Here is a 111,307-nt window from a genome sequence, read left to right on the forward strand (position 1 = left end):
TGTTTAAGTGTAAAGAGATGTCCTAAAGTCCAGGAAGCACTGAAGATGAAATTTGGTACACTCAATGTCTAACTGTTCTTAAATAGCTTTATTGACGTGTCTTTTATTTACTATAAACTAACTGAATTATAGAGCTGTGCAAGCGTCACCACAAGACACTTACATTTTCCTCATCACATAAAGTTTCCTAGTGCCCATTAAATACAACTCCTTACAGATCTGGTCTTGAAATCCTCACCCCCCACCCAGCCCCAGGAAGTACTGATCTGCTTTCTGTCTCTGTAAATTTGTCTTTTTTAGGCTCTACATTAAACGGTATCATAAAATATGTAGTCTTCTGTGTCTCACTTTTTTCACTTAGTATAATGTTTCTGAGGTTCTTCTATTTTGTACCGTGTACCAGTAGTTTGTTTCTTTCAGTTGCGGGTTTTCCATTGTATAGATATATCACATTTTGTTCATCCATTCATCAGGTGATTGTAATTTTGGAGCATTTCCAGTTTATTTTTTTTGCTATTATGAATAATGCTCCAATCGACATCCACATGTGTCTACGTGGACATATGTTAGCATTTTCCTGAATAGATAGGGGTGGAGTGTCGAGTCCTGTGGCAGAGGTTTAACATTTGGATCAACTGCCAAACTCTTTTCCGAAGTGGCTGCACCTTTTTACATCCCCACCAGCAATGAATGAAGGTTCCAGATTCTCTACATCCTTGCCAAGGCTTGTTATTGTACATAATTTTTTCCGTCCTGGAGGATATGCAATGGTATCTCATTGTTGCTTTAATTTGCATTTCCCTAAAGATTAATGATGCTGAGCATTTTTTCATGTGCTTTTTGGCCACCTGTGTATGTTGTTTGATGAAATATCTATTCAAATCTTTTGCCCATATTTAATTGTTTTTGTCATTATTATTGAGTTGTATTTTTTAATATTTCACATATTAGTCCTTTACCAGATATATAATTTGCAAATATTTTCTCCTAGTCTGAGACTTACCTTTCTTGATAGTGTCTTTTGACACTATTTTAAGCGTCTTTTAAAATCGTTGATGAATTCCAATTTGTCAAGGTTTTAAAAAAATGGATTGTGCTTTCGGCATGATGTCTAAGAATTCTTTGCTCAACCAAAGGACATGGAGATTGTCTCCTACATTTTATTTTAGAAATTTTATAGTTTTTCTCTTCCAGTTGTATTGAGGTATGCCTGACATACAGCACTATATAAGCTTCAGGTGTCTGACATAAGGATTTGACTTGCATACATCCTGAAACGATTATCACAATAAGGTTAGTGATTATCCATCAGCTCATATATTAATTAAAGAAGTAGAGAAGTTTCTTTGTGATGAGAACTCTTAGGATTTCCTCTCTTAACAACTTTCAGGCATAACAGACAGCCATGTTAATTACACTGATCATGCGCACGTTACTCCCTAGCATTTGTTTATCTTATAACAACTTTCGTAGATAACAGACAGCGTGTTAATTACACTGATCATGCTGCACGTTACTCCCTAGTATTTATCTATCTTATAACTTGGAGTTTGCAGTGCCTTTTGATGGCCGTCGACCAGTTCCCCTCCCTCCACCCTCCATCTCTGGTAACCACAAATCCGATCGCTTTCTCTCTCTCTCTCTCTCTCTTTTTTTTTTTTTTAGGGTCTGTTCAAATCTTTTTCTCATTTTTAATTTGTTTTCTTATTATTGAACTTTTAGGGCTCTTTATATATTCTGATATGTCCTTTATCAAATATGTATTTTCAAATATTTTTCCCAGTATGTGTTTTTTTGCCCTTTTCTTCTTTTTCTTTTTTATTTGTTGTAACTCTTACATTTAGGTCTGTGGTTCATCTTAGAGGTAATTTTTGTATGATGGAAGGCCCTTAAGTTCTGTCTGTTGTTGCTGTGGTGGTGGCTGATGATGCCACAGAGTTCTATGGTTTTTATCTGAAGTTCAGGAGTTTGGCAAAGCAAAAATGCTGTATGTCAATTATATCTCAATAAAACTGGGCGGGGGGGACCCTGCCAGCTGAGCCAGGCCAAATTACTGACCCACATAATTCTAAGCAAAGAAAACAACTGCTGCTTTAAGCCACTTAATCTGTGGTGGTTTGTTACGTAGTGATTGATAGCTGAAACAATATATCATATTCACTTCATATTTTCTCTGTAAATAGTTATGCCTGAACAGGACATCTTTTTTTTTTTTTTTAATTAATTAATTAATTTATTTTTTTTGGCTGTGTTGGGTCTTTGTTTCTGTGTGAGGGCTTTCTCTAGTTGCGGCAAGCGGGGGCCACTCTTCATCGCGGTGCGCGGGCCTCTCACTATCGCGGCCTCTCTTGTTGCGGAGCACAGGCTCCAGACGCGCAGGCTCAGTAGTTGTGGCTCACGGGCCTAGTTGCTCTGCGGCATGTGGGATCTTCCCAGACCAGGGCTTGAACCCGTGTCCCCTGCATTGGCAGGCAGACTCTCAACCACTGCGCCACCAGGGAAGCCCCTGAACAGGACATCTTGTAACAGACGTTACAGGAATTTTTACTCTACTTCAAAATTGTTAAGCATATCTCATATCAGAAAGTATAGGCTTTCTGATCTTTTGTACAGATATATGTCTTTTGTATACTTTTTTGGTACAGTAGTCCCTCCTTATCCTCAGGGGATACATTCCAAGATCCCCAGTGACGCCTGAAATAGCAGCACCAAGCCCTGTATATACTATGTGTTTTTCTATACACACGCACCTACAGTAAAGTTTAATTTATAAATTAGGCACAGTGAAAGACTAACAATAACTAATAGTAAATTATGACAATTATGACTGTGAGTATTGCCTCTCTCTCTCACGAAATATCTTATTGCTCTGTACTCACCCCTCTTCTTGCGATGACGGGAGAGGAAGTGAGGTGAATGACACAGGCATTGTGATGTGGCGTTAGGCTGGTACTGACCTTCGATGACACGTCAGGGCAATTGGCTGCTTCCAGTGATGCTGGATCATCAGCTGTGACCAAGTGGATGGCTGGATTGACGATGTCGATGGCTGGGGCATCCCAGGCAGGTCAGAGCTGGATGGAGAGAGATTTCATCACGTGACTCAGAACAGACACGCAATTTAAAACCTATGCATTGTTTACTTCCGGAATTTTCCATTTAATATTTTTGGACCACAGTTGACTGTGGGTAGCTGAAACCTTGGAAGTCAAAATTGCAGATAAGTGGGGAGGACTACTGTATAGATATATATCTTTTGTATACGTCTGTATAGATCTTTTGAACTTGTGCTTATCAAGTTTGACATCTATGTCAAAGTTAGTGAAATCAGTATTGCTTTTGTGGGATTGCATATGACTTTTAAAGCTGTTGGCTGTAAATATATTAGATCCGTGTCTCAAGTTAACGTCTACCGAAGTGGCATTTTTTGCTTCTGTTGCCTCCAGTACCTCTTTGAAAAAAATGCAACTCTTTGGAAGAAGGGAAAAACTACTTTTCATTACAGATTCTTTAATCAACAGCAATCAACTCTGCCTTTTATAACCACTTGCAAAGAAAAAGATTCTTAATTTCCCATTTCCAAAATGCCCTAATGTAATAGATTTCTAATTACGTAACTGAAAAAGTAAACACCGTCTAATGGTTGCTCAGACATTAGGGTATATAGGTGTGATTACCAAATGTGTCTGTTTTCCTAGACACCAAATGCTAAGTCTATTAGGATTTCCTGCTATTCTTCTGAATGTTGAAGACTGTTTATGTAAATTGAAAAGGTCAATGTATAGACACATTTCTGTGACTTTCTCCCTCTTAAAAGTATAGACTTGATAAAAAAAAATGGAGCAAAAATGAAATTTTTAAATAAAACTCATGCACAGTTCAAATCTGTAATTTCTTCTTACACTGAATACAAGTTATTTTTGCTATAGTTACCTAAATAAAAATATGTCCATATAACTGTTAACAGAACATCATATTTTTAAGTTGTTTGAGGAACTATATGCATTTCATTAGTCCAAAGTTAAATTATCTACCATAGTGCTTTACTATATAGCCACTTAGATTCTAGGAGCCCAACACCTATATACAAGCTTGAAGAAGATTTGACAATTGATTATAAGAACACATTTTAAAAATAGTGTAGCCCAATGAATATTACTTTTGTATTTAAAGTAGCAAGAATCTGAAAAGGCCATCCAATGGAAAATATGTGAAGTAAATATTTCTGATATTCATTCCTACTTGGAAACAGCTTTGGAGTAGGATTTGTTCAGTTATAATTTTGTTTCATCTTAGCATGTCTCTGGCCTGAGAAAATTTTTAATCTTGACAGATCATAGAGTAGAAAGATTCCTTTTGTATATAATGCAAATATTAGACACTTAGGGAAGGCGGTGGAGGAGGAGGGTTCAGCCTCCAAGTTTCTTCATAATATTTCTCCCAAACGGACTCTGTAGAAACTTAAGAAGATTGAGTCTAAACCTGAGGTGCTGTCTTATTTGTCCTCAAAGATGTGATGGCTATATTTCTAGGCAGGCAATTTCACTGAAAAGGTTGGCTATCCTTTTATTTTAATCTGAATGAGTATGCTTTGTTTTTTTAAAAATAAATATTCATTCTCCTTTTAGCGATCCCTCTGAAGTCAATCTAATTCTTCCTTTCAAAGGTTTTTCTGTGTTTGGGCTATTGTGAAGTTGTGACTTTACTGACCTGCTGCTCTGCGGTAAGCGAGCTGGGAAATTGAAGGAAACTTGTAAAAAAGAAAGAGAATTTCCTCTTCCTTTCACCGGGAAGATGGCCGTTAAAGTGTGTTCCACAGACCAAGGGCATCTGCATCATTTGGAAGATTTCTCAAAATGCAGAATCTAGGGCCTCACCTAAGACCCACTGAATTTGAATCTGTACAATGACAAGATCCCCCATGTGACCCTAAAATTGACATGCACTACCCTAGCAGAAAGCACTAGATAAAGCCCACCAGCCTTCCCCTCCCCAGTGGCCCTCAGAAGGACCTCCCTCTTCTCTGGGGTACCACTAAGAAAAAAATACAGAGGCAAGCAGCTCTGGCAGTTCGCTTCCGCTAGGTCTGGCTTTGGGGAAATAGTTTAATTTCCAGGCTTCTGTTTGCTCTTTGTCAAATGATCTAGTATTTTGTGACATACCTCTTGCGGGTTAGCATGTTATGACTTACTCTTATTTGTTAACACTGAGCCCAAATCATTATTTAGGAAGAAAAAGTCTCCTCCTTTACCCAGGGGACAAACATTCACTTCACCAGCACATACTTATCCTAGTTTAACCCATGCCAATTAAATTAATTTAATTTGTTTCAATTTAAGCTACCATACACTAGATTGATACAAATACAGTTGCCACTGAAACATAGTCTTAGGTAAAAATAACCAATCATTAATATATTAGTTGATTTACATATCATATTTTTCCAAAGGAAAAACTGTAATGAACTGCTATTCATTATAGTTAGAATACATCATGTCTTTAGTTAGTTAGCTTCTAGGAAACTACTTGAGATTATAGTATACTATAAACTTTCTGCTGCAGATATATAAAGATGTACATACTTAAATTTATCTTTAAAACTCAAAGGAGAATACTAAAAACAAATATAAAATATATTTTGATTTACAAATTTACAAAGCTCTTCACCCACATAAGTTCATTAAAATTTGAAATCTACGCAACTTTCCATTTTATCCTTCTATCCTTATCCTTTTATCCTTATCTTCCTTTCCATGCTATCCTTCGTAAACTGGCTCTTATTGTAGATTTTGTAAATTTCTTTGAGATCTTTCATTTAAAGCATCATAAAAGTGGGTTTATTGTCATTTATTATGCCATAGATATATCTAGGATAATTGTTTCATAATTGTTCCTGTATGTTGGTGTTCTAAGGGTTCAGGTTAAGGAAATCGCTGTGTTTCTCCAGAATTCCTTCTCACTACATATGTTAAGTCCAGTATGTTCAGCCTGAGTTGACATAAGGTGCAGACACTGAGGCACCAGTTTACCAGGGCTGATAATACTTAAGACTGATACTCTTACCTGATATCTCACTTTCAAGATATATGAGGCATTGTAGCCTTTGGCATAAGAGCTCCAGATTCCACCCCAGTATTTCCATCGTCCCCTCTCCTCCTGCCTACCCTCCACCTCCCAACATGCGCACCGCACACAGCACACTACTCTCTAGCGTCTGTCAGACCACTTTCCGTTCTATGCTCTCTCTTAACCTAGACCTTCTCTTATCCTGTTACTTTTCCATGGAATGCTCCATTCACTGCTCCCATTTACCCCTCCCTGTCCTTAGAACCAGAACTGGAGAACTTGTTTCTTTTATTGGAATTACCCAGTTACTCTTAAATTTACGTCTTCTCCCCTGAGGCTCACTTTATCCCTGCATGGTAAGGCTGCCTGAGGGTTGAACACTGCCTAGGTCACTGTTACAACCTGTAAAACGAGGATGTTTGATGATTACTAAGTTAATCAATATTAGAAACTTCTCACTGCAGATGGATTTAGTATTCCTTCCACACATATAACTCTGTGAAAACCAAGCAGAGTGCGTGTGATTGGGGGCGGACTTGGAGAGGTAAAGCATGTTAATTTCCAGTGAGATGGGTATCCTGATTTCCATGCAGTCTGCTCTGCATCAGGATGACTTGAAGACCTAGTATAGAAACCAAGGTCTGGCTCCTGGGTTGTTGTTATTCTAGCTAACGGCAGTGATCATACTGTTGCACTTTTGTGGCTATTTAATAAAAACTCAGAGAACAGCTTGTAAAAGGCAGTACTCATTCCTGCTGAGAGAAAAAGGGAAACAAGTGAATCATCTACTAAGCAATTTCAAATGTTTCTGCTGTAACCTTAAGAGCATAATTTTAACTTTTTGGCACTGGGTGAGGTCGGCCTTAGTGTACTTTGAACTACGCATTATAACTGGAAAATTGGATGCAGAGGTAAAGGGGAGTTTCCTTTTCTCAAAAGTTGTTTAGCCAAGATACACAATCCGTGAACAAGAGTAATTTGGTGAGAACACTAGTGAGGTGTATACCTGGATAAATACTTGTTTTCCCATGTTCTAAAATACCAAAAGCTTACTTCCTTTAGGTTCCCATTTATATTTATTATTAATTTCATGTCATATTATTTTCATGTATTTTAAACTGCAGACTGGGTAATTTATTTTATTCAGGATATTTAGAAATTTAGGGGGCACCATTTAAAATGAGTATTTCTTGCCATGAATAGAATTTTAAAAATTACATTTGATTGTGAGGAAATAAGGGTGTACGCAAAGCTTCTAGCGTCTAAAAAACATGCTTAATTTCTAGTTTTAAGAAAGCGATGACAACTTTTCCTTTTTCATACTTCCAGATTCTTCAAGGGCCATTCAAGTCAATCGTTTGCTAATATTGCATTGGCATTGTGCTGGCTTGAAGTGTGACCAAAGAGAAGCATGTTTCAGTATAGATTACCAATCACACTATTAGCAATTTAGGCAAGTTAATGACAAATATTGCGTTGGTATAATGGTAATCACTTTCAGGTCATTCAATAAGAACTAATTCCTAACCAAGACAAGAGTCTAGTTAAAGAAAGATTATACGAAAGGATGATAGATACAGATTTACAGTAAATCGTTTTTAACTGAAATCCAACTATTAGTAAGAGATTATCGGGAAGGGATTTACTTGGGTAACCCCCCATAATTTAGTGCTATTTTTCTTCTGAAGACTACCTAACACATTTCAACTTCTGGAGTAGGTAACCTGGGCTAGAAATCTCTCGGGAACCAGCTCCCTCACGATCTTTGTGGTATTTCCTGTCTGAGTCAGACTGGAAATATCCCTAACAGGCTCCGCTTTAGGGATTTAGCCCTTCGCTTCCACAAGTAAGAGAACCAAGAGACAAAAGAAGCTGAAACAAGAGAAAGGCAGCCAAACCATGGTTTTGATTTTTCAGAATCTCCTGCTTCGTTTAAGGAGAAAGGTTTTTGGATTGTGGTCCTCAACCAGCCATTACATATAAAACAGTATTTAGATCCTTTCTTTGCCTACTAACTTAATGCATCACTGACTGTAGTTCCATTACAAAGTGCTTGAGTCAAGGTTTGGAAGATTTAGACAGAGACAAGTCTGGAGCTTCGTAAGCAGAACAAGGGTGACATAGCATCATAGTTACATGAGCTATACATCTGTGAAGAGAAGATGTTGATTGTCACAGGTTCATTTTTATCTTGCTGCAGAGCATTGATGGTCAGTGATCTACTTTATTTTGCAGGGCTATTAAAGGAATTCTTAACCATGTGTTGCAATTTTATTTAACAAGTAATGGTGCCCCTTTGAAGAGGACTTGTACATCCTGTTTGATACCTTAACAAGTTAAGCCAGAACTGAGATATATTCTAATTTCTCACCTGGGCATAAAAATAAATAAATAAATAAAAATAAATAGAAGGCCAGAAAAGGAAGGGGAGAAAAAAGCAGTTGCCATTCAGGATTTATAAAGAATAGTTACATTTGACAGCTAAGATATATAACCACTTATCTTCGCTGCTGGTCAAAGATTATTTCCTCTGGTTCTTTCTATTTGAATCCACCCAATAATGTATAAGGTGTTTTTCTCTTAAGAAAAAAAGGTATTCTCTGAAATTATATGAAATTTAAATGATTTAAGTCCTAGTTAGAAAATTTAGCTTGAAATGTAATGCTGATCGTCACCTTATATTTCAGTAATATTTCATTTCCCACACCTGCCTTCAAGGGCTGTTTCAATCATGAATAACAGTTGGGGAGAAAAACGATAAACATTATGTGTGCAGCAGAGGTCTTAGTAGTTATGAGCCAAGCTGGAAAGAGGAACAACTGTCACTGCAGGGCTGGACCCGGTGGGGAGCCTGGAGTTCTGCCCTAACACTCCCGGACTCTGCAACTTTATATGCTCTCCGTGGTTTTAAAAAGACTTGATCTTTCTAATATTACATTCTGAAAGCCAACTTAATAGATACTCTATTTCTGGAGAGCTTTGTAGCCAGAATGATGGAAAATTCTTGTGGTTGTTGCCGTGTTTCTCGGTGAAAGAGCAAAGCACAGCCTAAGTGTGGCTGATCTGCGTGAAGTTTGCATATCCACTGACAGTGGTGCCGGGGTGGAGCCTTCTTTATGCTGTAGGAGAGGAGAAGCATTCTTTCCAGCAGCTGGAAGGTGGCTTCGGGCTTTGCCAATGTGCTTGGTGTGAACCTGGGAAAGTCAGTGCAGAGTTTGGTGAAGGAAGGAGAGAGAGCTGGCACTTTCCAGTTGAAGCAGGTGTGGCCCCGTGTGATGTGATGCGATGTGAGAAGAGTGAGGAGGCTTCATGGTCAAATCCATCACCTTATCGTATAGAGTTAAGCACATCCTGTTTTCCTTCATTCTCTTTCCATGTATCACTGATCATCTGATGTTTAGCACAAAGAGTTGGGGGTGCTTGGTCTCCTTGCTCTATATCCCCAGCATTCCTTCACCCCCAACTTAATTCTCCTCACTTATTTTCCAAAAAATAAATCACTTTCTATCCCCTCCTCGGTTCTACTGCTACCTGAGCATCTCTGAAGGCTCATGATCGATCTCTGCTGCACAAAGGGCTATAGGTCCCCTCCTTTAAAGGTATAGGAAGTGGAGGATTTTAAAGTCAATTCTTTTTATTTTCCTTTCCCACACATTTCAGATAGTAACTGAGAGGGGTGTAGACACTTAAACTGCTAGAGCAATTTCCCTTCCTTAAGAGCCCCACCCAATGCAGGCAGCAGCTACAATGAGCTCGGCTCTAATCATCCCCCCTTGTCTTTGTTTCAGAAGTGTGTTCTTTCACATGATTCAGTTCAGCAAAAGTAAACCATCACGTGTTTTTGAGAGGCTATGATAAGGATCTCTGCAAGATAATGCTCTCTCAGGTCAAGTCCCTGACGATCATGAGTTTACAGTCTACCCAGAAAGGTTAGAGACCTATCAGAAGCAGGGGAATTCATTACACACAGAAAGCAAGTAAGTGTTGAATGCTAAGTGATGAATCGGTGGTACAGAATATACGAGCTATGATTTCTCAGTGCCCTGCACTTCTTCATAGCCTTTATCGCAATTGTCATGAAAGGAGTTATCTGGATATCGTTTGTTTAACATCTTGTCTTCACCCTGCACCAACCCCTTGGTTCAGGGTCCTTGCTGGATTTTTGGTTGCCAGCCTATCCCAAGCGGAGAACCGTGAATCCAGAAATTCAGAGAAAGAAGCACCCCTGTCATCTGGGCCAGTTCCCAGCCGTGGCCATCAGGGAAGGCTTCTCAGAGGTGCTTCAGATCCAGCGGAGGGAAAGTCCAAAAATTGCCGTGGATTAGTCATGTCGGCCTAAACCTCTGTCTACGCCACAAGCCTGTAATGACACACTTCTTTACCTGGGAGTCCCCAACCTGTTGCTAGAATCAGGAAATGGTGGGTGCCCGCCATGCCGGTGTGGCTTGGACAGCCTGCCAGTGTCATCTGGCTTGCTCCCATGTGTGGCCCGGATTCAACTCACCCCAGAGACGTGTCAAGTGCCCACGGGCTTGGCATGGGTGACGGCAGCCTGGGCTCCCAAGGCAGCCCCCAAACCCGGGCGGTTAGGACTGTTTACATTTTGAGAGGAGCCCCGGGCAGCACCATCCCACTGAAAGTCCTTACTGTCTTCAGTGTAAGAGTTCTCTGTCTTCCATTCTTGTTTCCAACTTTCCTAGGATTCAGGAGAACATGAAAAAGAAAACTACAGCCAGCCTTTCTGTGGGATTCATAACTCTGTGTACAGCGTAGGCTGAATAGGAAGAAATCGTTGAACCGTAAACAGGCTTTTTAACCTTCTCTGCTGCTCCCGGAGAAGAGAAGCGGGCAGCTGGTAGAACATCTCGGCGCTGCTCCCTATGACCTCCCCTCGCTCGCTCTGCAGGAAGAGAATGAGTCATCTCCACCCAGCGGTGCTGTGGCCACCATGCATTACGATGCACAAATAGCAGTCTAGCCTTTGAGTCTTTCTTTTCCTATTTCTCCAGACAGCTTCAGTCCAAATAAGGATCTTACCCCTCCTGAGATAATTCCTAACGTTTCTAAATAGGTTTCCAATTTCCCACTAATTCCACTATCAGTAATGAGCACCACTTTTCACAAATGGGCCAGTGGGTTGTACAGATGCCCATTTTGTAACTGTATTTTATTTTGCTTGAAATACTTTTAGGAACTATGGAAAAGGAGTGGTTGATTTAGAAATCAGGGGTAAACACAACCTTACAATTATCACGTGAATATGGGGCATTAGGAAAGATTAGAAACACCACCACTAGGAGCATTCAAGTTATTCCACCCTTCCTTCATGCCTTGAAATACTATGCCTTGCGTTCCACTCATGTGATTTTGGTCTCCATTTAAAAAGTCACTTTAAGAGTCTTTTGAATATTTTCTGTGGTGATAGAAATTTGTTCTTTGAGGATTGACTTGAATTTAGGGAACCAAAAGATAGAACTAGCCCAGTGAATAAGGTGGATGATCATGGCAGGTGATACCAATTTAGTTTTACAAATAAAGGGAAATGGAAAAGATTTTCTCCACAAGGTGTTTTACACTATAGCATCTGCAGGCTAATACTGTAACCTTACCAAATGCCTCTTGTAAGAGGCTGACCCTAGATTGGTAGGTTTTTTCCTCTTTTCATACAAGTTCTGTGTATTGTGGTTTTATTTATGCTCCAGTTTGTATGGAATTATGTCCCTAAATAATGCTGCTGGAGCTCGGTCTTACAAGATTCCTGGAATTCTAGCCCACTTCAAACAAGTACTTAATAGACCAAATTAAGATAATTACATTGTGCTTTTGCTTTGCAGAACACTGAAAGCAAAATCGCTCCTAGATTGCTAAAACCATTTAAAATGCTTTTGGAAATGTTAAATTATCTGTAGGTGTGCACACTAGATTCTTCGTTCAAGTCCAGTTGGTACCTTACATTGTTTTGGTCACTCTTAGAACATGGGTTCAATTGAAGTTGTCTGAGAGGGGAAAATCAACATTCTCCAAATACGCAGGCAAAGCTTTTGTCCACAGGGCAGAAGAATCAATTGTTCTCCTTCTTGGCTTCAGCCGTTCCTTTGTTTTCACTTTTCTTCCCCCCAAGTTCACACTTAAGGCCCCTTTTAATGCTGTGTGTCCACCACCTTTTTCCTGTTATTGTGTTTCTTATTATAGGCTGCCCTCCTTAGAACTCTTATCTTTTCATCACCTCCTCATCCTTTTCATTGAGATGAACTTACCAGAGGCGGAGAAGGACTCAATGGACTCTTCCTACCTGAAGGGGGACCACACCATAATCTGATAAAATAAAGGATGACTGTCCAGTGCATTTACCCTTGGGTTGTGGCTTTATATTGTTGTTCGAACTGCAACCCAGAATGGAACTTCTTTTAAATTTCAAAGACTTTTTTTTTTTTTTAACCTCCAAGCCTTTTTTAAAAAAAAATCTAAGTTTGGACCTTAATGTGTCGACAGGTCTCTTTTACATTATTTTTGGCTAAAGCCAGAAACAAATTGTGTTGAAAATTATTATGAGAACACCTCTCCTTCTAAGATTTCTAGCTCAGTAGAGTAGACTCCAGAGGTTTGGATTAATCAGGTAAGCCTTAGAAAAACATCCGCTGTTTCAGACGATCTGCTTAACCAAATCCCAATGCTGAACTGCTAAAGGTTTTCTTATCTAGAATAACTGTGTGTTAGGGGAGTGACCTGATGAACTACTACTTATATATGAAGGGAATCTGAAACCTCACAGTTATACTTTTAATAATGTGGCCAAAAAGTCACGTTCATATATGTTTCTAAGACCAATATATATTTTGCAAGATGCCCGTCTCTGACATGATTAAAATATGAACTGTGTGACTGAATTAACCTAATTATGCCATAATAAAAAAAATACTATTTTTTATCAAACTTAAATTACTTATAAATACATTTTACGAGAGAGGACCTTCAGGATGGCGGAAGAGTAAGACGCGGGGATCACCTTCCTCCCCACAGATACATCAGAAATACATCTACACGTGGAACTGCTCCTATAGAACACCCACTGAACGCTGGCAGAAGACCTCAGACCTCCCAAAAGGCAAGAAACTCCCCACGTACCTGGGGAGGGCACAAGAAAAAAGGAAAAACAGAGACAAAAGAATAGGGACGGGACCTGCGCCAGTGGGAGGGAGCCGTGAAGGAGGAAAGGTTACCACACACTAGGAAGCCCCTTCACGGGCAGAGACTGCAGGTGGCGGAGGGGGGAGCTTCGGGGCCACGGAGGAGAGCGCAGCCACAGGGGTGCGGAGGGCAAAGTGGAGAGATTCCCGCACGGAGGATCGGCGCCTAGCAGCACTCACCAGCCCGAGAGGCTTGTCTGCTCACCCGCCGGGGCGGGCGGGGCTGGGAGCTGAGGCTCGGGCTTCGGTCGGATCGCAGGGAGAGGACTGGGGTTGGCGGCATGAACACAGCCTGAAGGGGCTAGTGTGCCACAGCTGGCTGGAGGGAGTCCGGGAAAAGGTCTGCAGCTGCCGAACAGGCAAGAGACCTTTTTCTTACCTCTTTGTTTCGCGGTGCGCGAGGAGAGGGGATTCAGAGCGCCGCCTAAACGAACTCCAGAGACGGGCACGAGCCGCGGCCATCAGCGTGGGCCCCAGAGACGGGCAGGAGACGCTAAGGCTGCTGCTGCCGCCACCAAGAAGCCTGTGTGCGAGCACAGGTCACTCTCCACACTGCCCCTCCTGGGAGCCTGTGCAGCCCGCCACGGCCAGGGTCCCGTGATCCGGGGACAACTTCCCCGGGAGAACGCACGGCGCGCCTCGGGCTGGTGCAACGTCACGACGCCTCTGCCGCCGCAGGCTCGCCCCGCCTCCTCCGTACCGCTCCCTCCCCCCGCCTGAGTGAGCCAGAGCCCCCGAAGCAGCTGCTCCTTTAACCCCGTCCTGTCTGAGAGAACAACAGACGCCCTCAGGCGACCTACACACAGAGGCGGGTCCAAATCCAAAGCTGAACCCCGGGAGCTGTGCGAACAAAGAAGAGAAAGGGAAATCTCTCCCAGCAGCCTCAGGAGCAGCGGATTAAAGCTCCACAGTCAACTTGATGTGCCTGCATCTGTGGAATACCTGAATAGACAACGAGTCATCCCAAAACTGAGGAGGTGGACTTTGGGAGCAATGAGATATATTTTTCCCTTTTTCTCTTTTTGTGAGTGTGTATGTGTATGCTTCTGTGTGTGATTTTGTCTGTATAGCTTTGCTTTTACCATTTGTCCTAGGGTTCTGTCTATCTGCTTTCTTTTTTTTTTTAACTTAAAAAATTATTTTTTCTTAATAATTATTTTTTATTTTAATAACTTTATTTTATTTTATTTTATCTTCTTCTTTCTCTCTTTTTTTTCTCCCTTTTATTCTGAGCCATGTGGAGGACAGGCTGTTGGTGCTCCAGCCAGACATCAGGGCTGTGCCTCTGAGGTGGGAGAGCCAAGTTCAGGACACTGATCCACAAGAGACCTCCCAGCTCCACGTAATATCAAATGGCGAAAATCTCCCAGAGATCTCCATCTTAACGCCAAGACCCAGCTTCACTCAACGACCAGCAAGCTACAGTGCAGGACACCCTATGCCAAACAACTAGCAAGACAGGAACACAACCCCACCCATTAGCAGAGAGGCTGCCTAAAATCATAGTAAGGCCACAGACATCACAAAACACACCACCAGACGTGGACCTGCCCATCAGAAAAACAAGATCCAACCTTATCCACCAGAACACAGGCACTAGTCCCCTCCACCAGGAAGCCTACACAACCCACTGAACCAACCTTACCCACTGGGGACAGACACCAAAAACAACGAGAACTACGAACCTGCAGCCTGCAAAAAGGAGACCCCAAACACAGTAAGATATGCAAAATGATAAGACAGAAAAACACACAGCAGACGAAGAAGCAAGGTAAAAACCCACCAGACCTAACAAATGAAGAGGAAATAGGCAGTCTACCTGAAAAAGAATTCAGAATAATGATAGTAAAGATGATCCAAAATCTTGGAAATAGAGTAGAGAAAATACAAGAAACGTTTAACAAGGACCTAGAAGAACTAAAGAGCAAACAAACAGTGATGAACAGCACAATAAATGAAATTAAAAATTCTCTAGAAGGGATCAATAGCAGAATAACTGAGGCAGGAGAATGGATAAGTGACCTGGAAGATAAAATAGTGGAAATAACTACCATAGAACAGAATAAAGAAAAAAGAATGACAAGGATTGAGGACAGTCTCAGAGACCTCTGGGACAACATTAAATGCACCAACATTCGAATTATAGGAGTCCCAGAAGAAGAAGAGAAAAAGAAAGGGACTGAGAAAATATTTGAAGATATTATAGTTGAAAACTTCCCTAATATGGGTAAGGAAATAGTCAATCAAATCCATGAAGCGCAGAGAGTCCATACAGGATAAATCCAAGGAGAAACACACCGAAACACATATTAATCAAATTATCAAAAATTAAATACAAAGAACAAATATTAAAAGCAGCAAGGGAAAAACAACAAATACCACATAAGGGAACCCCCATAAGGTTAACAACTGATCTTTCAGCAGAAACTCTGCAAGCCAGAAGGGAGTGGCAGGACATATTTAAAGCAATGAAGGAGAAAAACCTACAACCAAGATTACTCTACCCAGCAAGGATCTCGTTCAGATTTGATGGAGAAATTAAAAGCTTTACAGACAAGCAAAAGCTAAGAGAATTCAGCACCATCAAACCAGCTTTACAACAAATGCTAGAGGAACTTCTCTAGGCAGGAAACACAAGAGACGGAAAAGACCTACAATAATAAACCCAAAACAATTATGAAAATGGTAATAGGAACATACATATCAATAATTACCTTAAATGTAAATGGATTAAATGCGCCAACCAAAAGACATAGACTGGCTGAATGGCTACAAAAACAAGACCTGTATATATGCTGTCGACAAGAAACCCACTTCAGACCTAGGGACAGAAACAGACCGAAAGTGAGGGGATGGAAAAAGATATTCCATGCAAATGGAAATCAAAAGAAAGCTGGAGTAGCAATTCTCATATCAGACAAAATAGACTTTAAAACAAAGACTATTACAAGAGACAAAGAAGGACACTACATAATGATCAAGGGATCAATCCAAGAAGAAGATATAACAATTATAAATATTTATTCACCCAACATAGGAGCACCTCAACACATAAGGAAAATACTAACAGCCAAAAAAGGGGAAATTGCCAGTAACACAATCATAGTAGGGGACTTGAACACCCCACTTTCACCAATGGATAGATCATCCAAAATGAAAATAAGTAAGGAAACACAGCTTTAAATGATACATTAAACAAGATGGACTTAATTGATATTTATAGGACATTCCATCCAAAGACAACAGAATACACATTCTTCTCAAGTGCTCATGGAACATTCTCCAGGATAGATCATATCTTGGGTCACAAATCAAGCCTTGGTGAATTTAAGAAAATTGAAATCATATCAAGTATCTTTTCCGACCACAACGCTATGAGACTAGATATCATTACAGGAAAAACCTGTAAGAAATACAAACACATGGAGGTTAAACAACACACTACTTAATAACCAAGAGATCACTAAAGAAATCAAAGAGGAAATCAAAAAATACCTAGAAACAAATGACAATGAAAACACAACGACCCAAAACCTATGGGATGCAGCAAAAGCAGTTCTAAGAGGGAAGTTTATAGCAATACAATCCTACCTTAAGAAAGAAGAAACATCTCAAATAAACAACCTAACCTTACACCTAAAGCAAATAGAGAAGGAAGAACAAAAAAAACCCCAAAGTTAGCAGAAGGAAAGAAATCATAAAGATCAGATCAGAAATAAATGAAAAAGAAATGAAGGAAACGATAGCAAAGATCAATAAAACCAAAAGCTTGTTCTTTGAGAAGATAAACAAAATTGATAAACCATTAGCCAGACTTATCAAGAAAAAAAGGGAGAAGACTCAAATCAATAGAATTAGAAATGAAAAAGGAGAAGTAACAACTGATACTGCAGAAATACAAAGGATCATGAGAGATTACTACAAGCAACTATACGCCAATAAAATGGACAACCTGGAAGAAATGGACAAATTTTTAGAAATGCACAACCTTCCGAGACTGAACCAGGAAGAAATAGAAAATATGAACAGACCAATCACAAGCACTGAAATTGAAACTGTGATTAGAAATCTTCCAACAAAGAAAAGTCCAGGACCAGATGGCTTCACAGGCAAATTCTATCAAACATTTAGAGAAGAGCTAACACCTATCCTTCTCAAACTCTTCCAAAATACAGCAGGGGAGGAACACTCCCAAACTCATTCTACAAGGCCACCATCACTCTGATACCAAAACCAGACAAAGATGTCACAAAGAAAGAAAACTACAGGCCAATATCACTGATGAACATAGATGCAAAAATCCTCAACAAAATACTAGCAAACAGAATCCAACAGCACATTAAAAGGGTCATACACTATGATCAAGTGGGGTTTGTCCCAGGAATGCCAGGATTCTTCAATATACGCAAATCAATCAACGTGATACACCATATTAACAAACTGAAGGAGAAAAACCATACGATCACCTCAAAAGATGCAGAGAAAGCTTTCGACAAAATTCAACACCCATTTATGATAAAATCCCTCCAGAAAGTAGGCATAGAGGAAACTTTCCTCAACATAATAAAGGCCATATATGACAAACCCACAGCCAACATCGTCCTCAATGGTGAAAAACTGAAACCATTTCCACTAAGATTAGGAACAAGACAAGGTTGCCCACTCTCACCACTATTATTCAACATAGTTTTGGAAGTGTTAGCTACAGCAATCAGAGAAGAAAAAGAAATAAAAGGAATCCAAATCGGAAAAGAAGAAGTAAAGCTGTCACTGTTTGCAGATGACATGATACTATACATAGAAAATCCTAAAGATGCTACCAGAAAACTACTAGAGCTAATCAATGAATTTGGTAAAGTAGCAGGATACCAAATTAATGCACAGAAATCTCTTGCATTCCTATACACTAATGATGAAAAATCTGAAAGTTAAATTAAGAAAACACTCCCATTTACCATTGCAACAAAAAGAATAAAATATCTAGCACTAAACCTACCTAAGGAGATAAAAGCCCTGTATGCAGAAAATTATAAGACATTGATGAAAGAAATTAAAGATGATACAAATAGATGGAGAGATATACCATGTTCTTGGATTGGAAGAATCAACATGGTGAAAATGACTCTACTACCCAAAGCAATCTACAGATTCAATGCAATCCTTATCAAACTACCACTGGCGTTTTTTACAGAGCTAGAACAAAAAAATTTCACAATTTGTGTGTAAACACAAAAGACCCCGAATAGCCAAAGCAATCTTGAGAAAGAAAAACGGAGCTGGAGGAATCAGGCTCCCTAACTTCAGACTATACTACAAAGCTACAGTAATCAAGACAGTATGGTTCTGGCACAAAAACAGAAATATAAATCAATGGAACGGGATAGACAGCCCAGAGATAAACCCACGCACATATGGTCACCTTAGCTTTGATAAAGGAGGCAAGAATATACAGTGGAGAAAAGACAGCCTCTTCAATAAGTGGTGCTGGGAAAACTGGACAGCTACATGTCAAAGAATGAAATTAGAACACTCCCTAACACCATACACAAAAATAAACTCAAAATGGATTAAAGACCTAAATGTAAGGCCAGACACCATCAAACTCTTAGAGGAAAACATAGGCAGAACACTCTATGACGTAAATCACAGCAAGATCCTTTTTGACCCACCTCCTAGAGAAATGGAAATAAAAACAAAAATAAACAAATGGAACCTAATGAAACTTAAAAGCTTTTGCACAGCAACGGAAACCATAAACAAGATGAAAAGACAATCCTCAGAATGGGAGAAAATATTTGCAAATGGAGCAATGACAAAGGATTGATCTCCAAAACATACAAGCAACTCATGCAGCTGAATATCAAAAAAACAAACAACCCAATCCAAAAATTGGCATAAGACTTAAACAGACATTTCTCCAAAGAAGATATACAGATTGCCAACAAACACATGAAAGAATGCTCAACATCATTAATCATTAGAGAAATGCAAATCAAAACTACAATGAGATATCATCTCACACCGGTTAGAATGGCCATCATCAAAAAATCTACAAACAATAAATGCTAGAGAGGGTGTGGAGAAAAGGGAACCCTCTTCCACTGTTGGTGGGAATGTAAATTGGTACAGCCACTACAGAGAACAGTATGGAGGTTCCTTAAAAAACTACAAATAGAACTACCATACGACCCAGCAATCCCACTACTGGGCATATACCCTGAGAAAACCATAATTCACAAAGAGTCATGTACCACAAAGTTCATTGCAGCTCTATTTACAATAGCCAGGACATGGAAGCAACGGAAGTGTCCATCAACAGATGAATGGATAAAGAAAATGTGGCACATATATACAGTGGAATATTACTCAGCCATAAAAAGGAAGGAAACTGAGTTATTTGTAGTGAGGTGGATGGACCTAGAGACTGTCATACAGAGTGAAGTAAGTCAGAAAGAGAAAAACAAATACCGTATGCTAAGACATATATTTGGAATCTAAAAAAAAAAAAGAAAGAAAAAAAAGAAAAAAAATGGTCAGAGAAACCTAGGGGCAAGACGGGAATAAAGATGCAGATCTAGTAGAGAATGGACTTGAGGACACGAGGAGGGTGAAGGGTAAGCTGGGACGAAGTGAGAGAGTGGCATGGACATATATACACTACCAAATGTAAAATAGCTAGCTAGTGGGAAGCAGCTGCATAGCACAGGGAGATCAGCTCGGTGCTTTGTGACCACCTTGAGGGGTGAGATGGGGGGGTGGGAGGGAGGGAGATGCAAGAGGGTAGAGATATGGGGACACATGTATATGTATAACTGATTCACTTTGTTATAAAGCAGAAACTAACACACCATTGTAAAGTAATTATACTCTAATAAATATGTTAAAAAATACATTTTACTAGTGAAAATTTGTATTCTTATGTTTGTAAGAACAAGTAATTAAAATTTTTTTTCAGTTTATGAACAATGGTATTCAGTAAACGCTTTCTGAGAATCTATTCGGTGCTATGACAGGCACGGATGATAGCGGGGTAAGAAGACAGTATCCCTAACCTCGAAGAATTCTATCTCATCAGAAAGACAGGCAAGTTAACACACATGTGCAATGTAAATGTGCTATGAGCTTTAACACAATTAGGTAGAGGGCTCTGTGGGAACAAAGGGATTGGCACATCTACTGCTGCAGGTGACACCTTAGATAACCTACACAGTGGTTGGAAAATCCTGAAGGTAAAGTATAAATTTTCCCCATGGTGCGAGGGTCAAAGACGTGTAGGCCATGAATTTTGGGAACAATTTCATATGCCAGATGATAAGTTAGAAAACCAGATGCTGTCATTTCGTGTAACTTAACATTCTCCTGTACCTACGTTGTGCTATGCTCTATACTAAACATTATAAACTCTCAGGGCCTTAGTTTTTCATGTGCAAAATTGGGATCATGTTAGGTTTCTCTGAAGATTAAATATTTTAATCCACATAAAGCACTTAGTGCCCAGAATATAGTAATAATAAGTTAACTATTATTAACTATTATTTTCATGTCTATCCATTCTCACTGATAATGCTACCCAGCAAGGCGGCAGGGTGGGTGATCAATTCATTCACTTATTTACAAACATTTATTAAGCACTTATAGGCACCAGGCATCGGGGATTCAAAAGTGAAACAACCAAGTACCTGCTTTCATGTAGCTCAAAATTCCAGAGCTGAGATGAAAGAAAAGCAAGTAAATCATCAAACAAATAAATAATATAAATTCAGAGATCAATAAGCATTGAAAGAGCATGACAATTCTTGGGGGTGGAGGAAGGCATTTCATATACTGTTATTATTGAAACCCTCCTGGAAGAAGTGGTAACTTGAATGTTAAGATGGAACCAGCCCTGTAAAGACCCCAGGTAGGAATACACTTGGCATGTTCCAGAAATAGACAGAAGACCTGGATTTGGAATAAAGGTAATGAGAGGAATAGAAATAGGGGATGAGGCTGGAGAAAGAGACACGCACAAGGTCATGCAGGGCCAGGTAGGGAAGGTAAGAAGCTTGAATCATTTCAAGTGTAATGGAAACGCTCTTCACTATAAGGCACAATCAGTCAGTCTTTCAAAGAGCTTCCTTTACCTCATTCTGCCACCAACCACTCTGCTAAGCATGGCTCTCCTGAACTGTTGATGGGTCCTTCAGGCCCTCCCAGCCCCCTTCAAAGGGTACAGCCATCCTGTTACCTAGAAAGCATGCAGGGATATATCCTTACTCTTCTTCTAAACCGGGTCTGCCTTTATACCTTGGTAATACCATTTGAGTATGTTTCTTTCCTTTTATCTTTATTACCACATCCTTCTCAACCATAATATGTGCAACACTTGTCCTGTGTCCCAGGCACTGAATGAGCCTCCATGGTTAACTCTGTGAAAAAGACACAGTTCTTGCTCTTAAGAAGTTCATTGCCAAGAGGGCTCAACGGACATATTAAGAGACATCAAGACATGGACTACATGAGTGTAGTGATTGGGATGAGCTCAGGGAGAGTGTGGGAGAGCTCATGGAAGAACCCCTTCCCCAGGGACACCGGTGCCGAACACCATATGTTCTAGAGAAAGAAAGCAGTACAGTGTGATTTGAGATGAAAACAACTCCTAAATTTCATTCAAATTCTGTTGCTTCTACTTCTCTTGAGCCATGCTTCCATAACTGGCCACTACTGCCTTTTTTGTCAACCTGGTTTTAAAAACAGTATGGGTTTTGGCAAGATATTGACTCTGAATATCAGTCATTTAAAATGCAAATTCATATGTCATGGTGAGTTTGAGAGAATTAAGTCCACACCTTCCAGGGTGGATTTATAATTAATCCATACCTCATGGGGATGGATGTGGCTAGCAGAACTGGTACAGAGAAAGTGATCAATAAACATGGGCCTAGTTCCTTGCCTCAGGTGTTTTTAAGAGAATATATTGATTGTTCAAATTCCTCAACACACTACTATTGCTTCCATTACTTACTGAGGAGCCTCTCATTCTTTCTACGTTTTCCTTAAACTCTCTGTACTGTATTACCACTCCTGTCCTCATCTTGTCTATCCCACACCTCAACTAAAATGTGTGCATTGACTCCCTTTTGAAAGCACCTACTTTCTGTATGTAAACCTTCTCTCAGGTTTACAATATTGTAAAATCTTTTTCTTCCTTCAGTATCTTTTACAGGCAGTTTTCTATGATATACTATGGGAAGAGAAATTGTGAATTCTCCCAGAATGTAACTTCTTTAAATCTGACAATCCATAAATCAACTCTGATAAGCCTTTCCTTTCCAGAAAAAAATGAGATTGAGATATATTTATGATTTTTCCTTTTTTCTCCATTATCTAACTCTTTTGATGATTAAAATGAATAAAACCTCTAGAGATATTTTTCATATTTCCATTCTTTTTTTCCATCAAATCTTTGAGGAAATAAAAAATAGAATGAGGTCATCTTGGGCGCAGATTTACTGATCAAATACCTATGCTATGATTGTCATGCACACACCTTATATGAAGCTTTGCGGTTGAAGAGGGCTCTGTGTTGAATTTCCTGGTTTCCTGGGACGCTTGAAGCAGATGAGGTACAAGCCATAAGTCAGGGCCATTCAAGGATCTATTGACTTGGAAACCAGCTAAGACAAGCTAGCTGGATTCTACATCATAGAGTCACACTAAGGCCTTCAAAAGTTTAATAAAATTACAAGCAAGTTCTTCTGTTCTCATGACCTCATTTCACCAGCTCTTTCCTTTGTCCTATTTGGCACAAGGATTGCTAGACACATGTTGTTCCAGACCTTAAAGGAAAACTGCTGGCAGTCTCTCATTATAGAGCTCTCTTGTCTCTTGAAATAGATGATCCTTGTTCAGCAAATGTGAATTCAACCTGTTTGAATTTGGATATAAGTGTAACATAGTTTTTTCCTCTATTTGACTCTCAGAAGGTGAGCCCATTTTATACAAGAGGAGAAAATGAAAATTCTACCAAAAGTACTAGTGAGCTTCATTTAGCAGTAGCACTCATCATATCTTACCCCTTCTTTGGGTCCAAAGGATTGAAAATTTCATTTTCACCTCATTTTAGGGAGCTGGTTTGGATTGAAGTCACGTACAAAATGAACTTTCTCCAACATCTACATCAGGAAGTAACTCAAGCTCAAGATAAATGTCACTGGTGGGGCAACAGGCTTGCGTTGCTTATTCTGGCTTCTCTTTCCTGTCCTGGAGATTAGTTGGAAGAGCTACCATGACTTGTTCTTTATAAGGTTTAAATGTTGAAATAAAAGCTCTTGTATGTTGATTAGCACTTCCCTTGATGAAGAATACAAGTGTCATGTAAAACAAAGTGGACTCTGCTCGTGATGGATTTGAATGGACATTCCACCAGGGTATCCTTGAGCCAAGACCACAATATTTTGGCTCCTACTTACTCATGGAAACTTCTGATTGATTGCTTCAAACCACTTGCCAATTATTGCTCTAAAGAACAATCCCTTGAAGTAGAACTTACATGGGTCCATGTGTCTCTAATGCTGAAATTTATTTGAACTCTATTGTGTCTAGGATTTTACCCATTGAATTTATTTGGAAGCTTCATGGGCTATTTAACAGGAGATTATATTTGAAGAGATATTAGTGTAACATGTGAAATTCTAAATAATTCACCATCTTTTAAAATGATCATTTAACTACACCATTTGAAAGGCATTAAAAGACAATATTTATAAGAGGTATATTTTTCAGATGTAGAATGTTTAATTATCTTAAGTGAATTATAAAAAATATCTGTTGATAGTTAAACTGATTTTAAGGTTACTCAGTGAAAAGCCTTAAAATAGAGCAGTTTATGTAGGTATAAAACACTTATTAAAAATTATCTTTTTACTTACATGGTAATATGTTTGACTCTCCATATTTTGAAGGAAAAAAATACATAAATGGACTTACATTGGTCAAAGATATTAGAAATAAATAATCTATTCTAATTTGTGAAAGGTTTGTTCCAATGTCCATATCTTCCTGAAATTTCAAAGAAATGAATTCAAAACATTTGTAAAAAATTAAAAATATCAGTAAAAATAAAGTGAAGTAATAAGTTAAAAGAGACCAATCTAATTTCTTCTAGTGCCTAGTTAAACCAAGGATTTTTTTTAATAATTATGAAATTCTATGTAATACTTTTAAAAAAATCAGATAAGTAGTAATATTCTGTATTTTTCATCAAATTTATATATAAATACAATATTACATAAATTGAATAAAGTTTTTAGATATTTCAGTACTCAGAGTACTCTGAGTATGTTTTGTGAACATGGGCTATGGGAAAGTGTGTTTCATCTGTATCTATATTCATTCACTTATTAATTTTTTATATGAAAGGCACTGAGGAATACATTGATGTTTAAGCCAATGGGTTGTACAAAGAAGGGCCCTCCAGAAAAAGTCACAACTATTTAATTTATGGTTCTTGATTTCAAGTTACTTTAAAAACTGCCTTTTTTCTTAGACATTTTAATGTTTATCATAGAAATTTTTAACAATACATGTGAGGAAGAAAACATTACTAACATTTTTCACCACTCTCAACATTCTGGTATATAGATTTTCAGTCTTCTTAGATGTGTACATCTGTCTTTAGATGTTCTATGTAATAGCTTAAAGGCTACTTCTGAGAGAGCTCTTTATTGTGTAATTAGGTCTGTCTGACCTGTTATCATAGTAACCGGATTATGCATCACATTCTATAATTTTATTTATTTGTGTATTCTGCTAAACCTCTCTGATCCTCTCAAATACTCAGCTGAATTCTATCACACACAGTGGGCTTCGATACTGATTGCTTGGGGAAGTAGAGAGAAAAAATCGTGTTCTTTCTTTGGGTCAATGCAGTGGAAAAGATAGCATAGAAGGCATGATGTGAGCAGGACCCAGATTTCACCAGGACGAGAAATCAGGACAAGAGGTGACTATAGGACCATGAAATCATTCCACACTCCACGCCCCCCTTATGTGAAGGACAAGGGCTAAAGCACTGTGAGCTCTTAAAATGTTGTTTCTTTTGCTGACATTTAATTCACTCTCAGCCCAAGTGTTGTGTACTTACATTTCTTTAAATGTCAGCTCCCAGATACTTGACAGACTCTCTAAAAAATTTTCCCTTGCTGCCTTTTAGTCTTAATTGATTAAAACACAACCTTCATATTTAGTTTATCCTAAATTAATCACGTTTAGTTTAGCTTAAATCAAACTTATGGAAACTTCCTTATCAATAAAGTGATTGGTATGTTAATAAAATAAAGTGTACAACACGGACTCAAGAACTTTGAAGAATTTTATCTGCAAGTGCTAAGTATCATTAAAATTAGATTCACGTCTTTGTTCTGCCATTTATTAGCTTTGAGACTTTGGGCAAATTGCTTAACCTCTTTGCGCCTGAAGTTGCTTATTTGTAAAATGACACTAACTGTGCCTGGTATAGATATGCTATGAGGTTTAAAGGAGATAAAGAACATAAAGCATGTAGCAGAGTGTTTGGCACTGGTATCTACTCAAGAAAATTTAGTTCATGTTACTCTATCTGGACTAAATATAGTTGCTGGGGTTTCTTTGTTTTTTTTAAAAATATATCAGTAGGAAGTAAAATGGAATTGGCAGAGAAAAAAAAATAAACCACGAAATTCAAAGTTATCAGGCCAAGTATCTAATTAAGAGTAAACCATGGGCAGGGAATAAAATTATACATAGGACATAAATTCTAATTATATGGATTCAAATTATTCATAGATAATTATGTTTAAAAATCAATGTCAAATTTTCCTCTCAAATGTACGATGTGTGTATTATTGTATTCTGAAATATAAATATGGCATTTCTGAGAAATTTTGTTGCTTTCAATTTTTTAAAGTGAAAGGCAGGGAGGCCCACTAAGGACACAGTTACTGCTGACAATTCAAATAGTCACTGCCCATGCTTGCCCTCAGCTGTGGCAGTAATGACAGAAACATGCGTTTGAAATTACTATTCTTCACCATTGCTATTTCTGGGCTTGTAAACAGGCTTCTTTCCCCATAAGGCTTCAATATCTGCAAAGCACTTTTAAATCTCTATTTTAAATTTTAACTTAAAAGATTTTTATAAATATAGGTCACAATCAAGTTGTACAATTTGATTTATATTTTATTGTCTTATTGACACAAATATTTAGGCTTTACTATTAACTGCTGAATGTGTTGCCATCACCAGTGCTAAGATTTTCCTTATAATCATCTTTAAACTTATAATTTCAGCCAATAATATGGTTATATTCATTCTTAGTGAATTAATGACATTGGGGAGTCAATACTGATATCACAGCCAGATACCAATATGTATTATTTTGATAAATCATATTCAAGATCTTAGAAAACAAAAATGTCATGACTTTCATCATCCAGATGAAATAGATATAAATTTTTAAAATGACTAAAATGCTCCTTTACTAAAGGCGAAAACACTCAGAAATTTCCAGAAGCAAAATTAATAGCTATTTACCCACATGCTTATAATAATCCAGATCAATGTATCTCTATATTTGATTTGTAACTTTCTCTTCAGAGCTTTTTGTTTTTCAATTTTTATTTTGCTTGAAATCCTTTTGACACCCAAGAGGTTTCATATATAAAAAATGAACTAAGACTTTTTAAAAGATACACACTGAGATTTCCAACTGGATTTTCTAAGATGAAAGACTCTGCTTAATTCTCTTTTAAGAGCAATTTCCCCATTCCTTCCTGTTCTCCAATTGCATATATTTGAAAAATCAGTCCCCCAAAACACCCTGTGTCAGCTACCTCTCCATCTATAACAATAATTGTTATAAGTGAAATAACTTTTTCCATATGGGTGGTTGTTCATTCTTTCCTTTAGTTAGTGTTATTTAATATTTTTAAAGACCGGAACTTTTGACCTTTTTCTGGCCACATTTCATTTTCAAAGATTTGGGATTGAGGCTTCACAGAAAACTGAATAAAGAGACTCTTCTATTATTTCCTGATCAAAGTATCATCTCAAAGTTTACCACTGGATTTCAAACACAAGTGTAAGAAAAACAGATAGATCTGATACTATCATTATTATCTAAGAGGAAGTAGAAAACAGCCTTTACAACAGATACAAACCAGACAATTGAAAATTAAGTACTATATTTTCTCTATACTGCCTACTACTTGCTCTCTTATACTTTTTATCTTGCCGTATGAGTTTTTCTCTCCCTAGTTCTTTTCTCCTCATTAATTGCCTTTCCTTTTCATCACATGGATTAGATCTCCCAGCTGCTTCCCCCTTCCTCCCTGGTGTATTTCTGAACCACGAAGTTCTGTAATGAACTTGGATAATTTATAAACAACGACAGTAAAAAAGACATACTATGTAAATCTTGTATATCCCATCTAGCTCCACATTTTACCTACATGATTTATTCCCATATAGGACGCACATTATTTTTACCCGATTCCACTGCTTTAGGATAGAGTCATCAGACTGTTTTAACAAAGAGCATTTCAATTTAAGATGCACCTGCACGATGTGTGCAAATATTCCCACGTTCCACAGTCGATCAGTGTTCTGATTCATTTCGGTGCTAAAATTTTAATTCACGTGAAATATTTCTAAGTAAGCAGTGCCAAAACGTTCATTCTGATCTGGTGTTTCTGCCCAATTTAACAGAAAAAGAGAGGACGTGGAATAGTAAATCTTACTGAAACCAACAGTGATGGAGAGGACAGTAGGATCTCAGGTTCACTTATGCAGTCATGTTGATGGATTAGCTTATATTATACATGGGTTATGTGCCAAATGATGCCTTTTGATTCTGATTCCAAGGAAAACAGCAGGGATCTTGAGCACTGAAAGTCCTGAAGGAGTTGTTATTTCTGGCCCTTTGGTAGAAATAAAGGGAGACTCATGGCTAAAGAACATCAAAGTGTCAAAATCAGCTTCACATGTAGTTCCCTTCTCTGATGAGACATAATATGAAGAGTTAGAGCGGGTCATGATTCAACAGAGTTTGACAAAGTTTCTCTGTGTCCCGTTAGCTGAAAGGCTTCCTTTTCTGTGTCTCAGGTACTGGGACGTGTGTGCAGTGAGGTCTGAGGTCAGCCTCATCTTCTCAGGCACCTCCCTGTAGCATGCGAAAAGCAGGTAAGCATTCCCGAACACCCCAGGAAGTACACAGAAGGGGCTGAGCAGACAGACAGAGGGCCTGGCGTCGAGGCTGAGGAGCACATTGGAACAGGGACCCGACGGCTGAAGGCCATGGATGGATGTCAACACCAGCAGAAGAGGCAGCAGGACGGGGGTCAGTGCTCAAGGCCAGAGGGACAGGTCTTGCAGGGGCCAGCGAGGGCATGGTGGGACAGGACAGTCTCCCCTCCTTGGTAACAGGGCAATGGAAAAGCCAACTCAGCAACCCAGATCTCAACCGGAAGAGGAGAATTAGAGATGTGAGGAGGGCACTTCCTGAACTGACAGGTAGATATCCCGGACTATATGAGGTATACCTTGAGTGCACGAGGAAGGTATGTCACTACCAAGCAGCCCTGGAGTCTCATGAGCTAAGTTTAATTACAGAGAAATAAAGCTACATTTTTGCACATCTGGGTGTGTGACAATGTAAAATGTCAATATTCTACTTCACAATGGGCTACACGTACAGAAGGCAGATTTCCCATTTCATAGTAAGTGACAGAAAGTACTCCCTTTTATTAATCTAATACCAGTCTGTAAGTTTATAACAAGAAATGGCTTTTTGTCCTTTGATTTTTTTTTTTTTTAGAAAATATAGGATTTACAGCACAAACACTCGTTTGTGTTTCCATTCCACTGTCATTTAGCTAGATTTAAATGAAGAGAAAAGAAAGCGAGGTATCAAATATATATATATATACATATTTAGTATTATATAGATATATATTTAGTATACATATACATATACTAAGTCTGCATTTTCTCATACACTCTTTCACGGTGATATCGATATGAATGGCAGATTTGCTGAGAGGTAACATTTAGTCACCCACATGTATAAGTAGGGTCTTTGTCCACTAATGAGCGTTCTTTCTTGTTACTGGTTTTGTAAAGCCTTGAACTGTGAATGGACCGTCAATCAGCTCACAGCTGCACTGAGGCCGTCAGATGGCCGTATCCATGGTGACACGCCAAAAATGGCGACACAAATTAATCCACTTGTGTGAAATTCTCAGTGAGAGTCCACTTTCATCTTTCAAAGACTACTGTTAGGAAGTGGAGTGGTCATGTGAAATACGGAACAAAAGCAAAATAGTGACGGACTAGCCACAGGGTCTTCTCCCCGCAAACGGTGGGGCTTCTTTTCCTTTTTATCTGCCAGAGATGACAGAGAACAGTTGGGGATTTGATATTGCCACCATAATGTTCTTTTAATAAAAGTTATATTAATTTACTGCTCACATGTAAGCTCTTTTTTTACCTTCTCTCAGCAATGCCATCTAATCAGACCTGAGAATAAGTACAATGATTTACACAGTGGTACAAAATTAAAAAGTAACCTTTTATCTCGCTGTTTTATTGCTAATAGTACTCGTGTAACATACAGCACGAGAGATGTCTCCAACATCAGATTTGTAATTGTTAGCCTGCTCTCTTCTATGAATAGATGAGGCTAAGTCTTTGTTTTCTAGAAAAGTAAAAAAACAAACAAAAAACCCCCAAAAAACCACTGAGCGTCTTCTTTGCCTTGTTAGAACCTTATATTAGTCCTGCATCTCGGTAAGTCTGCTCTTCAATAACGTCTTAGAAAACCGTATTATTTTGCCTGGCTTTAGAATGAATTTATGTAAAGTGAAATTACAAATCTTTTGTCAAAATTATTTGGTGGACTGTTGAAGCAGGGTAACTTTTCACAAACTGAATGTATATGGCAGATACTGCCTTTTAATTTGGAATTTAAGTTCATTGTTAAAAGATATTAAAATGAAAGCAAAAAAGTAATGTATTTTATCTTTTCTTGTTACTCCTTAGCTTGGGGACCTGAGTTGCATTTTTACATACCGAAATGAAAGGAATTATTCTCTATTGTGTTGTTCTTAGTTTTTCAAATCATTCAACTCTTTAAGAATTTAATAAAAGCTTTAGACCACTTGAAAAGTACACAGTATGTATGCTATATAAATTTGCCTGCATTTTTAGGTGATTTATAGAGCACAGATTAAGCAGATGTTGGTCAAATTAGTATTTAAAATTTCCTCTTGAACATTCAGTTCAGACCTCCAGTTTCAGTCGCAACATTAGGAGAGCTTGGAAGTTGTAGCTTCCACACTTACAACAAGAAAGCATGGAACAAACTGAAAATCAATGACCTTTCTTGGACCTATTAGAGAACTGAGGCTGTGGCACTGATTACCACGCTGAAAACCAGAAAGATAAGTGAATCTAGAGTCAAGCTGACATCTACTTTCCTGGAGCAGAAACAGCTACAGCCACAAAAATGAAAGAACACGGAAGTGGTGTTTCTGATGAATGGCTGGAGGCTAAGAGTACACTAGCTTGAGTCTGACAAACTCCAGTCTTACGGGGTCCCCAAACTTTCCTAGGTGTATTTCAGAAATTTCATCTGGTTCTCATGGTGAAGAACCCAAAACATTCCCTTCCTGGTTTTGGCAGGGGGAGGGGTAAAGTAACCTATGTTAAATACCCCCAGAATGTTCTCCATAACAACTGTCTGCTCTACAGGGAAAAGACTTTACCTGAACCATGTCACAGCCAGAAAGGACATTCCTCCTACTCTGTTCCCAAGTTGCCTTGTCTTATGCAAGGTGGGAAAAACATCTGCCAAGGTCACAGTGCAGAGATACGGGCAGACTAAAAGACTGAGATATTTTCATAAGATTATAGAATGCTCCTCCCAGACAAGTGACATGCTAATTGGGGTCCAGTATAATAAATAACAGTGAATTACAGCTGAAAGAGTTGGAAGACACAGACTTTCTCCAAGGAGGATGACTTAGGGGAGCTCAAAGGTAAGAGAGGAAACAAAACAAGGACAATAGCTGTAGACTTGGGTACCTACAAGCACAGTGGTCATCAGTTAAAGCCCAGTCCTAGCCAGGTTAATGCAAATCCTCACACTAAAGGCCTATTTACCTCAGTCACTATTATCCAATATACAATGTCTGGTTTTCAACAAAAATTTATAAGACAGAATAAAAGGCAATAAAAAAAAAACATAGACTGAAGCAAAACAATAAATCATTGGATCCAGATGCAGATAGAACACTGGTATTCCAATTACCAGGCAAGAAATTTTATATAACTACAGTTCATAAGTTAGCGGCTGTAATGGAAAAGGCATGCAATATGCAAAAACAGCTTGGTAATGTAAGAAGATTAGAAACTAAGAAAGAATCAAAAGGAAATGTTAGAAATAAAAACACTGTAAGAGAATTGAAGAATATCTTTGATAGGCTCATCAGTAGACTGGACACAACCTGATAGAATAGAAAGAAGAATGAGTAAATTCACTACTATAGCTTGAGCCGTCAATAACCCTCTTTCCGTAATTGATAGATCAAGCAGGCGAAATCATCAGTAAGAATAGAATTGTCCTAAACAGCTGTGAGGCTAGCATTTCCCAAATATCAAAATAAGATAAAGACATTATAAGAAAGGAAAACTAAAGACAAATATCTCTTATGCCCAAGAATGTAAACAAGATATTAGCAAATCAATCAACAATGCATAAAAATAATTATACACCACAAAGAAGTGAGATTTATTCCAGGTATGCAAGGCTGGCTCAACATTCAACACCAATCATGTGATCTACCACATCAACAGGCTAAAGAAGAAAATGCATATGATCATATTTGAAGCAGAAAAAGCATTTGAAAATAATCCAACACCCATTCATTATAAATTTTTTCAGCAAACGAAGAAAATAGGGGAACTTGAGCAACTTGATAAAGAACATCAACAAAAAAATCTACAGCTACTTAATGGTGAAAAACTGGATTCTTTCCCCTAATACTAGGAATAAGGCAACTATGTCCTTTCTCACTACTTCTATTCAACATCATATTGAAAATCCTGGCTACTGCAATAATACAAGTAAGGGAAATAAAATATATACAGTTTGGAAAAGATGGAATAAATTGTTTTTGTTTGCAGATGGCATTATTGTCTACATAGAAAATCCCAAAGAATTGACAAATAAAAAATCTCCTCAAACCAATAAATAAGTACAGTAAAGCCACAAGATGTAAGGTTGATATAGAGAAGTCAGTTGCTTTCCTATATACCAGCAGTGAACAACTGGAACTTGAAATGAAAAATAATACACTTTACAATAGCACCCCCCAAAATGAAATACTTATATATAAATCTAGCAAAAATATGATAAGGGGAAAACTGCAAAATAATACACTTTACAATAGCACCCCCCAAAATGAAATACTTATATATAAATCTAGCAAAATATGATAAGGGGAAAACTGCAAAACTCTGATGAAAGAAATCAAAGAACATCTAAACAAATAGAAAGGTATCCTAAGTTTATGGACTGGGAAAATCAAATTGTTAAGATGTTAATGCTTCTGAAATTGATGAAGCAATTCAATGCTTCCATCACAACCTCAGCAATCACAACCTCAGCAAGCTATTTTGCAAGTGTTATCAAACTTATTCTAATGTTTATACAGAAAGTGAGAAGATCTACACTGGCCAACACAATACTAAAGAAAACAGAACAAAGTTGGAGGACTCACATTACCCAATTTTAAGACTTACTGTAAAATAGGTAACTAATAAGAACCTACAGTATAGCACAGGGAGCTCTACTCAATACTCTGTAATGACCTATATGGGAATAGAATCGTAAAAAGAGTGGATATATGTATATGTATAACTGATTCACTTTGCCGTACAGCAGAAACTAACACAACGTTGTAAATCAACTATACGCCAATAAAAATTAATTTAAAAAAAGGCAGTGTAAAAGCAACAGCAATCAAGACAGTGTAATATTGGTAAAATACACAACTGATCAATGAAATACAGTCAACTGATCTTTGACAAAGTAGAAAAGGCAATTCAACGAAGGACAGAACTTATAACAAAAAGAGTGTTTGTTCAAAAAGAAAATGAACCTAGATAGAGATCACACATGTTTCACAAAAGTTAACTGAAAGTATGTCATAGACCTAAATAAAAAATACAAGACAGGGCTTCCCTGGTGGTGCAGTGGTTGAGAATCTGCCTGCTAATGCAGGGGACACGGGTTCGAGCCCTGGTCTGGGAAGATCCCACATGCCGCGGAGCAACTAGGCCCGTGAGCCACAACTACTGAGCCTGCGCATCTGAAGCCTGTGCTCCGCAACAAGAGAGGCCACGATAGTGAGAGGCCCGTGCACCGCGATGAAGAGTGGACCCCGCTTGCCGCAACTAGAGAAAGCCCTCGCACAGAAACGAAGACCCAACACAGCCAAAAAAAAAAAAAAAATACAAGACAATAAAACTTATGCAAGAAGAAAGAGGAGAAATTCTACATGACCTAGCATCTGGTGATGGTTTCTAGATACAACACCCAAAGCATGATCCTTGAAAGAAAAAATAAATATATTGGACTTCCCTAAAATAGAAAAACATTTTTCTCTGTGAAAGAAGCCATTAAGAGAATGAGAAGACAAGCCAGAGACTGGGGGAAAATATTTGCAAAACATATATCTGATAACTTGTATCCAAAATATACAAAGAACTCTTCAAACTGAACAATAGAAAAACAAAAAACCCAATCAAAAAATGGGCAAATGATCTGAAAAGACATCTTACCAAAGAAAATAGATGAAAGAAAATTAAGCACATGAAGAGATGCTAAAAATCATTTCGCATTAGAGAATTGCAAATTAAAATAACGAGATGCTACTACATATCTACTTAGTATGGCTAAAATCCAAAAAGACTGGCAATACCAATTGCCAATGAGATTGCGGAGCAGCAGCAACAGTTACTCATTGCTGGTAGGAAGGCAAAGGGGTACACAGTCTGGAAGACAGTTTGGTAGCTTCATACAAAGGTAAACATAGTCTTACAAGGTCCAACAATCATGCTCCTGGTATTAGTCCAACTGATTTGAAAACTTACATCCTCACAGAAATCTGCATGCAAATGCTTATAGCAGCTTAATTCATAATTGGCAAAATCTGGAAGCTGAGATATTTCTTAAAAGGAGAAAGGATAAACAAATTGTGGCACACCCATACAATGGAATATTATTCAGCAATAAAAATAAATGAGCTATTAAGTTGTGAAAAAATGTGAATAACTTAAATGCATATTACTATCTGAAAGAAGCCAGTCTACCTACTGTATTATTCTAATTACATGACATTCTGTAAAAAGAAAAACTTTTTTATTATGGAGAAAATAAAAAGATCAGTGGTTGCCAGAGGTTCACGGAGAAGTGAGTGAGCTTGAATAGGTGAAGCACAGGGTTTTGTTTTTAGGATGGTAACAGTTCTGTGTAATACTTTATTTTTTTGAATTTTTCAATTTTATTTTATTTTTTTATACAGCAGGTTCTTATTAGTTATCCATTTTATACATATTAGTGTATATATGTCAATATATACTGTGTAATACTTTAATTGTGAGTACATGACACTACACATTTGGCAAAATTTATAGAACTTTACCACAGAGAATGAAACTTGATATATGCAAATTTTACATAATCATTTTGGAAGCTGGGAAATCTCAGGATGAAATGCAGAATGTGACAAAATAATCTATACTTTATGTGAATATAAGCACGAAACAGCCTTACTGAAGGGGTGGGGAAAAGGTGCTGACCTAAGTTACTTTGGAAATGAATAGAGTCTGTAAGACTACAGGCAGAAAAGCAACTGCACACAAGCACTTTAGCTGGTAAAGTTGGTTCCCTTGGCGGGTGGGCTTAACAATTCAGACACTGCTATGCATGTATGCTGGAAATGAACAGTTAAGTGAATGGATGGAGAAATATGTATGCTATCTTAACCTTCAGCCAAAAGATCGTCATTCTCACCTAGATTCCCCTATTGTTTTCTAACAAATCAATTCCTGAGCCGTTTAAGATATTTATAAACTCTAGGCATGCTTAATTTTAGAATCTATAATCCTCATCGTATCAGCTATGTTAAAATACTCCCACATCTCACATTAAAAATGATATTTTGCTTTGGGAATAGTTTTTAAATTTGTTTATGAAATTATTTGGTGGTAAGATTTTATTTAATGTATAACCAGTTAATATTTTTGAGAAAATTTATGGTTGCTTAATAGAAATTATCATATACTTAGGACTTATAAATGGGAAGAATCCAAGTCTCAAATTGTTTCTTTTCCAAATTTTTTTAATCTAATAACATTTAGATTTTAAAATAATTTTAGTATATTATTTTTATAGACATTCAATTAAACATTTGTTAATTTTGTTGTTGTAGCATTCTTTCTCAATAGCCTTATGAGATTAGTACTATTTTTCAAATGAGAAAACCAAAACACACAACTCTCTTAAGACAGCACAGCTAAGAAGTAGCAGAGCCAGAACGTGAAACCAGGGAACCTGGTCCCAGATCTTTACTGTAAGTCATTACCCTCTTCTGAATACTCTAGGAACATTATTCTCTTGGCTTTTAGATAATTTTTGTGCTTCAGGTCCCTTGTGAACATGTTTGTTAACTAGGTGATTCTGCCCAAGTATATTAAACTAGAGACCAGAGAACTCTGCCAATATACAGAGCATACCAGCTAGGTATTTCATATATGTAACTTTTAGATAGATGAGATAGAAAGAAGTGTTACTTAATGACACCATTTTTAAGAATTTTAAGAATTACTATGCTTTTAATGTATAGTTTTTAAATTCTTAATCAGCATAATCTGTGTACCAGACATTTCCTTTCAAAGTCAATACCTTGCAAGTATGACCTCCTGATTACTGCTTTTTTCCCCTCACTGTCAAGGGTACAAAGCATAGTATTTCAGACAATATGATGCTTGAGTGTAAATCATTCATCTGTGCTGTTGCCACATTTGGTGAAATGTGTGTTTTTCTTTATTAACAAATGCTTCAGGTTTTGAGTTACTTTATGCTGTGACTCTGATCACGGCAGAGAAATTCACCCTGAGATGATTGCCACCAACCATACCCTGGTTCATGCAACATACAGGCTATTTTTACTACTTCTGGCTCACACATCAGTAATCTCTGACTTTTGAGGTTACATATGGCATTCTTCTTGCCTGTTATATTTATAACTTTTGGAATCCACTTTCAGGAAAGAATGTTCGTTAACAAGGTAGCTGTCATGTTCTACTAAGGCTAACTTACAATGAATTCCCAAGAGCTGCAAAATGTGACTACAGTGTCTTCATGCAGGTAGGCAATCGGTGGGAATTAAATGCAGCTGTTATCTATTTACTTTTCCTTATTTTTATATTATTGTCAAATTTAAAGTAGCAGTTGTGAAGGTTTACTAAATGTACTAAGTTCTAAATGTTTTAAACAATTTAAGTGTAAAGGTAGATTATATGCCTGTGACATGGCCAGGAAGGAAAAATATGATTATTCCTGTGAGACCAGATGTAAAATTGTAGCTCCTACTAGCTTTTTTCCATTCTTCTCTCCCTTATTTTTCTGTCTGCTAAACAGATAAATTTTCTGTAAAACGTGTCTTGAGAAAATTTAAACAACTCAGCTATTAGAGAGAAGTCAGCAGAGAATCAGGCGCTGATATCGGATGGAGAGATAACTCATGAAGGGTTATTTGAGCTTAGGGAGTGACTAAAACAGCACTTTAATTTTCACGAAGGGCGGTTAGGAGAAAAGGCCTCATGGCAGGAATATGCACAGAAATCAACCTTTAGGTTGAATCCGAAAGTGATTTGGTAAAAACTATAGTTATTGGAATATGTATTGCTGTATGTTTTGCTGGGGGAATTTTCTTAAAACTCACTGAATATGGTGGGTAAGAAGTCATCTAATTCTCACTCAATAATACATCCAACTTACATTTATAAATTTATAAACTCTTAAGAATTTTGAGAAGTGAGAACAAATAATCCTTACTATATTGAAAGTGCAATATAATGAAATAGATTTCACTTATCTGGAAACCCCCCCAAATAGGAATTTTTATATGTTTGCTTCACTATGATTTTATATTTTACATTTCTTGCATTTATATGAGAAAAAAACACATGCACGTTATAGTGGAATCAAGACAGCAACTTTCATGATATATCACAGGAAGGAAAGTATAGATTAAATTTAGTGGCTTATATCTTCTAATTATAGCGTATTGTATAATGATGATTAATACACTGTTTTTTATTTGATATTTTTGAGCATCCCTATTTTCTAGACAAGCCCTTTCTACACTAGGAAGGAAGCAATAGGTAGATGGGTAAGATTTGCCCTCCCACTGTGTAGTGACAAATAGATGTATGTACCCAATGTTTTTTGCTACCAGAGATAGAATTCCTGGTCATGTGAGCAAAGGTGGGTGAAAAATTCTGTTATCAGAGGAAATCAGGAAAAGCATCACAGAGGACTTATATTTGAATTTATGAGTGAGAGCTTTGAAAGATGACATGGAAATAGAAAGGATTTTCTGTTTTTAAAGGAATGGCCTGCGGGGAAAAAATAACTCTGGATCTTAAAAGGCTCAATGTGCTTGGGAACTATGCTAGGAGCTTTTCTGTGACAGGAAAGTGGAGAAAATCTGGAGCAGGAAATAATCCCAGAAGGGTAGTTTTGTGTCGTGCTGGGACCTGAAGTAGGAATATGGAAGGATCTTTGGGTTTGGCTGCTTTCACAGTTTTATACAGTTCTTTTTAAGCTTTGAAAACTGGCTATCCAGTAACTCAGAGACAACAGTGAAAAATATTTGTTTTACTTCTCTCCAATCCTGTTCCATGATTTTTTTTTTTTTTTTTTAAGTAGGGGTTACAAATTTAGATGCCTATGAGAAGGAGACAGGTAATGAAAACAAACCAAGAGGGCCAGGTGAAATATTTGGCTTTTCTCCTGGAATAAGAGAACAGGGCAAGTGTGGTAGTAGGTGACCAGTGGGACTCGGATGCAGTTTTGGAGGGGGCAGTGCTGCGGGCAGTTACTACACTGCTCTGGACCAAAAGAGCCGGCAGCAACCCAGCTCCACCCATCTTGCCCCATTGCACTATGGTTCGCATTGCCTGACCTCCTAATTTTGCAAAAAAAAGGCAGAAGTCAGGATTTTTACGTGATATCTCCTAACTTTTAAATGTTGACATACCCTTCACAGTTTTTTTTAAACACTGTGTGAGTCAGTATGAAGGCACAGCCAAGCAAAACAGGGCCGAGGCCCTTGTCAGACTGAGGGCTGTCAGTTTACCATTGCTGGCTTAGGTTGTTGAGATCATGGGATACACTCAACATCCTGCTTTTTTCCATTAAGATTAAAGCACAATAGGCTTATTAGAAATTCATTGGGACTTTTTTTAGTATGAAAACATTTTAAGTACACAGAAAATTAGATTATATACTAAACATACATATATTTACTATCCATACTTAATTATTAATCTCTTATCTTGTTAGTTTTAAGCCTATCTTTTCAAAAATACTGCTTCACTGACTAGATGAAACCTCCTTTGTACCTTCTCCAATTATGTTTTCAGCTCTCCTTCACCAGAGACAACTATTCAAAAATTAATATGCTTCATATTTATATTTTAGTGGTTAATGACTTATATCCATAAACAGGAATTATTGTTTGTAGATTTAAAAAATTTAAATCAAAGGTATTACACTTTATATTTCATTCTGCATCGTTTTTTTAATCAGTACTTTATTCTAGAGAGATTTAATCATGTTGGTTTGTAAAGATCAGTTTATTAATTTTTGTAGCTATATAGAGTAGCATTATATAAATATATCTGTGTTTATCCATTCTCCCATTGATGAGCATTTTTTCCCAATTTTTCCCATGAAAATTATGCTTCACTGGGCATCTTTATACATGTTTCCTTGGGCACATATGCTAAGTTTCTTTAGAGTTTATACCAGAAGCATGATTTCTCCATTCTAGGGAGTGTGCATATTCAACTTTAATGGATGCAAATTTAAAAACTGCAATTAAGAATAACCAAATTGACCTCCCAGAATAGTTGTACCAACTCACCCTTCACCAACTGCCTGTGATTACTTTTTCCCTTTCTTTGCCGGGATTTGCTATTTTCTGCATTCAAATTTTTACCAGTTTGATGAGTGAAAAATAAGGTATTAATGGGGTCTTACTTTGAATTTCTCCAAAGACTACTGAGCTTGAGCATCTTTTTTTATGTTTATTGGCCATTTGGGTTTCCTTTTCTATGACTTCCCTGTTTATATCCTTTGGCCATTTTCTTTAATCTCCCTGGAATTTATTTTGTGTATGTTGTGATGTAGGGATTTGATTTTTTTTCTTATTAATAGTCAATTGTTTCAGCCCTCTTTCTTGCCTAATCTCATTTCCTATCCTGCCAGTTGCTCCCTTTCTAGAACGTTTATTTATCTCCTTTCAATCTATCTTCCAAGCTAAGAAGTATAAGAACTTAAAACATGTTTGTATTGTTTGATACTCAACTTAGAGGCGTCAAAGCTGTCCAGTTCAGGGCATTCGCTAGTTTTAGCTCATGTACAAGTGGTGACTAAAGTATTGCGATAAGAAATGAAAAAAAAAAAAAAAAAGGCTTTAGTGGAACAATCTCAAGACATCATAGAGGTACAGCAGTTAAGAGTTTAAGGTTTCCGTCAGTTAAACATTTTGTTCCAGCTATTTGATTTTAGGTTCTAAAATCTAAAATTAATTCTCCTTCCCACTGAAAAAGTGGAAAGGAGCCTTTATCTGTTTATTCTATGCTGAGAACTTCATAATATGTCAGCATCTGTTCTATAAAAAATGTTTAGGTAAAGTATTTTTATTGATTACAGTGACTGTATCCATTGCCTCTTCTACAAGGGCTTCATGGAAAAAAGAAAAATGTTCATGTCTATAGCTATTGCCTCAGATGATGTAAGACTGCTTATATAAAGCTACACTTAAGCCTAGAGCAGAGCCCTTTAAGAAACAAATAGCTCAAAATTAGTAAAGCAACAGAAACACTATCTTTAGAGCTCTGAACTCAGGAATTCCCTCGATTATGAAATATTACAGTGCAGTTATCTGTCTTCCCCCAAACCCTAAAGATGCCAGTATTCCTTCTTCCTTTTCAGGTATTTTTCACTCTCCGTGACTTGTGAAACTATCTGCTCTGGTTGGTAGACACCTGATAACTAGCTTGCTGTCCGTCCTCTCAGAGAAAAGATGGATTCCAGATCAGTCTTCTTCATCTGGATTATCTTCCCACTCTTTCCAGCTATTGAAGCCCATATAAAGGCAACTGAAGTCTGCTTAACTGAACTCAGATTCCCTTGTTTCAATCAACAGAAGATAGATGTGTTCATTCTTTTGTGCTTTGGATCATTTGATCCATAAAGTGAAAAGTGTTTAAATATTTTAATTAACACCTTCTCCAAGGAAGCTTAATGTAAGTCTGCATTTCTCAAGATGCACCTTAACAGCTTTACTGTTGTCTTAAAAAAATATATCATCAAAATGCAGTCTCTTCAGTGTGTGTGTATTTGTTTCTCTCCTTAAATCTCCTTCCTTCCCTCAGGCAACAGCCTGGGGTATTTTTTTATGAAATACTTTCCCACTTGAAGTCATTAAAATAACTCTGCACCTTTTCTTTCCAGGCTCTGCTCCGCTTCTCTAAGCAGTGAGGTTCACAGTGACGGACACTGGGTGAGCTCACAGGCTTTTGGCTCAATTCACGAAGCTGATGGGGTTTCCTGCATTTTGGGCAGGAAATGTTGAGACGTAGATGGGAGGAAACGGGGGAGCAAAGCAGCCAATGGCCTTGGCCGGCGCTTGTGCAAGACCCGGGTTTTTACTTTGGAACATTTTGGGCAGTGCCACTTCCATCTGCAGGCCTGGGTTGGTTCATTATCACCCCCGCCCAGGTGGATGGTTTTAAATCCTAGGCCAGGTGAGATTTTGGTCTTGGCAAGTGACTGCAACTGCACCATGTCCGGGAGGCTCTCTCGTGGTGATAAACCTGGGAAATCACAGTGTTCACTTAATTTGTTCCCAACTCCCAGGAATCACTTTTGTTTGTTGCCTGATATCAAATGTCTTGAAAACCATTATTTCAGGTACTTTGCCTTTTTTCCGTTGTGTTAGGTAGGAACTTAAATCTGGTCTCTGTTACTCCATCTTGACCGGAAGTGGAAGAACACTCCTGTGGTTTTAATGATAATGACAATGTACTCTTTCTATACAGATTGTAATTTGTATTCTTATTTTCCCACATTAAACTTAAGATCATTTAATTATATTCCTCCGCAATATCCTTCACGGGTTTCTATTTGAATTGCACTACATTTTCCGATTTAGAGAACGGACGTGTGTAGTCCCATTTATGAATACAATCAGGATGTACATATTATACAACTTCATTGTGTATCATTCAGAGAGTGTTCTGTAGGAGAGAACCCCACTGAAGTAAGGTAATAAGATGGTACCAAACACAAGTCTCCATTTTCCATGATCTTTCATATTTTTAAAAAGAATATTAATATTTTCTTCAAAAATTGTATGCATTCTTTTAAACTTAATTCATAGTTATTTTATCCATGCTTTGTTCTTGTGAATATCGTATTCTCTGTTTCATTATTTGCAGTTGCTGAGGCAAAGGAACATTTTTGGTTTTGCTTTTTAAAATTTTTTATTTTATATTAGAGTCTAGCTGATTTACAATATTGTGTTAGTTTCAGGTATACAGCAAAGTGATTTAGTTATACATGTCCAGGTATCTATTCTTTTTCAGATTCTTTTCCCATATAGGCTATTACAGAGTATTGAGTAGAATTCACTGTGCTATACAGTAGCACACTATACACACGACTATACATGAAATAGATAATCAACAAGGACCTACTGCATTTTTGATTTTAGCATAATGATCTTGAACTTGTCAACCCCATTTATTATTGTGACCACTCTGAGATGCAGAGGTACCCTCACCCAGGAAGGGAGACTGGCTTGTGCGGGTCTGTGCAGGGGCAGGGGCTTATTTGGTTTGAGTCTCCTGTCGGCACCAAAGCAGAGAGCACCAGGGCTTTCTTACCAGCGAGCCCAGATGGGGAGTGGATGGAAGAGGGAGGGGCTAGGCTTCAAAGCTGTCAGCAGTCAAACATCGAAACCATGGAGTCAGACTCTTTCTTACACTATTAAACCAAAAAGTTCATCTGTTGAGAAATTCTATGAGTTTCATAGAATTTCCCTAGTAATGACCGTGTCATCTTGAAATAAGGACAATTTGATCTCTTTCTATCTAAATCAAACCACATTTCTATCTTTTCCTGGTCCTCAAGCATTTTTTAAGATATCCAGCAGTCTTCAGCAACAGCAGTGAGAAATGGTATTTCTGACTTATCTTGACTTTAAGGAAAAATAATTTAAATGTTTCCATTAAATACGGTGAGATCTTATAATTCATTTTGCAGGTAGTCTACATCAAGTAAAGAAAGTTCTCGTCTATTTCTACTTTCATAGAACTTTGTATCATAAGTGGGTGTTGAATTAAAATTCATATGCTTTTTCTTTACTTCAACTATTTAGTTGCTAACATAGTTGTTCTCACTTAGACAATGTGGTGAATCACGTTGATAAAATTTCTGCTACTAAATCATATTTGTCTTCCAGCAATAAACTTGAGATGGGTATATTTTGATGGACCTAGAGATTATCACACTAAGTGAAGTAAGCCAGACAAAGACAAATATCATATGATATCGCTTATATGTGGAATCTAAAAAAAAGATACAAATAAATTTATATCCAAAGCAGAAATAGACCCACGATATAAAAAGCAAACTTATGGTTACCAAAGGGGAAGGAGGGAGAGGGATAAATTAGGAGTTTGGGATTAACATATACACACTACTATATATAAAATATATAACCAAAGACTTACTGTTACAGCACAAGGAACTATACTTAATATTTTGTAATAACCTATAAGGGAAAAGAATCTGAAAAAAATTATATATGTATGTAAAACTCATCATAATTTTATCAATCACTCTGCTGTACACCTGAAACTAACACAACACATTGTGAATCAACTATGCTTCAGTTTTTAAAAATTAATAAATTTTTAAAAGATGGATAGATTTCACTTAGAAATATTATTTGAATTGCATAATTAAGAATTTATTTAAAGGGGCTTCCCTGGTGGCGCAGTGGTTAAGAATCTGCCTGCCAATGCAGGGGACACGGGTTCGAGCCCTGGTCTGGGAAGATCCCACATGCCACTGAGCAACTGGGCCCGTGAGCCACAACTACTGAGCCTGCGCGTCTGGAGCCTGTGCTCCGCAACAAGAGAGGCCGCGATAGTGAGAGGCCCGCGCATCGCGATGAAGAGTGGCCCCCGCTCGCCGCAACTAGAGAAAGCCCTCGCACAGAAACGAAGACCCAACACAGCCATAAAATAAACTTAAAAAAAAAAAAAAAAAAAGAATTTATTTAGGATTTTCACTTCATACCTGTAAGATAAATTACGTTATATATTTTTTGTTTGTGTGTACTGTCTGTAACACGGTTGGTTACCAAAGTTATACTAGCTTTATATATTGAGATAGGAAACTCTTTTCCTCTGCACTCTTTGTTTCTATAAATTATACATTGACTTTATTTGGATTTTAAACTTTATTATGTATAGTTACACACAATAACTCTTTATAATTAAACATTTGTTTTATATGTTATTATTTATTCCATTATAAATTAAATCTTTCCTTTTTTGTTTATCTGTCTTGCTAAAGGTTTATCTTACTGGTCTTTTTAAAGATCAAGCCTTTGTTTTGACAATATTTTGTAACTGTTTCCTATTTCATTCCTTACTGCTTTCTCTGTTCACCTCTCTTCCCCATCCCCGCCTTCCTCCTTGAACCTCAGATGGAAAAGTTAAGTTAATCATGTTTCTGGGGTCAACGTATGCATGAGCATCGCGTCATACAAGTTTCCTTTGCTTGTCTGCCCATCTGAGCCAGGCTCTCCGGAAAACAGAGCCCGAGGAAAAGGCATTTGTGCTAAGGAATTATTAAGAGATGCAATCCCCGGGGACAGAAGTGAGGCTAAAGGAGAATGAGGCAGGGAGGAGGAAGAGCAGATGGGAGGCAGCAAGGAAATCTGGTTATTTGGTTTTGCAGAACCTATCTTCCAAGAAGCTGAATAAATGACTGTTTCTCAGCACAGTCCGTGTGGGGAAGAGAGGCAAGAACGGATCCACCAGCTCGTGCTTCCTACTGGTCTAAGCAGCTGGTGAGCGGCTCTCGCTCGGTGTTGAAACATCTTGTACAGCTTTGTGTCAGAGGGGCAGCTCCTGCCGGGAGCTGATGTGTACAGCGGACGTGCCGGCAGGTGCCGGCAGGCTGTACCGGTGGGAGGCTGGCCCGTCCCACATAACCAGCCTCTGCAGCAGCAGCAGGGGCAGGGCAAAGTGGCCAAAGCCCCAGCAGGTGAGGCCGAGAGGGTCTGAAACGTCACTAGCAAAGTGACTGAAAAGCCCCTCTCTCTCCCTTCCTTTCTATATTTATGAAGTCACATTCTCCACATTTAAATTACTCTTTAAAATTTTTTACTTCTTCCATTCAGCACTACGTTTGTTTGTTTTTTTAAAAAAATTTTTATTTTATATTTGAGCATAGTTGATTAACAATGTTGTATTAGTTTCTGGTGTACAACGAAGTGATTCAGTTATATTCAGTACATATACACGTATCTATTCTTTTTCAAGTTCTTTTCCCAATTAGCTTGTTACAGAATATTGAGCAGAGTTCCCTGTGCTGTACAGTAGGTCCTCGCTGGTTATCCATTTTAAATCTAGCAGTGTGTACAGGCTATTTCTAACATCCCTCCATTACTCATGGTATCTGTTGAAGTTTTGGGTTTATGGCTGTATCATTTGTGGTTTGCTGTGCGGGACCATAGATTCTCTTCTGGCTAATTTAAGCAGAAAAGGGTTTAGTAGATAGAACATATTATCAGCAAGAAAGTCGGACACCTGAGCTTGGATCCTGTGTAACTGGGAATAGATCCGCATGAGAAATGCCCAGCCACACCGCGGCAGTGCTGTCATGCAGCAGCACATGGTGGTGGCCTGCCATTCAGCACCCAGGTCCTTTGGGACCAGATGCTCTGACACCTGCCTCAGCTTGCCCAGAAGAACCGCACCTCCACCACCGCAAGCCAGTGTCTACCATTTACCTCTAGGTCTCCTGTAACAGGTCTGTTTGGCAGAAGCCAGGTCCCACGCAGAACTCTAGCTGTAATAAAAGCACAGAAAATGTAGTTTTTAGCTGTCTGACCTTGGTAGTTCAAGAATTCTACCACACTGTACTTAAATGGGTACTGAGTCAATGTACAGTATCCACCACGAGTTCAGAGGTATCAATACAAGCAAATACTTTTCCTAATTTGTTAAAGAGCTTTTTAAAAATTACAAGTGCCCATAGAGATTTCTCAAATGTTTTTTCTGCACCACAGCCTCAAGGTTTATTGTATGACTTTGTTGTTTGCTGAGTCTTTTTGTGAGGAAGAATGAGTACGTACACAGAAGCCCTCGTGGGACCCTGACCCTACTTTATCTCCTCAATTGCCCTGCTAAGCACGGAGTTTGGGCCCCAAAGAGAGGGAAGTGATTAGACAATCCATTTTTTGAAGGTACATTAAGTCACAAGGCAAGTTTACCATAATGAATATTAAAACATTTTGAAATATTCTGTCATAGTAATGTGATTATTCTCCAATACGGTGAGTTACGTTGAGAGGATTTCCAATGTTGAAGCATTGCCACATTCCTGGGGCAAACTCTGTATAATTATTTAAATAATAGTTAATGTCTCCTGCTTTTTCCCCATGTTTCTATGAGCTCGTCATAAATATCTGTTAATAGTTACATTTTAATTATTTCTAATTTTTGCTTTTATCAATAACACTCTAATATATTTTTGAACCAAAAGTAAAATAATGGGATGCTAAATTGTGTTTTGAAAGAGTTGCACCAAACTACTCCCACCAGCAGTGAGGGAATATGACTATTTTGCTGCACCCTTAACCACACTGGGTATTTCATCAAACATGGGAATAAAAATCTTTGCTAATTTTAAAGCAAAGAATCGGTATCTAGTTGTTTGAATTTCCACTTTGATCACTAGTGAGATTAGAGATTTTCCCAAGTGTTGGAAAGCCAGTATTACTTCTTTTTTTTTTCCTCTTTTTAAGAAAAACTTTATTAAAATCTCGCATGCAGAGAAGTGCTCAGACTTAATATACATCTATATGTAGAACACTACACCCCAAAACAGCAAAATACACATTCTCCTCAAGAGCATATGAAACATTTTCCAGGATCAGTAAAACACCATAAAACAAGTCTCAAAAAATTCAAGTCTTATACTCAGGAAATTACATTTATATCATTTATTCTTTAAAACTGATATATTTCTCCATTGCCATTAGAAGGCTTATCTGTGTTATAGAAACGAGTTCCCTTCTACTGCAAAGATACCTTCAATCTTATTTCATTTTTTATGTATTTTTTTCTGTCTTATTTTAAAACCAGAATCCCAGTTTAATGGCAATGTCACCTAGCTGAGAACACTAAACTTCAGTTTGGTTCTCTGGGATTACTTTTATTAGCTGACTTTTGTTTTGATCCCAGTTTAATGGCAATGTCACCTAGCTGAGAACACTAAACTTCGGTTTGGTTCTCTGGGATTAGTTTTATTAGCTGATTTTTGTTTTGAGCCACCAGGAGCCATTTTATATGTTGTTTTCTCTTCATCATCCAACTTTTCACAAAGTTGGAGCAAATATAGATTCTGAAATCTATATTATTTTAGCACTTAGGAACTGTTTAGGGGAAGTCATTGTCACGTATCCCAAGTGTCTGAGAATGCCATCCAATTTAGAAGGCACACCTAAAACCAAGAAACAATCAAATGACGGATTTTTCCCTCCACTCACTGTGACTAAGAGGGAGTGTTTTCATCTTCACAATAAGAGGAAATCTCATTTCTTTGGAAAAAGACTTCCAGTGTTATCTCTATTCACATTGCCTAAGAAGAAATTATAATAGCAAATAATTTTGTTTCAAAACTAAGGATGATTTGAGGTTATGAAGAGTTGTCCTTTTTTTTTTTTTTTTTAAGATCTCTGAGTCAACCTTAACGGCAGATTTATTTTAAATGGCAACGTGACCAGCAAAGCTTGAAAAATTCTCAACAATGTGTCCGTGGAGTGTTTACAAAGTCCATTTCCAGTCTCATCTTCATGCCCTACTGCAGAGTTAAAATTTGTGACTAATTACTTTCACTATCTGAATTCACGAACATGGTTTTCTTTTTTGAAATTCAAAGCAGTTTTCAAGACTCAAAAGAAAAAGCATGTTCATATGCTGGATGTTTTATAGGTAGGATATTTTCTTCTCATGAACTGAATTAATAGGCTTAAGAAACTGTGATAACAGATAAGCACTTTCTCAGTTGGGCGACTTTTATGCCAAATGATAATACCTAACAGTTTCCTGTAAATCCTGTGTCTTTTTTTCCCAGGATGGATCACAGACAGACATCAATTATTGGCATATTTATACATACAGAAGTATTTTTGCCTGATTTGGCTAGAGTGAAATTTGTCAAATAGAAGAAGTTATGTTTATTGTTATAAATAGGGTTATATTTTGAGAAAGGAATGTAAAACAGGAAGAGAGAAACTGTGTAGACAAGCAAAGATAGAGCCAACCACAGAAAGAGTAATATAATGAAAAAAGTAATTCAACATTGTAAAGTAATGATAGCTTACTATGTATACTATGACCTAGAGAAAAATATATGGGATCATAAGCAAATTCACTGGTTAGTTAGATTATAAATAATAACAAGACATTTGGTTGTGTTACATGACTAACTTAAATATATATATACATATATATATATATATATATGTATATATATATTTATATACACTTATATACATTACCAAATGTAAAATAGACAGCTAGTGGGAAGCAGCCGCATAGCACAGGGAGATCAGCTCAGTGCTTTGTGACCACCTAGAGGGGTGGGATAGGGAGTGTGGGAGGGAGATGCAAGAGGGAGGAGATATGGGGATATATGTGTATGTATAGCTGATTCACTTTGTTATAAAGCAGAAACTAACGCACCATTGTAAAGCAATTATACTCCAATAAAGATGTTAAAAAAAAAAGTTCTACAGAGAACAAACTAGTGGTTACCAGTGGGGAGAGGGAAGGGGGGAGGGGCAAGACAGGGATAGAGGATTAAGAGGTACAAAATATGTACATTTTATGTATAAAATAAGTAAGATCCAAGGATATATTATACAGCATAGGGAAAATAGCCAATATTTTATAATAATTTTAAATAGCATATAATCTACAACAATATTGAATCACTATGTTGTATACCTAAAACAAATACAGTGTTGTAAATAAACTACATGTTAATTAAAAAAAAAAGTACACTATTTAAACAGCTATATTTGTACCATGATGTATTCTTACATAACATTTTAATTTTCATTATTATATATTTCGGTTCCTAAACTAAAAGAATTTTAAGCATTCGTCTTAACCTCATTACAGTGAACTCTTTGTAGTATTTTTTCTTTAAAAGTTTAAAATGTTTTTCACTGTTTGCCAAAGTAGGAAGTACAAAGTACCCTTTTAATTTTTTACTTTGTTTTCTAGCCAATATTATCTGGAAGTGCTCATAGAATATTTATCATAAATTAAGCACTTGCAATATGAATGATATGGACATCATGCACAGTTACTTCCTAGAGAAAATTTTGTTTATGGCATCAAATATAGATAAATCACACCATAGTATAGTCAGTAATCTTTATCAGTGCACTGAGGACCAGAAAATGAAACAACTCAACGCAGTTTGGGCTTCAGGATATTATTCATGTTGAAAAGCAAGGTTCTCGTATTTGGCTGGAAAGAGGTGAGACCCCAGGTAGTGCTACTTCTCATTTATTATAATAACGTTATGCAATTTCTTCATCCTACAATCCTATTAGATTGCTGGAGAGGACTCACAATTCAAGGTGCAAAGCAGGAATAAGCACTTTCATTGCCATCTGTAGATGAACGTGAGGTAGGGAGTAATCTATCGTGCATCAAATGAGAACAATCATTCTGCAGGACATCAGGCTCTAGATTCCAAGATCTGGAATGAAAGGGCTTGGCATAGCATGTGTCACCCTAAGCAGAAATGTGCCATCTTTTAAAAACCTCATTGTGTAAGATTTGCTGCTTACCTGACTGGCTGTCTATTCTGGGCTTTAGTCTATTCTGGGCTTTAGAAGTTTGATCACAGTTTCCAGTGGAGATCCAAATGTCTATCTCTAAATCTGTCAGTAGGGGCTCTTTAACTCAGCACTCTATAAGGACAGCAAGAATTAATAGGTTCATATATATACACTACCAAACGTAAAATAGATAGCTAGTGGGAAGCAGCCGCATAGCACAGGGAGATCAGCTCGGTGCTTTGTGACCACCTAGAGGGGTGGGATAGGGAGGGTGGGAGGGAGGGAGACGCAAGAGGGAAGAGATATGGGGATATATGTTTATGTATAGCGGATTCACTTTGTTATAAAGCAGAAACTAACACACCATTGTAAAGCAATTATACTCCAATAAAGATGTTAAAAACAAACAAACAAACAAAAAAGAATTAATAGGCTCAGATTTTAGCTGAAGCTCTGCTACAAATTACCTTCATACTATGCATGTGTCACTTGGCCTTTCTTTTCTCTTTCCCATTTCCTGAGACCTTTTTCTAATGGAGAGCAGTGAGGTGTTCATTACCCGCTAGGAGATTAAACCTACTGTTAGCTTCCTTCTGAGTCTATTAAAGAATGTCATAGTATAAGGCTGAGGACAGAGTATGGGGTGAGCATCTCTCCTGAGTGGACTTTGGCCCATGTTCCATAGCTAGCTGTGGAAACTTGATTTCTTAATGTGTAAATTGAAGTGATTGGATGGGCTGGTATCTCTTTCTAAAACACCAGTGCTAGTCTATATAATCCATCAATTAATTGATGCACACATAATACCCATTAGAACAATTGCAGGATCTTTAGATCTATTTTTTTTAAGATGCCAGGGAGCTGGACATTTATTTCTTTTTGGAGCAGAAGCAGGATTGGAATGTTCTATGTTTTAGCATTTGAAAGTCAAACCTCTTAGCCTTCACAGAGAGCAGGCAAAGCTGTAACAGACTTTAGTTAAGGCAGGGGCTCTTGTGGGAATTTATGGGGACTTCAGGGTGGAAGGGGAGTTACATTTGAATGGGAGGGTAGATGACATTGTTTTGAGATTAACTATCCCCTTGTCCAGCAGACTTCTGTCTGTTAGACCTTGGAATGGAGATGGAAGTAAGGGATCACAGGTCCTACTAGAAAGAACAGGATGAAATTTTCTCAGTCATAGTCCTTGAAGGGCAACCCACCATTGCCAGAAGGATCTGAAACAACTAAGGATATAGCGCAGGCTGTTGACCAACCACCCTTTTGCCCTTGGCTCCTTGGACAGCAAGCATTCAATGACCAAGTCTCTTATTTCTGACCTTCGTGAAATTAGATAGCAGTAAGATAAAAAATTTATCTTTTGAAAACACTACTTCTGACCACGTATAGTGTAGCATTTGCTATCTTAATTCCATAATTCCAAATTCTGGTTTTAAATTACAGTCTGCCAAAAATATTCCAAATTTTCAGTCCCTCTTTGGGATTTTGGTGAGCCAATTTTCTAATATGGCATTTCCTGTGGACAGATGAATGAATTCAGCATGGGTGGGTTGGCCCAGTTGGTAAGGACATGGTGCTAATGAGACGCAGTTGGTTGGCTTGGTTTCTGCCTCCATGGAGGACATTGGATGGTGATTTGTTCGTTGGCCCCAGGCTGCAGACCCAGCTTAGTAGTTATCTATCTCCCAGATGCTTTGGCCCACAAAGGAATGAGGTGAGAAAGTGTGGACTAATCGTGAAACCCCATCACCACTCCTGGGAAAGAATTCCTAGTATGGGTCAATACATGTATATGACCAAACAAAGCGTTTGAAATTCCAAACCTAGGGGTACTCTAAGTTCACTGTATTCAAAGTTGCTGATGGAGTCCAGAGTCTGCTAAAACATAAAAAGCATGTGGTTTATATTTTAAAGACAGAAGATGGTGTATTTATTTGGCATATTTGAATGTTTATTTCCTTACAGATTTTCCCTGCTAAATGGGACTTTTGCAATGGGAGAACAGCATGTGCAGGCAAGGTACATATGGAACTTCATACTTCTGAATTAACTGTAACAAAGCATACAAATTCTTTCTAGGCCTTCCAGCATGTTTCCTTCCAAATTTGGGGCCCCAAAAAGGACAAATTATGCATGAAAGCTATCATCATCTTATCTAATTCAGTTCAGTAAGAAAGCTCAGTCACTTTGCTATTCAATATACTGAGTGAACACTGCAGAAAATGGAAAGGAAAATAGGTCACCACTCATGATTTCCAGAGGTTTACATTATAGTGAGGAAGGTGGGTATGGATGAATTAAAGATATTACAAAGCAGACCTGAAAAACAACGCACATGGAGGTACAAGGGAGGTGAGCTCACTGGGGAAGAACTGACCACTTCCATCTGGGGAAGCTCTAGAGGGTTTCCTGCAGAAGTTATTCAACTTTTAAAGAATGGGTGACTCTTCCTTCCCGCCTGCCTCCCTTCCTTTCTCTATTCATTTATTCCACAAATATTTCTGAATTCCTACTATGTACCAGTTATAGTGGTAGGTGCTATACTACAGGATCATGCAGTCTTGTGGTGGAGATAGATTTTAAGCAAATTATCATATTACTTACTATGAACTTATATAAGTGTTTTGAGGAAAATAATTGGTCTGTATGAGCTCATATACAGCTATATGAGCAATAACAGGGGAAACAGATTTAGACTAGAAGTTCAGGGAATGCTTGACCTGATACCTGAGAAATGGTTAGGTATTGACTAGTGCTAAAAGGCCAGTGGGAGACACACTTTTCAGTTACAGGGACCAGCAGGAATATGGGCGAGTCCATGCTAGTGAAAATAATAATTGTTTTCAGAGACAATCTGCTATGTAGAGAGAGAGAGAATATACTTGTTAAAAGCACATACTCTAGAGCCAGACTGCCTATACAGTGGTCCTTCAGAATCTGCAGGGGTTTGATTCCAGGACTCCCCAACCCAGATACCAAAATTCGAGGATGCTCAGGTCCTTTACATAAAACGGCACGGTATTTGCATGTAACCTACACACCTCCTCTCCTGTACTTTTTATCTTCTCTAGATTACTTTAAATACCTAATGCAATTTAAATGCTATGTAAATAGTTGTTACTACTATGTAAATATTATGTAAATAGTTGCCTGCTCTTGGCAAATTCAAGTTTTGCTTTTTGGAACTTTCTGGAATATTAAAAAAAAAAAATTTTCCATCTAAGGTTGGTTGAATCCTCCGTAGATGCAGAACCCATGGATATGCAGGGTCGACTGTATTAAAATCCTGGCTCTGATACCTACCAGCTGTGTGGTCTAGGCACTTTGCTATCATTTGTAGGCCTCTTTTCTTCTCTGCAAATGGGACAATCATAGCACTGACCTCAGAGACTTGCTTTAAGGATTAAATATATATATATAAAATATTATACATACTATTATATATTATATATAGTATGAATGAATTAATCTAAACAGTATACAACATTAACATAATAATATTAAGGATTAAACATATATAAACCATTTAATCCTTAAAATTACTTCTTGAGGTAAGTCCTGTAATATATACATTATATGAATATATTAGAATATAATAGATATTATAGATATGTAGTAGAATATATATTAGAATCTAACATACACTTATGTACATGTATATATATAAGAAGAGTTTGTGGTTCATATTATTATTATTTTTATACTCTTTGAGTCCAAATTGGAAATCTGAATTATCTAATTTAATAAATTTGCATTTGGCCATATATTCCTCTCCCTTACATGACACCTTTTCAATTCTGGAAATGATTAGAATCTCTGAGCTTTCTTTTACTTTTTTTCCTGAAAGAGATCATTCATAGGACAGAATTTCATCACAACTATTTCAACTATGTTGCTGAAATAGAATATTCTTACTCAGTCAAAACAGTGTGATTCTTTTAGAGAAGCCTCATACTTTGAGTGTGTTTCATGAGAGTGGGTTACAGAATAGTTAAAATAACTCATCCCTCTAAGTTTTCTATTCTACAATAATCTTTTTTCCTCCAAATATTTAAGCTCTTATCCTTTTTTGCAGACTTGCCCATCTTAAGATCACTAACACATGATTTTGCTGTGCCCATAATTTTACTCTTACCTGTTGATATGTACGAATTTATTTTAGCAGCATGTTCTTGAATTTTTGAGCCATCATGCCATTTCCTTGACTTTCTTTGTTTTGGCTTTGATATCTAATTTCTTACGATTTTGAACAGTAGAACATCTTATTTTATGCCTTATAGTTTCAATACTCATAACTCTTCTTTTTCTATTAAGATTTCCCCCAGATTTAAATAAATTCCTGTCCATTGAACCTTTATTCAAGCACACCATTACATTAATTTACATTACAGCACCACACATGGTACTCAACACGTAAATATGTATGAAACAGAATCATGCATGTACGCTATGTCTTTCCAATTAGATTAACCTTTGAGGGTAGGAGTCTCCCCAAGTGTCCATCACTGGAATCAGGAAATCCTAGTTGAACTGAACTGAAATACTTCTGTATCAGAGCTTTGCAGGATTTATTTTGGGGCAGCTTTCTCAGCTTGTAAGTGTAAATGAGAGCTTAAGTGACTGTGAAAGAAATTATCTTAAATTAAATCAAATAAAAATGTCAATAATATTTCCGAGTTTCCAATTTTGTTCAAGAGTTTTGAAGGACAAAAATAGACTTGCCCATTCTCAACTGCTAACTCGTCATACAAAAAGATATCCGAATAAAACAATGAGATGGTGTAGTTATATACAACGTATTTCGAATGAAATTCAGTTACTTGAATTTTGAAAATGGTTTTAATGGGCTAGAAAGATATAAAATGTTGAGCTATTGTGCTTTTATAGCAACTAAGTTCAGTGTATGACTATGGTTATAAAAACATGCCATGTGAAGGTATCAATCTGCCACATCATTTTCCTGACAGAATTTGTGCATATTCTTCATTTCTAAAGCCATTATCTGAAGATAAAACTCTGAGATTGAAAACTGTCAGCTCAATCATTTAGCCTTCTAATACCCCAGTCTAACAGTTTACTGAAAATTACTATGGGGAAAACTCAATCATCTCCTTTGAGTGACATTATTTATACCTCACTTAACCAACTGATTTAGTGATATTATGGTGTGAACATTTAATGATCCACCTATATTGCCAAACTGGCAAAGAGACTAAAGTTTTATATGTGAAAAAAACCACTTGGAGTGTATAGAGCCTTAGCTTACACTATATAATTTGGTTTACATAACACTATATTTCTAGGTACCAAATGCTTCTGATTAGTTAAAACCACATGAAATAAAATGTGCTAAAATCAAATTAAATTCCTTGGAGTTTTCCTTTTTGGTTTCCAACTTAAGTGCATACTAATCCTTCCACCACATGCTTTTCTATTTCCTAATTCCTTGAACCTCCATGCTCTTTTCCTCCTTAGGAAAAACATCTTCTTAATGAAATTAACTCAGATTTTGAGTGGGAGCAATGGAGCCGGTTCCATCACGGAAGGAACATGACACGATATGGAGGGTGAAGAGTGTTTTGCATGCCATGGGGGCTGAACATATGGAGAAGTGTTCGTGAGAAGAAACTCAGGCAGACGTGCCACGGTCAGGATGCAGACTTTATCTTGTAGGCAACTGAGGAGCCAAAGAAGTAGAAGTAACTTTGCATTGACTTTAAAATCGTTCGCTAATGCGTACATTATTTAAATGTACATATTTTGGCCATATGTTTGGTCGTATAAAGCTGTGTAATATTTTAATTATTATCATCTGTATTTCTCCTTTTAAAAATCATCTTGAAAAGACAAAGAAAAGAGAGTAATTCTTTTTCTCCAGCAATTCATAGGTAAGTGTTTTCCAAAACACTATGGTTTGTTGGAGTTAAGTCATGATGTAAAAGAAACCACTTTCTGGGACTTCCCTGGTGGTCCAGTGGTAAAGAATCCATCTTCTAATGCAGGGGACGTGGGTTCAAGCCCTGGTCAGGGAACTAAGATCTCACATGCCGTGGGGCAACTAAGCCTGCGCGCCACAACTACTGAGCTTGTGTGCCTCAACTAGAGAGCCCGCATGCTGCAAACTACAGAGCCCATGTGCCCTGGAGCCTGCACGCCACAACTGGAGAAGAGAAAACCTGCACGCCGCAACTAGAGAGAAGCCCGCGCATCACAATGGAGAGCCTGAATGCTGAAATGAAAGATCCCGCATGCCTCAACTATGTCCCGATGCAGCCAAAAATTAAAAAAATAGATAATAAATAAATCTATAAAAAACCCCAAAAAACCACTTTCTGTCTACATACATAACATAATAATCCAAAACTCCAGTCTTCTTAAAACCTGGAACAGCACAGAAAATTAGCATAGAATGAAGTTTAATGAGTAAAAACTATAGTATGTTGCATCTTGCTGCAGTAATTTGTTTTGCCAGGTGCTGTGGTAGGTAAATGAACATACCTTTTCTTGATTATGTCTGCAAAACAACTGATATGACTATTGCTCACCAGATTTTATCTCAAAATGAGATAATAGATTGTTGATTCAAAGCCAGAAAGTCAGTCAGGCTAATCTCAATACCAGGCCTGAAATAATAAATCTCTCCATTGTATAGGAGCTCATATTTGGCTGATGAATTTCTTTTAATCTTTTGCATACTTTATTTGTATCATGCCCCTGATTATGGCTATCTGAGCAGTAATAAATGGCTTCATTAAACAAGTAGCTAATTAAATAACTACCTAGATACCAATAAACAGTTGAACATAGAAACCAAAGATGCTTAACAGAATTTAAATAAAGGTAGAGTTAGCGTCATTGTTTCTAGTTTCTTGCCAAAGATTAATGACTTCATTTATATAAACAGCTGAGACTGTACTATAGCCATTTTGAGACTGGGGAAAAAATTAACAGAGGTGTCGAATGGTCAATTTACAGGCCAAACTACGAGAGACAACTGGCTTTTGTACAGAATCTATCCTGATACCATTACTAGTTTCTTTTTAAACTTGAATTGTATCTCACTTTTTGGGATTAACTCATAAATGTCCAGTTGCTTCCACTGAGCTACCGGTTACTAATGTATTACTTACTATGTTCTTAAGAATTGGGATGCATTGATAAGTTAGATTCTTCCTACAACTGTTGTTTTGTTTTGTTTTCTTTTTTTTTTTTCCCCAGAGACTCCTCCTCACCAGGAAGAACTGTATCCCTATTTCTAACTGCAGTCTCAAGGCTAAATCCTTAACTTGGTCTCTGCCTCAAGTAGATGCACATTTGTTGATTCGTTTATTTACTCATTCACTTAGTAATTAAATTAATCCACAAATATATGGAAGTAGTGGTTGGAGAGGAGGATTACAGACTAAGAAGTCCATGTCCTCAAAGAGCTTCCGATTTGTGGGAAGCCATTAATTGTGAAAATGCAATGTAATGTTTAAACTCAGATCTTATGTCTAAGCTCAGTTTGATGGGGTGTGGTTGTAGGGCTTTGTCTCAAAAAGTGTAGCATCTAAGATGTTTTTTGATAGGAGTTAATAGCTTAGGAATAGTGTTGGGGGAAGGAAGTTATTGCTGCTGTTAGAGAAGTAAGGAGAAATCAGATGATGAAGGGACCCTCATGCCAAGCTCCTGAGGTTGAATTTTATCCTGAAAACTAGCTCAGAGCTTGGGCAGAGTAGTCTAAAGGACTTCCAATAACAGCATGATCAGGTTTGAAATTTAGAATGATTTGAAAACCTGTTAAATGAATATTAGTTGATTAATTATAAGATTAATTGATTGATTTGATCACATTCTGATTCCTTTGACCACACCTGAGCTCTGACTTTCTGGTTAGCTACATCCCCACTGTCATCTCATATCAAGGATCCCACTCTCCCAGCACTGCTTCATGTGTTTCCAGGTCCCTACTTCAAGGACCTGAACCCTAGTGATCCTTTAATTCCATCAGGATTGATAATCTACTGATTCTAACAGCTTTTCATCCTCCTTCACCACTCAGATCTTCTCATTTCTGTCCTTTCCCAGTTTATATTATGTGAAATAACCATCCCCTTCCCTCCCCTCCATCTGAAATAGTTACCAACCTGCTTAATTCTCCCTCTCTTTTAAACTTCCATCAAGGTTGTTGAAGAAAGACATGGAGCGTGGCTGGCTAGTCTCACTTTATATTGGTGATCTTTTAGTGCTGCCTGGCAATTCTATTTTATTCTTTCTATTTTACTGCAAAAATAAAAACAATCAGGAAGGAACCTCCATGGTCCCACCCATATCCACCAAGCTACGTGGCTCTGCAGCCGTCCGCCTTTGCTCCTGATTTGATGGATGACTTGTCTCCTCCTAAGTCAACCCCTTCCTTGTGCACTGCATTCCATCACTTTGTTCACAAAGTTACTGCTCCAGAAATTTTCTCCCACTCTCTCTACAGGATTAGGTTTTCTCTCTGCTGGATCATTTCCATCAGCTCACAAACATCCTATACTGTCCTGAAAAAATAACTCTGCATTGATCTTGTCTTCAACTCTGTCTTTTCATGTTCTCTTCCCTTTTACTGCAGAATTTTCCCCCAAAGCTGTCTGTATTTGTTGTCTCCTTTTTCCCTCCTCCCTTTCTTTCTTAAACTCATTCCAATTAAAATTTCACCCTCCTATGCCGTTAAAATAACTCTTGTCAGTGACCTCTAGATTGTTATGTCTCCTGGTCATTTCTCCATCTTTATTGACTCAAACCAGGCCCCTAACTTGGAACCGTTGATCACAACTTCTTTTTGGAAACACTTTAGTTAGTGGAGAAGTTGGGTGAAGATTGGTAGGGGGTAGAGGATTGAAGCAGTGAGGGGAATAGCTTTGTTTTTAATGTGTTTATTAGGTAAAAGCACTATGGTTATATAATATTTGCTTATTTTCTAAGGTCACCTAGAGACAACAGGATGCATTCTTGAACAATCAAAGTCAAATTTGATTTGTATTTCTATCCCTTTTGTGGACAAGGTCAGTACCTATGAGGTGTCTTTGATTTCATTTAACTCCTTCCAAATTGTACACTTTTAGTTTTTAATATAGTTTAGTGAAATACATTTAAAACCCCATGGCATATGATGATTATTGTTTCATACAATCAATATTCAGTGGGATTTACCACATAATACTCTTTTGCATTGCTCTGTATTCCTCCTTGCATTCCCTTATTTGCAACTGTGAACTTTATATTCTGATCAACTCACTTCAGTATTTTAGTGTGCTTCTGCTGGTGATAAATTCTCTGTTTTTATTTATCTGAGTGTATCTTTATTTCATCCTCTTTCTTGAAGGCTATCCCCACTGACAAAATTATGGGTTGGCATAATGGAATTTCAGCGCTACTTTTTCCTCTGGTTTCCATTGTGTCTTCTAAAAAGTCAGCAGGTGGTTCATCCCTTGCTCTTTTGAAGGTAATTTGCCATTTTTTCTCTATGTGCTTTAATATTTTATCTTTATATTTGGTTTTCAAAATTGTTAGCATGCTATTCTTTTGTGTACATGTAAAACTATTTATCCTTCATGTGTATCCTGCTTCAATTGATTTTTATGTTTCAACAGTTTTGGAAATCTTAGCCATTCTATTTTCACATTTTCTTCTGTCCCATTCTCTCTCTCTTTTCTACTGGAATTATCATACCTTTTTGTTAGACCTACTTTCTGCATTCCTTATGTCTGCCACCTTCCCTTCTATATTCCTAACCTTTTGTATCTTTTTGTATTTCTTTATGTATAGTTTATTCTTCTTCACTAATTCTACCTCTGACTAATCTGTTCTTAAACCTGCCTATTAGTTTCTTAGTTTTGCTATTATTGGCCTTTTTTTTTCAACTCTGCTTTATCTTCTTTTATATTTTACACTTATCTGTCCAGCTTCTTCACCCTGTCTTTTATTTACTGAAACACAAGGAGCTAAATAATTTTTAATTCCCCGTGGATCTGTTTCTACTGACATTTAATTCTGCTTTAAAAAAAAAGGTTTATTTTTGTGTGCCAGGGCATTTTTTACTGTGTGCCAAATATGTTTTTAAAAATTACAGCAATAAATTGAGAGTAGTCATAGAACTTGAGAAGATTCTCTGTGGGGATTCATCATAACTCTTAGAACACAGCTCACTGGTATACAAAGCTAAGCGCATAGGGTTTACCACACCCCACTCCCACTTGGAGGACCATGAACTCTAGTGTGGGTCTCATGGAAGGTCTGTGGAGCTTCTGAAAGTTCTATTCAGCTTCCTAACCTCTCAGCCACCTTCTCCAGAATCAGCAAATGCCCATGATAAAACAGGCCTCAGATCTTGGGTTCATCATTTGGAGTTGATGAAAAAAGAATCAAAAAATTCAGAATTAGAATACAATGAGACTCCAAGCGTCTGTGCAGATTAAACCATGACCACTTTCCTTTTAGCTCTCTGACACGTTTAAGAAAATAGTTTTGATCTTTTGTTTATATATTTGGTCCCACATTACTGGAACTGGAAATCCTTCCATTGCCTTGGAACACTTTCTTCTACTGGATTCCAGAGTATCCACTTGTACTTTTTAAAGCCCTTTACCCTACTCACACTATTCTTCTATAAATGACTAAGCCTCCCAAGCTCATTCTGCAGCCTCCTCCTTCTCTGTTCACACTGGCTCCTTAAAGGTATTTGCCTCCAGTCTCATGGCTTCCAAGAGCTTGTGTGGTCTGACAACTTCCAAATGTGTATGTTCAGCTAAGTTTTCCCTCCTGACCTTCAGATTTATGAACCAAATTGACTGTTCAGCATATCTGGATGCCAAATAACATTTCATACTAAATATGCTCTACAGTGTGTTTCTAACTCTCTACCCTAAACTGGTTCCTTCCTCGGTCTTTCCTATCTCAGGCAACTCCATGCTTCTAGTTGACTGAGTTGAAGAAGCTGTGCCATCCTTGATCTCTCACTTGCTCTTAAACTTTACCTCTTGAACCATCAGTAATTTTATCCAGAACAGTCAGGCCATTTCTCTACACTCCTTTGTAACACTCTGGATTATTGCAATAAATGCCTAACTATTCCTTGTTTCCACATCACACTCTCTCCCACTCCTTGATCTACTCCACACTCAGCAGCCAGAATGATCATTTTAAAAGTCACTAATGAAACTGTTAACTTTTTCCAGTACTGACAGGCACTATTCTAAGTACTCTGAATAAGCGAGCTTTTAAAAACTTTATACAGCCTTTTCAAGTAGCATCATGAAGTCTCCTCAATTACAGAGGAGGAAATTTAAGAACAGAGAAATTGAGTGACTTCCCAAGGTTATACAACTGTAAGTAGCAGAGCTGGGATCTGAACCTGACAATCTACCTTTCCATCTCAGAGTAAATCAACAGCACCATCTGTCTCTGTGGTCTATGTGATCTGCCTCTGTCCCCTCTCCAATCCCATCTCCTACCACTCCCTTCCTGGGTCACTGTGTTCCAGCCGTAATGGTCTCCAACATGCCAAGCACACTTGCATCTCAGGGCCTTTGCACTTGCTTTCCCGGTGCCTGGAATGTTCTTCTCTCAGGTATTCAGATGGATTGCAAAGAATCACAACCCTTACATGATTCTCAATCTCTATAGATTTAAATTTCTCTACAGCACTGATCACCACCTGACCTGTTTTATATGTCCTCAAGGATGGCAGAGACTTAGTCCCGTTTGCTCATTACTATATCTCCTGCGCCTACTATGGTACTTGGTACAGAGGAGCCATTCAAATATTTGTTGAATGCATGAATGAATGGATAACCAATTTACTTAGCTACTTAATGATGGTTTTGGGTGTAGCACAGAGCAGAAGATGTCACACATCTTTACTGACTACCTTCTGTGATGGAGTACACAGGAGCAGGGGCACGTGAGAAGCAGCACTGTGATGAAATGAGGTCGAGCCCTGGCTTTGTCATCAGTGAGCTATGTCATCTTGGCTAATTGAATTCATAGCCTTGGATCTCCATTCCTTATCTTTAAAATGATGTATTGAGAGAAATGCTTATTTAGGGACATGATAAATGATAAACTATGTCAGAATTTATGTGGTTATGGAAACCACTGGTAGAAAAATCAACTTAGTATACAGCAATAAGTTCTCAACCAGGGTTACTTTTGTGCCCGGCATCCTCAGGGGAACTTTGGTAATATCTGGAGACACGTTTGGTTGTCACAGCACGGGAGGGTGAGGATGAGCTATTGGCATTTAGGGGGTGGAGGCCAGGGCTGCTGCGAAACATCCTACAATGTACAGGACAACCACCACTACCCCCAGCAAAGATTATCCAGCTCAAAATGTCAAAAATGCTGTAGTTGAGACACCCCAGTATGGAGTAAATGGGGCTGCTTAGGTATTAGGATGAGGCCAAGGGAGAAGCTCAAAGAACTTGAAGACAGGGGAGGCTAATATAAAGTAGAAATACATCCTATTTACATACTGGAACAAAGATTACTATCTTCCGGAACACTGATAGCAAGAATATCAACACAGCGGTGGGTGGCATCATGCTTGAACTTGGAAGACAATGACCACAGATGGACATGAGCTTATCTGAGAGTGCCTCAAACTAGTTTCCCTAGGGCATTTTGTGATTACGCACATCCCGGCTCATTTGTTTCTAATTGCAGTAAAGACCATGCTCTGTTATATCATTAAGGTGAAGATCATCAAATTTTAGAGGAAATAATTACACAAGATGCTCCATAAAAGTAATCTCCACTTTTTGGCACCCAAGTCTATCAAGCATGGATGAGGCAAGCAGGAAACCTAATGAAAATAATACAAGGAAATCTTTTCATCAACACCCATCCCTAATGTCTCAGCTATCAGGGCATTGTTTTTGCTTCTCTAGGAGGAATCGGCATGGGCAGCCAACATAGGAAGCTCTGATTTTAAACAAGGCTAAGTAGTCATTTTTACCACATGACTGAAGCCAGTTAAGTGGTGCCAACCCTGCCTTAGTGAAGATGCAGTGGTTTTTAAATGTGTTTATATTATAGTTTCTGTCTCTCTCATGCACAAGCAAACACCCTTAGAGACACCGGAATAGGGCGTTCAGTGTTTGTAATGTAGCCATTTACTTTTTTTTTTTTCCAAAGGAACATGCACAGAAAAATTTATGAGTTTAAATATCCTTGCTTTATTGGCAAGGATAGCAATGGAATTAATTTGATGTTTTGCAATGACTCCCTCTGTCTCAATGTGAGTAAAAATGACCATTTTATAACGCTGTAATTGTCTTATTTTACCTGTAAAGAGAGTTAAAGATGAAAATGACTTTCTACTACGTTCTCTAAAATATCGTGGTGAAGAAGTTAATAGAACCCTGTGATAAAGGATGAACCTCAAGGTCAAAAATCCCATCAGGGTATATTTATTGAGGTAAGCAGAGTTGCGTGATTGGCGTGTGAAGGCAGGGATGGGGGATAGGGCAGGGACAGGATATCCTCTTCATCAGACATTATACATTGCTTTCCTCATCTTGAACGTAGTAGAGTTACACAAAGTGTCCTGGCTCAAACGCTTAGAGGATCAGAAACTGAACCCACCCTTCCATTAGGTTCAAAGTGAAATGATCATACAAGGAAACTTGTAATGTCCTGTCTAGAGAATGGGGCCAGATAATGAGGCTTTAAAACATGGCCTGGTGGCACTGGGAATAGGTTAACTACTTCTGCAAGGTGCAAAGGAAACATAAGTGATCTAAATGCTGGAAGAAAATAAAGCTTATTTGCAGGATTGTTTATATTAGAATGGGCTCAGTCCTTTCTAACTCTTCAGGTAGAACTTCCACCTTGCTTCCTTGGACAGAAAAGCTCAGAATATGAGCAGGCATTTTACTGGTGCTTTGGTGGTTGGTAGGAGTTCAATAAATAATTATATTTTAAAAATCATTGAGTAAGCACCTACTTTATGTCAGGCACTGGCTAGGAGATATAAAAATACAACAAAATAAGGACATGGTTCCTGAACTCCAGTAATTTAAAATGGAGTTACAGATGAGAGATCCACTAATTACGGTTTGCAGTGGTTGGCAAATTATGGACCATAGGCCGCATATGACCACTGCCTATTTTTGTAAATAAAGTTTTATTGGAAAACAGCCATGCCCACTCACTTATGTTTTATCTATGGCTGCTTTCACACTACAACAATAGCATTAAATAGTTGCAACAGAGACCTTATGGCTGTCAAAGTGTAAATTATTTACCCTCTGCTCCTTTATGTAAAAAGTTTGCTGAATCCTGGCCTACAATGTCACATCCATGGAAATAAACTTTATAAACATTATCACAGTTAATTCTCACCATTGTCTATTCAGATAACTACCATATTATCCCTTGTAGATAACAAGACTGTAGCTTAAAAGATTAAATATTTCAAGGTCTCCATGTTACATAAGCCATAAGTGGCTGATCTTGAATTTGAAACCAAGCAGGCTGATCTTATCGCCCATGCTCTTTACCGATGTCGGAGAAATTAATTTTCTTCGTTTTCCTATAACTGAATTAAATGTCTCACTTGTGTTTCCTTTCTCTCGCTGGCAGAATTTTATTCAGCTCCAGCCAGTTCAGAATTTGCCCTCTTCTCTCTCCAATGGTCTGAGCTCTGCTGTGGCAGACTGATAGCCATAAGGGTCCTCATTCTTCACACTCGCCGTATCCGTGCCCTTTGTCACACAGCTTCGCAGTGTATTCCCAAAAGTGCTCTGACTCTGAAGAAATGCCCTTAACCATTATGCCTCAGCTGCCAAAGAGCTGACTAAATGAAAACTCCCAACCAAACACCAGTGGAACTTTTACTTTTCATGGTTACACAGATGAAAAACAGTCATGAGAGAGCATCTTCAAATTTCAGAGTATACAGTGGTAGGTAAGCCAGAGTACCGGATTGGTTTTATTTAGCCAGACCATAACTCAATCATGTATTTAAGACTTTTTCTTCCATCATGGTGGAGTAACTGGTATAGGATTTAGGACTTGCCCTCTCACCGTAAGCTACTAGGGAAATAGAAAAAAATATAGGAAAAAAACCCCCTGTTTTTAGACACTGGGCAATGGGCAGCACAGCACTATGATCCCTGATGGAACAGGAACAAATGAGGTGAGCCCTACGATTGCTCCTTCTTTCTGCTGAAAAGCACTTACCTTCCAGGAAAACAAAACTCAACACTCTTTAAAAGAAAACAAAGCAAAAAACAAACAAACAAACAAAAATCACATTCAGAACATCAATGTCATTTCATTAACACTATCTACCACCAAATCAGAAATTTCCAAGAAGAAAAGTTTTGCAATTAAAAATGGGAAGAAGAAGAGAAATATGAATCATAACCTGGAGAAAATCAATCAATAGAAACAGGTCCAGAGATGACAGTGATAACAGAAGTAGAAGACAAGGACTTGAAAGCACTTATTACACACATGCTCAAGGATTCAGAGAACAACATGATCCAAATAATAAGAGAAGTGGAAGATATATTTTTAAAAAATAAATGGAAATTCTAGAGAAGAAAAATACAATATTTGATGGGAAATTTTAAATGGATGGGCTTAATAAAAGATTGGAGCCCCAGGGGGTGGGGGTGGGGATGGTGGTGTGATGAATTGGGCGATTGGGATTGACATATATACACTGACGTGTATAAAATTGATGACTAATAAGAACCTGCTGTATAAGAAAATAAATAAAATAAAATTCAAAAATTCAAATTAAAAAAAAAAGATTGGACATGGGGGGAGGGGAAGGACTAGTGAAACTGAAGACACGGCAAGAGAAAAAATTCCAAAATGAAGCATAGAGAGAAACAGACTGAAAAAAAGTTAACTGAGTCTCATTTACCTGCAACAAAATATAAAGTGGTACGTAACATAGAGGTCCAGAAGAAGAGGGGAAATGAAAAAAAAATTGAAGACATAATGACCAAAAGTTTACACATGCAAATATCGAAATAATCTCAAATATGATAAATAGATAAAACAACACCATAATCACAAAACTGAAAACTAGGGAGGAGAGAAAATATTAAAGAAGTCAGAAAAAAAGATAAACATGTTACCTATAGGAGAGTACAGATAAAAATGGCCACAGACTTTTAAGAGAAACAGTGGAAGCCGGGATCCAATGAAGCAATAATTCTACGTTCTGAAATGAAAAGAGCCGATCTAGAGTTCTATATCTGATAAGTGTCTTTTAGAAATTAAGGACAAATAAATAATTCTTTAAACAAAATGAAAGCTGAGAGACCACCACTAAAAGCAAATATGTGGGTAAATATGTCAATGTCTCTAAAAGATCACCGACTGCTTAATTTTTGAAAAGTATGTTGAATGTTATAACTCATAATAACAAAAGCATGACAACACTAGCACAAAGGATAGATCGTAAGGATGGGAAATCTACTGTTGCAAAGTTCCTTTCATTATACATAAAATGGTGTGATATCATTTGAATGCAGGCAGTTATAATTAAAGACGCTTTTTGCAAATTCTGGAGCAGCCACTAAAAAATCTTAGAATAGCTAGTAATTCAACAGTGGAGAAAAAGTATAATATCCAAAAATACTGAATCAAAAAAAAAATATATATATATATAATAAGGTAGGAGAAAAAAGAAACGAAAAATGTGACAAATAGAAAATAAATAGCAAGATGGTCGATTTAGGGCCAACCATATTGATAATCGATCCAATTTAAATGATCCAAACACTACAATTAAAAGCAAACATGGAGATGCCTCAGGCTGCTTCTCCCAGAGCACCCAGGAGTCATATTCACCTTTTTTTCTTCACGCTTCCCTCAGGGCACTGAGATGCTGCAGTTTAATCCCGGTTGAATGTATTTGGATGAGAGAGAGAGCAGCCGTAGGAGGGGCAGCAACAAGCCGCCTGGCCTGAGAGCTTTGCGGAAACAGGTGACAACGCTGTTCCTCTGGGAAGCCCGCAGTGAAGGGGACCTGCAGGGCCCGCCAGCTCACACCCCAGTGACGGGGGTGGGGGAAGGGGCTGGCGAGGTCAGGGAGGCAAGCAGACCTGAGGGTGCTGCACAGGTGCAGGGCACAGATGGGACGAACGGCTCGTAGAGTCTCTTTATGATGGAGAAGCAATGACGTGGACATGGAAGGCCCAAGCCAGACCAGGGCCAGGGAATAAGCCAGGGCAGGGCTTAGCAAACTAGGTTCCCTGGGCAAATGCAGCCCATAAAATCTAAAATATTTTCTCTCTGACCTTTTACCGAACATGCGGCTTTCTGGCCTAGGGAGATCAGGCAGCAGTTGCTCCGAGGCCCCTGGCCAGCTCCACACTTCCCCGCATACCCTGCGGCACTGCTGGTGGCCCCGTGTCTGAAATCACACACTGAAATCACTCCTGAGCCGTTGCAAGGTCCTGACCTCCCAGACTCCTCTCAGACCATCAGCCTGCCCTGAAATCCTTTGAGCCTGACCCACCTTCCTGGACAGTAATTTGCCCCTCGTTTGTTAGGTCTGGCCCCTCTCTACCCCTCTTTAATAAAGACATGGAAGCTGATCGAAATAAAATGCAGAAGTTGTCAGATGGGAAAAAAAATCAACTATTTTCTGTCCATAAGAAATCTACTTAAATATAAACAGATACGTTACAATAAAAACGGTCGAAAAAGATATAGTAGTCAAATACAATTCACAAAGAAGCAGGAGTGGCTATATTAGTATCAGAAAAAAAAGACTTTAGGACAAGGAATATTCCTAGACATAAAGAGTACATTTCATAATGATCGAGGGTAAAAAGTAACAATCCTAAATGGGTATGTACCTAATAACAGAGTTTCAAAATACATAAACTGAATAAAATAGAAAATTGACAATCATAACTAGAGATTTCAACAATCCTCTTTCAGTAAATGATAGAACAAGTAGACAAAAAAACAATAAGAATATAGAAGATTTAAACAGTGCTACTTAAATAGCACTGTTTAAATCTTCTACTTGATGTCATTGATATTTCTAGAAAATTCATTCAACAACAGCAGAACACACTCTTTTCAGATATGCATGGTAAATTCTTTGTAAACCAAGTCTCCATAAAGTTCAAAAGTTTAAATATTACACAGTATGTCTCTGACCATGATGAAATTAAAAGCAATAGCAGAAAGATATTAGTAAAATTCCAAAATACTTGAAAATTAAGCAACACATTTCTAAATAGCCAATGACTCAAATAAGTAATCACAAGGGAAAACAGAAACTATTTTGAAGTGAATGAAAATAAACACAGCATGATAAAATTTTGGAACTACAGTTAAAATGTGTTTAAAAGAAAATTTAGAGTTTTAATGTGTATATTTGAAAAGAAGGAAGTCCTAAAATCAATGATGAAACCTTCCACCTTAAGAAGTGAGATGAAGGAGATAAAACTGAACACAGAGGAAGTAGATGGAAGAAAATAATACAGAACAGAAATCAGTGAAATAGAACACAAATAATAGAGAAACTTAATAAAGCCAAAAAGATGGCTCTTTGAAAATATCAATAAAATTAAAAGTACCTTTAGCTAGACCACTCAAGGAAAAAATATAAGGCACAAATGACAAATATCAGGAATGATAGATCCTGTGTCAGCCAGCCTCTAAGACGGCCCCCCCCATTATTCCTACCTCCTGGTATTCATGACTTTGGGAATTTCCATTCAACCTTAATAGACATAACAAGCAGGACCAAAAGGATACTGTGAAAATGACCAAGTGTGACTCCCAAGGTTAGGCCTTGAAGACATGGTGACTTCTGCCTTTCTTGACATTAGATCATTCTGGAAGCAGCCAGCTGCCATGGGACACAAATAAGAAGCCTGGTGTTGCCACCAGGTTCACGTGACAAGGAGCTCCTGCCAACAAGCACAATCAATTTGTCAGGCTTGTGCATGAGCCACCTTGAAACTTGAAAGCAGATCTTCCATTCCCAGTCAACCCTTCAGATGACCGCGGACTTAGCTGATATCTTGACTGCAAATTCATGAAAGAGGCTGAGACAGAACCACCCAGCTAATTCCACTGGTTGGATGCCTCACCCAGAATCCAAGGACCCATGAGAGATTTTAAATGTTTGTTTTAAACTTCTAAGTTTTTGTTTACGCAGCAACAGATAACACCAATTCTACAGAAGGATACACAACTTTCTAACAACTTTATGCCTACAAATTTGACAACTTCAAAGAAATGGACAAATTCTTCAAAAAACAAAAATTACCAAAACAAAAACTACCAAAATTACCAAAAATTACCAAAACGGTGACAGGGAGAAATGGAAAATCAGAAGAGTCCTAAATCTATTAAAGAAACTGAATTCATAAATAGAAACATTTCCACAATGAAACTTTAGGCCATGATGCTTCACTGGTGAATTCTACCAAACATGGTAGGAGAGAACAATACCCATCCTACACAAGCTCTTGGAGAAAATGGAAGAAAAGAACATTTACCAATTCATTTCACAAAGCCAGAATAACTCTGATATCAATCTCTGATTAAAACATTGGCAGAAAAAGACCAATATTCTTCATAAACATATACGTAAACATCTTTAACAAAAAATAAATTGAATTCTAGTTTAATATTGATTATACAATATAGTGAGATTTAAAAGTAAATCTCATCTAGGTATTACACCATCAAAACATAAGTAAAAAAATTTTTTTTAAGTCTACACTGTGTGGAAACATGATTCCAAATTATAACGGATAGCTAACACTCAGGAACTCTATCCATAAATCATTGTGATACACACCATTTTACCAGTGGGTTAAGTTTAACCTGTGAGGTTACATCAGGACAGCAGGTAAACAGCTGACCAACTCTACAGTATTTTCCACCACACATTTGCCCAACTCTTATCTGACAATATTAAATGATACGACTTTGGAACTCTTCTCTCTCTAGTGCTTGAGCTTAAATAATGTCTCTTTATATGATGATGAACTACATCTATACAACATATTGCTATAATTTCAATCACAGTATATGAGGCTAGCAAAACAATTTCCCTAAAGAAACTTTTCAGGATAAAAGTTCAAAAGTAAACTCAGTTGACATGAAGACTAACAATAGGAAAAGTTGAATTTTAATAGTAAGAAGACCTGGCTTTCTACAGGATTAAATATATGAGAATTGACTATTAACATAATTCGAAAGGTATATTATTGAGCTAGAAGCTGGGGTTGTCTCAACCCTGTGTTCTCATCATGAGGGAAGTTAAAATATTCTTTTGTTAGCATAAGAGTGATAACAGAAGGCTGTAATCATCTAATATTCATGCCTATTACAGTTTAAAGCATAATGTCCAACAAGATTTTTTAAAAATATTTTGGGAGTTGATTTAACCTAAATTTTTTTACTTTATTTTCTCCATTTTTAAAAAGATGATATGTTAATATTCACTTTAATGGTTACTTAACTGTTGGCTTCGATTTTCAATAAAAACCTGCTGCTTTAATTGCCTGAACCCTTCACAGTCATAAGCTCTGTGGGTTGATCCCACACAGGCAAAAATGTGAAATGGGATCCATGCTGCCAGCCTGCTTCCTATCAGCCTGACCCAGGGTCTGCAGTCCATCCGTTAGATTCCACTTAAAGAACTACGGCATTGTCTTCAGGAGACCAGATAAGAGCAAATGTGGAACTTGAGAGACAGAACACATTAAGCAATAATCTTCTAAAATTCTGTGAAAACACTCATTTTCGCAGAGGAGGAAAGACGAAAATGACAGTACCTTCCTCATGACCCCTGAACAGCCAGGTTCTGTGGTGCAGCTACACATGGGTTAGGGAATGTCTGGAGGAAACAAGGAGATGAAGACAGACAGGGAAACTTGCTTCCTTCAGAGCTTTTCTGCACTCAAAAATGTCCTACCACTGTGTTGAAATTGAAATGTTTTGAAACTGTGTCAATGTATTGAAACTGTGTCCAATACATTTCTGCCTTCTCTTCTGGAGCTATGTGAAGTCTACCTTTTCCAAAAAGTTTTCCTTGGTTAAAGAGTTCTGACCCTGTTTTGTTTTCAACAGTGTTTATGTGTTCGATTCTGTGATTTGAGTTTACTTCCGGGAATTGCTTCTATCTAATACTTGCCTCAACTAGATTAGGAATTCCTGGAGTGCATGAATCAAGTTACCTTTTTAAATGAATTCCCAAATAGCATCTACCATGAATTCTACATACAAATATTAAATGCTAAATATGATAAATACCTAGATCAATCACTAGCAAATTCTTTTTTTTTGCCACTAACTCATTTTTCTCCTTCCCTCATTGAAACACCATACATTTTTCTTTATCTTCCTTCTTTATGTATATATATATTTTTTTTTTCTTTTACCTGTTTATAAACATTTATTATTTTCCATCATTTGTTTTACTTTTTTGTTTGTTTTGTTTTACTTTTGAATTTTATTTATTTAGTTTTTATACATCAGCTTCTTATTAGCTATCTATTTCTTGATGTATATTTATATTCTTTATATCTTTATTGTTCAGAAGGAAATATTTGAGGAACTCTGTCCTGTATCCTGCTTCTCCTTTTTTCCTGGTGTCTGTCCAAGTTTGAGGCCTGAGGCCACACTGACAACTTCCCAGCAGCTTTCCTGCATGCAGGACACAGGGAAAGGAGAGACAGAAAGCAGGACTGTCCTCGGCTTCGTATAGCAACAAGAATGACATTAGCTGTGAAAAGTAAAAGCTGTTCTGTCACCAAGAATAGGGGTTTCTGATGGAGAAGTCACATCACGAAGAAATAGCACTTTTTATTGAGGGCTAGTGGTGGGTCACACAGAGTCCCCCAGAGTAAGTGTGTGTGTGTGTGTGTGTTTGTGTGTACTAGTGTGTGCTATAAACTGGCCTCAGAGTTTGGCTGTAGCACACTATTAATTCCAGGGAGCTTTCTATAAATCCCAGTGATAAAAATTTTCCATCACATTCATGGAGGAATGGTTTAACATCACCAAGCTGCCTCCTTACAGGTGTAGATAAGAAGGCTGGCACCACAAAAAATATATGGACCCCACTTTTTACTTCCTTGCTGCCTTCAGAAGATCGAAAAATAAAACAGAGTAACTGCTCTCACCTGGGGATGGATTCCTCCATTTCTCTTTGGGACAAAAGAAAAGAAAAGAAAAGAAAAACCAAGATGAGGCAAAATTAGAAACATTTTGCCTAGTTTTCAGGGGTTCCCTCCCACTTTCCTCTCTTTTCTTGGTCCTTCAGGGCTCAGGGCCCTCATTCTGCCTCATGGTTGTCCTCTGAACCTCAATATTATCTTTCCTTAAAGAAAATTTCCTTCTCTCTCTCAGATGTTGAGAGACACACCTGGCATCCAAAAAACTTGACTAGGACAGTTGCTTGTTGATCCCTCAAATTGTAGAACTGAACTTTAAATTGGTTTGGGGAAAACTATTTGGTAGAGAGGGACCCTTTTACACTAACTTGAAGACAAAACCACACTCTAATTTACTATTTTTCCTTATCTCCTCTGGAACCTGAGGCACAGGGTTTCCTCGGGCTGCTCTGAATTTTCAGTGCAGGAGTTGGAAAAGTCTACAGCTGCAACCACTTAGAGAAGCTGCATCATTTCACGCATATTCAGTGCCTGCTTTGTCTTGATCCTGACAATGAATATTAAACCCTTTTGACTTCCTAGCTCTGGGCACCTCTCCACAGGAACAGCTCCATTTAGCTGTTGGGAGGCGATCATCCATGGGTCGCTTGTATTTCTGCCCATCCTGAGAGGAGAGGCACCGATGGCCTTCGTCCCAGAGCCTCTTTCCAACAATGTACACAGCCTTGGAAGGTAGAGAAGGTGCCTCCCTCGAAAGCAGAAGGTAGAGTTGTCTTCTGACAAGTTTAGTTCAGAGAATGTCTCCGCTGCAGGGCAGCCGGTAGGCGGGTGAGTTTGCAGCCCATAATGAAAGGTTGGGTTTCCTAAGCTCAGGGCTCCTTGGCCGATCATTGCCCCTGTGGGACTTGGAGGCACGGAGAACAGGTGCAAACATGCAGGTCATTCTAACTTCTCTTCCATGAGCAGTAAGGTGTTTTGTCTCTGACCCAGGAGCTTCCGGTCTTCTGCCAGATCTGTGAACTGGTGTTAGCAAAGTTGTTACCTTGCAAGTTGGATAGAATCTCGGACACTTCACAGTTTTGATACAGTTTCCTTCAGACTTTTCCAAATGACAACTGGAAAAATCTCCCTTTCCCAATTCTAAGGAATATATAGTTCAGGTTCGTTCCAGAATCATAATGTGATGGAACTAGATAGGCCACATACGAAAGAATAAATTTGGATCCTTAACTCAAACCATACACAAAATTAACTCAAAATGGATCAAAGATCTAAACGCAATGGTTAAATTCAAAAGCTCTTAGAAGAAACATAGGAGTAAATCTTTGTTACATTTGATTTGACAGTGGATTCTTGGATATGAGCCAAAAAACACAAGCAGCAAATGAAAATTAGATCAACTGGATTTCATCAATATTAAAAACATTTGTGCTTCAAAGGACACTATGAGGGAGTGAAAAGACAAGCCGCAGTTAGGAGAACATATTTGCAAGTCATATATCTGATAAAGGACTTGTATCTAGAACGTATAAAGAGCACATACAACTCAGTAAGGAAAAGACGACCCAACTAAAAATCTGAATAGAGCTTTCAAAGGAGCTGAATAGACATTTCTTCAAAGAATATATATATTCCATATATATACATGAATAATTACACAGGAAAAGATACTCAATATCATTATCTTCAGAGAAATGCAAATCAAAACCATGGATGCCACTTCACACCCACTAGGATGGCTATAATAAAAAAGTTAGATAGTTACATGTGTTGGTGAGGATGTGGAGAAATCAGTATCCTCACATGGCTGATGGGAGTGTAAAATGGTGCAGCCTCTTTGGAAAATGCTTTGGCGGTTCCTCAAAAAGTTAAACAGAGCTACCACATGACCCAGCAATTCCACTCCTAGCTATGGACTCAGAATAATTGGAGACAGGTATCAGATATTTGTACAATATATCAATGTTCATTCTAGCATTACTCACAATATCCAAAAGATGGAAACCCAAGCGCCCATCAACAGATGAGTGGATAAACAAAATGTGTTCTATCCCTACAATGGAATATTATTCAGCCATAAAAAGAAGTGAAATGCTGATACGTGCTACAACATGGATCAGCCCTGAAAATCTACGTGAAAGAAACCAGCCACATAAAAACAAATAAGATGTCATTTACATGAACGTCAAAATAGGCAAATACATAAAGACAGAAAGTAGATTAGTGGTTTCTTAGGGCTGGGGATGTGGGAGACTTGGGGATATGATAGATGAAGGGTACAAGGTTTCTTTGGAGGTGATAGAATGTTGTAAACTTGATTGTGGTGACGGTTGCACAACTCTGTAAATATACTAAAAACCATTGAATTGGACAGCTTAAACAGGTGAATTTTATGGTATGTGAATAAAACTATTAACAAACAAAGACAAATACAAAAATAACTCCAAGCACTCTTTGCTTCCGTAGAGCACAAGCCATGCTAGCTCGGTTCAGCCAGTGTCCACCCAGGGAGGTGACATGTCATTCTCCTCTGTGGTAGCAAATCCACCATGTATGAATGTTTCCACTAAAGCCCCCCTTAAATGGGGAAGGGAGGCAAACACACAGCGTTTCCACCACTTACCCAATAATTCTTTTCCTCCCTCCAGATCTGTTTCTTATATAGAAACGAGAAGGTAATGGTACCCACAGAAAGATGTAGCATAGATTATATATAATTTTTGGCTCTTTTTAAGAAAATCCTACATATATGTCTACACTTTTTGTAAGATTATGTGTGAACTTGATACATGTTTTCTTCAGCTGCATTTCTAAGATAGGAGAAGTCACATTTAATACCCAATTACATAAATTCTTTGTAGGGCTGGTTTTCTCAGCCTATTTTTCATTAAAAGCAGGCCTGGTTCAGGAATATTCACATTATTCAACACTGTTTCCAATTACAGTTTTGTGTCATAATTGGCTGATATTATAGAATTCTATGCAATTCTATTTATCTGCAGAAGAACGTTTCCAGCTTAATTTGACCTTTCTGTAATTTCCTCCTTTACTCTGAAGTCTACATAATGTATCAACCCATGAGCTCAACTTGAATTCTGTCTTTTAATATCACTACAAAAACTGTGGTTGGCAAGAGGAATTCCCTTAACGATCTGACAACATATTTGTTGTAAAAGAAAAAAAGAGAGCATTTTTTGATTCCTCCATTTTATGAAATTATGGCATTAGTAACCTTGCTTAGATTTTCTTCATGTATGTCCTTGCCACAGAGAACAGGTAATTCATAATGTTGTCTATTATTCTGATGATGTAATTGTATCATCACAAACCCAGATCGACCACAAAATAAAATTGATCCTAGAGTCTAAAAATTGGCAAAGAAAAGTGTTTGAATATTAATTATTTGATAACTCCAAAACCTTCTTTCTCAAACATTTTTCAAAATTCAACTGGTTAATATCATGTTATTTTTTTCACAAGCTGCCCTTGGTAATAGGAACGAAGAAAACAGTGGTGAACAGAATAAATATTCTTGCCCTCATGGCTCATTCAACGCAGAAAAGAAGAAGAAATAAGAATAAGAGTATCACCACCAAAGCATCAACAGCATAAACTTCATAAATGCATTGACGCTGAAATATATAATAGGAAAACTTAAATTAGGTTTATAGAAGGGAGTGTGGAGGGAGATAACAGAAAAGACATTATTAGAGGATATTTAATCTGGAAGTTTTAAAATTAATTTATTATGGCGGTTTCATTTGAATTCTCTGTCAGTCAAAACACTATTTAATAACTTTGGCCATCTTGTTTGCTGGAGAATTTAGGAGAGTCTATAGCACTTTTTTTTTTTTTTCACACATTGTTGTGTTCTGCTACTATTTCCTGGGGAAGTTTCTGGCTTTGTCTTTAGACCTCCAGGCGCCTACCTTAATATGGAAGATTGTTTCCACTCTGCCATGCTGACAGTTGGGAAGCTATAAAGAACAGTTGAGCCCACAATTTCTCTTCCTATATGGGTCTAAATGTAATAATAATTGAGACCTCAAAATAGCTAAATTGTATGGAGCACTTACTATGTTCCAAGAGCAAAGGCCTTAAATATTAGCTCAATTAATCACCAAAAGGTGCAGATGAGATAGGCACTACTGTTATTTTCATTTTACAGATGAGGAAACTGAGGTATCAAGATGTTGAGTAACTTGCTAAAGGTCACTTAAATTGCAATGGGAATCACCACCTTGTGACTTCACTCTCCTAGCTTTTCCATGGCACTAAGTCACAGAAATTACAAGGCAGTTTGGCTCACCTGTAAACTGAATTTAATTGCCTTGCCTTTTCTCATAGCTCCTCAGTTTGCCTAGCCTATGGCTATTTTAACAAGAGAATTGTCTTGAATGACAAGCATGGAACATTAAAAATCAAGGGAAGAGGGAAATGGAGTGGAAAGAACAACTTATAAGGTTTCCTACTGCTTTTAAAAGCAAGTTATTGGATGTAGTTTAACATTTTAAAATCTCAGTCCCTTTAATACATAAAAGGCCTGAAATTAAATCAGAAGTTTTATTCTTAGCACCAAACATGGAACCATCATCAGCATTTGGGTTCACATTATTTTATTTGAAATACTATTTTATGTGGTAGTGAGTAAAAATGAAATATGATGATGAAATGGATCTACTAGAAATCTGTCCTAAAAACCACCAGAACTTTCCCTAAACACATTCTCTCAGTCGAGTTTTTATTAATTCAGAGAAACCACTGTTTGACTTCCCAATTGTTGCTGGCAGGTGGATGACAAAGGATCATAATATAATACAGCTTTCTAACATGTATGTTGTTGTAATTATTATTTAATGCTTATTAGGTCACCAGATGGTTCAGCCTGCTAGGGATGACACGTCTTTCATAGGTTTTATTTCCTCATAAGGAAAATCATGCAGAATTTGGTTACTTTCCTGTACTTGGTTCACTTTTTGGTATTTTTTTCTCACTTGGAATAAGCTTTCTGAAGTTTGACATGAAATGTCTGCTTTGAATTCTGAAATGATTCCGCTAGGTTTGTGTAGATCATCTGATGGACAAATTGCAGATCACATGGATTATTTGTGAATTGTGGGTTTTCCTTTAAAATCAGTTCATTAGAATTAGCAGAAAATTAACAAAAACATGATGCAGGCACAGGGTATGGCAGCACTATTTGTGACAGCAAAATACAAGAAACAACCCAAATATCCACCATTACCAGAATGGTTGAATAAATGGTAAAATAAAATGAAGACTATCCTTATGCGTTTCGATGTGTCATCCCAGGATGTGTTTTTAAATGAAAAAAAAGGAGGGTTCAGAAGAGCGTTTATGATACAATCAATTTGTGTGTGTGTGTACACACATATTTGTGTATGCTTGTGTGTGTGCACACTTGCTTGTGTTTTCAGAAAGCAACAGTGTAAGGTTAACCCCAAAGCACCTGAAAATACCCACCTACCTGGGAAGGAAGGGCACAGAAGGAGGCAGGCTTGGGAGCTAATGTTGTCTGAACATCTTTATTTTTTACTTTGACTTTGGAAAGATGCTCCGTCTTACAAAATAATAAAACCAAAAAGAAACAAACAATCTATCTCCCACCCCAAGAAAATCTAAAACTAACTAAAAAAAATGTTGGTTGGCTGGTTGGAAACAAATCTTAATAATCGTAGAGCAATAAGGTGCTCAACAGTGCAGACAGGTAGATAGATGAGCCAATTTATTTTCATTGAGAAGAATTATCTGAGGAGAAAGTTAGCCTTTTCTCCATATGTCATTAAATTCTAAATCCATTACCGAGGTTTTGATATGTGCCATGAACAAGATCTAATACGGCAAAATGTCTTCTTGTCCTCTGGGTATAGGAAGAAGCTAAACAACACATGGAAATTAGACCAAATGGTTGTGGGATGATCAAAGCGGAGCGGGAAGGGATCCCTGTTCCTGTTTGCCTCCCCTTTACTGACTTCTCGAGTTTCTTACCTGTCAGGGCTATAGAATCTATCGTGTCATCAGATTGCACGGGTTTGGAAGGAGGATGACCCCAGAGGGTTTCCCCGTTGCCTGACGGTACGAGCATTAGTTCGTGGCTGTCATGTACCAGTAGGTGGCGATCCTTGTGATCTGCTTCCAGATGGATTGATAACTACTCCTCGGCTTGCTGATCTTCTCGGGGTTTGGAGGGTGATTCCTGATTGCCCAAACTTTTCTTCTAGACTTTGCCTGCCTTATACAAACAACTATCAGCACGACTATTTTAAATGGGTTTGTCATTTTACATGTTACAGATTGTTCAAGTGAGTGGCAAAATAAAAAATGAAACAGCGAAAATATTGACCTGAAGCAGAACAATGGACAATTATGATATGGTAAACTGTATAGATTATATAGTTGTGAAAAGCTGGAAGTGTTGCCAGGAGAGTTCCTGGTAATTTAAAAGAGGTGAATTAGGGCTTCCCTGGTGGCGCAGTGGTTGAGAATCTGCCTGCCAATGCAGGGGACACGGGTTCGAGCCCTGGTCTGGGAAGATCCCACATGCCGCGGAGCAACTGGGCCCGTGAGCCACAACTACTGAGCCTGAGCGTCTGGAGCCTCTGCTCCGCAACAAGAGAGGCCGCGATAGTGAGAGGCCCGCGCACTGCGATGAAGAGTGGCCCCCCGCTCGCCACAACTGGAGAAAGCCCTCACACAGAAACGAAGACCCAACACAGCCAAAAATAAACATAATAAATAAATAATAAATAAAAATTTAAAAAAAAAAAAAAAAAAAAAAAAAAAAAAAAAAAAAAAAAAAAAAAAGAGGTGAATTACTCTGAAGACAGTTGTGTCAGAAACAAACATGGTATATAAATTGAGCTGCCAGAAGGCTGCAACTTGGAGAATCAATCACCGTAGTATACAAACCTAGTTTTCTTCTACTTATTTCATCAAAGTGAAATGAAGTGCCAGAAACTTTCTTGGAAATTTTCTGAATGAAACTGACTAGAAATTGGACTGTTCATTATGAAAATACAGCTGCTGCCATATTTTAAGAATTTTTACTTGATTTTTCCCCAAGATAAACAGCAACTGTTTTTTGACACATTATCCTCTTTAATAATGAAAGAACTTTGATTCTAGTTATACTTAGAAAATGGCCACAAAAGGTAAAATGCCATACTGCCACTCTTTTCCATAACCATGGAAAGTTTAAAAATTTTGTTTAAAAAGTCAAAAGTAAATTGCCAGGTTTTAATAAGTTTCTTTGGTCTAAACGTGGGAATAAATCAAAAACGTTTGGAACCAAAAGGATCCTGATAGTATTTGTTATTTTAAAATGCTTCAAGGCATCCCAGCAAAAAGGTTTGAAATTTGAAAATCCCTGGAGCCTTCCAAAATGTTTACACATTCTGTTATCAGAATACAGAAATAGAGTAGTAGACAGGCTCACTTACATTTCAAAGTAAACTTGATTTCTCAAACACCCAACCCCCAACTCTGTTTTTCAACAGTGTAAAAATGTAATCAAGGAAAAAATTAATACATTTTATGAAATATAATGAGCGTCTGATTCCTGATGAACTTTATCAGTGATACTGTTTTTTATGTGCAATAGTTCAAAAACTTTGTATATCATGTTATTACCTCTAGTATCGATTATCTTCCTTTGAATGTGGGCATTTGGAATGCTTATCATTTCCCATAAATCTCTTAATCCATTTCTAATCCCAGAGATTTATCCATAAGGACTAAATAGCAATTTGGTAAATATTCTACCTTTCTTATCATCTAAATGAAATGGACAAAGATAGCAGCCCTAGGCGTTCTAAGAGCACTTAATCCAGTGACAGAGGACTCTCTAATCCTTTTGTTAATTTTATATTATCACGAAACAGGAAGACCTAATATGTAACAGGTTTAAAACAAAAAACACGACCAAAACCAGCTAAACGAGACTAGATCTTGACAATAAGGACCAAGTGGGAGGTCTCTTACTGTGCACTGAGCTGCACAAACACGGTAGGTGAGAGGGCTGACTTATCAGTCCTAGAGGAAGATCCCCTCTCTCAGGCAGAGACTGAATTGCAACATGGAGCTCACAAAAGTCTAAGAATCAAACTGGAACATTCGATATGAAGAACAGAATGCAAAACCGGTTGTGCTATGCTTCCTGGGCATACCGGCCACAGATGACGGTCACATGCAGGCTCTGAAGCCAGCCTGCTGGTGCGTCTTGTCCTTTCCTGCTTTCTGACCTGGGGCACCTGAACTAGCCCGTCAGTTCCTTGGTTTCCTCATCGGTAAATTGGGCACAACATTAGCACCTCCTTCCCAGGTTTATGTGAGGATTTAGTGATTTAAACCATGGGTGCAACTGAAAGCAATGCCTGGGACATAGTAAACTTTCAAAACGATAGTATCTAATACTCCTCTTTCAGGAGAGGGGACAGAAATGTTGCATAGCACCATAAATTATAAAATATAATATAGGTTCATGTCAAAGAGGACCCTTATTACCGTTTCATAAAGGATGAGGAGAGATCGTCCCCTGCAAGAACTGTACGTAAAGAAACCACTGTACTGACGAAGACGGAAAATTACCATTGCTATTTCATGGCCTCACGAAGCTATCACAAAGGACTTAGATTTTAGGCCGGTGCTCTGGTTAGGAGTGTTCATCTAAGACAACGTCACCCAAAGGTGGTTTATGTGTAGGAGCTCTCGGTGCTCCTTCCACATCCTGGGCACCCGCCTTCCCCTGTGGACTGAGCCTAGAGTCTCCTGGAAACCTCTGCCCAGGGGCTTTTTCTGGCATGCCTCAGGAGTTGATGCCCCTGGAGCAGCCTCTAGGAGATGATGTTTAGCAATCGGGGGATAAATAACCCAGCTTCCTTCCCTGTGAGGTAGAAGCAGGAAAGTGATTTCTACGGCATCTGCCAGAAGTCCTAAACAGTAATCTGCTCCTTGGCACACCCTTTGTTCACGTCATCCCCTTTCCTTCCTGAGATCACCTCCCAAAAGTTGCCCTTTAATCCTTAACTCAGCATCTGTTTCTAGCAGAACCTCTAACTCCCCTCTACTAAAGAGCTCTAAGATTACACATAACAAGTTTTTTTAAGTGACTTGAAGAATGTTCTCTCAGGGTCAGGAAGAGAGACTATATGTCATTCAAAAGCTATCTTAAGCTATGTCATTCTCTTTCCAAATATATGACAATTTGTTTCTACAAACATTCTAATGAGAATTTCTCTCTCCTATGAGATGTGACCCCCAGGAGAAAGGAAAAGGATGTATGGCTGGAATCCTGAGCCTTGAATTCCCTATGAGCTTCCCCCTGTTGTTCGGGGGCACAAAGAAGATATGGAGAAGAGACATTCCAAAAAATTATACCTGTAATTGTTTTAAGTCTTTGGCCTCAGATCCTGAGTGTTTGGGCACTGGGCTCCTGCGAGTGTGTGGAACTGGCTTCTGGAAGGAGGAAACCCTGGCCTTCTTCCTACTCTCATCTTTGTCTCAAGGAGGCAAGGCAAGGTTTTGAATTGTTCAGATTCCAGGGTGCTCATGGCGGCCACGTTTGCTGGGGTGCTGACGTGCGGGTGGAGGAAACATCGTCTCTGTGTTTGTTTCCGGTTCGGGCAGGTGGGGCTTCGCATTTCACTGTTATGGTGAGTTCTGAGACGCTTGTTAGAGCTTTGGGAGAAGAAGGACAGGCATCACAGCCTCCTTGTCTCAAGGATATTTAGACCCAACTAGCATAAGAGAAAATAAAAGGCTTCCACTGGATTCAGCCTGACTCACTGGGGTTCTGCTTTGGCACAAAATCCTAGCTTATACAAAGTACTATATTTCCTACGTTGCCACACTTGTGCATACAGGGCCTTTTGAGGAGGAAGCTTGGCTAACCAAGGCAGAGAACAGGAGATCTGAGGATTCTTGGAGCACTGTCTTTTTCTTTTAAGATTAAAAAAAAAAAATTATTTATTTTATTTATTTATTTTTGGCTGCGTTGGGTCTTCGTTGCTGCACATAGGCTTTCTCTAGTTGCGGCGCGTGGGCTTCTCATTGCGGTTGCTTCTCTTGTTGCGGAGCACAGGCTCTAGGTGCACGGGCTTCAGTAGTTGTGGCCCACGGGCTCAGTAGTTGTGGCTCGCGGGCTCTAGAGCGCAGGCTCAGTAGCTGCGGCGCACAGGCTTAGTTGCCCCAGGGCACGTGTGATCTTCCTGGACCAGGGCTCGAACCCATGTCCCCTGCATCGGCAGGCGGATTCTCAACCACTGCGCCACCAGGGAAGCCCCTGGAGCCCTGTCTTAAAGTGACTCTTGTATAAGATCACCCTCTCATTTGCCAGAAACATAAGAGCCAAGGTGACTTCATTTGTATAGACTACACGGAGTAAGGGAGTCTAGGCTAAAAATAGGCTTCATTTACTCCTTCTTTTTTATCCACATCCAAACCTTGGCCACTAAGGGACCGCTCAGATCACAAGAGGCAAAGGAAAATAAACCTCACAAAAATTACACCAAGGGAAAGAGATATTTTATACTCTAAAATCCAGAGCATAGCAGGCATCAGCTAGGATGGTCCATCCCCAGGCATTTTTGGGTGGTACAGGGAAGATTTCTCAAAGAGCAGGCCTTGTCGTTCATCCCACACTTATTTATTGAGTACCTACTGAACACTAGGAATATCACAGTGAAAAAATTATAAAGTGCCTGCTTTAATAGAACTTACCACACGGTTGTAGCAAAATAAAGAATCCAGAGAGAAATTCCTACTCCAGTGTGCTGCTTCAAATAGAAAAGATTATTTATAAGCAGAATCCACAATTATGAATGTACATTAAAGGATTTAACTCATTCACGTGGCAAAACGACATGAGGAAAGTCTGCTAGAGGCTTCTGCTTAACTTCTTCTTATTCATCACACAGAGATGAATGCTATGGGTTGGATAGCTGATTCTATGGACAATGAAAAGATTGAAGATTAAAGAAAGACAATGATTAGCCAGTTTTTAAAATTCTTGACTCCAAGGATAGATGAAATCTCAGGGGCTTCCTAGGATTGCTAAATGAATCTCTCATCTTTTCATGAGCAGAACTGAAATAGCTGAAGAGCAAATGTGTTGTATATATCTTCAGGTTGTGGATTTCCACACCAGTTGACTTTACAACCTTAGCAGAATCTTGTGAGACAGTTAGGGCCATGGCTGGTAATAATGGAACTCCTGGCATTGGAATTGGATAATCTAGTATGACTTAGAGGGGTAAAGGAACCAGGATCTAACTTCCTGCCTTGTTTAAAGACTCAGAATCTCATTGCTTGAGAATCTCATATTCTGTGGGATATGTTTGTGCTTGCTTGAGCAAGGACAGAAAACCTAATTTTCGTTTGGGCTGAATTTCTTTATATAAGTGCCAGAATTCTGGATTCAGTGGAACTTCAACAGCTGGAAATAATGCTAACTGTTTCACTGAGTGACTAAAATAAGGTCTCGGGTGGCTCTTGCTAACTCAACCTGAGAGGGCAGAAAAATTTTGGGATAACATGAGTAAAGAAATCCAAAGATATTGGGACGTAAAATAGGTTGGGGTAAATTGAACAGGTGTGGCTGGCTTCTCTCCTCCTTACTTTGAGCCAGGGAGGGCCCTGAAGACAGAGCGTTCATCAGTGCCTTCTGAGAACAATGCCGGCAGGTCAGACATATTTCCTGGCAGTCTGTAGGTTATAGAGCTGCTGGAGAAAGATGCTGAAATGGAAATGACTCCCTGATTTCAATGGATAAGGGAAGTTCCTGGGGTGACAGAGTCACAGGGTCATGCTTAATCACCAAGAGCAAGAGACATGTGGTTACTATCATAGGCATCTGGCACTGCATGGTAATCAGAGTGGTTCGGTCTGGTCTGCAAGATCAGTGATGGTGGCTAGATAACTTGGGGTTCCTAGGATGAAAACTGATGGTGAGCCCATTCGAGTCCTACTTGATTTGTACATCTGAGCAAGGACAGTTCAGGTGAACAAAGGTCTGTCTTGGACACAGGGATAACGGCAATCCTTCACCTGATTCACAATCTCAGAGCCCTTTGACTGAAGGAGATGTCAGGAATACATAAGAAAATCTGTGCAATAGCAACCCAGTAATATTCTTTGAGTCTCCCTATTAGCATTCCTCGAAGGACTCTACCATAAAATAAGAATAACCATAAAAACAAACAAATGAATATAACAAAACAGAAACAGACTCATAGAGAAAACAAACTAGTGGTTACCAGTGGGGAGATGGCTTGGGGAAGGAGCAAGATAGGGAAAGGGTGTGAAGAGGTACAAACCACTAGGTACAAAATAAATAAGTTACAAGGATGTAATGTGCAGCACAAGAAATATATCCAACATTTTATAATAACTTTAACTGGAGTATAATCTATAAAAACATCAAATTTTATTGTGTACACCTGAAACTAACATTGTAAATCAACCATGTTTCAAATTTTTTTTTTTTTTAAAAAGAATAACCATAAGAAGGGAAAGGGAGATACCCAGTTCTTCACGATCAAATGTAGGTATTAGCCGATCTACCTCTGATTCTCTGCAGGCAAAGCCTCCTGCAGATCTCCCTGAAAACTGCTCTAGCAACATGTTTACAGCAACCCAGGCTGGTAGAGTGTTGGCGGAGTGGACTCAGGCTACAGGTTCTAGACCCCAGACCCCTGATCACACCAGGGGAGAAACTTGGACACCAAGGATCTGCCTTGTTTTGCTATCATAACTGTAAGGCTTGAACACCAGCCTCTGATCATGCCAGGGGAGAGGCTGATACTTCTCTGATCCTAGAGCTTAAAAGTCCCAAAGCCCCAAATTTGGGGAACCTCTCTCAACATCAGTCAGAGGTTGGGACCCATAACGTCCACCTGTGCTGTTCCAGAATTCTAAGGGCCACAGAAGCTCACACACTCACTATCGCTTTCATCTCTGTGAGTTTCTCCAATGAATGCTGTCTCAGAAGACCTAGTAGGTAGAGCAGTAGATCCTTCACACTTACTCATTTGACAGTGGTACCATCCAACAATTGCTCTTACCTGATTCCTGAGGCCAGTGAATATGAGTACAGTCCAGCGAGAGCAGAGCCCATTAGGGTCAGGAGATAATAGAATTCTGACCAGAGGACATGACCGTGGCTATTTTCCCAATTACCAAATGCAAAATTAAGATACAGTGGGTCCTCATTATCCGCAGAGGCTTATTTGAGAATCTGCTGACTCAATAAAATTTATGTGTAGCCTCAGCATCAATACTGGCAGAGCTTGTGCCATCATTCATGGACATTAAGTAGGAATCTTTAGTTACACAATTATACATATTCCCTACTGAGGTCCATCAAGGAGATGCTCTATTTTCTTGTTTCAGTTCTCATATAGAGATGCCCAGAGGATGGAGACAGCAGCGGGCAGAGCTCTGCAAGAAGCTCCGGTTCTGGGGCTGGCTGAATGGGGTTTGAAACCCAACTCTGCAGCCTGCTGGTGAACAGCCTCAGGCAAGTCACGTAACACTTTTGAAGATTGTTTTCACTTTTGTAAGATCAAGAACAGAGCATTGACCAGGATAAACTGTTTTTAGGATTTAAAACACACACACACACACAAACACACACACACAACTTTAAATATATATATTTCCCCTAGGAGCAATGGCTCACTATTCACCAATCCAGTGTTGGGGCAACTTTATAGTATATAACTGCCATGAATAACAAAAAACAGAAATCAACTGTAGATATTTCCATCAACAGATGGAAACCACATTGGCTCCCTGAACTGTGATAACTCCTGTTATAAAGTTGGATGATAATACCATGTATTTCTTAGGATTGTTAGGAAGTTAGATGAATTAATAGATGTAAATAAAGTTCTCAAAATAGTGTCTGGACGGTAGTAAAAGCGATACAAGATTTCGTTATTATTACTATCATTGTTAGGAATGGGTAAGTGGAAGCTTCTGGAGTTTTTCCTGCCCACAACAGGAATATGTCAAAGGCAATACCACAGCCCTGTTGGAATTACAAAAATTTGCTATGTCATTAAAGGCTTGAAAGATGTAGGAGTGAAGATTACATCACTTCCATAGTTAGCTGTCCAGTTTGGTTAGTGAAAAAGACGGATTGATTACAGAGAATGACAATAGATTATCCAACATTTAATCAAGTGGGGATACGATCTTGCAAATTTGTACAGGTTGTGGTCTCTTCACTGGAAAAGATCAATATAGCCCTTCCTAACCACCCACTGATTTGACAAATGCTTTTTTCTCTATCTCCAAAAGCAGTAAATAGCAGAAATTCATTTTCATGTGACAGAGACAGCCATACATCTTCACTGTCTTGCCACAGGTTTATATCAACTTTCTAGTTCTGTGTCCCAAGTCATTCTGCAGGGACGAGTAGTTACCTCATCAGTGCTCTGGACATCACCCTACTGACATCATGCAGATAGAAAACAGAGCAGGGTCCCTATTACTTTGGTAAGATGATGCACACGAGTGCCACAGCCTGGAAGATAAATGCCACAGAAGTACAGAGACCTTCCACTTCCATAAGATTTAGGAGTGTCCTATGGTCTAAAGTATCTGCTCTTCCAAAATGGAAAAAAAAAAAAAGTACCATTCTTTGGTTTAAAAAAATATATGTTATAAATTAAATATCTGTGAGTTGCACTGACCCATATGCAGTGGCCCTAAACAAGAGCCCGTTTGACTCAGAGAACAAGAATGCTCTCCCACTGGTGCAATATTTGGTCTTTATGGCTCAGTGGATCCTATGGATGCAGAATAGACCCTGTGGTGAGAGAAACAGCCGGGGCTCTGATGATTTGGGAGAAAAACCACGGCTTCTCTATTATAAGTAAATAGATCTTGACTTGCCACTGAGCCCTGGCAGGCCGTGAAGCCCTGACTGCAAGATCTCGTGTGACTGTTAGACCTTGGCTGTTCAATATCAGCTGAATGCTGTCTGACTTACTGTATCCTAAATTTTGGTATTCGTGGTGGTTGAGTTTTACGCTTAGTAAATATGTGAACTTGGGCAAGTTTCCTTTTTGTGCTTTGCTTTCACATTAACCAGAGGTTAATGATAGTAAAATACCTGGCAATATTTTGATGGGATTAATGCATGAACACATGCAGACCACTTACAAGTGTCTGGCACACAGCAAGGGCTTCTTAAGTGTTAACCCTTATGGTAATTGTCCTCCTTTGAGGACATGGACCTGTAACCCCACAGATCCCAGAGGTGTAAGGTTGGGTCATTTGGTGCTCGTTACTCCTGCACCCAAACCAACGTACTCTTCCTACTGGGGACCAAAGCATCATATAGGGGTTTCTAATTCGGTATGTAGCATGTGTCCTGGGAGATGGGATCCCATCCTCAGAGCATTGCTCCTGAGCTGGTGCTTCACTGTGCCTTCAGATGTTAACTGCAGAATGCTCATTCCCCCAGGTATGGGCCAGAGCAGTAATCTTAGGTCTGGAATGTGCTGTTTCTATACCTCTCCATGGGTGAAACCGCATTGGCTGTTCTCTGACCTTGATGGTCATTATGATCACTGTGAACCCTGCCCACCACCCCCCCCAGATTCTGGTGTTTAAAAGCCAGTAACTAGCTTCTTTGCTTCAGGCCCAGCATCTCTGTTGCTATCAGTGAGGAAGGTTCTAGGACAGCTTCTCTTACCCTCAGTCCTGGTCTGCACACGACAGTCACCGCTGGCTCCTAGTGAAGCTGATGTCCTCTTAACCGGTTAATTTGTGAGCCTCTTGAGTGCCCAGTATCCCCTGAGCCTTCCTGTGGAAGGAAAAAAAAAACCTGAATGATTTCCTGGCCTCACAAAAATATTACCACTCTAGCAGGCCCACTTCTCTGAGCCTTTTAATCAGTTCTCTACAATCTGCCACAGCAATTCGGGAATTTCAGTTCTGTTCAACACGGATCACTGCTTTCTCCAGGCTGCTAGGAATCATCTCTGCATCCTCCCCTGCGGTTCTTGGCAGGGGGTTAAGTCCCATATCACAAGAGAACACTCCAGGTCAATAAACTCTCCCTGGTCATATCTTATTTGCCAGTCCCCTTGATCAGGAAACCTCCCACTGCGATCCCACACGGACTCCCTGTCTCCTGCCATCCTACATGGCTGTTGGTCATGCTGACTAATTCCTGCGGTTCCTCTGTGGCCTTGGCCCTTTATTCCTCTAGCAGGTCTGATAAGTCCCCGTCCGGGTGATGCTGCGACATAACCACGCCTATAGGCCTGGCAGCCACAGGAAGGGTAGGGGCACATCCTGAGAGAACCCCTGTGGGCTTGCGGTGGAGAGCGCCGTACTGTCCCCCTCCGTGGGCGCAGGGCCCGTTCTTCACGGGAGGGGTTCACCTCTGCAGGCTCAGAGCGTTCAAAGGAGTCTGGGTGCCCGAGCAGGGAGCTAAGCATATGCGGAAACTCTCTGTACTTTCTACTCAATTTTGCTGTGAACCTAAAAGTGCTCTGACAAATAAGGTGTAGGAATAATAATAACAAAAAAAATGTGGGGAATCAAAATCTCAAGAGGCATCTACCCAGATACCCTGATCTCAGGGCCCTGAGCTTGGTGTAACAGGCCTGCTTCAGCTGAACCTTCAATTGTCTTTGAAGATCAGTGACTATGGTCTAAATCCTTAGTTTTGTCTTAAGCTTTTTTCTCTTCTCCCGAGAGAGGAAACTGGCCTCTTTTAGGCTACCAAGGAGGCCCTCTGGTCTTCACATTTGATTTTCAATTATTTGTTCAATACTATTAGCTTTTCATTAGGAAGGACAGTGCCATGACTTAATGACAACCACTAAATCCACTGTCCTGTGCACTGCTTCCATCAGTCATGACATTTCCTTCGCAAGAAGAGGCTCCCAAGTCGCCACCAGCAGCTTTCCAGCAGCTGGGCTTCCTCCCGGGTCACGGAGCGCTCGGGCTGGTGTCCTCAGTCCCAAATGGTGGCCAGCGAGCCAGTCCTGGGACCACGTCTTTGCTGCTGGCTTTCTTGAGCTACTCTGGGAGTCAGCTGCGTTCTCTGGGAAGCAGACACTGGCGTGGAGACAGGACTGCAGAGGATTTTTGTGAAGGAGAAAAGGAGGAAGCAGGATTGCACAAGAGGAGCGGTCAGGTCACGATGCAGAAGAGGCAGATCGGACACAATGTCTGCCGGGCCGCGGGGCGCTCCAGAGCGAGGCCTGCGCGGTAGAGGCTCCGAGCTGGGTGGAAGTGGACAGGCCTCTGTGCCCCGGCCTTGCTGGGCACACACCGTCCACGAGCCTTCTGGAAAGAGTGTGACCTTGGCTCAAAGGCAGTCGGCTGACCACACTCCCCAAACTGAATTCTGGATGGAGAAAGGACGTGAGCGACTCAGCTCTACTTCATTCACACTCTTACCACCAATTCAGGTACAGTAGTTCCTCTGTATCCGCAGTGTTCGCTTCCCGGGGTTTCCGCGGTGGGAAGTTTTAAATCGCGCGCCATCCTGAGTACCGGGATGAAGTCTCGCGAGGTCAGCTGCCGGGGCCACGCGGGAACCACGCCTCTCTCCAGCGAACCCCGCCCCTAGTCACTCATTGGCCCCTGGGTTATCAGAGCCACGATCTCAGTATCGCGGTACTTGCGTTCCAGTGACCTTTATCTTCCCGAGCAATGACCCCCAAATAAGAGTGATGCTGGCAATTCGGAGATGCCCGAGAGAAGCCTGACGGTCCTTTCTTTAAGTAAAAAGGTGAAAGTTCTCCACTTAATAAGGAAGGAAAGAAATCCTGTGCCGGGGTTGCTGAGACCTACGATAAGAACGAGCCCTCCATCCGTGAAATTGTGAAGAAGGTAAGAGAAACTCGTGCTAGTTTTGCTGTCGAGCCTCAGACTTAAAATGTGTGTGTGTGGTGAGTGCATACTTCAGAGGGAAAAGGCGTTCAGTTCACACAATAAGATATTTTGAGAGAGAGACCACATGCACAAAATTTTATTACAGTATATTATTATAATTGTTCAATTTTACTATTATTGTTGTTAACCTCTTACTATGACTAACTTATAAAGTAAACTTTATCATAGGTATGTGTGTATAGGAAGAGACATATATAGTGTTTGGTACTCCTGCCGTTTTAGGCATCTGCTGGGGGGGTCTTGGACGGTGTCCCCCACGGAAAAGGGGGAACTACTGTAGTTAAATACAGTTATGAGGTTAATTTGCAGTTTTCATTATGGAACCAGGACATTTCCTCCTCAGCAGGAGAGTTTCCCAAGACGAGTGTCTTTAAAATAATAGTTCATTTTAGCATCAGTGTTTTCTTGAGGGACAGAGAACAATGTGAGTCCATATTACAATAAAACTTCAAAATTTTTTTCATTTAATGACATTTCTTTATTAAATAACTGAGATCAAATTAGAGATCTAATCTGGAAGGTATTCAGAGTAACGATGAAAATTATGTTGCTGCTTTTCACATGTTCTTTTAAAAGTACTTACATAAACATTCTCTCATTTGGTCCAGACAATAACCCTATCTATCAGGTGGGCAGAGCAGCATCAGAAATTGTCTTGGTCAAATTTTATTGTTATTCCATAACTTCTAAGAGATTTTCATGACACCAGAAAATTTAAAAAAAAGATTACCAGATGACAATATGTGCCCCTAGGTGCTCTAGAAGTGATCCAAGGATCACTAATTTAAAAACTGAAATACCAGCATATTCTTAATAACCTTGCTCTTATTCACTTCAGTTTTTGTCATGACTTTAAGTTCATATGAATCTGATGAATTTAAAAGGTAAGTTATGTTATTTGTTTGCATTTGAATTTTAACGTTACTACCTGAAATACAAAACATTAGGAAATTTGATAAGGCATAACATCCACTAATTATAACACAAATTTAAAATTTCCGTGATCTACCCATCTTTATTTATGTGCATTTTTACATTACTATAAATATTTATATATTATAACTTTATTATAATTTTCTACTTTGCCTTTTTTCAAACTTAACCTCATTCCAAAGAATTCCCAAGATCCATAATTCTATGTCATCATTACTATAATTTTAAATGACTACCTAATATTATATCTGGTGTTTTAAAATGTTTTAAACATGGTTTGAATGGGTATTTTAAAAAGAAATCTCATGGGAGATAGACATTTGGGGATATATAAAGTAAAAAAGACATTTTAAAATAATATAAATACCTTTTGATTTTTTTAGAAACTGGACCAAAACATGTTAAAAATAATTTATAACATTGTTCTTCCCTGTGAGACTTCTCATTGACCTTTCAGCCTGAATACAAAAATAGAAGACTTTATCATAGCTTTAGCCTGTAGGCCTATTTTTAAATATACAACGTCATGAACTAAACTTAATAAAAATCCAACACAAAGAGATGAAAGTGGGAACCTTCTTTGCAGAAATTCCTTTGAGGCTATATCCTGCCTTAATTCTAGAAGAAGAATTCCCACAGAAATCAATAGGAGATTAAAATAAATATCAATGGCAGGATACAGTCCAAATTATGAACGAAAAACTTTAAACTTGACAGGTTAATTGTTTTTCAGAAAGAGTGGAATTTGGGAGCAGTATTTTCATGAGGGAAAACCAACATTTCGGCTGTAGATAAATTAGTACACAGCATTTTGTACAGTAGGGACTTATCTATGGGAGCTGTGTCTACCCATTGTGTTATGACATTGGTTTCTGCCATTTTGAAGGGAAGTTTCCTCACCTGCATCCAGATTTTGCATTAGTTGGTCAAGTTTCTAATATGCTTTTATTTTAAGTAGGATAAACAGTATACAAGGTGAAAGAAATTTATTTCAAACTCTCCTTGCTTAGTCACATTATTCAAAAATTGTTAAGAAATAAATTCTAATAATATTACACCTGAAAAATTCAAAGGTAGAATTGGGTAACCAGTAACCTGATACCCTTTGGCTTCAAAATGTTACAACTAGTACAAATGTATACAAAGTGTTCAGGTTGCCAAATTTATCATCTAGAACACTTGAATAGAGGTGTGTATAAAAATCAAGTTCATTCATTATTCAACTTTGCCACTGTGCCTTGCACAGCCTCTCTGAGTCACTTTTTTCCTTTTTTGAGAAGAAAGGATAACAATACTTTTCGGCAAAATGAGGATGAGATTCAAGAAAGAGCAACATAATGTACTACTGTTAGAGCACTAGCTATACAGGGCCACAATTATACTGCAGAGTGGTTGGCACGTAGTATGTGACCAAGAAATATAAGTGGCTGAATCAGTAATATTCATTTCGGAGATGATATTCAATTCAATTAACATTTGATAAGTGCCTATTATATTCAAATTATGTGCAAGGGCTGTAAGAAATGTAATGAGTCTAGCAATGCCCCTACACTGACGGGGACTGTAATCTGATGGGCAGGTGAACTTGAATCAAGCCAACTCTAATACCAAGTCATATGCGTTAGGAGCATAACTAGAGATTTAAATAACGCACTCTAGAAATATAAAGCAATAGCAATGATTTTCCACTGCAAATTAATTGGAGAATTAACTAGAAGATTGAAGAAAAACCCACGGAGGAGAGAATCTAAGAGGAAAAGATCAACTTCTCCAATAGTCAAGATTAAAATGCCAGTGACAGTACTTCATGGTATGATTCATGTTTCCTTGGAAGTGAAAGAACAGACTTGTGAATGAATCTTCTGAGAACAGTGACAAGAATGGTGGGTTTGTTTAACAATTGAAAGTACATATAAAGGACATCTGTTATGACATTAAATGATTCTAGTATGAGGATAACAGAGAAGAAAAATATGGAAGTTAAAATGAGATGTCTAGTCCACAGGGAATAAAGTACTTGGTTGAAATGGAAGAAGTTTTTGTTTGTTTGGTTTTTTGTTTGTTTGTTTTGGTTTGGTTTGGTTTTTGTTTTCCTGTGAGACCCAAGATCTTGAACAGAAAAAAAAAAAAAACAGTAGAAAAAAGTTAACCACTAGGAAAATGATATTGCTCTGATTAACTTTAAAAGTTAAGCACAAATTTGTTATCAAGGAAGGCATTAAGGGAGCTCCAAAATAAATCGATATAGTTCCAAATTTGCCTTAGCTTGAAAATGGTCCAATCAAATTTTTTTCTCCATACTGTGTGGAATGAAAACCTCTATCTAAAGCATGTTAGTGTCACTACATTACTTTCTTTGAATACTAGTTTCAGCAAATATTTTAAGATGATCAAGGCGTGAAAATCTGTCTGAGATTAAAAGCCTGCTGTTAGCCCAAGGAATGTAAAAGTAATGAAATGTCAGGAAGAATTCCGTGTACATGTTTGAGCTTGTAGAACAACTGTGTTCAAAGGAAATTAAACTGAGAAAAAAATTCTGTTTCAATATAGCCAATACATGAGTAAATTAGATAAACTCTTACAAATAAGTATACATTCCCTTTCTCTGATGGTAAGAGCTAACGTTTATTGAGCATTTACTATATTCCAGGTACTGTACTAATTACATTACCCATTTTCTCATTTAATTTTCACAGCAACCTGATGAGGCTAGAGGTAGAAACTATTTTTAATTCTCTTTCAGTAATGAGGAAACTGAAAAGTTGTCTGTGATCATACAGTTACTAAGCAGAAAGGCAAGTATGGACCCAGGACTCACTCCAAACTACCCTCTGATGTACTTGGAATCACCAGGTATATTTTTTAAAAATTTTGAAAAGAACTTAGAAGTAGATATAATTATATAGCCAGTTCCCATCAATGAATAAGCTTATCTCTGGCAATGAGTTGTTCTCAATGTTTGAAAAGATTTTGTTTATTTTGCTAGGGAAGTATAAAATCTGTTCTGTGTTATAGTAACCAAAAGAGTTTAAGACGTGTCAAGACTATAGTATTCAGGTGTGTTTCCTTTTATATAGTCTCTTTAATGTTTAATGAGGAAATCTTGTCTGATTTTCCTTCTTTAAGAGGGGAATGTTCATCTCCTAAAACTGTACATTTAACTATTGTTTTATTCCAGGTAACAATAGTTTTTGAAATTAAACAAATATATATATATAAGCACAGGTAAGCCACTCCAATAAAATAGAGTCTGCATTTGAATACTATTATCATTTTTAATGGCATTATATTGAACTTATATTGCTAGAAATACAATCTTGTTTCATTAAGTAACTGCTTGTATGGTTTCTACAAGCCATTCCTCCCCTACGTTGAGTGTGGTCCTGGGGAACTAGGTAAAAGTTGGGGGGTGGTTTGAGTTGCTGGAGGATTTGGGGCACAGAACAAAGGGAGATGGGGATCTGAGGGGAGAGAGAGTAAGCTGGAAGCTAGGAAATGTGGGAAAATTTAAGTATATAAAATCAGCCAGTGCACACACAGGCGCTCAGGGAAAGTATCTTACAGAGCATCTCTGAGCCAGTTTGGAAGGTTGAGCCTAAAAGGTTCCCCCTGTGCACAAGATATGAGGTAAGGCTTCTTTTATAGCTTGGCAGCAGTAAATCCATATGCTGGGAAAGAGATCAATTTTAGACACTTAAAGTTATTAAAGTCTCATTTTCACAACAGAGTCTCGCAACGGTGGACTGTGCAGCTAATGGGATAATTTAACCAAGAAAGGAATTTATCCAAAAAATTCCTTATGGACTGATATTAGGAACTTTTTACTAAGGCAGCAAAACCAGAATTTACTAAATTGTACCATGGACATTCTACAAGCAAATCTAATATTAAAAGTATTAAAAGATTTTTTTACAACCATATCCATGGGGACCTTTATTCCTTGACCTCAGTTTGCCCCTAGATTCATACAAATTAAGTGGTGAAAGCTGACAGAATGCTTGAATTACCTTAAAATGGCACATTATGAATTTAGAGAAGGAGAGATGATAACCTAACATTTGCTTAAAGTAACAGATTTACTAATTGCAAGCTTAACAGAACAATTGTTTGTGATAATAAGACTATCTTAAGGAAATTACAGTTTCAGAGAATTTCCTTATGATGGAAAAATCCTCTGGTTTGCGATTTTGTACTTGGTGAATTATTATAGAGTAGAACAAAATAGAATTTAGGATCTAATAACCACAGCTCCCATATGTTGGGTGCCCACTGTGTATCAGACCCTGTGTTGTGCTTGACTTTGGGTATATTATCTCATTTAATCATTGCATTAACCCTCCAGAGTAACTGCTACTCCTTGTTGTACAGATGAACATGAAGACACAAATTTTAAAAATGGCCTCAGTGAGGTTATGTGATTTGCCAGACCTGGGATTAGAAGTCATATGTGCCTGGCTCCAAAACTCCAGTTTTGAGCACAGGATAAACATGACTATTAGTTATACCATTTCCTGTGTTATTTGTTGTTACATAAACAAAGAAAATATATACTCCAAAGGGGCATCCTGTGAACACCTCAATCATATTTAGGTTGATTGTGATAAAAACATACAATCAAAAGGACATTTTGTATCATTACCTTTGAACATTTCAGACCAAATCCTTTCCCTTACTAGAATTTTGACAGAAGTGTTGGTTTCCCTGGTGGGGATATAACCCTCTTCTTCCTTGTCAGATTCAAAACAAATTGAGGAATAAGATGAAGAGTAAAATATATGGAAAATCAAACTGTTGCTTTAAAAAAAACTGATGAAGGCTTAGTTGTAAGGGCCAATGGGCCTGGTAAATGAACCCCAGATTCGTCAGCCTTACCCATCCAGTCACGGCATGTGTGAGGGCACTGGTTTTGGGGGAGAGCCTGCACCCAGGAGCGATGGAGAACGTTGGCAGCTGGGAGTCGAGCGCTCTCAAGAGGGAAAACGATTGGGCTGGCTCTGCATGCCCAGTTCTTTCTTTTGAAAGTTGTCAGTCAGATAAATCACTCCACCTGCTCAGGGCAGAGTAAAGGGGCAGGGCAGGAGCGGGTTTTACAGTACTATCACTAGAACAGCCTTCAGAGGAAGAAAGCATTGGCACTCCGCCTCAGCTTCCCCGGGTGTGCTCTGCCCTGCTCTGCTGTGTTTTGTTTTGTTCCTCACTGGCTTAACTCCTCAGGCAGGGGTCTCTCCGTCTGGGAGGTCGTGTTCTTAAGACCATTCCTCACCTCTCTCTCAAAGACGAATCACGGGTCCTTTGGAATCCTCCTGGGACCACTCGTGGGAAAGATACATTTTACCCTGAAAAAGCTCCAAAATGAGTCTTTTGCTCTGTTAATGAATCTACTCCAGGGCCACTCTATTTAAAGTTGAACATTTACTCCCTATTCTGTTTCCCATATCCCAAATTATGTCCAACCATGCTTTCTGAGGTAACATAGCCCTGGTTCTGCAATGAGATATAATAACAATATTAAGAGACATAATAAAATATATAAGTGCTGCAATAATAAAATGCCAGAAAACTTCAATAGAAGCCCTCGTCTGCACTCAAATTCTCAGGGGGAACTCAAGGCCACACCTATCGATTCAGAAATTAATGTTTAAAATTTAATTTTCTTGACAATACGAGTTAAAAGTTAGAAATTAAAGTAATTCCCAATTTTTTATTCTGCCCAATCTGTATTAGAGGTTTTTCTCAATGTATCTGAATATGTGAGAGTGGGGTTATTTCTTCAGGACTTCATACATTTTATTAATTTAACACAAGGTATCAGATACATCTGTCTTTCTAGTGTCCAAAGAGTAACAGGACATAAGATTATAACCATGCTGCCCCTATATAAACTGACTTTAAGAAAGACAGACAGGGCTTCCCTGGTGGCGCAGTGGTTGGGAGTCTGCCTACCGGTGCAGGGGACACGGGTTCGAGCCCTGGTCTGGGAAGATCCCACATGCCGCGGAGCAACTGGGCCCGTGAGCCACAACTGCTGAGCCTGTGCGTCTGGAGCCTGTGCCCCGCAACGGGAGGGGCCGCGATAGCGAAAGGCCCGCGCACCGCGATGAAGAGCGGCCCCCGCACCGCGATGAAGAGTGGCCCCCACTTGCCACAACTAGAGAAAGCCCTCACACGAAAACTAAGAGACCCAACACAGTCATAAATAAATAAATAAATAAAATAAATAAATAAAGTATTAAAGAAAAAAAAGAAAGACAGACAATCCTCAGGCCTTAGAACAGTTTTCCCAGGTAAAATTCCTTTGAACTCATTAAACGTTAGCTAAAACTGTGGTTAAAACTCAGTTATTTCTAAATGAAAGGCGGAGTATTAATTTATCTATTGCTGTGTGACAAATCACCCCCAAACTTAGCAACTTAAAACAACAAGCATGTATTATCTCACAGTTTCCGTGGTTTGGGAATCCCGGGGGAAGTTTTCTGGTTGGTTTTGGCCCAGAGTCTCCCATGAGGGTGAGTCCAGCTGTCGCCAGGGCTGTAGTCATCATTTCCAAACACTGAAGACTCATTTCCAAACTCACTCATGTGGTAATAGGCAGCCTACCGCTTCTCACCAGCCGCTGGCCAGACACCCCAGTTTCTTACAACTTGAGCCTCTCCGTGGGCTGCTTGAGTGCCCTCAAAACATGGCAGTCGGCTTCCCTTGGAGCCAGTGATCTGAGAGAGAGAGAAAGCAAGGCAGTGACATAGCACTTTCATTTATGGTCTAACTTCTGAGTCATACTCTGTGTCTTCTGTCTTATTCTGTTTCTCAGAAATGAGTCACTAAGTCCAGTAATACCCTCAGCAGAGAGTGTTACACAGGGTTAAAATACGAGGAGGCTGGAAGACTGGCTCCCCCCAAAAAAGGTGATGGAAAAAAAATCTCAAAATTTTATCCTCACCAAGATGCCACTGGTTGGTTGATAGGTGTTCACTAGAAACTCTGACTTGTTAATTTAAATTTAGTAGGGGTCAGCCTCCAGCAAAGGGGTTTAGTGCAGCACACCTACCATTTCTGGAGGAGAAATCTGCCCGTGCGTCGCTTCTTAACCTCCATTTCCTCGTTGAGCTCCGTGTTCTTGGCACTTTGGTCTGTATAGACAGAGAGCTCTGTCTGCTCATATAGCTGCCATGTATCTTGCAGAAAGACATTTTTAATCCTGTGCCATTGTGGCTAACGCCTCTGCCTTTTGTTCTGGAATGGCCTAAGCCTAAGAAGTTTGCTTTTTAGTGATGTTTTTCATCTTGTGCCCATATTTATTTCAACCAGAAAAGCATTGGCGACATTTTTCTAAAATGAAACTACTGTGGATGCTTCTGACGCCTGTGCCCCTTGGGCTCCGATGAGACCCAAGATGTCTGTCTCGTGCTCCTCAAGACACTGTCCTTCCTCTGCTTGTGAATTCCCTAAGCTTCTCAGGCAGATTCCCTCATAATACTATGAAGCCAGTGAAAGCCCCCGCTACAATAACTATATCACTTTGAAAACTGTCCTGTATTTCTTTGAGTCGTTTCCATTTGAACCTGTGGACAAGCCTCATAAATCCACAGTCCTTTTCTTGGCTGTGAATAGAGAAAATAATTTGGGGCAGTTGATCATTGGTCCCTTGCTGCTTATCAGAGCCTGGTGACAGCAATTTAAAGATAGAACCTCAGAAAGACTCCCCAGCACACATGAGACTCAGCTGCCTTGTAGTTTAAAAGCAGCTATATCAGGGTCTACAAATTTACAGAAAAACTCCAGTTCTCTCTAAACTTAACTCTTGCCTCAGCTGCCCTTGAGCACTAAGACCTCTGCAGCCACAGGCCTCTGTTGGGGTTTCCGCTGTCAGCATATCACATGAGAGTCTACTTCTAGGTCAGGAAGCCACAGCTCTAGCCCTGCGCTGCCTGTGCCTGCCGAGGGCTTTCACTACCTCAAGCACCTTTGTCAGGGCCCTTCTAGACTTACCTCCATGGAAAGGTGCCGTCCCGGAGAGAAACAGGCCATAATCTGCGTCCATAGATCCAGATTAAAATACCATGTGCCCTAAGTCTTAAAGGTGCTGGCCCATGCCACAGCAGCTGAAACTTGGTCCAATATAAGTCACTACAAACAAAGTATTTGCTGTAAAACTTACAGTGAAGGCTCCAAACCACATGTTTTAGCCACAATTAAAATTCTTTCTATGCATTTATTTTCTTTTCCTACTCAACTTTGCGCTTTCACCTCATTTCGCAATGTTTGCGGCCAATACACCAAATGTTGGTGTCTTTCAGGCTATCCCTCAAAACTTCTGGCCCTTCAGAAAGATAGGAGACCTGCCTGGAAAAAAAGCAGCTGTGATTGTGTTCTTTCTGCCCTGAGGCTGGTTCCCAAAGAGATAAAGGGAAAAGAGCTGAGCATGTCCAGTTTACCTTCCCAAATTACCAACTGGGTAAGTACCTCACTGAGGTGGTCTGAGTTGATAAAGGGGCAGAAACCAGCTAGGAGTAGCTTACGGTGATTGAGTGTCCTCCAGAGGCAGAAAACGTCAGGACTGAGGAGCAAGCTTTCTCTTGTAACAAAACGATTGAGGGTCTCTCTCAGGCTTAGAGCAGAGACTAAAGGAGGAAAAAGCCCACGTCTTAACCCTTGGAACATGTTGAGTGTTCCTGTAAAAGCGTAGCTGTTGCTTTGTGACGCTGTAATCCCTCCACTATGGGGTTTGAGGAAGAGGTGGCCACATTCACCAGGAAAGAATCAATTCTGCCAGAAGAGGCCACCCTCTTCTCACAGGCCCTTCACGCTGCGTATCATAGTGGTCTGGTGTCAGATGCCTTTTCCCCCCAACCATCCTTCTTCAGTGTCAACAGTGATCCCCCGAATGCTGAATCCAACAGACATTCCTCAGTTCTCTTGCAACGTGATCTCTCTTTGATATTTGAGACTATGCTTTTGGAAATGGTGTGTTTTATTTTTCAGTATCTCTTGTTCAAAACCTTCTTCTGCCTTGGCTTTCTTAACCCTGAATTCTCCAGGGTCTTTGGCCACATCTTTGAAAGCTCCTTCCCTTCCTCCTTCTCAGAGTCCTCACGCTTTGTGCCTTCCTTAAAGGAAGTAATGCCACAGATATCTGCCCCCAGCTCTGGTGTCTTCTAACCGTGTGCTCTGCCGTGGCAAGGCACTCTTTGCCGTGGTTTCTCCAACAGTCTCCATGAGAGTGACTCAGAGCACATTAGCCTTAAGTTAAACTTCCATGTATTTTCAATATTCAAGGTAACTGTGTTCAACACTATATATGCGTGTGTGTGTGTGTGTGTATACGTATATATGTTTATTTATTTGCCAAATGTTTTCCCAGAAACCTGCTTTCCCTCATATGTTCCTTACCCCAGTCAATGGAATTCACATTTTTCAAGTCATGTAGGCCATAAACAACATGGTCATCTTTCATTTCCACATTTTCCTCATTTCCCATGCTTACCTAGGCAGGTTGGAGGGTATTTATCGTAGGGATTTGTCATGCTCCAGAATCAGTTAGACCTGGGTTCAGTCCCACCTCTCCCGTTTCCTACCTATGTGATCTTGAGCAAGCTACTTAACCTCTCTAATCTTCAGTTCCTGAATCTGTAAAACAGGAATAAGAAACAGAACGTGCCTCATGGGACTGTTAGGAAGATTTAATGAGACAAAAGTGTGTGGAACCCTTAATACAGTGATGGACACAGAGAAATCAGGCCGTATATTTCACTGCTCTTAATGTGTGGGTTCTAACTCTGGACTGTCTTTCGATTGTGTGCCCTTTTTATATTTCCACTGCCACTGCCTTTGTTTATTTCCTTTTCTTTTCTCATGTGGATTATTGCATCTGACTGGCCTCCTTGTTTATAGTTTTTCACCCTTTAAATCCATCATTCATACTGTCACAAGCTTTCTTTTACTGAAGCCCAGACCTATTCATGCCACCCTCTGCTGCTTTAATGCTCCAGTGGCTTCCCGTGGTCTACAGGATAATGTTCAGTCCCTAGCACTGCATCCGGGCTCTCAATAATCTGCTTACAGCTTACTTTCCTCGACACACGCTTTAGGCTGCAGTCACACTGAACTCCACTGTTCCTGAGTGCACTTTCATAAGCCCATGACTTTTTTGCAAAAAAAAAAAAAAAAAAAAGATCCTGCAGCCCTAGCCTGAAATTCTCTGTGCTGTTCACCCTTCAGATATGAGCTAACATTCCTTTCCTTTCTGCTCTGTTAGCAGATTTCCCTCCTACGGTCCTCCCCCTTTTTAACCTCATCACAGTGGCTTGTATGTTCGTTTCTGCAAGAACACACTAAGCTCCTCCAGAGCAGGGACCATATCCAGTTCTTTGGACAGAGTTGTACCAGTGAGCATGAACATGGCAGATGATTAGAAAACACTAATGTAAATGAATTTGTAACTCTAATGAACATCCGAAGTTAGGATTTTATCATTGCGAATTCTGCTCCTTCGCCAGGTTAGTTTGTTTATGTTTTGATCACTATTTGCCTCTTTACTACTTCCATGGTACTGAGGGAGGACACCCATGGCTCGTTACCGGCAGCATGCCAGGCTAGCTTGCCTGTGAAGAACAAAGGGAAAGTGGGAGGCAGTATGTTCACAGTAGCGTAATTAAGGTGTTAAAAATTAAATCTGAGATATAATTGCTAGTTATAATAAGTAAACAAATCAATATAAGATTTTTAAATTAAAATAGCAAGAACAGTAGCAGCAAGAATCCAGATGGAAGGTGTTTCATGGAATTACTATCGGTCTCTCACACCCTGAGAATCATCAGTTCTAACTTTGCTTAGAAACAGGTACAGTTAAAAGAAACGCTACTTTATTTAGTACCACATAATCAACAGATACCTTTCCAGTGTTCATGCAGTTTTATTTCGCAGTCTCATTTATTTCTTGGTTTTATTGAAGTTCCAGGCCAAATATGAGCCCTGTGGAGTTAATGAACAAAAGCATCCTTTTCTGCCTCTATTAAAACTTGACTATAGGCTGTTTCACAGTGAACACACCTCAGCTTCTTAAACGAGGTGCCAATATGCCCTGCACCACTTATAGAGAAATTAAGAAAGGCACCTCAGTGTCATGTAGCAGAACCACTCCAAGTCCCCGAATGCCTGCTAATACGGTCTTTTTATTTTCAAAATAAATGAAAACTCCATTCACTGGGTTGAAGCACAATTTGTCTGTTTAAGCCTCTGCTTTTAAACATTTATTACACCCTATAATTCCTCCTGTGATTCCAGTGTCCTAATTGTAAGACTTACCTTCAAACATAAATGCTAGTAAACATAAGAAATTCTTTTTTGTCTCTCTTTTAAGTAAAATATTGATTATTTTCTAAATATAAAATCCATATTCATTATAGTAAAACAAGAAAATACAAAAAAGAGAGAAAAAAATTTTTTTTGTAGCTACTCTTTGTACTGTAACATTTTAGATGTCTTCCTATGTGTTTTACAATGTTTTGTATAGCTGTGATCTGCTAGACAGTCTTGTAGAGTTATGTGTTTATTTTGTCATTTGACATTTAACACATTTCCCACATTTATAAAACTATTTGTATATAAAATTTAATGGTCATATGAATATATCATCATTTATTAACCATTCTCTTATTAAAGCATATTTTAGTGTGTCTTAAGGTTTTAGTCATTATAAATAACGATGCCCTAAACAGTTTTGTGTCATAAAATTTTTCTTCATGGTTAAGATAGACAGAAAATCGACTGTATTTTCAGCCTACAGGTCTTCCCATTTCATAGGAACAGAAACCCAGTTCCTATGGGAAATTCATTTCATTACCTTATTGAAATTAGTGTCAGCCATGCGGTGAGATGCATGGGCATGGTCTTCAGAACACTACCTCATTTTCCTGGAAAGTGTGATTGGTTCAGAGAAAGGCATATGACGTGGGCTGGCATAATCAGAGATTTTTCCAGGACTTCTTGGTTGGGCTTTCACTCAAGGCTGCTAACGTGGTAGGCTGCTAACCAGGTAGGCAGCTTTGCTCATTGTTAGGAGGGAATCTGCCTGAATGACAGAGAAAAAAATAGAGCTTTGAACTATATCATTTAAGCCATATATAAAACATTTCCACCCAACAGCAGCAGAATAACACATTTTTTTCTCAAGTGCACTTACAGCTTTCTTCAGGATGGGGCACATGTTAGATCACAAAACAAGTCCTAACAAATTTAAGGTTGCAATCATATCAAGTATCTTCTCTAACCACAGTGGAATGAATCTAAAAATTAACAGAAAAGGAAAACTTGAAAAGTCACAAATATGTGGAAATTATACCACACTCTTGAACAACCAGTGGCTCAAAGAAAAATTGAAAAGGGAAATTAGAATATATTAGAATATATCTTGAGACAAACAAACGAAAACACAACATACCAAAAATGGGATGCAACAGAAGCAGTACTGAAAGGAAAGTTTACAACACTATACACCTACATTGTTAAAAAGAAGTGTCTCAAACAAACAACCAAACTCTACACATTAAGGAACTAAAAAAAGGAGAGCAAACTAAACCCAAACTTAGCCAAGGGAAGGAAATGATAAAGATTAGAGCAGAAATAAATAAAATATAGAGTAGAAAAAAATGGGAAAAAAATAAATAGAACTAAAAGTTGATTTTTTAAAAAAGATAAACAAAATTGACAAACCTTTTAAGGTTATCAAAACTTTTAAAAGGTAAACAAAATTGACTAATCAAGAAAAGAAAAAAAGGACTTTTTTGAAATGAAAGAGTAGACATAACTGTTACCACACAAATACAAAGAACTTTGAGACTACTATGAACAATTATATGCCAACAAATTAAATAATCTAGGAGAAATGAATAAATTCCTGGAAATATATAACTTTCTGAGACTGAATGATGAAGAAATAGGATATCTGAACAGAACTATAACTAGTAAGGAGACTGAATCAGTAATCAAACACCTCCCAAAAAAGAAAAGCTCAGGACCAGCGGCTTCACCATGAATTCCACCAAGCTCTTAAAGAATTAATGACAGTCCTTCTTAAACTCTTCCAAAAAATTGAGGAGTGAGGAACACTTCCAAATGTATTTTATGAGGCAAGAATTATCATGATACCAAAGCCAGAAAAAGCCATTACAAGAAAAGAAGACTACAGGCCAGTATCCCTGATAAATATAGATGCAAAAATCTTCACCAGCATACTAGTGAATCTAATCAAATTCACAGCACATTAAAAGGATCAGATACCATGACCAAGTGGGATTTATCCCTGGGATGCAAGGATGGTTCAACATATGAAAATCCATGTGATATTTACCACAGAGGGTAAAAATCACATCATCATCTCAATAGATGGAGAAGAAGCATTTACAAAATTCAACACCCTTTGTGATTAAAAAACACTGAACAAACTAGAAATAGCATGACATTTCCTTATAATAGAGACCATATATGGAAAGTCCACAGCTAACATACTTGATGGTGAAAAACTGAAAGCTTTTCCGGTAAGGTCAGGAATGAACTAAAGATGCTCATTCTCACCACTTCTATTCATCATAGTACTAGAAGTCCTAGCCAGAGCATCATGCAAGACAAAGAAATAAAAGACGTCCAAATCGGAAAGGAAGAAGTACAATTGTCAGTTTGCATATGACATAATCTTACATGTAGAAAACCCTAAAGATTCCACAAAAAATTGTTAGAACTAATAAGTGAATTCATTAAGTTGCAAGATCTAAAATCATACAAAAATCAGTTGCATTTCTATACACTAACAACAAACAATCTGAAAAGGGAATTAATAAAATAATCCCATTTACAGTAGCATCAAAAAGAATAAAATACTTAGGAATAAACTTAACCAAAGAGGCAAATGATTTATACATTGAAAAGTATAAGACATTAAGGAAAGAAATGAAAGAAGGTACAAATAAATAGAAATGCACCCCATGTTCATGGATTGGAAGACTTAATATTGTTAAAATGTCCCTACTACCCAAAGCCATCTATAGACTCAATGTAGTCCCTATCAAAACTCCAATGGTGTTTTTTACAGAAATAGAAAATATAATCCTAAAATTCATCTGGAACCACAAAGGACCCTGAATAGCCAAAACAATTTGAGAAAGAAGAACAAAGCAGGAGTTCTCATGCTTCTGATTTCAAAGCATATTACAAAGCTAAAGTAATCAAAACATTATGGTCCTGGCATAAAGATAGGCGTATAGACCAATGGAATAGAATGGAAAGTCCAATAAACCTATATATACAGTCAACTGATCTTTGACAAGGTTGCCAAGAATACACAATAGAGCAAGGATAGTCTCAGCAAATGGTGTTGAGAAAACTGGATAGTCAGATGCAAAAGAATGAAATTCGACCCTTATACCAGAGATATAAAAAAAATAAAATAAAAATGGAGTAAAGACTTAAGTTTAAGACAGAAACTGTAAAAGTCCTAGAAAAAATATAGGGGAAAAACTTCTTAACGTTAATCTTGACAATGATCTTTATATGACACCAAAAACACAGGTGGCAAAAGCAAAAATAGACAGGTGGGATAGCATCAAACTAAAAAACTTCTGCCCAGTAAGGGAAGCAAGCAACAGAGTGAATATGCAACCTATAGAATGGGAGAAAATTTTTGTGAACCATATATCTGATAAAGGGTTAATATCTAAAATATATAAGGAACGTCTTCAACTCAATAACAAAAAACAAAAATAAAAATGGGTAAATAACTTGAATAGACTTTTCTCCAAAGAAGACATACAAATGGTGAATGAAAATCTCAACCTCAGTAAGCGTCAAGTAAATGCAAATCAAAACCACAATGAGGTATCACCTCACAGCTATTAGGATGGTCATTATAAATAAATAAATAATTTTAAAAACCAGAAAATAAGTTTTGGCAAAGATGTGGAGAAATTGGAACCTCTATACACTCTTGGTAGGAATGTAAAATGGTGCAGCTGCTATAGAAAACATTATGAAAGTTCCTCAAAAAATTAAAGCTAGAACTACCGTATGATCCAGCAATCTCACTTCTAGGTGTTTATCCAGCAGATTACAATCCGGATATTGAAGAGATATTTGCACTTCCATGTTCATTACAGCATTATTCACAATAGCCAAGAGATAGATATAACTTAAATGTCCATTGACAACTGAATGGATAAATAACATGTGTTATATAAGTACAATAGAATATTATTCCATCATTAAAAAAAAAACCAAATCCTGTCACATGCTACAACATGGATGGACCTCAAAGGCATTGTGCTCAGTGAAATAAGCCAGTCATAGAACAAATGCTCCACGATTCCACCTATGTGATGTTTCTTTATACTCATCAAAGCAGAAAGTAGAATGGTGGTGGCCAGAGGCTGGGGGAGGGGAAAATGGAGTGTTGCTGTTCAATGGGTGTAAAGCTTCAGTCATGCAAGGTGAGAAATCTCTAGAGATGTGCTGTACTACGTTGTGCTGTAGTGAGCAATACTGCACGGTACACGTAATAATTTGTTAAGAGGGTAGATCTCATGTTATATGGTTTTTTTTACACAATAAAAAAAATCAGATCTCAGCAGAATTACTGAGTCAAAGGTATGAATATTTTTGTTTCTTGATAAGGATCATGAAATTGCCTTCCAAAGTCTTGTATCAAATTATATTTCCATAGCATATATAACGGAGTCCCTTTTATTGCGTCCTTGTCGAAACTGGGTATTCTCATTTTTAAGTGTTGGTTATATTTTATTGTGAAGAAATGATTTACCTGTTTATTTCTATTTCTTCTGTGGCCTGTAAGTTTACTAATGCCTTTCTTCATATAGAATTGGTTGTGTTTAACATTTTTAAAAATTGCTTCTCTGGCATATAAATAGCTTACTATTGTTCTGTTTGTCAGTGGAGGGTGTGGGTAAAAGTGGAAGAATGTGGCTGGTAAAGAGGCAGTTAATTATGAAAACTCCTATTGTTTTAAACCTGAATGTAAGTAAAAAATTCAGAAGCTCGGTCATTAGAATGCTTCCTTTCTAATTTCTTCTCCTTTCTAGTAGTGGAGTAGGTAAGCATTCTCGGAAACAGCATGTATTTGAAGTCTGTGGTTGATTATCTTAAATTTCCAGGAAGAGCAGCATTGTATAGAGCTGACCCATCACAGATGCATCATTCCAAGAAGGCTGGAAGGTACTAACGAGTCCATAAGCCCAGAGATTCTGTTGTCTGTATCCTCAGTCAGCCTGTCCTTCAGAGGAGAGGTTTATGATATAAAGTTTGCCATAGCTACTTCAATGACTCCCTTGTATTTTGATAGGGACTATCAAACTTCTTGTCTGTCTTACTCAACAGTACATTTCAAGTGTCCAGTGTAGTGCTTTACACAGAATCGGTGCTCAATAAAAATTTGTTAAATACAAACAAACGGATTTTAAAAAGAGAATATCAATCGTGTTAGGATGGCAAGAGATTCTTCCTAAGCCATATCACTTTTGAGTAGTAAGGAAAAGGACTTAGAAACTTTTACCAAGACATTAGCAAATACTTTTCTAGAGTACAGAATTTTAGAGCTGCAAGGAACCTCAGAAAATATCTAGTCCAACTCCTTTTTTTATACATACTGAGAAACATTTGTTATAGGCAGAGACCAGCTTGGAGGCCAGCTTTCCTCTTTTAACCACTGTGCCTTTCCTTTGAAGGAAAACCACTTTGCACACATATTGTTATCAACTCTTGAGTTTGATCCCTGGCAAAGAAATAATAATTTATCCAATTTTTTTCACCTGTCAGAACAATGGTTAAGTTTACAAATGACTAAACCTATTTTGTTTATAGCTTTTCCCTTTGAATTTTAATTTTGGTTTCAGTGAGCTAAAATTTCCTTTGACTAAAATTTTAAGTCAGAATTGATAATTACATTTTGCTGCACAAATACATTATGTTTAGACTCTTCTAAGATTAAGCATCCATAAAATGTACTGAACTTTCATGATACATTAGGTGATATTCCTGATCATTAGAAGGCATGTATTCATTCATAACACATTTACATACGTTCATATCAAAACGTTTTCACCTAAATAATCTTCAATGATTCCTACTATCCAAAGACTAAAATACAAGTCCCTTCTTAGTATTCATGATCCAAGACTTAACCTTTTGTCTACTTTAAAATTTTCCATTTGTTTGGAGCTTAAGCTCCAGACAAATGGAGGTGCTCATTGTTTTTTGTAGACACTCATAGTTTTCCAATCTTGTTGTTTTTGTTAATTCTTCTCTCTTTAGTGTGCACATGGCCATTATCTACCCATTTATCCATAAACAAATACCTCCAACTCAGAGCCTATCTCAAATGTCAGCTTCTTAAAAATTCTCTTTCATACTCCCACTCTGAAGTATTCCCTCTTCTTTCCATATACTTCCAGTATTTTATCTGGTGTCTCAGTGTCCCTGTTGCTTCCTACATTGTATCAGGGTACTTTAAGGAAATTTTTATCTGCCTATAAATTCCATAAAAGAACAATTTTTATCTGTTCCTCTTCATAACCCTTGTAGCACTTTTTATGTTGGGTATTCAATAACCTTGGAAGAAATTAAATCTCTAATAAGAACACAATGTAAGGGAAAAGGGCTTTTAAAAACTGTTAAAGTATCATTTTTTAAAAATTAATTAATTTATTTTTGGCTGTGTTGTGTCTTCGTTTCTGTGCGAGGGCTTTCCCCAGTTGTGGCAAGCGGGGGCCACTCTTCATCGTGGTGCGCGGGCCTCCCACTGTCGCGGCCTCTCTTGTTGCAGAGCACAGGCTCCAGACACGCGGGCTCAGTAATTGTGGCTCACGGGCCCAGCCGCTCCGCGGCATGTGGGATCCTCCCAGACCAGGGCTTGAACCCGTGTCCCCTGCATTGGCAGGCAGACTCCCAACCGCTGCGCCACCAGGGACGCCCTAAAGTATCATATTCTTATTTAGGTACTCTATAAATACTAGTGATTGAAAAGGTGTTATAAGAACTCTATGGGAAACTTTAAAGTTTTCTGTTTTTGTTGTTGTTGTTGGTTTAATTTTATTTTTATCTCTTTTTTTTTTTGTCTACCTGAAAGTGGTTTGATCTCATCCTTACTTTGAAGAATATTTTCATTGGATATGAAATTTTGACTGACAGTCTTATTTTGTCTTTGCTACTTTAAATGTGCCATTTCATTATCTTCTAGCTCACATTGTTTCTGATGCAAAATCAGCAATCTTTATTATCCCTGTTCTCTTGTACACAATTTCTCTTTTCTGTGGCTGCCCTCAAGGTTTCTCTTTTTCCTTACTTTCGGCAACGTGACTATGAAGTGCCGAGGTAGGGTTCTCTGATATTTATACTATTTGTAATTTACCGAGTCTCTTGTATTTGTAAGTTGGTGTTTTTTCTCAAATTTGAAAAGTTCTTGTATATTATTTTTTCAAATATAGTTTTCCTTCCCAATCTCACTCTCTTCAACTTCTAGGGTGCCAATTAAACATAAATTAGACTAGTATATATTTTTCCATACATACCTGAGGATTTTGTTTATTTTTCTTCACTGTGTTATCTTTCTGTTGCTGAAATCAAATATTTTCTAAGTTATCAAATTTACTGACTCTTTTTTAAGCCCACGAGTAAATTTTTAAATTTCCGTTTTTGTCCTTTTCCATCCCAGCATTTCCAGTTGATTCTTTTTTTATAGTTTCCATTTTTTTCTGCTGAGATTCCCTACCCTTTCACTCATTAAGACTAAATTTACCTTTTTAAGAGAAATATATAAAGTTGCCTTAAGCTCGTTTTCTGCTTAAATGCAACAACTGAGCCATCTCAAATTTGGTTTCTATCAGTTACCTTTTTTCTTGACTATGGATCAAAATTTCTTGTTTCTTTGACTATCTTCTGATTTTTTAAAGAAAATACTGGACTTTTTGGTTATTACATTGTAGATACTGGATGTTTTTTAATTTCTTCTGAAATGTATTCATTCTTGCCTCTCAAAAATATGATGATAAACAAAAGGGGCAGAAAAAAAAGGTACATAATCTATGATTCCATTTATATAATATTCTAGAATAGGCAAAACTATACAGACAAATCAGGGTAGTGGTTGCCTGGGACGGGAGGTTGAGTAAACTGATTGCAAAGGGCCATGAGGGAACCCCTGTTGATGACGGAAATCTTCTGTATCTTGAATGGAGTAGTGATTATATGGTTACTTGTTAAAAGTCATCAGCCTGCACAGTTATAATGTGTGAATTTTGTTGTATATCATTTATACCTCAGTAAAGTGTATTTAAACATTTTTAAACACTAAAGTGACATGTCATAGATATGTGTTGAATTTATAAAATGTGCTGTATTTTGAAATGCTTGAGATGAAGAAAATTTGAGAGAACCTTTGTTTTACTCATTTTGGTATACCCCTAATCCTAGTACATTGCCCCCTGAAAGTTACTGCTCAATACATTTTTTAAAAAATTCATGTTTATTTTCAGAAAATCAATTACCTTGAAATGTCCTTCATATTTGAACATGTCCTGTTCATCTCTAAATTAAAGGCATAGTTTCCTTAATGAAAGATCTTTATTTTAATAAGTGATGAATCTTTGTTTTTAATCAAGGGCTGTGCAGTAACTTACACGGTCTGGTGTTTCCAGCACCTCAACACATTGGCTCTGATCCACATTCTCCTTTAATCCAAGTTCTATTGGAAATTGGTTCAAAATTGTACCACATGAGATATGGATAAAAGTATTATAAATCGCTGTCAGAGAGATATGGTAAACATAATGATTAATTTCTGTGGAAGGTAACATTTTACCATGTGTGAATGTCTTTCCCTCCTCAGCTTTAGTGAGAGAGAATTGATGTATAATATTGTGTAAGTTTCAGGTGTACAGTGTGATGATTTGATACACTTATCTATTGCTGCATGGTTACCCCAATAAGGTTAGTTAAAACATCCATCAGCTCAGATAATTACAGTTTTTTTTGTGTGGTAAGAACGTTTAAAATATACTCTCAGCAACTTTCAAGCATATAATACAGTGAATGTCTTTTAAAAAGTGGGTATATTAATTCCTGCTCAAAGACAATTGCTCTCTGAAAATGAGATCAGGATGAAGAGCAGAAATTTAAATTTACATGGGAAAATCTGCCCCGGATCAGGCTGAAAAGAACCATTATAATGCTGTGCACTTGGAAACTGTCAGCCTTTTGAGTCGTCAAACACTCCTTGGAATGAGGAGCTGCAGGCTGATTTTGATTCTGAGCCGTTTGCTGTCATATAAATAGGAAGGCCAGGTTCATTAAAAGATATACATTCTTTTCAACTCTGGGTATCACAAGATCACTGATAATTTTGTGTTACCTTGTACTATATGTCTGTTTCCAAGTTTAGCTCTTCTGTCTTTTCTTAGGAATGCATTCTTGGGACTCATGTCCCCGCGTATAATTTATCTGGGATAAAAAATGGGATCCCTTTCGGTTTTGATTATAAAGCTCTTTGGGGCTATTTTGCTTTAATCTAATT

General features: G+C 38.2%; 1 long non-coding RNA gene across 1 annotated transcript; it reads right to left on the bottom strand.

Moving 5' to 3' along the window:
- Window positions 1–2,511: 2,511 nt before the first annotated feature.
- On the bottom strand, window positions 2,512–101,395 carry LOC309651405. The gene is made up of 4 exons (XR_014258100.1): window positions 97,339–101,395; window positions 87,590–87,700; window positions 45,659–45,717; window positions 2,512–3,074 (listed from the first exon to the last, which is right to left on the bottom strand). It is a non-coding gene; the product is annotated as an uncharacterized lncRNA (long non-coding RNA).
- Between the last annotated feature and the right edge of the window lie 9,912 nt (window positions 101,396–111,307).

This window comes from Balaenoptera physalus (genome assembly GCF_965194825.1).
Source record: "Balaenoptera physalus genome assembly, chromosome: 21".
Taxonomy (NCBI): Eukaryota; Metazoa; Chordata; class Mammalia; order Artiodactyla; family Balaenopteridae; genus Balaenoptera; species Balaenoptera physalus.